The 144,179-nt window shown below is 38.5% G+C and overlaps 1 protein-coding gene, 1 long non-coding RNA gene and 1 pseudogene across 5 annotated transcripts; 1 reads left to right on the top strand and 2 right to left on the bottom strand.

Moving 5' to 3' along the window:
* Positions 1-30,183: 30,183 nt before the first annotated feature.
* Positions 30,184-35,349, bottom strand: LOC105857248 (large ribosomal subunit protein uL6 pseudogene; annotated as a pseudogene).
* Positions 35,350-44,908: 9,559 nt separating this feature from the next.
* On the bottom strand, positions 44,909-68,250 carry LOC105857250 (uncharacterized). Of its 4 annotated transcripts, XR_001147557.3 has the most exons (5): positions 68,132-68,250; positions 65,244-65,289; positions 53,909-54,028; positions 52,571-52,703; positions 44,909-45,466 (listed from the first exon to the last, which is right to left on the bottom strand). It is a non-coding gene; the product is annotated as an uncharacterized LOC105857250 (long non-coding RNA). The 4 variants fall into 4 exon arrangements; XR_002224271.2 differs by lacking the exon at positions 65,244-65,289 and having other exon boundaries at positions 68,132-68,234; XR_012920539.1 differs by lacking the exons at positions 44,909-45,466; positions 65,244-65,289 and adding an exon at positions 46,528-49,604 and having other exon boundaries at positions 68,132-68,234.
* Positions 67,269-138,266, top strand: ACTR3 (actin related protein 3). The gene is made up of 12 exons (XM_012739486.3): positions 67,269-67,533; positions 95,161-95,216; positions 99,551-99,675; positions 109,594-109,704; positions 113,673-113,768; positions 116,460-116,567; positions 119,494-119,637; positions 121,325-121,498; positions 131,465-131,557; positions 132,102-132,227; positions 136,055-136,138; positions 137,480-138,266. The coding sequence occupies exons 1-12, from the start codon at positions 67,490-67,492 to the stop codon at positions 137,573-137,575; spliced, it is 1,257 nt and encodes a 418-aa protein (XP_012594940.1). The 5' UTR covers positions 67,269-67,489; the 3' UTR covers positions 137,576-138,266.
* The last annotated feature ends 5,913 nt before the right edge of the window (positions 138,267-144,179 follow it).

The raw sequence follows: 144,179 nt of genomic DNA, 5'->3' as shown, positions 1-144,179 counted from the left end.
GCCTTTTATGCACTGTCTCATTTGATCATTACAATAATCCTTCAAAGTTTTCCATACTATAGATGAGTAAATTGTGGCACACAGGCGGGATTGTTTACCTCGAGTCACAGAATTGATCCTCTTCCTCTCCCCCTGCCCTTCCTTTCCCTTCTTTTCTTTTCAAGTTACAAAACTTATACATGCTCATTATAACAAATTAAAATAACTAAGAGGTGGGGAAAGAAAAAATGGAGTGCCCCGGCCCCTCTCCAGTGTCCCACACCAGAGGTAACCTCTATTAATAACTTGCTGCATTTATTTCCAGACCATTTTCAATTGAAATGAAGAATCCAACACTTTCTGAATCCAAAGCCCTTCTTGGAGTAGTAAATATTCACTGTTGCCCTCCATAGGCAAATCACAAAGTTGTGGGATTATATATGTTCTATAAAATAAAATTGAAAAGCAGGAAAAGCTAAAACATATCAAGTATCTGAAACGAAGAGCCTTTTTTTCACAGCATTAAGAACTCCAAATGCATTAATTAATTACAACAAACGCAGATGTTGATGATTGATATTCTGCAAGTACGTTTTGTGAACAATTCCATTTGGCTAACTGTTAATTACAAAAATTGAAATAATAAGGCTTGTAACCAAGGAGGAGGAACAAAAGGCAGTCCTGTTGTGTGCCAGCTAATCTAGCTGAGGGTATTCTATAGAAAGAGATTGGAATTGATGGTTATAATAAAACTCTTGTAGGTTCATGTAATCCACTACTAGATTATTGGGATGGTCTTGACTGTGTCGTGTCCTGGTGAGTATACACTGGTGACCAGTATCTCAGGAACATCCCATCCCATTCAAGATCAAGAAGAACATCAATGGTAATGGCACTGGGACATGAGTACTCATTTCTTCAGGTCATAGAATGATCTCATTAAGAAAAATCATCCTTCCATTTTGGGGGATGCATCTTCCTTCATAAACTGGGGAACTGGAAAGTGAGGACGTGGCAGTTTCATTGACTTAAGATTCCCTCTGCTCTCTTTCTACTTTCACATGGCAAATAGAGATTACCAGGACTCAGACTATTGGCCCATTTGCTAATATTTTATTTAGAAGTCTTTCATCTTTAATTATCTTTTCTTGTATTGTCCTTGTCCCATCTTTGGGTTAGAGGTAATTATAACTTCATGAAATAAACTGCATGACTTTCCTCCTCCTTCTCTTTTTCCTTGTTCTCGAAATCTCTAAAAACTTTGGATTATCATGTCTTTAAAGGCTTGCTAAAATACACTGTAAAATTGTCTGTACCTCCTATCTTTGTAAGTGGAGAGAGGAGGGTTGGGAGATACCTGACTACCCTCTTTACTGAGTGTTATCTCATGTAAAATTTTGGTAATTTTTGTTTTCCTAGAAAAAAAATTCCTGTAAGTTTGCAAATTTATTGGCAAAAAGTTCTTTATACTATTTATAATTTTCAAAATCTCTTCCAAATCTCTAATTAAGCCTTCCTCTTTGCTCATTTCTCTGTCATACTTTCATTCTTAGTGAATTTCTCTCTCCACTGATGTGTTAAGAAGTTTATATATTTTATTAGGATTTTCAAAGAACAAGCTTTTGGTGTTGATGATTTGTATTTGTGTGTTTTCTATTGCATTGATTTCTTTTTTTTTTTTTTTTTTTTTTTATTTAGGCTGGATTGAACCTGTGTATATTGCATTGATTTCTATTCTTAATTTTACCTTTCCCTCCTTTTATCTTTTGGGGATTTATTCTTTCTTTTCACTTATTAAATTGAATAATGAATGTTTAATTTGCTTATCTTTAATACTTCTTTTATATGCAAATACATTTTAAAGGTCTACCTCTTGAAATGTTACTTTCTTTAGCTGAAGGGTAACATAGAACCATATTTCCTCAGTTTGAATATCAGCTCTTTGACTCACTAGTTATACGATCTTGGGCAAGTTAGTCCATTGATCTGTGCCTCAGTTTCACCTTCTCATTCAACTCAGCTCTCTTTTTTCCTTCCTGCCTCACCATCTTTACCTACTTTTTGTACTCCATCTTTCTCCTAACATGGTCAAATTAGAATTTTGGGTAGTTCAATTATCTTAGTCCATTCATGCTATTATAACAAAACACTGAAACTCAGTAATTTATAAACAACAAAACTGTTTTGTTCACAGTTCTGGAGGCTGGGAAGTTTAAGAGCAAGGCACCTGCAGATTTGGTGTCTGGTGAGACCCATTCTTATAGATGATGCCTTCCATGTGTCCTCTCATGGTGGAAGGAGCAAACAGACTCCTGAAGCCTTTTTGATAGGGCACTAATCCCATCCCTGAGGGTAGACACCACATGAATTTATCATCTCTCAAAGGCCCCACCACTAAATACCATCACCATGGTTTCAACATTTGAATTTGGAGGTGAAGGGGAAACACAAATTTTCAGACTATATCATCATTATTGAGTGTTAACTGACTTATTTACAACTAAGTAAATACAATTTTCTGCTGAATCTGTTGCAAACTATATTTTTATTTGCTTTATTTATTCATTTGGTTATTTTTACTTGCTTTGCTTTGAATTATTGAGTTAATTATTGCCCACATTCCCTGGGCTGAGTTATCTTTATAGTTGTCATGAATTCAACATCAAACTCTTTGACAGTTGTCTAAATCATCTCGCAACATGCTCAGACACATCAGGTACATTTTTTATCAATTTCCATCTTTCTAAAGAATGTTTTCCCAGAAGCATCTGGTGAACTCTGTGGTAGATGGATAATAAAATGGCCATTAACAATTCCCTTTCCTAGTTCTCTCTTACGCAATTACAATGGGTCCAGTTGTCATCTGTGGAAAGGGGGAAATTTGAACACAGGTATGCACAGAGGAAGAATGCCACATGAGGGTGAAGGCAGTGATTAGAGTGACACATCTACAAGCCAAAGACCACCAACCCTTGCCCCAAACCATCAGAGGGTCAACATTTCTGGCACTGGGAGCAGGGCTCACAGCAACACCCTTCTGACACTCTGACATGCCTCCCATTCTTGGCACTTAGGAAGCCCAGAACTCCTTGTGTTCTTCCGACTCTGAGGAGAACAGTTGAATGGGAGAGGTGTCAGCTCCTGGAGGACAGGAACACTGTTAGACCTGCTGTTTCCTAGACCAGCACCCAGCAAGCCCCTGTCACAAGGAGGGTGCTCAGTGAACATCTGTGACTTGAGTAACTGATGGCAGGAGGACAGGAACAGGCTTTCTGTCTTTTTTTTTTCTTTTCTTTTTTTTTTTTTTGTGACAGAGTTTCACCCTGTCTCACAGTGTAGAGTGCCCTGGTGTCAGCTTAGCTGACAGCAACCTCAAACTCCTAGGCTCAAGTAATCATCCTGCATCAGCTTCTCAAGTGGCTGGGAATGCTGGCATGTGCCACCATGCCTGGCTAATCTTTTCTATATAGTTTTATTTGGCCAGCTAATTTCATTCTGTTACTCTTTTATAGTAGAGACGGGGTCTCACTCTTGTTCAGGCTAGTTTCCAACTCCTGGCCTTGAGTGATCTGCCGTCTAGGCCTCCCAGATTGCAAGGATTACACTCAGGCCCAGGAGCAGGCTTTGAAGCTGGTAGGGAATCTCACATCCGAGCTTCAGGCAGGAGGTTCCCCTCCTTTTGCTATGGGTGAAACAGGGCCTGGAAAGGAGGCGGCAGGGGAGGAAAAATGCTGCAGCGCATTCTGTGTACACAGAAGCCAGTGTGTGTGGAGGACATGAGCAGGCCCATGAGGACACGGAGCACAGAGGACACAGAAACTCGGCACTGACCCTGCTCTCAGCCAGCACCCGAGCTCCCACCTGGGAACAGGAGAGCATGCGCCAAGTTTCCTTAGAGACTCTGGTCACATGACCTCGACCTCACCAATCAGCAGAGAACAACCTCCTCAAACTCAGGTCTGAGCCTCTGACCAATCAGGTGCCAGGGGTTAGAGGTTAGGGTCGGAACCTTGGGAGAAGAGCTGATCTATTTCCGTTGGTGGCCCTGGGCTGTTAGGGCCATTTTGTCACCTTGAAGGAAAACCCAACTGACAATGTCTGTAACGCAGAAGGAAGAGGTTAGGAGAGGTGATTCCTGGTGACAACATCCAGTGCCCAGGTGCAGCCAAGGGGAAGTTGGCTGGGCGTATTGTCATTGGGAGTGAAGTGCCTTGAAGATCACCCAGGAATGTCAGCAGAGCAACTCCAACCGTGTTAGTGCCCCTTGTTAGCATAGTTTGTAGAGTTAGTACTGTTAAATAGCGTTCCTGGTGAAGTCTTGTAGTAGATGTAACTAGGAGGTCGTGGTGAGGTAGGGCCTGGTGTCCACCTGCTGATGAGGATGCCGTGATTAGAACTTGCAGATGACTCAGTCTTTACAGACGGTGGGGCTCGGCAGCTCACCAAGGTGAAGCTGGCCTAGGACATTCTCGCTGGCACCCAGGGGGCCATGAACATAACCTCAAAAGTTCAGCAGAGCTTCTCCAGCCTCCGGGTCTATAAAGAGAGGTCTAAATCGTGAGGACTCTGAATCACCTGAACGTGAGCAAGTTCTTTCTCGACTTTGACACTGGACAGCATATGCTCAGTGGTGCAGTATGCCAGTGAAGGGACGCTTATTACCAAATCCTCCACCACAGCTGCACGAAGGAGGAGGCCCAGGGCCAGTGCCGGCAAATACTTTCTGCCCTGCAGTACTGCCAATAAAAGAACACCATCCACCAGGACCTGAAATCCCAGGACAACCTTCTTCATGCCAACTATAATATAAAAGTAGCCAGGTTTCGCATTGGCACCACGTTTTCCGAAGACCAAAAGTCGGGCACCTTTGTGGAATTCCCCCTTATTCTGCCCCAGAACTCTCCCTGGGCCACCAATGCTGTGTACCTGAGTTGGACATGTGGAGCCTCAGTATTGTCCTCTATGGCATGGGGGCAGGGGCCATTTGTCAGACAGAGCTATGGGACCTTGGGAAACAAGTAGTCGTTGGAAGGTATGAAATTCCATTTTTCTTTTCTCATGAAGTGGAAGAGTCATAAAAAAATTTGTTACTCATGCCCCCAGGGAGAGGCCCACCCTACTGTAGACGATGGTGGTTTCATAGATCAAATAATGCCCAAGGGACACTAGGGCCATACAGAGAGCTGCTCCTACAACACCAGGACTCCTGAATGTCACAGCTCATGGTGGCCATGGACTTTGATGTCAAGCACGTCAAGGTCTCCTTATTAAGAAAAAAATATAATGAGAGATGGGCATGTACCTAATGCTGGTGCACAGAACACCAGAGGGGGAGAACTCCATCCAAATCAACCATGTGAACCCCTGATGTCCAGGGGTTCCACAATTCTTTCCTCCCCATTCCCCAAAGTTTAGTCCACCTCCCTGTCTCCCCAAAAAGGCGGAGCCTCTGCCAGCCTCCTTTTCCACCACTTCCTTTATTACAGGTGACCTTCTGCAGCCTAAGGAGGACCAGGAGTCTGGAAAGAAGACCAGGAAAGCCACAGTACCTGCCAGTGCCCTACTCAGCCTGTAGGTGAGCCTCACTGATACCAACACAGTCACCCAGCATGGCCCCATCGCTTCCCCATTCACCCACAGCACCAGCAGCTATTGGGGAGTCACAGGCGGAGATACCTGTCCTTAGGAAACTTCCTGGGAACACAATATTCTCCAGGCTGGGGGCCACATGGAGAGACCTCATCCCCTCCCTGTAAAAAGAGGCAAAGCCAGCAGGGGACACTGAGACGTCTGTGAACTTTAAGAACTGTTTTGCTTGCTGCCACCCCAAAAGACCTTCCATCATTGGACAAAAAGATGGCTCCCATGAATGTGGTGGACAGCTGAGGCAGAGGCAGGAACCACATATGGGGAGCAGTCAAGCTGCCCTCCCTGCATTTTATTTATTATGGCTTTGTTGATATCATTTTTAATTGGCAAGTCATTGTTGTTTACATGTATGGAAACAATGTGAAGTTTAGATATATGTACACTATGTGGATTGATGCAATAAAGCTAATATATGTGTCCAGTATCTCAAAATAAAAAACATCCCTGTCCTGTATCTGTGTTTCCTTGTTATGTTACTTTCAGTGTTCCTTCCACTTTGTCTCTGGCCTTGAGCACAGGATTGCTTTGGCCAATGGAATGATAGCAAACAGGATGCATTTGAGGCTTGATGAGTCCTTGTGTTTTGGGCTCTGGGATACCTGGTGCCATGTGATGAGCCAGGCTCGCTTGCTTGCTTGCTTTCTTTCTTTCTTTCTTTCTTTCTTTCTTTCTTTCTTTCTTTCTTTCTTTCTTTTTTTTTTTTTTTTTTTGACACAGATTCTCACCCTGTTGCCAGGGCTAGAGTGAGTGCCCTGTTGTCAGACTAGCTCACAGCAACCTCAAACTCCTGTGCTCAAGCAATCCTCCTACATCAGCCCCCGGAGTATCTGGGACTACAAGCATGCGCCACTATGCCTGGCTAATTTTTTCTATATATTTTTAGTTGGCCATTAAATTTCATTCTATTTTCAGTAGAGATGGGGTCTGGCCCTTGCTCAGGATGGCTTTGAACTCCTGGCCTCAAGCAATCCGCCCGCCTCAGCCGCTCAGAGGGCTAGCATTACAGGCGTGAGCCACCGCGCCCAGCAAAGCTGGCTTTCTTGAGGAGGGAAACACAGTCCAGTCATCCCCATTCTACCCCCTATTTCTATTCTTATTTTTACCTTTCCCTTATTTTTTCCTTGGTGATTTATTCTTTCTTTTCACTTATATAATTGAATACTGAATGCTTAATTGGTTTACCTTTAATACTTCTTTTATGTGTAAATATATTTCAAAGGTCTAACTCTTGAAAGGCTACTTTGTTTCGCTGAAGGCTTGACACAGAAGCAGATTTACTCAGTTTGCATTTCAGCTTTTTACTCACTAGGTATATGATCTTGGGAAATTTAGTTCATTGATCTGTGCCTCAGTTTCACCTTCTCATTCAACTCAGCTCTCTTTTTTCCTTCCTGCCTCACCATCTCTACCCACTTTTTGTACTCCATCTTTCTCCTAACATGGTCAAATTAGAATTTGGGGTAGTTCAATTATCTTAGTTCTTTCACACTGTTATAACAAAATACCTGAAACTGGGTAATTTATAAACAACAAAACTGTATTGTTCACAGTTCTGGAGGCTGGGAAGTTTAAGAGCAAGACACCTGCAGATTTGGTGTCTGGTGAGACCCATTCTTACAGATGATTCCTTCCCTGTGTCCTCTCATCATGGAAGGAGCAAATAGACTCCCTGCAGCCTTCCTTATAGGGGCACTAATCCCATCCCTGAGGGTAGACACTACATGAATGAATCATCTCTCAAAGGCCCTACCACTTAATACCATCACTATGGTTTCAACATTTGAATTTGGTGATGGGAGGGGGACACGAATTTTCAGACTATATCACCAATATTGAGTGAAACTGACTTATTTACAACTAAGTAAATACAATTTTCTGCTGAATCTGGTGCAAACTATAGTTATTTTTATTTGCTTTATTTATTCATTTGGTTATTTTTACTTGCTTTGCTTTGAATTGTTGAGTTAATTATTGCCTACTTTCCCTAGGCTGAGTTATCTTTATAGTTGTCAGGAATTCAAATCAAACTCCCTGACAGTTGTCTAAATCATCTCTAAACATGTTCAGACACATCACGTACATTTTTACCAATTTCAATCTTTCTAAAGAATTTTCTACTGCAAGGTTCTCATGAGGTCTTAGGTACACTGATAAAAGCAATGGCCAGTAACAATTCCCTTTCCTGGCTCTCTCTTACGCAATGGCAGTGGGTCTGGTCGACATCTGTGGAGAGGAGGAAATTTGAACACAGGTATGCACACAGGAAGAATGCCACATGAGGATGAAGGCAGGGATGGGAGTCACATATCGACAAGCCAAGGCTCACCAACCCTTGCCCCAAAAGCATCACAAGGACAACATTTTTGGCACTGGGAGCAGGGTTCAGAGCAATACTCTTCTGACGCTCTGACATGCCTCCCATTCTTGGCACTTGCCAAGCTCAGAACTCCTTATGTTCTTCCGACTCTGAGAAGAACAGTAGAATGGGAGAGGTGTCAGCTCCTGGAGGACAGGAACACTGTTAGACCTGCTGTTTCCTGGACTAGCAACCAGCAAGTCCCTGGCACAAGGAGGGTGCTCAGTGAACCTCTCTGACTGAGTAACTGACGACAGCAGGAGAGGAGCAAGCTTTGAAGCAGGGAGGAGATCTCATATCCTACCTTCAGGCAGGAAGTCCCGCTCCTTTGCTATGGGTGAAACAGGGCCTGGAAAGGAGGCGGCAGGGGAGGAATAAGGCTGCAGAGCATTATATGTACACAGAACCCAGTGTGTGTGGAGGACATGAGCAGGCCCATGAGGACATGGAGCACAGAGGACACAGAAACTCGGCACTGACCCTGCTCTCAGCCAGTACCCGAGCTCCCACCTGGGAACAGGAGAGCACCCACCAAGTTTCCTTAGAGACTCTGGTCACATGACCTGGACATGGCCAATCAGCAGAGCACATCCTACTCAAACACAGTGATTGGCTCAGGTCTCGGCATGTGACGAATCAGGTGCCAGGGGTTAGAGGTTAGGGTCAGAACCTTGGAAGAAGAGCTAATCTATTTCCGTTGGGTGGCCCTGGGCTGTTAGTGCCATCTTGTCACCTTGAAGGTAAACCCAACTGACAATATAACGCAGAAGGAAGAGGTTAGGAGAGGTGATTCCTGGTGACAACATCCAGTACCCAGGTGCAGCCAAGGGGAAGTTGGCTGGGCGTATTGTCATTGGGAGTGAAGTGCCTTGAAGATCACCCAGGAATGTCAGCAGAGCAACTCCAACCGTGTTAGTGCCCCTTGTTAGCATAGTTTGTAGAGTTAGTACTGTTAAATAGCGTTCCTGGTGAAGTCTTGTAGTAGATGTAACTAGGAGGTCGTGGTGAGGTAGGGCCTGGTGTCCACCTGCTGATGAGGATGCCGTGATTAGAACTTGCAGATGACTCAGTCTTTACAGACGGTGGGGCTCGGCAGCTCACCAAGGTGAAGCTGGCCTAGGACATTCTCGCTGGCACCCAGGGGGCCATGAACATAACCTCAAAAGTTCAGCAGAGCTTCTCTAGGCTCTAGGTCTATACAGAGAGATCAAAATCGTGAAGACCCTGAATCACCTGAACGTGAGCAAGTTCTTTCTCGACTTTGACACTGGACAGCATATGCTCAGTGGTGCAGTATGCCAGTGAAGGGACGCTTATTACCAAATCCTCCACCACAGCTGCACGAAGGAGGAGGCACTAGGCCAGTGCCGGCAATACTTTCTGCCCTGCAGTACTGCCAATAAAAGAACACCATCCACCAGGACCTGAAACCTCAGGACAACCTTCTTCATGCCAACTATAATATAAAAGTAGCCAGGTTTCGCATTGGCACCACGTTTTCCGAAGACCAAAAGTCGGGCATGTTTGTGGAATTCCCCCTTATTCTGCCCCAGAACTCTCCCTGGGCCACAAGTGCTGTGTACCTGAGTTGGACATGTGGAGCCTCGGTATTGTCCTCTATGGCATGGGGGCAGAGGCCATTTGTCAGACAGAGCTATGGGACCTTGGGAAACAAGTAGTCGTTGGCAGGTATGAAATTCCATTTTTCTTTTCCCATGAAGTAGAAAGAGTCATAAAAAATTTGTTACTCATGCCCCCAGGGAGAGGCCCACCCTACTGTAGACGACGGGTGTTTCATGGATCAAGTAATGCCTAAGCGACACTAGGGCCATACAGGGAGCTGCTCCTACAACACCAGGACTCCTGAATGTCACAGCTCGTGGTGTCCATGGGCTTTGATGTCAAGCACATCAAGGTCACCTTATTAAGAAAAAAATATAATGAGAGATGGGCATGTACCTAATGCTGGTGCACAGAACACCAGAGGAGGACAGCTCATTCAAGTCACCCATGTAAAGCTCCTCACGTCCAGGGGTCCCACAAGTCCTTCCCTATTCTCCAAACTTCAATCCACCTTCCCTGTCCCCCAAAAGGCGGAGCCTCAGCCAGCCTCCTTTTCCACCAGTTCTTTTATTACAGGTGACCTTCTGCAGCCCGAGGAGGACCAGGAGTCTGGACAGAAGACCAGGAAAGCCACAGTACCTGCCAGTGTCCTACCCAGCCTGTAGGTGAGCCTCACTGATACCAACACAGTCACCCAGCATGTCCCCATCGCTTCCCCATTCACCCACAGCACCAGCAGCTATTGGGGAGTCACAGGCGGAGATACCTGTCCTTAGGAAACTTCCTGGGAACACGATTCCCTCCAGGCTGGGGGCCACATGGAGAGACCTCAGCCCCTCCCTGTAAAAAGAGTCAAAGCCAGCAGGGGACACTGAGACGTCTGTGAACTTTAAGAACTGTTTTGCTTCCTGTCACCCCAAAAGACCTTCCATCATTGGACAAAAGATGGCTCCCATGAATGTGGTGGACAGCTGAGGCAGAGGCAGGAACCACATATGGGGAGCAGTCAAGCTGCGCTCCCTGCATTTTATTTATTATGGCTTGTTGATATCATTTTTAATTGGCAAGTCATTGTTGTTTACATGTATGGAAGCAATGTGAAGTTTAGATATATGTACACTATGTGGAATGATGAAATAAAGCTAATTAATGTGTCCAGTATCTAAAAAAAAAAAAAATCCCTGTTCTGTATCTGTGTTTCTTTGTTATGTTACTTTCAGTGTTCCTTCCACTTTGTCTCTGGCCTTTGGCAAAAGACTTATTTTGGCTATGGAATGTTAGCAAACAGGAGGCATTTGAGCTTGATGAGTCCTTGTGCTTTGGGCTCTGGGGCACCTGCTGCCATTTGATGAGCCAGGCTGGCTTTCTTTCTTTCTTTCTTTCTTTCTTTCTTTCTTTCTTTCTTTCTTTCTTTCTTTCTTTCTTTCTTTCTTTCTTTCTTTCTTTCTTTCTTTCCTTCTTTCTTTCTTTCTTTCTTTCTTTTTTTGAGACAGAGTCTCACCCTGTTGCCAGGGCTAGAGTGAGTGCCATGGCGTCAGACTAGCTCACAGCGACCTCAAACTCCCGGGCTCAAGCAATCCTCCAGCTTCAGCCTCCCGGGTAGTTGGGACTACAGGCATACCTGGCTAATTTTTTGTATATATTTTTAGTTGGCCCTTAAATTTCATTCTATTTTCAGTAGTGGCTAGTCTGGCTCTTACTCAGGCTTGTATTGTATTCCTGACTTTGAGGCTTCCACTGGCCTCGGCCTCCCAAGTAGGTGGGACAACAGGCATGTACGACCTGGCGGCTGATTTTTTCTACATATATTAGTTTGCCTATTAATTTTCTTCTATTTAAAGTAGAGACGGGTCACACTCTTGCTCAGGATGGTTTTGAACTCCTGACCTCCAGCAATCTGCCCGACTCAGCCTCCCAGAATGCTAGCATTACAGGTGTGAGCCACCGCGCCCGGCAAGGCTGGCTTTCTTGATAAGGTGGGAAACACAGTCCAGTCATCCCCATTCTACCCCCTATTTCTATTCTTATTTTTACCTTTCCCTTATTTTTTTCTTTTGGGCATTTATTCTTTCTTTTCACTTATATAATTGAATACTGAATGCTTAATTGCTTTACCTTTGTTACTTCCTTCATATGTAAATATACTTGAAAGGTCTATCTCTTGAAGTGCTTCTTTCCTTAGCTGAAGACTTGACACAGCAGCAGATTTACTCATTTTGAATTTCTATTCACTAGTCATATCATCTTGTGCAAGATAGTCCATTGATCTGTGCCTCAGTTTCACCTTCTCATTCCACTCAGCTCTTTTTTCCTTCCTGTCTCACCATCTTTACCCACTTTTTGTACTCCATGTTTCTCCTAACATGGTCAAATTAGAATTTGGGGTAGTTCAATTATCTTAGTCCATTCACGCTATAATAACAAAATACCTGAAACTGGGTAATTTATAAACAACAAAACTGTTTTGTTCACAGTTCAGGAGGCTGGGAAGTTTAAGAGCAAGGCACCTGCAGATTTGGTGTCTGGTGAGACCCATTCTTACGGATGATACCAACCTTGTGTCCTCTCATGGTGGAAGGAGCAAACAGACTCCTGAAGCCTTTTTAATAGGGCACTAATCCCATCCCTGAGGGTAGACACCACATGAATGAATCATCTCTCAAAGGCCCCACCACTTAATACCATCACCATGGTTTCAACATTTGATTTTGGTGGTGTGGGGTGGGAACACAAATTTTCAGACTATATCACCAATATTGAGTGTTAACTGAGTTACTTACAACTTAGTAAATACAATTTTCTGCTGAATCTGGTACTAACTATAGTTATTTTTATTTGCTTTATTTATTCATTTGGTTATTTTTACTTGCTTTGCTTTGAATTATTGAGTTAATTATTGCCTACTTTCCCTAGGCTGAGTTATCTTTATAGTTGTCAGGTATTCAACATCAAACCCTTTGACAGTTGTCTAAATCATCTCTAGACATGTTCAGACACATCAGGTACATTTTTATCAATTTCCATCTTTCTAAACAATATTTTCCTAGAAGCATCTGGTGAGCTCTGTGGTAGATTGATAATAGAAATGGACATTGACGATTCCCTTTCCTGGCTCTCTGTTACACAATGACAGTGGCTCCGGTTGTCATCTGTGGAGAGAGGGAAATTTGAACACAGGTATGCACAGAGGAAGAATGCCACGTGAGGATGAAGGCAGGGATTGGAGTTACACATCTACAAGCCAAGGACCACCAACCCTTGCCCCCAGACCATCACAAGGACAACATTTCTGGCTTTGGGAGCAGGGTTCACAGCAACACCCTTCTGACACTCTGACATGCCTCCCATTCTTGGCACTTAGGAAGCCCAGAACTCCTTGTGTTCTTCCGACTCTGAGGAGAACAGTTGAATGGGAGAGATGTCAGCTCCTGGAGGACAGGAACACTGTTAGACCTGCTGTTTCCTGGACCAGCACCCAGCAAGTCCCTGGCACATGGAGGGTGCTCGGTGAATATCTGTGACTGAGTAACTGATGGCAGGAGGACAGAAAGAGGCTTTCTGTCTTTTTTTTTTTTTGAGACAGAATTTGACCCTGTTTCCCAGTGTAGAGTGCCCTGGAGTCAGCCTAGCCCACAGCAACCTCAAACTCCTGGGCTCAAGTAACCATCCTACATCAGCTTCTCAAGTGGCTGCGAATGCCGGCTTGTGCCACCTTGCCCGGCTAATCTTTACTATATAGTTTTTGTTGGCCAGCTAATTTCTTTCCGTTACTTTTTTTTAGTGGAGATGGGGTCTCACTCATGCTCAGGCTGTTTCCAACCCCTGACCTTGAGACATCTGCCGCCTGGGCCTCCCAGAGTCCTAGATTACAGTCCTGAGCCACTGCCCCAGGCCCAGGATCAGGCTTTGAAGCTAGGAGGGAATCTAACATCCTACCTTCAGGCAGGAAGTCCCGCTCCTTTGCTATGGGTGAAACAGGGCTTGGAAAGGAGGCAGCAGGAGAGGAAATTACTGCAGAGCCTTCTGTGTACACAGAAGCCAGTGTGTGTGGAGGACATGAGCAGGCCCATCAAGAAATGGAGTACAGAGGACACAAAAACTCGGCACTGACCCTGCTCTCAGCCAGCACCCGAGATCCCACCTGGGAACAGGAGAGCACCTGCCAAGTTTCTTTAGAGACTCTGGTCACATGAACTCGATCTGTCCATTCAGCAGAGCACATCATCCTCAAACACAGTGATTGGCTCCGGACTGGGCAGGTGACCAATCAGGTGCCAGGGGTTAGAGGTTAGGGTCAGAACCTTGGAAGAAGAGCTAATCTATTTCCGTTGGTGGCCCTGGGCTGTTAGTGCCATCTTGTAGCCTTGAAGGAAAACCCAACTGACAATGTCTGTAACGCAGAAGGAAGAGGTTAGGAGAGGTGATTCCTGGTGACAACATCCAGTGCCCAGGTGCAGAGAAGGGGAAGTTGGCTGGGCATATTGTGATTGGGAGTGAAGTGCCTTGAAGGTCACCCAGGAATGTCAGCAGAGCAATTCCAACCTTGTTAGTACCCCGTTTTAGCATAATTTGTAGAGTTAGTACTGTTAAACAGCATTCCTGGTGAAGTCCTGTAGTACATGTAACTAGGAGGTCGTGGTGAGGTAGGGCCTGGTGTCCACCTGCTGATGAGGATGCCGTGATTAGAACTTGCAGATCACTCAGTCTTTACAGACGGTGGGGCTCGGCAGCTCACCAAGGTGAAGCTGGCCTAGGACATTCTCGCTGGCACCCAGGGGGCCATGAACATAACCTCAAAAGTTCAGCAGAGCTTCTCCAGCCTCCGGAGTCTATACAGAGAGGTTGAAATCGTGAAGACCCTGAATCACCTGAACGTGAGCAAGTTCTTTCTCGACTTTGACACTGGACAGCATATGCTCAGTGGTGCAGTATGCCAGTGAAGGGACGCTTATTACCAAATCCTCCACCACAGCAGCACGAAGGAGGAGGCCAGGGCCAGTGCCGGCAATACTTTCTGCCCTGCAGTACTGCCAATAAAAGAACACCATCCACCAGGACCTGAAACCTCAGGACAACCTTCTTCATGCCAACTATAATATAAAAGTAGCCAGGTTTCGCATTGGCACCACGTTTTCCGAAGACCAAAAGTCGGGCATGTTTGTGGAATTCCCCCTTATTCTGCCCCAGAACTCTCCCTGGGCCACAAGTGCTGTGTACCTGAGTTGGACATGTGGAGCCTCAGTATTGTCCTCTATGGCATGGGGGATAGGGACCATTTGTTAGACAGAGCTATGGGACCTTGGGAAACAAGTAGTCGTTGGCAGGTATGAAATTCCATTTTTCTTTTCCCATGAAGTAGAAAGAGTCATAAAAAATTTGTTACTCATGCCCCCAGGGAGAGGCCCACCCTACTGCAGACGACGGGTGTTTCATGGATCAAATAATGCCTAAGCGACACTAGGGCCATACAGGGAGCTGCTCCTACAACACCAGGACTCCTGAATGTCACAGCTCGTGGTGGCCATGGGCTTTGATGTCAAGCACATCAAGGTCTCCTTATTAAGAAAAAAATATAATGAGAGATGGGCATGTACCTAATGCTGGTGCACAGAACACCAGAGGAGGACAGCTCATTCAAGTCACCCATGTAAAGCTCCTCACGTCCAGGGGTCCCACAAGTCCTTCCCTATTCTCCAAAGTTCAATCCACCTTCCCTGTCCCCCAAAAGGCGGAGCCTCAGCCAGCCTCCTTTTCCACCAGTTCCTTTATTACAGGTGACCTTCTGCAGCCTGAGGAGGACCAGGAGTCTGGACAGAAGACCAGGAAAGCCACAGTACCTGCCAGTGCCCTACCCAGCCTGTAGGTGAGCCTCACCGATCCTACTACAGTCCCTTAGCATGGCCCCAGGAATCCCCCTCCACCCACAGCACCAGCAGCTATTGGGGACTCCCAGGGGGAGATACCTGTCCCTAGGGAACTTCCTGGGAACACAATTCCCTCCAGGCTGGGGGCCACATGGAGAGACCTCAGCCCCTCCCTGTAAAAAGAGTCAAAGCCAGCAGGAGACACTGAGATGTCTGTGAACTTTGCTTCCTGCCACCCCAAAAGACCTTCCATGAATGGACAAAAGATGACTCCCATGAATATTGTGGACAGCTGAGGCAGAGGCAGGAACCACATATGGGGAGCAGTCAAGCTGCCCTCCCTGCATTTTATTTATTATTGCTTTGTTGATATCATTTTTAATTGACAAGTCATTGTTGTTTACATGTATGGAAACAATGTGAAGTTTAGATATATGTACACTATGTGGAATGATGCAATAAAGCTAATTAATGTGTCGAGTATCTCAAAAAATAAATCCCTGTTCTGTATCTGTGTTTCCTTGTTATGTTACTTTCAGTGCTCCTTCCACTTGTCTTTGGCCTTGAGCAAAAGACTAATTTTGGCCTATGGAATGTTTGCAAACAGGATGCATTTGAGGCTTGATGAGTCCTTGTGCTTTGGGCTCTGGAACACCTGCTGCCATTTAATGAACCAGGCTTTCTTTCTTTCTTCCTCTTTTTTTTTTTTTTTCTTTGAGACAGAGTCTCTGCCTGTTGCCAGGGCTAGAGTGAGTTCCCTGGTGTAAGACTAGTTCACAGCCACCTCAAACTCCTGGGCTCAAGCAATCCTCCAGCATCAGCCTCCCAGGTAGTGGGACTACAGGCATGGGCTACCATGCCTGGCTAATATTTTGTATATATTTTTAGTTGGCCCTTAAATTTCATTCTATTTTCAGTAGAGGCTGGGTCTGGCTCTTACTCAGGCTTGTATTGTATTCCTGACTTTGAGGCTTCCACTGGCCTCGGCCTCCCAAGTAGGTGGGACAACAGGCATGTACGACCCAGCGGCTGATTTTTTCTACATATATTAGTTTGCCTATTAATTTCCTTCTATTTAAAGTAGAGACGGGTCACACTCTTGCTCAGGATGGTTTTGAACTCCTGACCTCCAGCAATCTGCCCGACTCAGCCTCCCAGAGTGCTAGCATTACAGGCGTGAGCCACCGCGCCCGGCAAGGCTGGCTTTCTTGATGAGGAGGGAAACACAGTCCAGTCATCCCCATTCTACCCCCTATTTCTATTCTTATTTTTACCTTTCCCTTATTTTTTTCTTTTGGGCATTTATCCTTTCTTTTCACTTATATAATTGAATACTGAATGCTTAATTGCTTTACCTTTGTTACTTCTTTCATATGTAAATATATTTGAAAGGTCTATCTCTTGAAGTGCTACTTTCCTTAGCTGAAGACTTGACACAGCAGCAGATTTACTCATATTGAATTTCAGCTTTTTTACTCACTAGTCATATCATCTTGTGCAAGATAGTCCATTGATCTGTGCCTCAGTTTCACCTTCTCATTCCACTCAGCTCTCTTTTTTCCTTCCTGCCTCACCATCTTTACCCACTTTTTGTACTCCAGCTTTCTCCTAACATGGTCAAATTAGAATTTGGGGTAGTTCAATTATCTTAGTTCTTTCACACTGTTATAACAAAATACCTGAAACTGGGTAATTTATAAACAACAAAACTGTTTTGTTCACAGTTGAGGAGGCTGGGAAGTTTAAGAGCAAGGCACCTGCAGATTTGGTGTCTAGTGAGACCCATTCTTACAGATGATACCAACCTTGTGTCCTCTCATGGTGGAAGGAGCAAACAGACTCCCTGAAGCCTTTTTGATAGGGCACTAATCCCATCCCTGAGGGTAGACACCACATGAATGAATCATCTCTCAAAGGCCCCACCACTTAATACCATCACCATGATTTCAACATTTGAATTTGGTGGTGAGGGGGAACACAAATTTCAGACTATATCACCAATATTGAGTGTTAACTGAGTTACTTACAACTTAGTAAATACAATTTTCTGCTGAATCTGGTACTAACTATAGTTATTTTTATTTGCTTTATTTATTCATTTGGTTATTTTTACTTGCTTTGCTTTGAATTATTGAGTTAATTATTGCCTACTTTCCCTAGGCTGAGTTATCTTTATAGTTGTCAGGTATTCAACATCAAACCCTTTGACAGCTGTCTAAATCATCTCTAAACATGTTCAGACACATCAGGTACATTTTTATCAATTTCCATCTTTCTAAACAATATTTTCCTAGAAGCATCTGGTGAGCTCTGTGGCAGATTGATAATAGAAATGGACATTGACGATTCCCTTTCCTGGCTCTCTGTTACACAACGACAGTGGCTCCGGTTGTCATCTGTGGAGAGAGGGAAATTTGAACACAGGTATGCACAGAGGAAGAATGCCACGTGAGGATGAAGGCAGGGATTGGAGTTACACATCTACAAGCCAAGGACCACCAACCCTTGCCCCCAGACCATCACAAGGACAACATTTCTGGCTTTGGGAGCAGGGTTCAAAGCAACACCCTTCTGACACTCTGACATGCCTCCCATTCTTGGCACTTAGGAAGCCCAGAACTCCTTGTGTTCTTCCGACTCTGAGGAGAACAGTTGAATGGGAGAGATGTCAGCTCCTGGAGGACAGGAACACTGTTAGACCTGCTGTTTCCTGGACCAGCACCCAGCAAGTCCCTGGCACATGGAGGGTGCTCGGTGAATATCTGTGACTGAGTAACTGATGGCAGGAGGACAGGAACAGGCTTTCTTTTTTTTTTTTTTTTTTTCAGACAGAGTTTCACCCTGTTTCCCAGTGTAGACTGCCCTGGAGTCAGCCTAGCCCACAGCAACCTCAAACTCCTGGGATCAAGCAATCAATCTGCATCAGCCTCTCAAGTAACTGGGACTATAGGCATGGGCCACCATACCTGGTAATCGTTTCTATATAGTTTTTGTTGGCCAGCTAATTTCTTTCTGTTACTTGTTTTTAGTACAGACAGGTTCTCGCTCTTGCTCAGGCTAGTTTCCAACTCCTGACCTTGAGCATACTGCAGCCTGGGCCTCCCAGAGTGCTAGGATTACAGTCCTGAGCCACTGCCCCAGGCCTAGGAGCAGGCTTTGAAGCTGGACGGGAATCTCACATCCGACCTTCAGGCAGGAAGTCCTGCTCCTTTTGCTATGGGTGAAACAGGGCCTGGAAAGGAGGCGGCAGGGGAGGAAAAATGCTGCAGCGCATTCTGTGTACACAGAAGCCAGTGGGTGTGGAGGACATGAGCAGGCCCATGAGGACACGGAGCACAGAGGACACAGAAACTCGGCACTGACCCTGCTCTCAGCCAGCACCCGAGCTCCCACCTGGGAACAGGAGAGCATGCGCCAAGTTTCCTTAGAGACTCTGGTCACATGACCTCGACCTCACCAATCAGCAGAGAACAACCTCCTCAAACTCAGGTCTGAGCCTCTGACCAATCAGGTGCCAGGGGTTAGAGGTTAGGGTCGGAACCTTGGGAGAAGAGCTGATCTATTTCCGTTGGTGGCCCTGGGCTGTTAGGGCCATTTTGTCACCTTGAAGGAAAACCCAACTGACAATGTCTGTAACGCAGAAGGAAGAGGTTAGGAGAGGTGATTCCTGGTGACAACATCCAGTGCCCAGGTGCAGCCAAGGGGAAGTTGGCTGGGCGTATTGTCATTGGGAGTGAAGTGCCTTGAAGATCACACAGGAATGTCAGCAGAGCAACTCCAACCGTGTTAGTGCCCCTTGTTAGCATAGTTTGTAGAGTTAGTACTGTTAAATAGCGTTCCTGGTGAAGTCTTGTAGTAGATGTAACTAGGAGGTCGTGGTGAGGTAGGGCCTGGTGTCCACCTGCTGATGAGGATGCCGTGATTAGAACTTGCAGATCACTCAGTCTTTACAGACGGTGGGGCTCGGCAGCTCACCAAGGTGAAGCTGGCCTAGGACATTCTCGCTGGCACCCAGGGGGCCATGAACATAACCTCAAAAGTTCAGCAGAGCTTCTCCAGCCTCCGGGTCTATAAAGAGAGGTCGAAATCGTGAAGACCCTGAATCACCTGAACGTGAGCAAGTTCTTTCTCGACTTTGACACTGGACAGCATATGCTCAGTGGTGCAGTATGCCAGTGAAGGGACTCTTATTACCAAATCCTCCACCACAGCTGCACGAAGGAGGAGGCCAGGGCCAGTGCCGGCAAATACTTTCTGCCCTGCAGTACTGCCAATAAAAGAACACCATCCACCAGGACCTGAAACCTCAGGACAACCTTCTTCATGCCAACTATAATATAAATGTAGCCAGGTTTGCCATTGGTACCACGTTTTCCAAAGACCAAAAGTTGGGCATGTTTGTGGAATTCCCCCTTATTCTGTCCCAGAACTCTCCTTGGGCCACCAATGCTGTGTACCTGAGTTGGACATGTGGAGCCTCGGTATTGTCGTCTGTGGCATGGGGGCAGAGGCTATTTGTCAGACCGAGCTATGGGACCTTGGGAAACAAGTAGTCGTTGGCAGGTATAAAATTCCATTTTTCTTTTCTCATGATGTGGAAGCTTCAAAAAAAAATGTGTTACTCATGACCCCAGGGAGAGGCCCACCCTACTGCAGACAATGGGGGTTTCATGGATCAAATAATGCCTAAGGGACACTCGGGCCATACAGGGAGCTGTTCCTACAACACCAGGGCTCCTGAATGTCACAGCTTGTGGTGTCCATGGGCTTTGATGTCGAGCACATCAAGGACTCCTTATTAAGAAAAAAATATAATGAGATATGGGCATGTACCTAATGCTGGGGCATAGAATACCAGAGGAGGAGAGCTCCTCCTAGTCACCCATGTGAAGCCCCTGATGTCCATGGGTCCCACAAGTCCTTCCCTATTCCCCAAAGTTCAGTCTACCTTCTCTGTCCCCCAAAAGAGGCAGAGCCTCAGCCAGCCTCCTTTTCCACCAGTTCCTTTATTACAGGTGACCTTCTGCAGCCCGAGGAGGACCAGGAGTCTGGACAGAAGACCAGGAAAGCCACAGTACCTGCCAGTGTCCTACCCAGCCTGTAGGTGAGCCTCACTGATCCCACCACAGTCCCCCAGCCTGGCCCCAAGGCTTCCCCCACCACCCACAGCACCAGCAGCTATTGGGGAGTCCCAGGGGGAGATACCTGTCCCTAGGGAACTTTCTGGGAACACAATTCCCTCCAGGCTGGGGGCCACATGGAGAGACCTCAGCCCCTCCCTGTAAAAAGAGTCAAAGCCAGCAGGGGACACTGAGACATCTGTGAACTTTAAGGACTGTTTTGCTTCCTGCCAACCCAAAAGACCTTCCATGAATGGACAAAAGATGGCTCCCATGAATGTGGTGGACAGCTGAGGCAGAGGCAGGAACCACATATGGGGAGCAGTCAAGCTGCCCTCCCTGAATTTTATTTATTATTGCTTTGTTGATATCATTTTTAATTGACAAGTCATTGTTGTTTACATGTATGGAAGCAATGTGAAGTATAGATATATGTACACTATGTGGAATGATGCAATAAAGCTAATTAATGTGTCGAGTATCTCAAAAAAAAAATCCCTGTTCTGTATCTGTGTTTCCTTGTTATGTTACTTTCAGTGTTCCTTCCACTTTGTCTCTGGTCTTGAGCACAGGACTTGCTTTGGCCAATGGAATTTTAGCAAACCAGACGCATTGGAGGCTTGATGAGTCCTTGTGCTTTGGCCTCTCAGACACCTGCTGCCATTTGATGAGCCAGGCTCACTTTCTCGATGAGGAGGGAAACACAGTGCAGTCATCCTTATCATCCTCTCCAGCACCCAAGACAGGTGTCAGGAATGCCAATGCGGCCATGTTGAACCAGACAGCCCTAGCTGAACTGGCAACTGATCACAAATGCAGGAAACCAGAATATCCGCCCAGGAAAAGTGTAAGCTAAATAGATGGTTGTTGTAGGCCACTGCATTTTGTGTTTATTGTTATACAGTAGCACACGATGATTGGGACAAGCTGCTTTATAGGCTGGTATACAACTACCAGGAGTGATCTCCCTTCACCATTCATCCTGGGTCTGTCCTTTGTGTCTTTCAATATTGGATTTCCTGTTTCCAGTAACCCTCATCTTCCTCTTGCTTGGTTTCCTCCAGTGACTTCCCAAGAAAAAGTATATGAACAGTATGTTTTCAAGAATTTGCTTGTCTGAACATGTCTTTTCATTTTCTATTATCACATGTAAATGGGTAGTGTGGTTGTGTGTAGAAATCTAGGTTGTTAATTATTTTCATTTAACATTTAAAAAACATTTCTCCATTGCTTTCTAGTTCCAAATCTTTGTCCAGAAGTTAAATATCTATGTCGTCAGCTAGGCGCGGTGGCTCACGCCTGTAATCCTAGCACTCCGGGATTCTGAGGCGGGAGGATTGCGTGAGGTCAGACTCATCTCAGGAGTTTGAGACCAGGCTGAGCAAGAGTGAGACCCTGTCTTTACTAAATATAGAAAAAAAAATTAGCTGGGAAACTAAAAAATTAGAAAAAATTAGCTGGGCATGGTGGCATGTGCCTGTAGTCCGAGCTACTCGGGAGGCTGAGGCAGGAGGATTGCCTGAGCCCAGGAGTTTGAGGTTGCTGTGAGCTAGGCTGATGCCACGACACTCTAACAAAGGCAACAGAGCAAGACTCTTCCTCAAATAAAAAAAAAAAAATTATGTCAAAGGTTGATTAGACCACCACTTTATATCTGAAATAAAAGACAGAGCTGAATTTACTATTTACTATAGGGAGCGAGAGGCCTACCAGAGAGGCACAGTATCTCCAAGCAGAGCAGACTACTGAGAATGTTGTTTTTAAGACACATGGAGTTCAGGGACTGGTGGGCTTTCCAAGGCCTCAGGGTGTTGCCATCATCTGTAGAATCACAGTTCCTTGAGATAAGACTTTATCAGTCAGCACTTAGAGTTGTGTTTATAGGAGTCAATCCATGTCTAACTGGATGGGTTGGCTAACAAAAGCATGTTCATTGGGAATGATTGTGTTGATCAATGATATGAGTTTAAACCAGTTTTCATGGCCACTTGTTACCATGACTACAGGACAATCACCTTTTCCTAAATTTGGGGAAACATTTTTATTCTTATTAATTGTTGATCCTGTGTATATGACCTGGGCATTTTTTTCCTTCTCTGCAATCTTGCAGGATCTTCTCTTTGCCCTCAGTGTTTTACAACGTTGTGCATTAACCTGAGACTATATTTACATAATAAATTTTTCAGAGTAGAAATTCAGATCATTAACTTCTTTCCTCCATTTTCTTTATCCTCCCTTTCTGTTTTTATTTTTTGAGAGTATGTTAACAACCCTTGACCAATTTCTTAATTGTCTTAAGTTTGTAACTTCTAGTTTCCATCTCCTTTTCTTTTTGCTGGGAAAATTCTCAACTTTATATTGCAACCTTTCTATTGATCATTTTCATTTCTGCTATGTATTTAATATGAAAGACCTTCTGCATGTTCTTGATATGTTTTATTTATTTGTTTATTTTTGCATAGAATTCTGATCTTGTTTCATGGTTATACTAGCTTCTCTTTGTGAGGCTTTTGACTTTTATTTTATCTTCATTTCCTTAACATAACTTCTTTCTGTTTATTTTATTTTCTATGAATATCTTCCAGGTTAAAGGCTTTCCTCGGTTATCTTGTAGTCTTTGTATCTAACAATATTTAAGAGTGAAATACTAAAATACCAGTGCTGGAAGTTCTGACAATATGAGAGCCAGGCTGGTCTGATGCGAGCTTCACTGTAGGAGCAGCAGAGTGGGCTGTTTGATGAGGAAACTTCTGATGCAAGTACCTTTCCAATGTCAGGTCTTTCAGCATGGACTAATCTATATTTCCCAGAGAAGACTTTATGTTCTACCTGGAGGATGAAGCTCTAACTTTCAGAGCGGGAAAAGATGGATGTGGCATGGGGTGTCCCAGAAGCTAATATACAGAAATTCATTTAGTCCACTACTTTTAGCATAGTTCTCTCACACCAACTGCACTGGTGTTCTTGTGGTGTAGAACCATCTATTTTACCCCATTCTGAATGTAAACCATCACTTTTGCCAGTTAAAAAAGGTGCAGTCTCTGGGATGCTGCACAAATCTAGGGAGGAATCTAGGAAGCCAATCCAATTCCTCCTAAAGAATACTTCCTAGCAGTCCTTATTCATCCATTTTCCTTTCACTCCACTTCTGAAGGATCTTGCTGCCATTAGTTTCCAAATCTTTGGATATGCTGTAAATCATATATTTTTTTTTTTTTTTTAGTTTTCTCTACTGCCTGATTGGACTCAATTTTCTCAAATCTGCTCATTCTATCACTATGTAGTCATCTGTTTTCTAGCTTCCAAAATTGTCACTTCTTCTGCTGTCTACATCTATTCGGTTTAAGCCTTAAAATGTCTCTTCACTGGTAGGTTTATTGGGATTTCCAGAAGGTGAGAAGATAGAAGTGCATATTAAATCTCCTATCTTTACACAGAGGTTGCTTTTTGTTTTCTATTTATGTGAAGTGTGTTAATGAAATGACTTCATAATTGAATGTAGCTTATAATTTATTTGTGATAGTTCTAAAACTGGTTAATGAAAGATGGCTCCAATTATAATAGGCTTAAAGCAATTCCTTCCTTCTTGTAAATACAGAAAAGAAAAAGTATTTCAGCACTAACCCATGAAGAGGGATACATAATTATAAGTCAAGATTAATATGCCTGGGAATATTCTTTCCATGCATTTGTATGCTCTTGCTAAAATGCAGATTGCATAAGAGCCTTAAAAAGAAGATTCCTAAGCTTGTGTAAACTTGTGGGAGAGGTACAGTCATACATAATCTCACGCTGAAATCTGCCAAGGCAGTGACTACTATGGAATTCACAACTTCAGCTTTCATTCCACCCAGTAGCTCAAAGCTAGAAACATATGTGCTTATGAATCTTTGTCAAGTTAATCACTTTTCCCTGTTGCATCAAAAATTTAATACAGGCTTCTTAACAACTGTCACTAGAGTAATCTGTTGACTAATCATATGATAAATCAGACTTGAGGTAACTTACTGCTGTTCTGTAAGTTAATGTTGCTCTGTTAATTGCAGTCATTTTTTCCAGAGTTGTGCTCTCCTGCAGCCTTTTGGGGACGGCTGGCTTCCATACTCAGAATTAACCCAAGCAACAATGCACTGTGACAGTGCAAAACAAAAACAAACAGGAAAGTACATGGAGTGAGCTGTTCTGTCTCCCTCTGAAATGGCTCCTTATTCTCTGCCTGAAACCATGTTCTATTCTCCTCACCTTAAGAAAATCTTTCCTTTATTCTGCCACCTCTTGAAAGTTGCCTTTGACCTTCCGGTGGTCTTTTCTTATGTCCATCCTCTATGATTCCTTGGAAGCATTAACTAAGATGGCTTAGTGTCCTCTTTACTGAAAGATAGCTTATAAAACAACACACACATAGTGAGCCTCCATAGGAAAGCTTCACTTCCCACCTTAAACCCAAACCTTCCCTCCTTTAACCATATCCTAATGAGTAATAACAAAGGCATATATTGAACAATTATTTAAATATGATGCTAAGTACTTTACATACACTAACTCTTTTCATCATCACAATAACCCTATGAGATATAATGTATTATTATATTCATTTTTATAAATAAGAAAACAGAGTCCAGAGAGTTTATGTAATTTGCTGAAGGAAAAGCACTGGTCAGTGGCAGTCCATGTATATAAATGGTACTACCATTCAGCCAATTGCCTACACCAGAAACCTAGGAATCAGTTTTAATTCCTTTTTTTTTCCCCTTTCTTTCCACATACTTATCATCTTAGGCCAGGCTACCACCATTTCTCACCTGAACCATTGCACCAGCCTTCCAACTATTTCCATTAATGTTCATTTATAGACTATTCTCCATATAGCTAACATGTGAATTTGATAAATCTACAATCATAATGAGAGATTTTTAACATACCTCTTTTGAAAACTGACTTCATGCAGATAAAATAGTTATATAAATAAAGAAGATTTATCTTTATTGTATGGCTAACACAATCAACAAACCAAATCTGATGGATGTATATGAAATACTAAACACAGACAAAAATAGGGAATACACAACAACACTTGGAACATTTTACAGAGATCGACTATGTCCTTTGCCACAAGGGAATATCAACAAATACCAAATAATCATTGTCATATAGACACATTCTTTGATCACAATACAATAAAATTACAAATCAGTAACAAAAAGATAGCTAACCCCCTTGTGCTACTTTTCCCTTACTCTTTCCCCTATGAAAAAGGGAACAATAATTTCCCTGGCATCCTGGTAGTCTCTGCTAATGGGAAACACTGACAGCACCGATTGTAAACTGGGAAGGCAGAAAGGGAAAAGGCAGGATGTTTCCTACTTCTGTGGGCTGCCACTCTTGGCTCCCAGCTTCTGTTGGGCAGTCCCCACTTTGGCTCTAACTCATTCCAGATGGCCTCAGTTGGAAGCTCAGGTAAGGCTGTCTCTTTCCAGCTTCCCTCCAGACCTACGAGGGGTGGTGGCAATGGCTTCCTGTTCTTGTTAATCTCTGGGTTGCCACAGTGGCCCCAGTTGGTTTTCCAGCTTCTCTATGATCCATGGAATGAATTCTCTGCATTAAATTCCCCTCCAGTTTGATAGACACACACATGCGTGCACACACTGTAAGTGATATAACTTCATACATTTAGAAATGACATCTAAAATTCCAAGTTTCAATATTTTCAAATGAACAACCACACAAACTAAGATGAACATTTTTGGACACAGAATATTCCTCACAAAGAAATTTATATCCCAAAAGGCAAGTTCAATTTTGAGCCTCCTCTTAGTTTGGCTGGCTTGTTTACACTATGTTCACCAATCTTTTTTTCTTTCTTTCACCGATTTTGTATAATTCCTTGATTCTTGAAGCATCTGTAGCTCTGTTAGGAGCCTCCACCTGCATGACCCTGCTACTCTGGAAGACAATGCTTCCATGCCTCATGCCCGCCTCACTAACCGCACGCAGGCAGATAAACTCTAAAACGTATCTCTCTTGCCTTGACTTTTCCCTTGACCTTCCAACTGTGATTATTTTGTTGAATTTAACTTTGTTCCCATGTCTACAGTTATGTACCCGACATCTCCACTCTACATTTTCCACTCTACATCTCCACTCTACAATTTAACATGGCTAAAACTCAATGCATCCTCTGCTCCCCTCTTTCCTAATGCTGTGGCTGACCTCATCACCTTCCCAAACACTCAGGCCTGAAAACCCAAACACCCTCAGGGTGCTTGCTGACTGCATCTGTCTCCTAGCAATGGCTTTTGTTCCTAACACAGAGCCTGGCGCGTAATATTTTTGGCATGATTGTAAGACTCCTCTCTCTCATTCCATATCCCTTTATAATTTTTATAGCTCTGTAATGATCTCTCAGATCTGTTCTCTTCTTTCTATTATCGCTGTGACGAGTCCTCTTGGCTGCTCACCTGGAGGGGCAGTGGGGAGGGCTGTAACTCTGAGAGTTAAATTATAACTAATCTCATAATGATGTTTAACAAAAGCGGTGTTAAAGGCAAAATCCGTCCTAGCCAGCCAGAGGTGGGAGACCCTACTGCCACGTCCTCAGGCCAGTTAACACAATCAGGAAAGAATGTGTGGCTCGGATGGGGCCTTGGCAGGCGGAAGACTAAGGCTAAGGCCAGGAGGGTCTTGTCAAGTTTGTTCAGGAACCTTCCTGTTTGGATTATTTTGTTGGATTTAACTTCTCTAGAACCAAACCCAACCAATCCCTAGATTTCTGGCAATCCCACACTGTTCCTTCCTTCAGTGATCCAAGCTCAAAATGTAAAAATGATCACTGACTCTTGTTCCCATCTATTCCTTGTATCTGCTTGATTGAGCCTTTTTGAGGCTTACTCTTTCCTGTTTCTCTCTCTTTTTGTGCTCCTCCCTCCTTCTGGCCAACTATAGTTTATCAGGTTCTCGTTAAATCACACCCAGATTAGTCCTTCGGTTAGATCTTTGCTTCTTTGCTTCTTCCGGAACCTCCCAAGAGTCCTGCCCGTGGTGGCCAGAGTCTTCATCCTGGTGTTGCCTTTCGTTCTGTAATGACGTAGATCCAGGGTGTCTGAAGACTCTTAGGGCCTTTCCATCCTGGTATTTAAAACAGGCACCGCTTGCCTCAGGGAACCGGTCCTCTCCCCAGCCACCTGGCATCACGTGGTCCAGTCAGGTTGAGCTCTCTGCTTTCACCTGAGCAGATCGTGCTCAGACGGGCCCCTTAGGCTCAATGCTCAGGGGCCCTACTCAAAGCCGGTTCTTCAAGGTCCCATTTCCTACCTGCATCCTGAATTCCCTCCCAGGTATTCATTAGGCCCAAAGACGTTTAAGCCAGGTGAATTGACCATGAAGCTAAAGAGGCTTACACTTGAGGGCCCCTTACTTGGATAGTCCCCTCCAAGACTGTGTACCTAATTTTTATTTATAATTTTGTATTTTTTGAAGAAGGTTCTCCAAATTATAAAAGCCTCAGGCCCCACATAATCTGGATGTGCCCCTGAATTTAGACATTTAAGGATTTTCTAACTGGTTAATGTATGACAAACTGTGTAGTATATAGTGTGCTGATTAAAATGGTCATGGTGGAGTCCCACAGACCTGTGTCCAAAGATTACCTCTGACATTTCTTAGATATGTGGTCTTTGGCAAAGTTTTATTTTTAACTTCCTTGAGCCTCAGTTTCCTCATCTGTTAAATGGGAATGATTATGGTAAAAGCCACATTATGGCTTTCAGAGGCCCAAGGCACTTTTGCCTTCGTGGGCCCCCTTTCCCCATAAAAGATTACAAATTATATATTTTGTGACTGAGTTGGTATAAGGACTAATATAATTCAGGGAGATTATATTCCTTTATTTTCCCTTCTGATTCTAAAAGGAAAGACATTTTCTTTTCATCTCATCTCATTTCTTTTTTTTCTTTTGAGAGAGAGTCTCTCTGTCACCTGGGTAGAGTACAGTGGCATCATCATAGCTCACTGCAACCTCAAACTCCTGGACTCAAGTGATCCTCTTGCTTTAGCCTCCCAAGTAGCTGAGACTATAGGCACACACTACGACATCCAGCTAATTTTTCTATTTTTAGTAGAGACAGGTTCTCGCTCTTTGTTCAGGCTGCTTTTGAACTCCTGAGCCCAAGCAATTTTCCCACCTCGGCCTCCCAGAGTGCTAGGATTACAGACATAAGCCACCTTGTCCAGCCAACAAAAACATTTTCATGAGCCCCTAACAGTATCATGGACACAATGCATTGTGCCTAGTGAGGCTAATGGATAATTTGACCCTGATTATGGTCCACACAGAGAAGTCTGGTAAATAATAAATGAGAAAATGCATATAAAACATTTGACAAAGTGCCTGGCACATATTAGGTATTCAGTGGATATTAGCTATTATTATTTCTGTCATTAGTATATTTTTCCTTCATATCCTTCATGGTGAATAATAGAATATAAATGCTTATAAAATTGATTTGAATAGGCATTTTATTTTCATTTTAATTTTCCAGAGGATGGGGTCTCGCTATGTTTTCCAGGCTAGACTTGAACTCCTGGGCTCACGTGATCCTCCTGCCTCAGCCTCCTGAGTGACTGGGACTACAGGCACACCATGCCTAGCTTGAGCAGAGAATACTTCACATTAAAACTATTTGTAACAATGGAAGTTGGGAAACAGGGACATCACTTTCTTGTACATCATAATACAAGATCAATTAAAGCTTGCCTGTGTTTCCAGACTTGGAAACATACTCCCTATTTACAAGCAGTTACTGCCTGCCCAGTAGGTGTTCAGATGCCTTCAACTTGAACTTCCTAACAGAGCCTCTTAAACACTAGGTTCTCAGACTCTACCCAAGAGATTCTGACTCAGAGGCTCTGGAGGGGGATCTGAAAATATGTGTTTCTATAAAATCTTACTCCCAATGTGATTTGGAAGAGAAGCTAGATTTGTTAGAAACCACCATCATCGACAAGCCCAGCAGAGGTCAGTGGCAGCTGAAATAGTGTTCTAAGGGGGCTTTAGCTTCCCTCTTTCTGGACTCCGTAACACCCACGCTCAGTCATTGCAAATAAAATAGTGTGTCTGCTACGCAAATTCAGCTTCCAGACAAGTCCCTTAGGCACTCCCTTCCCAACCAGACTGTGTCCCTCGACCTCCTTAGGAAAGTAATCCGGGAGTGTCCAACAGGAGAGACATAATAATCCATGTTGTAGCTTTCAAGTAACTTCCAGGATAGATAGCAACACAAAACCAGGATAGCATACCTTAAGACTTTAAGGACCAAGTGAGCACTTGTAGACATTGAGCATTCATTCAGAAGGGGAAGCAGTCACGATAGGCTGAGTCGTTGGGGGAGGCCTCGTAGCGAAGAATGACTTGAGCTGAATCACGGAAGAAAGAGGACCTGGGGCCTGTCATGACAGAAAATAGGAATAGCAGACTAGCGGGCCGGGGATCTAGGAATAAAACTGGTTTTGCCATCCACTAACTGGGTGAAAATGAAGATATGAGAAAATATAAACTTGTCAACATCTATTCATAACAAAAGAAATCTGGCATGAAAATACTGATACTTGCAAATAGGTCTTAGAAAGCATCTGGCAGCTGGACAACTCTTAGATCTTATTCATCAGCCAGCTGAACTGTTCCTTTTTCAGAGACCTAGATACCATCCCCCAATTTTCTGAGATAACTGTTGTTGTTTTAATAGTCGAGCCTCCAGATGAGACTGCTATGTGTGTTTTTAACTGCTGTGGCTTGCTGAATCAAAGCAGCTGACTTGGAAACAAGCTCAATGTCACTTCCTTCAAGGATTTACTCATCTTTCTGAGCTTGAGATACTGAACGAGCAACGGCTGGCCTCATCTGAATCCTCTGGATGTGTTTTTCACCCAAGAAATATCATATTTCAACAAGAGACCCCTTCTCCTGGATAACAAACACATTGCTGGGGAAAGGAGCATACATAGACCTCATCTTGCAACGGAAGCCCACTGTAACACCCTTGATCATGTTCTGTGCATGACAAATAGTGCGAACACTGGCTACTTCCTTTCTATTTCCCCATCATTTGTCAACGGGGGCCCCTTCTTTCTCTTTCCAAGGAGACTTGAGTTTCTACATTGACATGATTGAAGTCCCTCCGCAGAGTTCCTCTGGGACCCTTCACAATGACCGTGCGTCCCTTCAGAGTGATGTCCACATTTTCTTGTAATGCCAACAGTCTGATTGCTGGGAGTAGTCTTTATTCTCGCAGTAGATACTGCAAAGATCTGTCTGCTATTAAGTGGGGAACAAAGTAGCAAAATGCAAAATAGCTTGTGTAGTGAGCTATTATTTGTGTTTTTAAAATGGAGGAGGAGTGGCAAGTATAGATATATGTTTGTATGTGCCTAGAATGAGTCATCGGCAAGCTCTTTGAGTCTACCTGCCGAACAAATCCTGATTCCAACCGTAACTCGCCCCTTCATCACTCCCACACTTAGGAACGCCGTTACTTCTTGCCGACACTAGGGCAGGATTCCTTCTCACGGCTTTCCTGGCCTCCCTGCTTCTACCCTCAGTCCAGTCTCCACACAGCAGCCCACGTATCCCAGTTAAAAAACAAACAAATCACATCACCCTTTTGTTCAAAACCCTTAGAGTATTTTTTCCCCCAGCATGTCAAATAAAACGAGACTGACTCTTCAGTAGGGCCTCTATAGCCTCACGTGATGTGGTTCTGGCCTCTTACTCATCTTGTTCTAGTTCATTCTTACCCCACACTCTCTGAAACTCATGGCCCCTCTACCCAGACTGCTTCCCCGGATATCTGCCAGGCAGCTTCTTACTCAGCCCTCTGCTCAAAGGCCGTCTCCTCGGAAAGGCTGTGTCTAGGTCCTCTCTCTGCACCCTCCCTCCCCACACACTACCTGCTTATCATTGTACCGGATTTATTTTTCCTTGTGGCACTTATCACCACTTGACCTTTAATTATATAATTAATATTTAGTTGTTTAGGGCCGGGTGAGGTGGCTCACGCCTGTAATCCTAGCACTCTGGGAGGCCAAGGCGGGCAGATTGCTCGAGGTCGGGAGTTCGAAACCAGCCTGAGCAAGAGCGAGACCTCTTTCTCTACTATAAAAAATAGAGAGAAATTAATTGGCCAACTAATATATATATAAAAAATTAGCCGGGCATGGTGGCGTATGCCTGTAGTCCCAGCTACTCGGGAGGCTGAGGCAGGAGGATCGCTTGAGCCCAGGAGTTTGAGGTTGCTGTGAGCTAGGCTGATGCCACGGCACTCACTCTAGCCTGGGCAACAAAGTGAGACTCTGTCTCAAAAAAAAAAAAAAAAAATTTACTTGTTTAGCTGTCTCCCCCAACAGAAGGTAAAGTCCCATAGCGGCAGCCAGATTTGTCCCCAAGCACCTAAAACAGAGTTTGGTGCATAGTAGCTATTAATACATTTCTTTTGAATAAATTAATAAATAATTAAAAATATACACAGAAAAAAAGTCCAGCTAGTTATAGTGGCTGCTTTGGGGAGGGAACTGGGAACTTGTGTGTCAGGAGTGGGGGAGCAGGAAAGACGGACAGACTTTCATTTCTTTAGGTCCCCCTGTCCCCCAACTCCTACAGCACCCGTGGTCCAAGCACTGGTCTCCACAATGCTGCACACCCACGAGGATCCCCTAGGGTGTCGAAGGGAAATGTGAGAACATCTATTTATATTTACTTTTTTTCTAAGAGAAAGAAGGCATTATAAATATTTAATTCATAGATTTTGAGTACATGCATATCATTTAGAAATTATATTCTGAATTGCATGTTCAAAGTTTTTTTTTACTAACAAAAATATGCAGTCAAATTTGGTCTCAAAGAGTTTAGCCACTAACTGACAGCTGTTTATAGGTCTTATAAACAGCAGGTGTGTTTGATTTGCCTCATACGGTTTTAAAATTGTTTGAATCAACTTTAAAATCCAGAGATTTCACATAAAATTCCATACTTCTGGCTTTTTTGAGACACTAGAGGAGCTGGCAATATCAGTCCTGTGATTCCCTGGAGCCCGTGAACACACATGTGTTTAGAAGGTAAGCACACACACGCACACACACATACACACACATACACACACGTGAGCGCAAGCATGCTCTTGTGCACCGAGGTCTTCCCAATGGCTTCCTGTGGGTTCTCACATTCAGTTCACCTCATTCATTTAGCAGTCTGGCCCCACAGGCATTTTAGTTTGTAGCCCTTTTCTGACTCTGTTTTTCAACCTCAAACAAATCATTTGTACCCAATAGCAGTGAAAATGCAGAAGTTTGCTAATGATATGCTTTTTTAAAAAAGATTGACTTGAGAGCTATCCTTACCCTAACACTACACTTTCTTTCAATCCTGAGTGAGAATAATAGGGCACTGTGAGCATTTGTTGACACACCAGAAACTGAGCTTAACAGGGGAGTGTGGCCTTGTGAATCACCATCCCTTAGGTGTGTCCTGTCTGAGAGCAGGCTGAGAACCACTGATCTGTAGTCCACAGTTTGTACCTTGATATGCTGATTATTTACAGCTGCCCTTTGTTACCTATGTCTCTACTGCCTCATATAAACTTCCCATAAGGACTGCTTTTTATACAGTATTTCTGAGTTCCTCAAAGTACCGAGTGCTGGGAATATTTAATAAAGACTTTAGTTGAGTGATTAACATGGAACAGCACAGGTACTGCCAGTAACTTATATCACCATAGTTTGCACAGCTAAATATACAGAGATAGTAAAAGGAATACACACACACACACACACACACACACACGTGTACACAATAAAAGCAGGAAGAATGTCTCATTTTTTATTTCTGGGCTGTCCTTAACATCATTTTCTCATTTAATCCTTATAAATAGTCATATGTGGACAGTTTTTTCTTATTTATCTTCATTTTATAGATGAGAAAATGAGGCTTAGGAAAGTGAAATAAGTAGTCCACAGACACACAACTAGTAAATGGCAAATCCAGGATTCAAAATCAGGTCTAATTCCAAAGCTAATGGCTTTTACTAAGCAATACTTCCCCACCCCTCAAAAACCAAACCAAATAAACATAAAAACTCTTGGTAAGATGTTGAAATTTCTCTCTCCAGTAAATATTCCCAAGGAATCATTTAGTTGTCACTGAGAATAAGCTATAAAATCAGCATGTTCTACACCAGCAAACAGAGAAGTGTTAAAGATGTCTTGAGCCAAATTAATAAAGGGAAAGCAAAGGGCACCCCCAGAATTCAGTATGGGTTTAAGTACGTGGCCAAGAAAAGTTTAAACCTTAACATTTTAAAAACCTCATTAGAGGTTAGAGATGACCTTCAAAAATAGTATGCAATTGGGAAATTACCCCTTTCAAAAATGGGAAGCTACTTCTTGACCACGACTTCTACTTGTTGCAGACAAAATGTAGAGGTCGAACCAATTTTGTTTTTTAATACGAGATCAAACCTCCCGTTTCGTTCATTCAGTGGGAGTATGAGAGCATTTCCATCATGAGGGGCACTGTTGGGCAAAAGAGACATACACGGTTTGAAGACTTAGCTCCACTGGCAAGGAGTTTCTCATTCACTAGAGGAGCCGAGGAGTCTACTGCTGGCAAGACAGCATTCGGTCAAGTGAAGCCCGATCCCAGGGGGTCCTGCCAGCTAGGCAGAGAATTTTGGACTGACGGCTGTCAAAAAGGGAGCTTGGAGGCCTTTTTGTCACGACAAGGGGCCTGTTCGTGGTCTGTGGCAAACATATCTTGTTCTGTAAACCTATCTTTCTGTTCCTCAATAAACTTCATTTTCGGGTTTTTTTTTTTTTTAAAAAAAAGGGAGCTATAAGGCAACAGAGAGGGGGGATGGACATGCTTGAAGCTCTGACTTGGATGGGGCAAGGGCAATATATGTAACCTAAACATTTGTATTCCCATGCTGTGCTGAAATAAAAAAAAAATTAAAAAGAAATTTAAATTAGCCAACTTCAGAATAAAATCAAACAGCACAAATTAAAAAGAAATAAAATTGTAATTGGGACAAATAAACTGTACTTCAAGAAGTCTGTATGTTAAAACAGAAAATAATTATTCAGGATAGAAATCTTTTAAAGACAATAAGTACTGACCTGAATTTATTAATAAAACAAACAAAAATATCTTTTAAAATAAAAGGCAGCAAAGAATTAGGAGGTTGCCATGTCACACCACACTGTGAGTGTGCACTGTTGAGAAAAAGAGATGTGGCAACCAGAGTCTTTCACAGTGAGATAAGATAAGAGTCTTAAATAAATTAATCAGAATGGCTCTGGACAGGATAAGATAAGGGGTGTAGATGAGAGTGAGTAAGGCAGCTGTATAAGAAGAGATACATATATTTCTCCAGCAGAAGCAGGTTATGCAATTCAGGGCAGCTTGTATAATGGAAAGGAAAATATGTTGATTAGATGGAAAGTGGAGAGTGTATTATGGGTGTCTGTATGTGGTGGTGGTGGCAGGGGGCAGAACTATGAGTGAAAAATCAAAGATGAACTCCTAAACTGGCTGGCAGAGTATTCATGGGGTGATGCAAGGGAGGGTTTTTTTTTTTTTTTAGCTTACTTTTGCATTTTTTAAATTATTTCTAATTAAACAAATAATATGTGAATATATTTTCCTTGCAAAAATTATTAAATTTACGAATCAAAATCAAGTCCCCTTTGACCACCTCTCAACTCCACACTGCCAAATCCCAACACCCTTCCCAATTTACCTTTACCTTTTTTGAAATGTGAAGTACACGCACATGTCGTAGTTGAGCATGATGACAAAAAAAAAAAAAAAAAGAAAAGAAAAGCTAATAAAAGTGTGTTCGTGTTTTTGCAGTCACAAAAACACGAACACACTTTTATTACGCAGGGGCTGTGCTACTCGGTTTACATACATGGGATTAGCTCATTCAGCAAATGAGCTGTGAGCAACTACTGAGTGCCAAAGACTGGGAATGCAACAATGACCTCAAGGAGATCGTAATCACCTTCAGGCTTGGCATCAATTCCCACAATAAATTGATAAGGAAAGTGAGACTCAAAAAAATTACACAACTTACCCAAGGTTGCTGTAAGCTAAGTGGTAGTGCCAGGAGTCAAATCTTGGCCTGCTGTCTTCAAAGCCTGGTCTTCCTTCCACAATTATCCGAAGGTTTTCAAACCATTTAATTATTTTTCCTTTTATTTTTCCCCATCCCCATAAACCATGTGTTTTAAAAGCAGAAGTCTTTAAAATTTTTTAAATGAAAGTAAAATTAAATTGTTACAATGTAGCTTAATACAGGAAAAAACATTAATAGGGAATGAGCTCTAGTTCATTCAAAGCAGCCTACTAAAAATGAACTTGTTTTTGTCAAGAGGATTAGATGGAAATGCTTATATAAAATATCTCAAAGGCCCAAGCCTCCCATTGTTCAACAGCTTTAGGGACAACTAGCAAACATTAATGTTGGTTACAGGCCATCAGGGCCAGGGAATTCCAACCTGGAAAGTGCTGGGAAGTACAGATTCCTCTTCCTCCAACTATTTATGACCTTCCGTTGCTAATCCTAGACTCACTGGGATGCAGCAATCTGTGGTTGTTACATCTCCTCTTTGGAGATTCTGACGATGAGCCAGGTTTGAGAAGCAATTCTGATACATCTCTTTTTTCTGCTCAATTCATCTCCTTTGGCGATCCTTCTGTGCCACTTCATCCTTCACCTGCTCTCCCGCTCTGGGAACATCTGACCAGACTTGTGTAGTAGGGACACTAGATGGGATGCCCAGCACTTATGGATCACCGTCCTGAAACGCCTTGCTTTCTAGCCTTCTGCTTATATTTTTCATTTCTACCCACCTTATGTAGCTCAGTTATGAGCTACATAATTCTTTCGAGAATGATGCAGGTCTGATTATTCCCAGCCCCAATCTTATCATTGCTTCCTAGTTGTTGCTTCAACTTCTCATTCATTATTGGCGGCATTTAAAACTCCCAGGTAATACCAAGCCTATTTGACTCGGGATCTAGGGTCCTCTTTCTGATGGTTGTCCATGGGTCACTTGTGGACATTGAAGCACTCAGTAAAAAGGGCAGCTCAGTAATGAGGCAGAGTTTCTCTGTCAGATGCACCTGAGGTGCTGTCCCCTGAGCAAGACCTTCTCCCTACTCCACTAACAAAGGCCTGATTTGTCACTTGGGACTGTCCTGTGCCCCATACTCACCTTGCCAATCATACGGACCCCATCACCTGCCCTCTGACCACTATCTTATTAAAAACCTATTCCTGAACTGGCTCCCCTTACCCCATCCAAACTTTACCAGTAGTCTCTGTTGGTTTTGACCTCTACAGGGTCAACCTTAAACATGTTCCACAAGTGCCCTGATGCTACCTGAATGGGTTCTGGTTAACCTGAATGAACAGGGCTTTTTTCCAAAAAAGTACATTTTTAGAAACTGACTGAAAACAATTAATTGGTGGCAAGCTTTCACAGGGTTTGAAATTAGGAGAATCTGAAGTGGGAAAACCCTGACTAAACTGTCAAACTTAAATATTGAGAATGTACTACATGCAAAGTGCTGTGTCAGATATTATGGAGATTCAGAAAGTGGGAGGTGTGGTTCGTCTTCATCTCATTTGGGAGATAAAAAAGAACATAAGAAATTAACAGCATAAATCATATGTGATAATTTAATATGACAAAACAAGAAAGCACATGGCTGATTGCCAATGAATGATAAGAATAATAACTTCTACACAAGTTCTAGAAGGACCAAATCACTGTGAAATTTTGGCTCAGGAAACTTGCTGGAGGAGAAGAAAAATTTTGATATGGATTTTAAAGTATAGGCAAGGCTATGGGCTGAGTTTTGTCCTCCCAAAATTTAGATGTTGAAGTCTTAACCCCTAATATGTCAGAATGTGACTGTATTTTGTGTATTTTGAAATAGGGTAAGGTATGGTTTGAATGTGTTCCCTCTAAACTTCAGGTGTTGCCAATTTGATAGTATAAGAGGTGAACCTTTTTAAGAGGTCCAAAGGCAATCAATTTTTAGATGGGTTTATGGCCTAGGAGGTGGTTTAGCACAGAACCTCTGTTCAAATAGGGATACTATCAAGTCAAGCAGATACTATCTCCTATAAATGTGACACAAAAAATGACAGATTGTGAATAAGTTGAAGTTTTGAGTTATCACAAAGGATGAATGAGCAATTATGAGTAAGCAGAAGCCATAGGTAAGCTGAGAACGAGATATTTATAGGAGAGTCCAGAAATCAGTAGAAATAGGAATGGATATAGTACAGATGGAGGGATGCTGAGTCATCACATTTATGGTATTCCTGAATTGCCAACCAGCAGATTAGTGAGTCTTCACTGGATGCTTCTAGCTCCTGAGCGAGTTCCAGTGTTCAAGAGGCCCAGGTCAATAGATTTTTCCTGATATTCCAGGAGGTCCTTAAAGTCCTTATTTCCATGAATATCCTCACAATACCCCTGATCCCATCACCCAACTGAGCCACTGTTCTTTGCAGTGAAATGATTCTAACAAATAACTCGGAATAATATTCACTAACATTTGGCACATATGATATGCCAAGCACTGAGCTGTTAATTTTACACATTCTAGCTTGTCTAATTTTCTCAACAATCCTACGAAGCAGGTACCATTATTCTTATCAATTTTCAAACTTAGAGAGAGCACCTCAACTGCCCAGGTCATATGTCTTGTGGGAGTGCTAGATGCAAAGCAGATTTGTACAACTTTGGAGCTCAAGTATGTAATTGTATTTAACTTCTGTCGAGTCACTCCATTTCTTTGGGATCATTTTGGGAGCAGATAGTGGAGGTCTACTACTCTAAGTCATAACACAAAAAATGTAGCAATCAGAACTAATAGGGAAAAATACCCATTATGAATATTATGTGTTATAAAATGTGTTATGTGTTATATGTTACAAAATATGTTATGTGTTATAAAATAAAATAACCATGTACCTTATTAAAACTTCATAAAAGAGAAGTTCTAGAAAGTTCCCCCAAAGCAAGAAATAGTGAATGGAAATAAATTACTAATATTAGATACATAATATGTGCCACATGTATTGTCTTATTTAATAAACAGATAAAGGTAATATGTATTTCTAGTTTAATTATGATCTTTATTTCTCTAATTTTCCTCATAAAGTCTTACATTTCTTAACAATGAATTCTCCTACAAAGGGGTTTCAAAAATCAAACTTGGGTGTAGAGGAGAGAGATTGCTTTGCATAAAAAACAAAAGAAACTGTAGAGTTTGAAATATATATGTATAGGAAAAAGAAAGTGTAGAATATGAAATGCAAGATTACAACTCATAATTATGAAATAATAACTAAAATTTATCTCTCAAAAATTGGGAAATGTAGCAGAAATTGATCTATTTAAAAATGAATAAAAATGTTGAATATATGTTTGCTCCATAAAGGCATAGATTTTTGTGTTTCTTTCACTGCTGGATCCTTAGAAGCTAGAACAGCCTCCGGCATATAGTAGGTACTCAATAAAAATCTATTAATAGAATGAATAAATGACTAAATTCAAGAGATTCAGATTATTCTCTGAATTTCGTCTCTAAGTAATATATGAGCAAGTCATTTAGCATCTTTGGATGCAAGTCTTATTTGTGGGATTTCTATTTATTTATTTAAAAGATATTGCAAGATGGAATTTGTTCTGCTAGATATAAATACTAACAGCATGGTACTGGTTTAGGAACAGGCAATAAATCAATGGAATAGACCAGAAAATTTAGAGATAGATTGTGTGTATTAAATATTAATATATATATTTAGTATTCCACAAAGGTAGAATACAAAATTGGTATGAAGATAAAATGAATTGGTTTATGAAACCTGGCTATTGAGTAGGAGAAAGAATAATGTTAATTCTGTCACAAATCATATAGCAAGCTAAATTCCAGATAGATCAAGGACTTGAGCATTTAAAAAAAAAAAAAAGCAAATTATAAAACTACTGGGAACAAAATTCACAGAAATGTTTTTATAACCTTAGCATGGTGAAACCATTTTTAAGAGTAACACCAAACTTAACACTATAAAGAAAACAGATTAAAATGTGAACAATTACGTACTCTAGAGTGTAGGAGAAAATAAAAAGTGTTATGGAATTGGATGCATGAAGATGGTACCACACATTAGGCTAATGATGTTACTTTAAAATATTTCTTAAATCATGAAAATAATATCACATTACAAAAACTTTAGAAGATAGAAAATAGAAAGATAGAAGATAGAAAAATACCCCCCAGTATAACATAATGACTATCATTTTAGTTTATTCCTTTGCAATTTTTTTTATATTAAGATATTTCACATGCCATAAAATTCACTCCTTTAGAGCAGCAGTTCCCAACCTTTTTGGTACCAGGGACCGGTTTCATGGAAGACAATTTTTCCACCGACTGGAGGGGGGAATGGTTTTGGGATGTGCATTCATTACATTTATTGTGCAGTCAAACTTCTTTGCTAATGATAATCTGAGGCAGCACCACCACTTCAGCTCCAGGCATTAGATTCTCGTAAGGAGCAGGCAACCTCGGTCCCTTGAATGTGCAGTTTACAGCAGGGTTGGCACTCATATGAGAATCTAATGTCACTGTGATCTGACAGGAAGTGGAGCTTATGTGGTGATGTGAGTGATGGGGAGTGGCTATAAATACAGAGGATGCTTGGCTTGCTCACCTATGTCTCACGTCCTGTTGTGTGGCCTGGTTCCTAACAGGCCATGAACTGGTACCAGTCTGCGGCCCAGGGCTTGGAGACCGCAGCTTTAGAGTGCACAATTCGGTGGATTTTAGTACATTCACAGAGACATGTAGCCGTCACCACACTTTAATTCCAAAACATTTCCACTCCCACCCCAGAGAAAACGAGCATTAGCAGTTACTGTTCATTCCCCCTCTCTGAGCCCCCAAGTCTGCTTTCTGTATCTATGTGTCATAGGCATGTTTTTTTATTTATTTCGGCATATTATGGGGGTACAGATTTTAAGGTTTCAATAAAAGCCCTTTCTCCCCCTCCCCCCACAAGTCTGAGTCTCTAGCATGACCATCCCCCAGATGGTGCACATCTCACTCATTATGTATGTATATACCCGCCCTCCCTCCCACCTGCCCAATATCCTATTACTGTAGTACCTATGTGTCCACTTAGGTGCTGCTCCGTTAATACCAGTTTGCTGGTGAGTATATGTGGTGCATGCTTTAAACACAGTTGAATCTTAGGAGTCTTCCTTGTTTCATTTAACATTCTCTCAGCTTTCCATAAATGAATAAATAGTCTTCAAATTTTTGCACAGAGAAATCATTTATAAAATGTTTGCAGAGAGCAAAAATTGAAAAAAAGGAAAAAATACCGGAAAGAAATAAGGATAATTTTAGGAAACTAATTAAAAGATGAAGATATAAATTATTTATTAGCAAGTATACAACACAGGTCAAGAAGTGAATAGTCACATGGTCAGATTATTAAAGAAGGACATTTTCTTGGGTGCGATGGTTTTACTATTGTGTTATTTTTTAAAAAAATTTTTTTATCAAAGCAGACATTTTTTTATAAAAAATGTCAACAATGTGGAAGAGCTTGTTGTAAAAGGTTAAGAATGCTTTGCTGCTGCACCCCCTCCCACCTTTACCTTCCATCCAAACCCCAGACCAAGTCTAACTTTTTAACACCTAAATTTTTTTTTTTTTTTTAAATCTTCTGGGTGGTTACTTCCCTATCTCTAAATAATACAGTCATATCGCCACTTCTTTATTCATCAGACTGACTTTATCTGTGGATTTCCTTCCTATTCTGATAGCTGAGAACATAGTTCACTCTCACCCTGCTCCCTCCCAATATGGCCATCTCATTATTTTTAGTTCCTCTATTGTAATTTTAGAGGACTTACTTCAGTTCCTCTTTGAATCTTTCTTAATATATGAACCTTTGTTTCCTGTTCTGTTAACTATAACCTGTATGTCTCGGCTCCCCACTTTCTATAGTTCCTCTCCTCTTCCACTTCCAAAATGCTCTCACGGATGTTTTCTGTAAGATTTCAATAAAAGATGTGAAAAAGTTCGAATGATCTGCACAATGGAATAAGGAGTTTCAAAAATGACATTTTTAAAAACATCGTGAATTGTTCATGCACACAGGCGAGAATTGAAACTAACACAGGAACACACATCCGTCTACCACTGAGCTTATTTAAATTTTAGCATCGTAACATATTTGTTCCCCTTTTAAAAGACAAAGCGTTGCCGGTCCACTGAAAGCCCACGCACTACTGACTGACTCTACTTGTCTTCCACCTCAATGTTTATATTATATCAAAACCTCTCTCATTAACTCAGTATTTATCATTCGACTGCATGATTTTATATTTCTGACACATACTTTGGCATCCATAAACATACATTAACAATGACATTTTCAAATGTAAAATGAAAGCTACTGGAAATTGGAAAGCACTAGTATTTCTAAATTCCCAGATTTTTCTGTAAGTATTACCGCAAAGCAAGCAAAAGGTTCCCAGAGAATGACTCACAAGGCACAGAGTATACTGTAAAAGGGCAAAAAAGAATAACTTGGTGGCTTAAGAGGAATTATGAAATACACCAAAGGAGGGAATTGGGAATATCATTTTTAATTTTGCACCAAGACAGATTTTTAGATTGGGCCATCCATGCCCAGAAAAGAAGGGCTGAAATTGAGCAGGGCGTTCCTTACCCATAGGGTCTCCTCACCATACATGGGCTGGGTAGAGAGAATCAGGGAGTGTGAGGCTGATCCTTATGGTGAAGTGCCAGTACCCAGCACACTGCAGAGGAATGGAATTTAAGGATGAAGGGACCAGCATTTGAGGACTGACCCCACTTTCAGCTTATGCAGAATTTATAGTTAGAAGCTCTAACAGAAGCAGCATAGTTTCAAATATTTAAACTTGAGCACATGCTAGAGAAGCAGGTTCAAGAGTCACAAAACACAGCACAAAGTTAAAAGAAAAGGAAGCAAAGGCAAGCTCAAGAGCAGGAAGATACAAATATAAAGATATTAATTTTTCTTGATTATGAAATAGACTTTAAATTTTTACAAGAATATTTTTTAAAGTCACTCGTAATTCCCTTATGACTGTATAGCAGTTCTTTCTTCTTATTCTTTCCCAATTTTATCTCCCCCCCCACATTTATAGTATGTATACAAAGATTACCTTGCTCTAACTATAGTATGAGATGCAATTTGATACACCACATTTAAAATTTAACATTTTCATTGACACAATTTCATTCGTTAGACTTACCATTCTCAGTACTGTTTGATGTTGTGCCTATTGTTCCCAGTTGCCTGCTATTATAAATGATGCTGCTATAAGTACAGTGGGTATCCTTAGCATAAATGGGGCAGGGAATGCTAAGAAAAATTAGCGAATTAAAAATTTTTTAAGTAGAAAGGTAAATGTGGGAGATTTAGAAGTTACCTCTGGGAGCCAATTAATTCAAGAGAATTGTATCCTGTTTCTTGTACATTAATTATGTTTTAGCCCCACCTAGTAGGTATGCAGTTCTTCTCATGACGATTTTTAAAAAATATGGAAACAGGCCGGGCGCTGTGGCTCACGCCTGTAATCCTAGCTCTTGGGAGGCCGAGGCGGGCGGATTGCTCAAGGTCAGGAGTTCAAAACCAGCCTGAGCAAGAGCGAGACCCCGTCTCTACTATAAATAGAAAGAAATTAATTGGCCAACTAATATATATATAAAAAATTAGCCGGGCATGGTGGCGCATGCCTGTAGTCCCAGCTACCCGGGAGGCTGAGGCAGAAGGATCACTCCAGCCCAGGAGTTTGAGGTTGCTGTGAGCTAGGCTGACGCCACGGCACTCACTCTAGCCTGGGCAACAAAGTGAGACTCTGTCTCAAAAAAAAAAAAAAAAAAAAAAAAAAAAAATATGGAAACATTTACAAGTGATAAAATAAAAAGCATAGATGACAATAAAAATATACATGTACCCATAATTAATCAATATTCATCACATTTTTTAAATGAAGGAATATTCCTGAAAAGTTGAAGTCTCCTTTGTACCCCTCTGCAATCATATGGGTAGCCTCTTAATGATACCAAGGAACAACAAGACAAATTTGTCCCAAAGTAGTTCACATGAATATTAATAAATGAATAGGGACGGGTGTGATCTACGCAGAAAAATTTAACTCTTTAATAGGTTGCTGTTTCTAACATCATTGTAGTAACGCCCTATGTTGGTATGATGCACTACAGTTTTCAAAGTGCTTTTGGGGATGTGAGGTAAGCTTCAACCAAGACTGTTCCACTACCCAGGAGTGGGTAGGGAATGATGAACAGCAGACATTTCTGCTACTGAATTTCAGCAGCGGGGGTGGGGAGTGGTGCCTACTGGACCAGCACAGAAAATAGTCTTTGGCCACTGGGCCAAAGACTATTTTCAATCAACAATAGGCATCAACATCAATCTTTATTAGGTGACACTACTTCGAGCTTTCCTCCTGTTACATGTGAGAGGAATAAGTCCCTTTTCCTTGGACCAGTGCGACTTTGAGAAAGCTGCAGGAGAGATGGGACAGCTTTAAACAGGTAGAAACAGAGTGCTCCAGCAAATACACTATTAAGAGAAAAACTCTCAAGGGCTAACAAGACAGCAGCGCTGGGCACAGAGCACCTGCTCAAAGTAAAGACAGCAGCACTCCCCAAAGTGAGACCTATTTGGAAGTTGCTGAATGGCATGGAGCTTTGACAGGAGCTACAAATGAGACCATGACATTGGGTCTCTCCAGCTTTCTCTTTTTCCAGGGATCCTGGCACTCATTGCTGGGCCCTGGCTGGTTGATGCTGGCCAATTGTAGGACAAGGACGGTGAAGAAATTACAGAATGGAAAGTAAAGATGGAAGAAAGGAGAGTATTGTTGGAATTAGCGTCAAAGGGGTGTACGCATATAAACACACACACACATACGTATGTATTAATAACTGTACAGTAAACTGACACCAGTTTCAGCTTTTGCAGGAGAAATCACTATTTATATCTACAATGTATAACAGAAGAAGCATAGCTTCAAGCATTTAAGCACTTGAACATTTAAGCTGGAGAAGCAGAAGCAAGAGTCATCAAAGAAAGTCTTGCATTTTCTATGTACACTCGCACACACGCATACATATATGTATGTATACTTACATTCACACATGCATACACACTTGTGAAATAAACATGTTTAAATTGAAAAGATCATTAAGAAAATAGAAGAATTAGTACAAACATGAGCTGTCAATAAACTCCATAGTTTAATTCATTGTCACATAATAACTGCTGGCCAGACCCAACATGAAGACCTACCTGGCACCTGCATTCTGCCTGCTGTGATGGCTTCTCTCCTACCCTTCATTAGAGCTGGCCATTCTCCCTCTAATGTGACCACAGAGTACTTTTCATCTCGGCTCCTTTTTAACATCAACCACAATCACGATGTGTTCCATTGTTGGTTCCATTTGTCCTTCCCCACTAAGCTTTGCGGTGCTTAGGATAAAGGACCATGTTCTCCTCGTCTTCACATCTCTGGCATCCGATGCAGTATTTGGCCAGTGTGTGTACTCAGCCCATCCTTGCTGAAACTGGGCCTCTGCTTGTCACAGAGAGAGCAGTTGTGCTACTGAGGCAACTTCTGCCTACTGTCTCACACAGTTCTCTCAGCTTTGCTCTCTCCTTTAGGCAGAGAATCAACAGCTATCTTGTCGAGTTCACAGGGGCTTTCTTTTATTTTCTCCTGTAGGGGAAGATCTGTCATGCCTTCTGCACTGAGGTTAAGACACAAATTCTTCCCATGTGCTGTTAAAGAAAAAAAATGAGGACTATTAGAGACCTGAGACTGAGTGGAAAAGCTTTACTGCCATGAGGGGAACCTGGCACAGGGGAACAGAGGCAGAGGTCTAGGAGACCCTCGGGGGTGAGATTTAGGAGAAGAGAAAGGAGGTAGGTCTTTTAAAGCTGAAACACTCAGTTTCTGTCCCATATTATAAAATTAAAGTGAGCGATGTTGATTAGCTGATGATGTCTGGGTTTGTTGTTTCATAACTCCGGGGCTGACTGGGGTGGTTTGCTGTGCACTGTTGGGATCATCTAGGGATAATAATGGTAGGCAGGTGCCTTATGACCTGCCCAAATGGGGACTATGCCAGTCCACTTGGATATCAGCAAGTGCTCCTGTTGCAGCAGGCTTGGTGGGCTGTTCAGAGTTTAGGTGTGCACATAATTATGTTGGGGTTTGAGAAGTTCACATCTCTACTTCTATCAAGATCATACACCAGCCCCTGTTCTCTTAAGTTGTGGTGACCCCTCTCTTCTATGAGGCAAGGGAGAGGAATGAACACTCATTCAATGCCTACTATACGGCAGGTACTCCATTGCTTTTAGAATCTTTACAAATGAAATGAAGCAGATATCACCATTTAAAGAGGTCACGACACAACCATCAAATGGTAAATCCAGGGTCAAAGCCAGGTCTAATCTCGTCTACTCTGGCTTTAAAACCTTGCTTGATAGCTCCTGACACCGTTTGACAGTGGCTCTCCCACTGCCAATGAATGACCTGGGCAGCTGGCCATGACATAGGGTGCCAATATTTATCCCAACGGAGACTTTTCTAGGTCTTAGGGGTCTTGTGTTACTCTATTAAGTAAAAGACTAGCAATTTGGCAGAGTCAAGAGAGCTGACCAGAAGCATAAAATGCTCTCTAGTCAGGAGGAAAGAGAAAGGAAAAACTAAAGAAAAAACAGTATAAGGTTGAAAGTATACAGGTTATAAGAAACTAATGAACCATGTCCAATGTTTTATTGGTTTTGATAATAGAACAAGCAGTATGCAAAAACATGATATAGAAAATGCCTTTTATACTAGAATTCACTGAAATTCAAATGAGGTAATACATCTGAAAACGCTTTCAGTGTATAAAGTGCTACACAGCCTTGAGGGATTATTTGTACAAGAAAAACCTTTTACAAGAAGAACTCGAAACATTGGTGTTTTTGCCTCTTTAAGAACTAGAGCAGGTTTGAGAGTTGTTGCTTGTTGAAGAAACAACTCATGTTTATTTTCTTAGTTTGGCAGGATTGGGTAGAGAACAAAATCAGCCTTCAGGAGAGGAAATTCTCTGGGACTATATGAGACTCCATAACCCTCCTCTGAACTGTGGCCAGGAAGGCTGGGTAGCACTTTTTAGGGTGTTTTTAGAAAAAATGTAGTGAGCACAATAAAGCTGTGTAATCTAAATTAAATATTAATAGCATGCCTAGACACTTTGTACTAGTGAAATATTTCTACCTAAAAAAATCAATTTTTATTTTATCTCTTATGAACATTCAATCTGCTTCCATCTCTGTTCTTTCTGCCTTGTTAAACACCTCCCCAAAGTCTCTCACCCTTTCTTTCTCCAGCCTGAAGTCTCTGATGGTACTACTTAGAAGAAAAGTTATTTTACTATTTCTTTCTCCCAGAATTGTTTCTTTGATTCTTTTTTCTGTTTGTTTGTGTTTTGTTTATTTGTTTTTGAGACAGAGTCTCACTCTGTCACCCTGGCTAGGGTGCAGTGGTGTCACCATAGCTCACTGTAGCCTCAAACTCCTGGGCTCAGGTGATCCTCCTGCCTCAGCCTCCCAAGTACCTGGTACTACAGGTGGGCACTGCCATGCCTGTATAGTTTTTGTATTTTTTGTAGAGAGAGGGTCTTGCTCTTGCTCAGGCTGGTCTCAAACTCCTGACCTCAAGCAATCCTCCTGCCTTAGCCTACCAAAGTGCTAGTGTTACAGGCATGAGCCACTGCTCCTGGCCTGTTTCTTTGATTATTTAAGGCATCTGATCAAATGCTTTCCCCGTGTGTCTGAGTACACATTGTGCCTTCTTCCTTTCATTTTTCCCTTTGCCCTACCCTTGCAACCTTAGAACTTTTAAGTTCCCACTACAATTTCAAATATAGAATATTTTGCTCTTCCGCCCACTAGAGAGCTTAAAATGCCTCTAATTACACTGTTCTCCCAGGTCCTTCCTTTCCTTTGCAATTTAGATGTAGCGCAGCAATACAGTTTGCTTGCCTCTCCTCTGATCTGTCATGCTGTTTTTTGTTTTTGTTTTTTTTTTGAGAGTCTCACTTTGTTGCCCAGGCTAGAGTGAGTACCGTGGCATCAGCCTAGCTCACAGCAACCTCAATCTCCTGGGCTCAAGCAATCCTACTGCCTCAGCCTCACAAGTAGCTGGGACTACAGGCATGCGCCATCATGCCTGGCTAATTTTTTCTATATATATATTAGTTGGCCAATTAATTTCTTTCTAGTTATAGTAGAGACGGGGTCTTGCTCTTGCTCAGGATGGTTTTGAACTCCTGACCTTGAACAATCCACCCACCCTGGCCTCCCAGAGTGCTAGGATTATAGGCGTGAGCCACCACGCCTGGCCTGTCATGCTGTTTTGATGGTGTTCTATCTTATGAGAGTCTTGGTTAAATAATGGCCCAGCACCCCACCTATGTTTAAAAGAACTGCTTTGCAGGCAAAGCAAAAAGGCCACGGAGCTGTAGTCACAGTGGGCTTTGTTATTCAACAGTGCCAGGCTGCCATTCAACTCTTGGTTGAAAAGTAAATTTCAGTTTCATTCACCTAAAATATTTCCTTCTATTTTTTAAGATCATAAGCTGTTACTTCAATCTGGACTTGTTTGCAAATGGACATTAACATAACCTTATATATTTGCCTGTTTCCACTGGTCCAGAGTTGTACTCTCTAAATGAAGCAGGGCCTCTGTATTTTAAGCAATTCTCCTGAACAATGTCATGAGCATCCCCAAGTTTGACAGCTACCTGAGAAGCTGTGTTGGGAAAAGAACAACGAATGTATGTGGGCAGACAGTATTTTGAAAACATTTCTGTTTTCATCTCTTCCCATCTGTTCTTTCCTGTTATCCCTCCCCTTTAAGAGTCTTTTCAAGGCCAAAAATAAAGGTTTTGCAATTACAAAGTCAACGCTTTAGGGGACCCAAGCCTTGGGGTGTATATAGTATGGTAGAGCCAGACTTTTCTCCTTCCTGTGCCTAGATGATGGTCTGGATCCAAGAGAGCCCTAGTGGTTTCAGAGAAAGTGATCCGCAAGGTAGAACTTCCTGGCTGAGAACAGCAAGGCCAGGTGCCCCTACAGCCGAGCTAAGGCAGCAAGATCCTGGAGTCCCCGCGGCCTGCCAGCTGGAGCACAAGCAGAAGGAATGTCCGGGGGAGAACTGGGCAGCTGGGCCTGCGGCACCTCCCAGACACGACTCTCAGGAATGGGTGGGAAGTGGTGAGGGGAGAAAATCTTGACTTAATTGATGTCAAGTTTCCACGACCTGCTGGCATTTAAGGTCACACATAGGAAAAGAAAATTATGCCTTTACTCCAGTGGCCTGAAATTCATACCTATCACTACTCAGTAGAAATGGGAGATCTGGGTTCATGTCAAGAGTCTTTTTTGCCAACTGTGTGTGCCACTGTGCAGTCGCTCAGCTTTTGTGAATCCTGGGTTCCTCATCATTAAAATGGGGAAAATAAAATTATATTGAGCATAACAAATGAGTATTTTTATAGGTCAAAAATGGTTGAATATTGGCAATTTCACGTGATTCAACTTAATACTTCACAGGCATAAGGAAAAAAGTAAATATATTAGCAACTCTCCTTGTTATTCAGTAAGTGCTTAATAAGTACATGATTTATAAAAAGACATGTAAAAGATATTTTCAAGTATGTGATTTATAAAAAGATATATAACTATGTAAACACTTGTGGTCTAATGGTCATAGTATTAAGGGAATCTCAGCTTAAAATATCTGCTCTCTACCATATAGCATACAAAATGCCTATTGGGGTTCTCTTTCTTCTTCTTCTTCTCATTTCCCCTCTTCTTCATCCTTCTCCTCCTCTTCCTCATACTTCTCTTTCTTCTTCTTCTGCAAGTTTAATTTTTTAAATAGTTAACACATTCTAATGATTCAAAAACTTTTCAAAAAGTGTAAAAAGAAATACAGTAAAAAATTTCCTATCATATCACTGTTCTCCATCTGTCTAGAGGACTAAGTCCCATATCACAAATTAAAAATATGAACTTTAAATGTAAATGATCTATTTTGCTAGGCAAATAGAGCTTTTTCTTTGGCTTATAGGCCAGCTCAAAGTATAGTCATTATTTATAGCTTCCATAGTTTCAAATTCTCCTACTCATAGAAATTTATTTATAACACCCAAAACAATACCCACAGCACTTTTGTGATCATTGGCAGACATCTGCACGACAGCAAAAAATTTGAGTTGTTGATTGCACATGTTCCTAGCTGAATTTGAACAAGGCAACACTGCTTTGCTTCAGCTTTTATACTATGCATATGTCCTTTTTCACATTTTTGTTCTTTTTGGTGGTGATTTTACTGTTTAAAATGGCCTCCAAGTATCGTGCTAAGTGCTGTCTCGTGTTCCTAAGCACAGAAGGCTGTGATGTGCCTCATGGAGAAAATACGTGTGTTGGATCAGCTTCATTTGGGCATGAGCTATACTGCTGTTAGCTGTGACTTCAATGTTAGTGAATCAACAATATAGATTAAATAAATTATCTTTAAACAGAAACACACAGGAAACAAGGTTATATGTTTATTGGATGACAAAAATGTTGTGGCCAGAGGCTCACAGGAACCTAACCCTGTATTTCCCCTAGGAGCAAAGGTTCCGTAGTTGCTAATTCAGTGTTTGTAGCAACTTTATAGATACCACCACCACAGATAATGAGAATCGACTGTATTTTATATCCTAATACCTGAAGTCAAGTTTTCCTATCACGCTCTTTTGTTTTTAAAGTCCATTTGATTTAAGTTTTTTAAAAAATATGATAGCTGCTGGGTGCAGTGGTACATGCCTGTGGTCCCAGCTACTGAGGAGGCTGAGGGAGGAGGATCATTTGAGCACAGGAGTTGGAGGCTGAAGTGCACTATAATTGTACCTGTGAATAGCCACCACATTGTAGCATGGGCATCATAGTGAGAACTTGTCTCTACAAATAAATAAATAGATAGATTCATTAATCTTTTTTTTTTTTTTTTTTAAGACAGAGTCTCACTTTGTTGCCCAGGCTAGAGTGAGTGCCGTGGCGTCAGTCTGGCTCACAGCAACCTCAATCTCTGGGGCTCAGTGATCCTACTGCCTCAGCCTCCCAAGTAGCTGGGACTACAGGCATGCACCACCATGCCCGGCTAATTTTTTGTATATGTATTTTTAGTTGGTCAATTAATTTATTTCTATTTTTGGTAGAGACGGGGTCTCGCTCAGGCTGGTTTCGAACTCCTGACCTTGAGCAATCCGCCCGCCTCGGCCTCCCAATGTGCTAGGATTACAGGCTTGAGCCACCACGCCCGGCCTCATTAATCTTTTATTGGGTGTAAAAATGTTCCTAAGTGTATTTTTGGAAGGGATGGACTCAAAAGGCAGCCATTGTTAGTGTAAGTAGTTTAAATATACCACTCATTTCATAGCCTCTGAACCACTCATCAAATAGTGCTGATATGTCAGTAGCTTTGTCTACAGTTCCTTCAAGAATGCTTGTATCTTTTATTAGTGTTGAAGAAGAAACTTATTGTAATCTTCAGTAGAGAATTATAAGTGCATATCATCGTATTACCAAACCTGGAACTCAACTTTATTTTGCCATTAATAAAAAATGCAGTTTTTATGTTAATTACAATTAAAATCAAGGGTTGCTAAGCAACCTTACAGTTTACTTGTAAGAAGTTTTGTTACCATTTATATTATAATGAGCAACAGGTATAATTCCTTGGGGTTTGTTAAAATGTAGATATTTTCAAGAGGAACACCATATTAAAATTTATCAATTTCTTGTCATTGTTTTATATCCTTTGGACCACTGTACATTACAAGTAGACAAAGACAGCTTTGGCTACTTCCATCTCAGTGAATAAGTTGACTAGATGTTTTCCTGATTGCAGGTTCTGCCAAAAGATAAGCAGAGAGAAATGGGGAGAGTTCAGAAAGAGAGAGTAAGCAACCCGACTGAATGGATTCTTATGGGTTGAATTGTGTTCCCCAAACAAACAACAAAAAAAAGATGTGTTAGAGTCCTAACCCCCAGTACCTCAGAATAAATACAGAAAAAAAAATCAAGTTAAAATGAGATCACTTGAGTGGTTCCTAATCCAATATGACTGATGGCCTTATGACAAAAGGGGAAATTTGGAGACACACACAGGGAGACACACACAGAGAGACACACACAGGGAGAATGCCAGGTGAATGTGAGGAGATTTGGCTGATGTAGCCGAGGCCTAGGAATGCCAAAGATTGCTACCAACCCACAGAAGCTGGGAGAGGAGTGTGGAACAGATTCTCTTTCACAGTCTTCCATAAGAGCCAACCATCCCGACACCTGGATTTTAGACTTCTAGCCTCCAGAGCCGTGGGAAAGTACATTTCTATCATTTTAGCCATCCAGTGTGTTGTATTTTGGTACAGAAGTCCTAGCAAATATATGGACCATCACTGGTTAAAGAATAAAATTAGACCCCTTTGTGCCTTCTTGTTCTGCTCCAATTTAACAGAACCAGAGAAGGATTTGCTTAGAAGCTAGACATGATGGACTGAATCCTGCCCAAGCTCCTAAAACCACAGCCTAGCCCCTTCACACAACACAGAAGTCTGATTTTTCAAAGCTATCTCAATGGATGGGTCACTCCTAGGCTCGTTTAGGCCACTGACAACTGTGCTGGCCTCCTCTACATAATAAGCTCGACTTATCGCATGACTTACTACATGCTTCTATGTCATGGGAAGGTCAAATGAGTACACAGAGAGTGTTTCTGGTGGGAAAGCAGCAGGAGTCTTTAGAGCAGTGGCAGTGTCGAATGCCTTTTCTTACCTACTCTGGGTGCTGATGACATCTTTTTTTTTGTTCAGGCAAATCCACTTGGAACTATTTTGGGCTCAGCGTGGGCATCAGCCTTTGTGCACTCTGCTCCATTCCCCATGGTTTCCCTTTTGATGGGAGATTGCTAAAGAATGAAGAAAAGAATTAAATGAAAATGGCTTTAAACATTTTTAATGACCCTGTCTTTAGGTACTATGTATTTTCAGTAACACGTCCCCTTAGCTATTTTATACCTCCACTGGATATTTTGGGATGTGAGCCTTGCAATATCTACATGAATTCTTCTCTGATTGTGATCCTTGTTTTGCATTTTCCTTGATACCCTGCCAGGTATTGTCACCTCAGTGTGTGAGATGGGGTCCAGGCAGAAATCAGAGCCCGTTCTGTTGAGGGAAGTTAATACCAGGAACCAGTCATATAAGTGTTGAAAGGGCTGGAAAACCAAACTGGGGAAGAATGGGCACCCTGGAGAGTGGCAATAGCAGGAATCCTCTACCCTTCACCTCCAGGGCTGGAGAGACTGAGGAGCTGAGTTAACTGACCCTGGAGCCATTGCCCAGGAAGAACAGTGACTACAGAGGAAGAGCGGCCTTGAGGGAGAAGCTGCCTGAATCAAAGAGCAGGGGAAATATGTTGGTTTATCCTCTTATTCTACCAGTGCTCTTACTTTATCTCTTTATCTTTCATTGTCCTAATTTCTTTTGGGTCTTGGCAAATGAGCCTAAGAAATGGGGTTGGCAGGAATATAGACAGAACAAGAGAAGGACAAAGAATGAATGGATCTGGGAGCAAGGAGGCAAATGACCAGCATGTTAAGGTTAGTGCAGTATGTTGTGCTAGGTAGGGAGCAGCAAGAGATGAAAGCAGGTCAGAAAAGCCAGAACCAGGGGCTGGGCAAGGCCAGTGAGGTATGATAGGTACTGCATACAGAATAGAGGGCCATAAACAGGCGTGAAGTCAATATAGGGGACTAGCACATATACATCATAAATTATAAATAGAGAAGCATGAAACAGTCTCCAGGAGAGCAGGGAAAACAGGAAGTTGTAGATTTTCAGGATAATTAGGCCATATCAAGGAAACAGAACATCAACACACATGAGGAAATAACAAAGAGGCAATAGGCTTAGAGAGGTACAATTCATTGCCCACATGTGGGAATTCATTCCAAATAACTAGTCTGAGATGTAGACATAAGAACCCAAAAAAGATTTTTTTCTTAGTTTTTTTCCATGGTCTTAGCTGTTGTACACTTTTTGGTTGTCTGAAATTAACTCTCACATCTGTTTAGGAATTGTATTTTGAAATAGCTGACATTAGTTTTCCTACCTGTCATTGTTCTTTCTCGTGGCAGGAAAGTATACAGAAAAGTTATAGCTGTTCAAAGTTTCCATTGATTTGAAATCTCTGCAAATAAGATGCTCCTGTTTGGCACTCACAGGGTACTATCTGCAAGGAAGGCAAAGATAAAGGGGAAAGAAACAAAAAATGAATCATCCAATCCATGAACAGAGAAAGCATATCCTACAGAGTGAAGTAACTTACTTGTCTTACATTTTCTCCCTTACATTATTTGTTTATCATTCACAGTAGCACACTTTGGGGCTTGAATAAAGCAGCACCATATGTGAAAAAGATAAATAGATACTTTAGAAGTGATCATAACACTCTATTTAAAAATAATCTCTCTGGATTCATACAGACTTGTTTGGATAACAGAATTAAAAATCGTTTCTTGTCTTTAATTCATTCAATTGAAAGTTTTAAAAATAATTATTTTAATTAATCAAGAGCTTTTTGGTGGAATCTAAATTAGTTTGTATAGGAGATGCCTGTTTCACTAATTATGCAGGCATCTTGCAATAATTGATGTTTGGAAGAAAGGGATGTATTTTGCTCACTCTTTTATTCATCACAAAAATGTGCATCTTGGAAAGTAATAATGGAAGCATGTAGAATTACAGGAATACAAATTTATATAATTATCACAAAAAATGAGGCCAAAGGACTATTCAGATATAATGAGGCCGTGGTAGCTGTAATCATCTAGGTAATTAATAAAATTCATTCACCCAGAAATTGTTAGTGAGCATCAAATATGTGCAGATACTAGGCTAGGCTCTGAGAACATACAGATAAACAATAGTTTCTGGCTTCGGGGAGTTACATAGACTAGAGAGAAAACCTAACTACAGGCTATGAGAGATGACTATGGGTGGGGAGCCACAGGTAGAACAGAGGGGAGATGTCCCCAGGAGTGGGGTGTTCAGCAAGCCTTCAACCTCAGCCTCCCATATCTAGGCCTCGGAGCTTGGCCAGCCCAGCCTTGGCCACCTGCCAGGCAAGCTCCAGCTTGGTCTCCCACCTTGAGCGAACACCAAGCTCCCTCTGCTTTCCTCTCACTGCCAGTTCCGCTTTATGAACTAAAATCCACCCCATTTCACTTCCCACATCAAACAAGTCATCTAGTCCTGGGGACTACATTCCTCTGAACATTCTCCTGCTTTCCATACCTGCTCCGTTGCTACAGCGTACGTGCTTGCCATTTCTTACTTGCTGTGTCACAACTGCTCTCCTATCAGGTCTCTCCATCTCCTGTTTTGACCTGCTGTAATGCAACTTTCCACTGGCAAAAGACCATCTTTCCAAAATATGTTTTTCTTTCCCAGTGCCCTGAGATGGGCCCTCATTGCCTATGAATGGTGGTTCTCAAACTTGGATGTGCTCTTGAATCACACAAGGACATTATTTTTAAAACACAGATTCCTCCTGAACCAACATTTTCAGCAACGGAGCCAGAGCACTCTGTATTTTTAACAAGTTCCTCCAGATGGGTCCTTACTGCTCAGCCTGGCTTTAGCTGGGGGCCCAGGGTTTCGGAAATACAAGGTCAAGTGCAAACTTAGCACACAAAGTTGTTCACATCGACTCTTCCCATGTACACACCCTGGCCTATACTGCAGCCAGAGTTGTAACCCCTTTCTGAAACACCCAGGGTTCTTTTAAGCCTTTGTGTCACTGCACGTGTTATTATCTCCAGAATTGCCCTTCACCTCCTTTTCCACCCTGGCAAGTGTTCCCTAAGCCGCCTTCTTTGAAGCTTTCTCTGAGCTCTCAGCTGAAATTCCTCCTCTGCTGCTAAAGCCCTGTGCAAATCCCTTTTCATGGTGCACTTTAATTCTTACTTGTCTATTTTCCTTTCTACACTTTGACTTTTTCAAGGGGTGGGGCTGCAAATTACTCATCTCCTTAATCTTAGTGTCCAGCCTTGTTCCTGGTTCATAACTGGCACATAACATGAATGAATGGGCAAATGAATGAGCAGAGTGCTAGTTACACTACGGTAAACAATCGGCTGCGTATGAGGCCATTTCTCTTTATGAACTGAATAATCACACACCTTCCAATAAAAAACTAAATATAGCTAGCACAAGCTCATCAACATTTGAGATAAAATGGAAACAAAATAAACAAATGCTACTGCAAAAATATAATGATTGCTTTTCCCAGTGCAGCATTGATGGAATCATTAAACATTTAGATTAATGTAATGTTTGGCAGATGTCCAATGTTTTTATTTTTCATTTGCCTTTGTGTTCATTTATGGACCGACAATATAAACACACACACGGTATGGCATTTTTTCCCCCCAAAGTCAATGACTTTATTTTTTTTTTTAGTGTATTTCTTTGTTTTCTGGTTCTACATTTTCTTCTTCCATGGTGTTCGTAGTTTTTGTTTTTTTTTTTTTTTTTTTTTGAGACAGAGTCTCGCTTGTTGCCCAGGCTAGAGTGAGTGCCGTGGCATCAGCCTAGCTCACAGCAACCTCAAACTCTTGGGCTCAAGCAATCCTGCTGCCTCAGCCTCCCGAGTAGCTGGGACTACAGGCATGCGCCACCATGCCCGGCTAATTTTTTTTTTATATATATATTAGTTGGCCAATTAATTTCTTTCTATTTATAGTAGAGACGGGGTCTCGCTCTTGCTCAGGCTGGTTTTGAACTCCTGACCTCGAGCAATCCGCCCGCCTCAGCCTCCCAGAGTGCTAGGATTACAGGCGTGAGCCACCGCGCCCGGCTGTAGTTTTTGTTTTTTAATGAAAAGACAATTAACACACCCCCCCAAGCAAGAAATTAACACTTAGTTTTATTAGTTTACAATACACAGATGTAAATGTGAATGTAGACGTAAGTAGAATTTTTAATAGACTTCTTTTGTTTTTGCTTGCCTTACATTCACTACTTTTCTTTGGGAAATACACACTTCTTTTTCCCTTTGTAACTACTCTTCCCTTTCTGCCCATGTGGTTATTTTTGGTGGGGCTGGTGGTAGGGATGGGTGCGTGACCCATGCTTGCCCAACTGGAGTCACAGTGCTGGGTTCAGGAAGAACATCTGATCCAAGTTAGTCAAAGAGAGTTAGTTCCAGCATCTTTGTTGAGACCACTGAGAAAGGTGCACTTACTCTTTGCCCTAGTGTTGATAAACTGCTAGAACATAAGCCATTGTTGCCACCGTAGGAGTAAAGCTGCCAAAGAATGAAGCCAACACAGTGGCAAGCAAAGCGAAGAGAGAAGAAGAAGCAGATTCTGATGACGTTTTTGAGCCTTTGCATCCAGTTATGCCTGAATCCAATTTATCCTCTGAATCCAATTTATAACTTACACTTATTTAAGCTCCACTCACTTGAAAGAAAACATTTCTTTTTATTTTATTTTTTTTTTTTTCAGACAGAGTCTTGCTCTGTCGCCTGGGTAGAGTGTAGTGGCATCATTATAGCTCACTGCAACCTCACATTCCTGGGCTCAAGTGATCCTTTTGCCTCAGCCTCCCAACTAGCTGGGACTATAGCACCTGCTAATTTTTCTATTTTTAGTAGGGACAGGGTCTCTCTCTTACTCAGGCTGATCTTGAACTCCTGAGCTCAAGCAATCCTCCCGCTTTGGCCTCCCAGAGTGCTAGGATTACAGGTATAAACCACGGCACCCAGCCCATTTCTTTTTATTCTTAACCTAATTTGAGTTTGGTTTCCCTCATTTACTACCAAAAGTGTCTTGACCACTAGGACATCATGCTAGATTTTATAGCATCATTGACTTTGCTGTTTTCCAGAAGAATTGTGTGAATCTTCAATGTAGCTTTTGCATCCTATAAATTTCTAGAACTATTTTTAAGTAGAAGTACTCCACTAGTTTGTTGTAAGAGCTTAAATAAGTCACTTAATTTCTCTGTACCCCAGTTTTCTCATTTGCCAAACTACAGAACTATAATGTTCCTTCTGCAAAATTATTATCCTGTAAAATATCCTAGAGTATCTAACTGATGCACTGTTAGAGCAATCAACTGCTATTGAAGGATCATAATTCCCTAGGCATAAATGCTGTAATGGCACAGCATGTACTCCAGGGACCTGGGGGCAGAGAGAAGGAGGGGAAAGTTTGATAACTTCATTGTGGATGAATCCAAAACAGTCAAATAATTTATAATTTATCATATACCACTGCTAGCTTCTATAATTGGGAGACTTGTTCCGAAAATGTGAGAACTGTCACAAGTTGTCAGATTTACTAAAGGATGAAAACAGACGTGTCAGAAAAAAAATATTCTCAATCCAGTTTCCTCTCATCAGACTAGAACCAACTGTACGGTTTTAGATTAAGATGAGAAGCCTTAACATTTTTCAAATGTGTGTTTTGAAGAGAATGGCAAAGTCTGTGACAGAAGCAGAAAAAAATGCAATGACTATTTAAAAATCTGAGCTGCTCTAAAACTAGAACTAGTTTTAATAAAAACAACATGATGTACTAGACTAAAAGAAATGCACCCATTGGGAGGTCACATGTTTATACTTGACTTCTAGTTCATCTACAACTAATGAAAGTCACTGCAACTTATTATTTTCCCTCTCAAATCTATATTCTCTAGAGATATTTATATTCATATTAACGTCCTACTCCAAAGACAGATTGACTTGCTCAGACTGAATTATACCAAAAATGTCCTCTGCTTATGTTGTGCCATTTGCATTGGATTTTCAGTCTTCTTAACTTCTCAGCAATTTTCCCTACCTAATTTTTTTTTAAGTTAGAAATTAAGGTATACTCATTTTAACAAAATAGATAATACAGAGTTTTAACAAAAAAGGTAATAATCTTCCATTGTTTGGTGTGTAATCTTCCAAATCATCTCTATGCTTACACCACATATAAATATATACATGTAAAGGGCTCACCCTTCCTTGCTTTTCCCCTCCCCCAACTCTTTCCCCTTTAAGGCATTTTTCCAAACATTAGATCATACTACAAACCAGAGGTCACCAACTGATGGCCTGCAGTCTAGATATAGCTGGGAAGAATGTTTTGTTTGAAGAACACTGGGGAAATTTAACTTAAAAAATCGGAAGATCTCAATTCACAGGTCTACATGGTAATATTATTGATGCTGCATGGGCTTTCCAGTTCAACAGGCCCTATTCCCTACTATTTATACCTTGCTCATGCACCATTCTGTATTACTGGCCTATCACTTACAAACATTTGAGTTTGTACACCCTTCTGATAATGCTTAGAAACTTATTTTTTTGCATTTAACATTATAACATGGTATTATCAATTAGAATTACATTCAGTTGCATGTAACCAAAAAACACCAAATTACAGTGGCTTAAACACTAAGGGTTTATTTTTCTCTCTTGTAAAATAAGTCTGGAGGTGAAGTATTCCAGGGTCACGAGGAACCTGGACTCCTTCTATTTACCTTCCTTGGGACATGGCTTCTAGTCTCAAGGTCAATTAATCATCCGTAATGGCTGAGGAGCTCTAGTCACCTTACTGGTGTTTCAGGCAGGAAGAAAGGTGGAGGGTGAAAAACGAAATAGTGCTACTCCTAACTGAGTAATCCTTCTTTAAAGATATTTTCCACAAGTTCCACTCAACTACTTCTACTTACGTCATTGGCCATAACTTAATCACACAGCTACACCCAGCTGCAAAGGAGATTGAGAAATGTAGTCTTTTGGCTGGGCACACAGGTACCTGAATAAAATCCAGGTACTGTTTACTAAGGAGGAAGCATGAGTATCAGTCTCCACTCCACATCTCTCCAGGTTAACAAGGACAGAGGGAAGAGATTACTAGTTGCCCTTCAAGAACCAGCTTTGCTTTCTTCTGGGCTCAGAGAACCCCTGAGATTAAGCTGGCCATATTGGCACTTGGAACAAAGGACATATTTCTAAATCTTTTGATTTTTAAATAATTCTTTGTTATCATAATATTCTCTCCAACATCAGTATTTTTATTTTTTAGGATTCACCAAAATGGGATTCTTAAGTCTAATACACTTCAGTTTTGAACTGTAATTGATACTGCTGGATAACTTTCCAGGAGGGTACAGCAAGTCCCATTCTCTGCAGTGTTCCACATGTCCATTTTCCCATACAGTTGTCAGGCCTGGATGTTTTCCTCTTTTAAAATATTTTCTTCTAATTTATAATTTTTAAAATGTCTTTAGACAGTGGATATTTATTTATGTAACCAATTATTTTCATTAATGGCTATGGGTTTCTTCCTTTACTTACGAAAGTCTTCCCCACCTTGAGATTATACAAATATTTTTCTAAATTTTCTCCCAATTTCTTTTAATAATTAAGTGTTTTTAGATTTTAGAGACAGGGTCTTGCTACATTGCCCAGGCTGGTCTTGAACTCCTGGCCTTAAGTGATCCTCCCCACTCAGCCTCCCAAACTGCTGGCATTACAGGAGTGAGCCACCATGTCTGGCCATCTTATACTCATTTATGATTTTGTTTTTTTTTTATTTGATTCATTCATTTAACAAATATTTATTGAGCACTTATTGTAGGCCAGGCTCTCTTTAAACTCTGGTGGCAGCATTTTCTATCTGGGAGAGAAAGATAATAAACAAATTAATAAATAAATAAGACATTTCCCCTAGAGATGTGAAACATGGTTACACTGGAGAGAGTGAGGCAGGCCACCTTAGATTGGGTGGTCAGGAAAGGCTCTCCTGAGGAGATAACTGATTTCAGAGAAACTGATGACTAGGGGGGGAAGTCCAGGGAGAGGATGCAGGTGAGAATGGCGTGGTATGTGTGAACTGCAGCAACGAGGCTGATGTGGCTAATGCCCCAGCAGAGAAGAGACAAGTTGGAGAGGGAGGTGGGTATAGATAGATCGTGGAGGGCTCTGAAGGCTACAACAAGGAGTGTGGATTTTATTGTCCACTGGGGATTTGTAGTCTATTTAGAATCTGTTTTTACATATAACATGAGATGTGTGCGTCTGTGCATACTTGTGTGTGGACAGTGTAGCTTCTCTTTTCTTTCAAATTGAGAGTCAAAATTTAATTAAAGAATTTGTTCTTTGCAGGCAGTGAGGGGACTAGGGTGCTGTCTCACAGAATTTTACCTTATTTCAAATGTTGCACAGATATTACCACTCCATAAAACATATTTTCAATTGAAATTAAACAAATAATGAGTATTTTATCCTAGTTAGTCTGTTAGGGGCATTATAACAAAGTACAGGTGAAGCCTCCCTAATTTGAAAACCCAAAATCTGAAATGCTCCAAAATCTGAAACTTTTTGAGCACTGACATGATGCCACAAGTGGAAATTCCACATGTAAGTATTTAATACAAGCTTTGTTTCATACACAAAATTATTAAAAATATTGTATAAAATTACCTGCAGGCTATGTGTATAAGGCGTACATGAAACACAAATGAATTTTGTGTTAGACTTGGGTCCCATCCCCACGACATCTCATTACGTATACACAAGTATCCCAAATGCTGAAAAAATCCAAAATCCGAAATACTTCTTTTCCCAGCATTTTGGGTATCGGATACTCAACCTGTACTACAGGCTTCGAGCAATAGAAATTTATTTCTCATAGTTCTGGAGGCTGGGAAGTCCAAGACCAAGCTGTGGGCAGATTCTACATCTGTGAGGGCTTGAATCCTGGTTCATAGATGGCTGTGTTCTCATAGTGTCTTCACAGGGTGGAAAGGGTAAGGGAGTTCTCTGGGGCACTAATCCCATTCATGAGGGATCTGCCACCACAGGCTCCACATCCTAATACCATCACCTCGAGGGTATTTCAACACATGAATTTGGGGGGGACACAGATTCAGTCCATAGCACTCAGGGATGTGGTCATTGAATAAAATCTTTGTAGAATTTCATTCTAAAACCATGGTTGAGGCAGTCTATAGGTCACATACAAAAAGCAGTCCTATTTTTAGTCACAAGAAGGTTTTGGTCAAAAAACATAATTCTAGTTGATCAGCCATTTTATTCATTGAGTTTGGCCCTAAAGAAATCACTTTTGGCCAATTCTGAGTGTCAATTCTACATACAAAGGGCCAAGGTTTGCCACCAAAGAAGACATTTAAAGGCGTGCACTATAGGTTTCAAAGACAAGTCTGAAGGAGAGCTTCTAAAAATATATTTATACAATAGCGTCATTAAAAGATCGAGCACACAGGCCCCCAGATAACATCTGGGTCTGTGAAGAAGAGGACAAATTTTTGGATGCTTAAGTCTGTATGTGTAGATAATAAGTCATTTCCTTATAATTAAACCTCTTGACCTTTAAGCCTCTTTATAATGAATTCCTCTTGAGTTTGTCCATAATAAGATCACTCTCTGATTGATAATATGCTTTCTTGGCCAGATGTGGTGGCTCACGCCTATAATCCTAGCACTCTGGGAGGCTGAGGTGGGCGGATCATTTGAGCTCAGGAGTTAGAGACCAGCTTGAGCAAGAGTGAGACCCCATCTCTACCAAAAAAACAGAAAGAAATTAGCTGGACAACTAAAAATATATAGAAATAATTAGCTGGGCATGGTGGCGCATGGCTGTAGTCCCAGCTACTCGGGAGGCTGAGGCAGGAGGATCGCTTGAGCCCAGGACCTTTGAGGTTGCTGTGAGCTAAGTTTGATGCCACGGCACTCTAGCCGGGGCAACAGAGTGACTGTCTCAAAAAAAAAAAAAAAAAAAATATATATATATATATATGCTTTCTTAAACAAATTTAATCTTTACAATAGCCCTATAGGTTAAATATCAATTTTATAGATGAAGAAACAGAATAAGTGAAAGAGTTCATACTCAATTTGAAACTCTTGATTCCAAAATCTACACTTTCTGTACACACTAAATTAGTTGTCTAAGGCCACATAATTCGAAAAGGGAGAAGGCAGGATTCATAGCCCTTCCTTCTGACCACTAGGCTGCATGGACACATCGATCAATTATATATCTGCTCTTAATTAATGCTCTCTGTGGGTTTGACCAATCTGCCAATTTGCAAATAGTCATCCCCGTAGTAAGGACCTCAGTTGATTTTTTTTTTTTTTTGACTTAAGCAATAGACATTTCTTACAGTTGTGAAACCCAGGAAGTCTAAGATCAAGGTGCTGGCCACTTTGGTTTCTGGTGAGAGCTCTCTCCCTGGCTTGCAGAAGGCAGTCTCCTGGCTGTGTTCTCACATGTTGGGGTTGGAGTGGGGGAAAACAGAGAGAAAGTAAGCTTTCTGGTCTCTTCTTACCAGGCAGTAATCTGATTTTTAAAATAATAATATTTCTCATTTTAGAATAATAGAGATTGAGTAATGTGAATTTCTTGGACACTTTTTTTTTTTTTTGGAGACAGGGTCTCACTCTGTCACCCAAGGTAGAGTACAGTGGCATCATCATAGCTCACTGCAAACTCAAACTCCTGGGCTCAAGCAATTCTGCAGCCTCAGCCTCCTGAGTAGCTGAGACTACAGGCTCATACCACCGCACCTGGCTTATTTTTCTATATTTATTAGAGACGAGGTCCCACTCTTGCTCAGGCTGGTCTTGAACTGAACCCCTGAGTTCAAACAATCCTCCTGTCTCAGCCTCCCAGAGTGCTAGAATTACAGGTGTGAGCCACCACTCCTGGCCATTTTGGAGACTTTTTAAGATCCAAAGACATTCACTAAATTGGCATTACAACTAAAGAAGCCTGAAAAGGGGTCAGAATTGGGTTTTGATCTGGACTCTGTTCCTTAGGTTCTTTAAGATATTGGGAAAATCACTCAAACTCTCTGGGCTTCTGCACCACTTAGGGTTCTTAAATTTGATGCCAGTAATAGAAACTCACTATGGCTAACTTGAGCCAAAGGGGATTTATTGGAAGGATAATTGCTAGACTCATAAATGTCTGAAAAGTTGAAAACGAGGTTTAGAAACTGGCAAGAACCAAGCAACTGGTTGACCTGAACTAAAAGGAAACTGGGATGCTATTAGGAAGGAATAAATGCAGGGCAGTCCAACAAACCCAATCCATCCACCAATGCCACCATCCACCCTAACAAGATAATCTATAAGAAGCCTTCTAACTCTGACATCCTTTGCTTCTGTGTTTGGAAAAGAGTGAGCAAGAGGGTTGCATATGCAAACAGGGTGGTCAGACATACAATACTTTGGCCGGATGTGTAGCTGAAGGCTATGTGCAACTGAGGAAGGCTGGGCCACCACAGCACGGAGGCTGACCAATTTGGCTTGCAGCAAACAGGAAGTAGAAGAGAACTTAAGCAAGCCAAGTGTTTGGGTAGACAGATTATGAGGAACAGGCACAAATGACATTTCCAACAAGCATTAGAAGCTTCCAAATGCTCCCAACAGTTACTGCCTTTACAAACACAGGGCAGACTTAACCACGTGAAAGAGACTGATAGATAGCACTTAGTGCTGACATGAGCTTCATATTATATTTGAAGGGAACACACCATTAAACCATGTATAGCCTCTGAAATCAAAAGTTACAAACCGGCAGCCTACAGGGCATGTAGAGAATTACCAGCTAGGGCATGTAGAGAATTACTTACTGTCTTCATCTGGTTTGTGCTGCTATTAACAGAATACCAGACACTGGGTAATTTATAGAGAATGCAAGTTTATTTTTCAAAAATCTAGAGGCTGGGAAGTCCAAGACTGAGGGGCCAATATCTGGTGAGGGCCTTTTTACTGCCTCATAAAATGCTGAAAGGAGCCACACAGGTGAGAGAGAGGGAAGGGGGCTGAACTCCTTTTTATCAAGAACCCATTCCTGCAATACTAGCATTAACCCATTCCTGAGGGCCGAGCCCTCTGTCCTACTCACCTTTCAAAGGTCTCAGCTTTCAATACTGTTCCATTGGGGATTATATTTCGAACACATGAACTTTGGGGGATACATTAAGACCATAGCAGTTACCAAAGAGAAAAATGCAGATTTCAGATTTCTTTTGGGGCAGGGGGAGGGAGGAAAGGCTCTGGCCAATACCAGCCCTGCATTCCCACATAGCAACTGTTGTCTACTACCTTCGGTTGCCCTGTGGGCTCTCCACATTGCCACACCCTTTCAATGGCCCCCTTTACTTACATTACCTGCCCAGACCTGGAAGCACTCACGTTTCTGACTCTTGATTTAACTACCTCCATGACAAGCACTCAAGGCCGGAGTGTGGGCTACTGCAGTCACCTCTGCTCTTGGGACTCTTTGGTAGGATCTCTTCACTCACTACTTGTAACCGCTGGAAACCACCATTTATTGTACTCCTACCACACCCTGTCTGTCTTTTCTGTCAGAACCAATTTTCAAACATATGTTTCCCCAAACGACTCTAATTACCTGACAGTGGAAGAAGCAGCAAAGAATCCTCCTCTAGCATCTTCATCTGAAATGTAGGGGAAAAACCAACAATGACGTATCTGAAAGAACTACTTCTGTTTGACTTCTTTGAAGACAACCACAGAAAAAAAGTCTTCCCTTAGGATTATTAGCCTGAATAGCTGTGGACACGCTGGACATTAATTGAAGCTGCTGCTGCCCCTCAATGAGTCTCCTCTGCACACATCTGATCCCGTCTGGATGCCAGCCCTCACACGCTTCCATCCCTGAACTCCAGCACACAATGTATGATACCATGTATGATTCATTGCGGACTCTGTTGGATCCATTCTCTACAAAGGGGCCACATTTTCTTGCCCAAAGCTCTTTGATAGCTTCAAGTTGCTTTTAGGATAAACTTTAGAATGCTTAGAGAAGTCTACAAATTCTTGCATTGTTTGATTCTTTGTTATCTCTAAGGCCTCACCTCCCAATGCATCTTCCCTGAGTCACTTCATTTTGACCACTTGAGTCTTCTCTTTGTGGAAGAAGCCAAGCACGTTCCCACCCCAGGTCCTTGACACTTGCTATCCCTCTCCTAGGGGGCTCCCCTTCCCCCTCGCCTTTCCCCCATATCCTACCATCATTTAGGCCCCAGCTTTTAAATGCCACCTGGTCAGAGAAGTCTTCCCTACCTTCCACCTTCCTCTCATTCTGCCATCTTCATCCTTATTTCTCAGAGTCCCCTGCTTTCTTCTTTCTATTGCTTTCAATACAATTTGTCTATTTCTTCTCTAATCTGTAAACTCTGTGAGATCAGAGACCTTATCTATTTTGCACCCCACTGAATATTTAGAGTCCCTTCCATAATAGAGTATGTGAACAGCACCTGTCTGTCAAATGAATGAATGAAAAATCTGCATTCCATCCCCTAGGCCACCTTACTAGCACACTACATGATCTTCTGGACTGAATTGGACAACCTTTTTTAAGAAAAATATTTTTTATTTTAGCCTGACATAGTTTCCACCATAAGCCTGGTGGAAAGTTATCAACCTTCTAGGTTCCTACAGTGGCAACTTGGAACTTATTATAAATGCAAATTTTCAGGCATTATTTCAGGCCAACTAATCAGAAAACTTTGGGGGTGTGGCTCAGCAATCTGAGTTTTAACCGCCTTCCAGGTGGTTCTGATACACCCGTTACTTTAGGCTTTGCAGTTTTTAACTTTAAAAAGAATTTTATTTGGCCCTTAATCCTTGCTATCACCCTGCTAGTAGAATCATAGTACTCCAGAGGGAAATCTTTGTCATCATCCAAAGCCTTGAATGGAGGCCTATTTGCGTGTATTACGTAGAATACATTCGTGGGAGGTTTGCCTTCCTTGAGGGCACCGGTGTCCCCGGGGTGGGGTAGGACTACAACCTGAAGTCCCGTAGCGACGCACCAGCGTAACTGAATCAAACCTCAGAACAAAGGCCGGTGTTCCAGGGCGCAAGCCTTTGTTCTCGCGTCCCCCAACAGCTCACCCTTCCCGATACTGCTCTTTTACATGCAGAAAAGCAGCCGCTCAAGCTGTAAGAAAGGCTGCAAGCCGCGGACCACGTTTTCAATTAGGTGGTTTTCCCCCGGGCACTAGAAAAGATATTTCTGGCTGCAGGAGGCGCTTCCACTCCTCAACCTAGCACAGAAGTATCTGAAACTAACCCAAACGCTTAAAGCGAAATGCCTCTTGCAGCTTCAGGGTAGCACTGGAAGCTCGGGCTGACTTCCCCGCCTCTACCCTTCTAGAAAACCCGAAGTGGATTCCCTGACGCCCGGGCCGGGGCCACGGCCGGCGGCCGCACCGCACCGCGCATGCTCTGTCGCCCCGCCCGCTCGGAGCCGGAAGGGGGAGCGCTCCGGGCCTGGGCTTGGCCTGGCCCGGGCGTCGGCTCCGGCGGCCATCTTGGCTTCCCGGGGAAAGGCGGCGTGAGGGGTAGAAGTTGTAGGGTGGGGGCAGGAGTGAGGAGGAGGGAAGAGAGAGGGGGAGGAGGCCGCGGCGGGGCAGGGCGGGGACTGCCTGCCTGCCTGGGTTGCGGAAGTGATAGCCGCTGACCGAGCCTGCTGCTTTCTGGCTACTGCTTCGGCTTCCCGGCTCCCCCGCGGACGTGAGGGCGGCCCGGCTGTGGATGATCAGATAGCCCCCATCTCCCGCCGCCAACCTCTGGCCCCTACCAGCACGGAGCAGACAGCGGCGGCAGCAGCAGCAGCAGGCGAGGAGGAAGATGGCGGGACGGCTGCCGGCCTGTGTGGTGGACTGTGGCACGGGGTAAGGGGGCTGACGGGCCGGGGTGGGGAAACTGAGGCGGAGAAAGGAAAATGGCGGGGGAGGGAGGAGGCCGGGAGATGAATGGTGCGGCGGGCTGCCGCCGCCGGCTGTCAGTCTTAGACCCGCCGGCTAGCGAGGGGTGGGGCCCGGCGGAACCGGGGCCTCCCTCGTGCACTCGCTTCACTCTCCCGGGGCCGGGGCCGGGGCGGGGGCGCGGGTCCGAGAGCTTCCTCTCCTTCCCCCCAGAGCAGCTCCCTCCGTGCGACCCCTCCCGGCCCTTCCCCCACTGCGGTGGGCAGCGCCGCCCAAAGAGAGGTGGGGACGGTCGCCTCCCCCAGGACCCGGTCGCCGTGGAGGTGGTCGCCGTGCCGGACCCGCCCGGCTTGCTCTTTCCTCCGCGCCCCATCCTGCCCGTGGGCTTGGGGACCGAGGGGATGAGCGCGGGGACTGGCCTGGCACAGAAGCGAGAAAAGAGAAGTGCTCCTTGTAGGTTTTGCAAGATTGCTGTGACCACACTGCCCAGGGTGTGGGTGGGGAGAGGCAAGGATAGGACTCTGAAAATGGGAACCCAGACTGGGGCTTTCATTTGACCACCCACCTTCTCTTTTCGACTCCCGGTCATTTCCATCTCCCTCTTCGTTTTTTTACCAGTGAACCCAGTCACATTTTAATTCGAGAGAGAAAGATGTCATGTGTTACTTCTCAAGCCTCAAAAAAGTCCCTCAGTGAGCAAGCGCGCTGCAACTTCCTTAGTTTTGTCAAACCCGCTTCCTGCTTTCAATCTTTTATACCCTTATAAGGTAGTTTTTAGTTTTCAACCTGAACACATCTTATTAGAACTTTGAAAATTAAACTGGTTTTAAAGAGACTGAATTACCGGTGCTAAGTATCAATTTATGTGAACTTAAACTGTAGTCGTGTTGCACGGGGAGAGGAGAAGTGAAGCACCCTGGAAAATCAACTAATTTAAGTTGTATATGTTCATTCTGTGACGGTATCTTGAAGCAGGAAGGAAGGTACAGAGGTATAAAGGAATGTGCTTAATTTGCAAGTAATTTCTGACAAATCTGTAGTGTAGTTTACTAAACTATAGGATGGCTTTAAAGTAGTTGTTCCTTTTGTATTAATAGACACATTTTAGAGAGTTACACCACATTCTGTACTTACATAGATAATAGATTGCCCATATTTTAATGTTGAATGAGTGCTTATTTTGAAATGTTGGAAGTTTATCTTTTTTTTTTTGGCCTGTGCTGATTACATCTCTTTAATCCTTAAAACACTCCCAATTTTTTTGAGGGGGATAGTGGTGAGGGGTGGATTGCCAGTCTTTTATTTTCTTTTATTATTCACCATACGATTGTTAAAGATTGTTATGTCCTTCAGTATTTAATTGCTGTATGTAAAATTTCTTCAGTTTTCATTAGCGTTACTATAGCCAGTGTCACAGTTTCTAAAATCCCAGTCAGGCAGAAGGAAACAACCAACTTCTCAATATTTTCTCTAGGAAAACACTAGCCTAGCCTTTAACATCTGTGTATTTTTTTGATGGATGCCTTTTTAGTTTCTTCTCAATCCAGTCTCATTTCCCTGAGCCAGTACATTTTTTTCTTCTTTTTCTCTTCTTAGTCTAATTAGTGTGTAGTTTTATGTTTAGGGCCAGTTTAAAATTAGATGTAGCCTGAATGAGTAGGACTCTTCAAGTTTGTTGTTAACGTGACAAATTAATACATAATTAATACTTAATGCTTTAGAAATTATTGAGCTGTCAATAAAAATAGTGTTAATAATTGTGGCCCTAATAAATAACATCTTAAGTGGGATGTTACTTTTTTTTGTGTGTGTACATTTTTCCCCTTTTGAAACAGCTTTGGTTATTTTTGAGTTAGTATACTAAATAGCTCATTGAAGTTAACTGTCCTTAAGTGACCTCTTTTCTGAAAGGGCAATCTCAAATTTAAAACATGGCTGAGTGACAAGTAGAAGTGGGGAGAGGGGTTCAATCTGTATGTAGGATATTTTTGTTTTAATATTTCAATTATTATAATATTACATTTTCATGTTATTACATTGGTCTAGCCACACAAGGAGAAATTGTTAACTGAACATTAATTATGATGTGAATGGAACTAGGAGTCCCCTTGCCACCTCACTATGTTTTAGCATCTGTCAGAATCTGAAATTCCCCTTTTAGAGTTTCATTTATTTTGGTCTTTTTGGTCTTTCCAGTTGCCTGTTAAACGCTAAAGTTACACCTTTAGTTTTATTAGTGCATGGAGGATAAATCCTTGTGATTGGGCCCTGGAGATAAGCATCTCTAAGCATGGCCTTAACAGGGAGTTTTATATACTGTGATTCCCAAATGCAAATTGGGCACCTATAATTTGTGTATTTCTTAATGCTTTAGAGAGTGCATGCACCTCTTAGGTCCCTAAGTTACAGTTACCCACTTAGTTTATTTTTATTTTTATTTTTTTTATTTTTTTGAGACAGAGTCTCGCTTTGTTGCCCAGGCTAGAGTGAGTGCCATGGCATCAGCCTAGCTCACAGCAACCTCAAACTCCTGGGCTCAAGCAATCCTGCTGTCTCAGCCTCCCGAGTAGCTGGGACTACAGGCATGCACCACCATGCCCAGCTTATTTTTTCTATATATATTAGTTGGCCAATTAATTTCTTTCTATTTATAGTAGAGAGGGGGGGTCTCCTTTTGCTCAGGCTGGTTTTGAACTCCTGACCCACCTTGGCCTCCTGGAGTGCTGGGATTACAGGTGTGAGCCACTGTGCCTGGCACCCACTTAGTTTAAGTGGAAAAAAAAATTTTTTTTAACAGGATTAGAGAATTGAAATTACTTTTTTGGTGACATCTCGTTAGCAGATGATTCAGCCTGCTGTTTGAACCTAAGTTCTTCTGTATGTAAACCCTGTGTTCTTTCTGTTACACTATGGGGACTCTTGACCTCCTTTTCAGAACTACACATGTTGCTTTATTTTTGTTAGTAAAGTTAACTCTATTTATTTCTGGTTTAAAGTAATCTTAAAAAAAATCCTAGCCTTATGAATTTGATTCAATTAATTAGAGAAACCTTTCTGTGTAATCTTTGACTTGATTCAGATTTTTTTTCTGGCTATATGAATTCCTAGAGTACTTCCTTGTTACTTTGCTTAAGTTTAATCTCTAAAAAAAATTTACTCTAGTTTATGTTTCTTAGGAGATAATAATAGCTAGCATTTATCAAGAATTTCGTCTCAGGCCCTGTGCTAAATGCTTTATATTATCTCATTAACTTTTCTCATCAACCTAATAAGTATTCATTTTATAGACAAGAAAATTTAAGCTTGGAGAGGTTAGGCTGCTTGCCCTAGGTGTTATAGCACATAAGTGTGGCAGAGCCACTATACTATATCCTCCTTATGTAGAGGTTAAACTTTTGACATTTGAATCATTGAGATATTTTTGATTTTGGATGGGAAATTAATTTATGATACAGTGAAGGCACAAAGTAATGTTAGTAACTTATGGATGTCCTGCACTGGTAGAGAAAGTGGTATTGTCAAATTGAGGCTTCTAATATAATTAGCATTATAATGAAAATGTGTAGTACAATCTATTCTCAAGAATCTTAATCAGAAAAGAGCTAAAATCATTAAAAAATTAGAGGTAGGTAGAAAACTGCATTTAATCAAATGTTAGGATATTTACTTTTCAGACAGTTGATGAGAAGGAAAGAAAGATTACTGTGGTCAGGAAGTTTTAAGAATTTGAGGTATCCTTTTAAGGATTTGAATAGATACACAGGAGAGCATTTTACTAAGGGCAAGGAAAAGCATGTACAGCTGAAAGAGAAGAGTAGTTGCTTTTGTTTTTAGTCCTCTTAGCATGATATTTTGCACTGTTCCTCTCCTTTATGAATTGACTATATAATATCATATGGGTCTAGATTTTGTAATGTGAAAGGAAACTCATATTTATTGAGCACCTCCTGTGTATCAGGTGTTCATTATATGACAATAAAGCTTTGATTGGAAACAAATTTTACTTGATAGAGAATAAACATTCCTCTAGTAGAGGAGTGAAATGTTGAAAATAGGGCCTTTAGAATATTTGCAGAATGGAATGCAGGAAGATCAGATATATCTGGAATGAAATTATGGGGCTTGGGTGAATAGTAGGGACTCAAATCTTTGTTGAATCAATGGACAGGAATTAGGAGGATGGTTTTAAGAAACTACATGAGAAACACCCCATACCTAGTCAATTAGAATCTCAAGGGTTGGGCCTAGGACTATTCATTTAAGTGGACTTTCTAGATGATTCTTAAGCAGCTCCCTCAGCACCAGCTTTGCAGAAGTTCTGAAACCAGGTATTGGCAGTGGGGATGGAGCAGAAGAGATAAGTTTGGAAAAGATTGCTCCTTTGTTTTGTTTGCACCTTTCTTCTGGCAGTTATATTGTTTTGTATTGTTTATTTATGGATAACGAGGGCTTTTTAGTCAGCTGTTTTTGAGCTCATGGTCTATCACTTACTAGTTGTGTGCCTTTATACATTTCAAACTCTTCAGGTCTTATTTTTCTCATCTGTAATTTGGAGATCATAGTGTTTACCTTATGGGTTTTTTTCCCCTCCTCTTGAGATAATGCATGAAAAGCACAGTGCCTGGCACATAGTAAGAGCACAATACATTGTAATTATTATAATAATGAGTTAGCTCCCTCTTTTTTGAATTGAAGTCCTTAAGGAAAGGAACACAGTGTCTTACGCGTATTTTCTTATCTCCTGCAGGCCTTGGCCTGCCTACCACAGTTCTTTGCACAGTCAAAATATTTTTGCTGATTTGAGAGATTGTGAAGGAGGTGTAGCTAGGACTTGGCAGCTGATTTTAGTGGATTGTAAATAGGCATCAGTGAATATTTCAAGATTGTATGCTTGAGTGATTGGGACAATAAGGGGGTTGGTTTTAAGAAACTGAGTAAAATTCGAATTTGTTGTTATATTTGGAATGATGATCTGTAATTGGAAATGTCCTAGAGGAAATTAAAAATACAGGAACTTTAGGAATGAAAGTGGAGACTTGGAAATCATCATTATAATTTATAAATTGATCCTATAATAAATGAGAACTTTGAAAGAGAAAAGAACAAGAAGGTTGAATGTTAATATTCCATCTTTTGAAAATTAAGGATGTGTGATCCAACTTTTTGATCATCACAATAAGAAAAATGAGCACACGTGGCTTACTATACTGATCAGCTATGATTTGGCCTTCTGGATGCTTGAGGATCCTTTTGACTGAATCCAAACTTTACAGTTAGTAAAGGGATTTATTCTGTGAAGTTTGGATTCTGTCTAGGGGCACACTTGGGGATCTGGAGGGCCACCTGTGGCCTTGAGGCCAGGGTTCCCCAACCTTAGGCAAAGATAGGCTACATTTCCTTTGTCCAGCATGCTCCCCCTCCTCCAACTTGTAGAAATACTAAATGCTTGGGCTAGAGTCAGAAGTGTGGAATGGTTAAAATGTAGCTTTGAGCAACATGTTTCCCGAAGCAAAATTCCAACATAATGAAAACGTTTGAATGCTCTCCTATAATTCTACTGGAACTTGTAGCCTTTTTTATGATACTACCTATCTGTGATGGGTACTAACATAAAGAAGCAAGAGCAAAGCAATTAAGTAATAATAGCACTACAAAAATATGTGCTATAGCTTACTGAGCACTTAAAACATTCATGAATTTTTAGATGACAGTGTGAGTTAAGGTGAAGTTATTGGATTAATGTTTTAAATTTGGTTCTTTAAAATAGGATAGTGATTAATATTACTTTGGGTGCTGGTTGTTTTATAACTTTATATGGCCCCTTATATCATAAAACACATAACTTGACTAATACTAGAGCAAAAAGACAAATAGTATCCTAGTTTTTCTAAAGGACCATTTTGTAGGATTTTAATAATTTCGTTTCAAAATCTTGAAAATCCTTTCCAAACTCATTTATACTCATGTCATTCTTACATACTTTTTGAAACCAGGAAAGGAATAGCTTGAATTGTGTAGCCAGATATATTCTTTTACCCTTCTACTCTTCCCCGCCCCTAATACATAGCTCAGAAGAATATTCATCTCTTCTGACGCTCAGCATTCCATCTTTAAACATTCTCTCCTTGCTTTAAGTTGTCTTGCACGTTGTGAAAATGCAGTACTCTTGAGAACAGTGTCTTTATGCCTTTTTCAGTATTTGTGTGAGTAGGGGTTTGCTATCAGGAGGATAAAAGTCCTAGAAGGAGAATTGGGTGCGAAAGACCTTACAGTTTAGGGTTGGTTTGAAACTATAAAAATGTAAAATATGTTTTTAGTATTGGTCTATGATAGTCTTTGCTTACTTAAAGATTTAGAGATTATTATAATTAAATTTAGTATGTTTTTCTTCTGCTGTAAGCATTTTTAAAATTCAGTTACTTTGAGGGTGCAAACATAGCATTTAATGTGTATTTGTGAAACTTGCTTTAGTGAATTAAGGGAAGTGCCTAATGACTCACACAGAATTATAGAGCTGAAAAAAGACTTTGAGAGATAATTAAATCCACTTTTCATTTACAAATGAAATAGAGATTCAGAGTTGAGAAATGTCTTTTGGGGGTGTTCCTAATGATTAATTGGCAGTATTGTTGAATTCTCTTAAGTTTTTTTATGAGTTCACATTTATGAGTTACAGTAATTGAAATTTCTTCTTAGTTAAAATAACCTAATGTGTGTTACTTATAGTGAAAGTAGTCTTGGTTGAGGCCTGGTATAAAACATGCATCAGAATTCTTTTGTAATGCAGAGGCATACTTTATGGCACAAATGAAAAACTAATTTTATGTTCCCTAACATGACATTTTAAACCAAGTTTAGAAACGGTTTTAAAAAGGAGTTGCACTCAGTAGATGTCAGGACCAATTACCTTCCTAAAATGAGTGCTAAAGAAATATTCTTTTTCTATTGTTTCAGAGATTTAAATCTTTGGATTTCATTTATTAAAGACTTATTAAATGGGATGTGTACAAATCAGCCATTTCAAGACCTTTTATAAGTTTTGTTCTTGGGATAATTAGTTATTATCTTTTTAGAAACTCTATGAAATAGATAATATTATATAGCCTCCATTTTAATGATGAGGAAAATGAGGTATAGTTAAGTTGTAGATCTAGAATTTGAGCCCTGACATAGTCATATTCCAGAGCCCATTGCTATATTGCCTCCTAGTTCTGGTATATTCAGTGACAATAGTTGAATTGTGAACTCAGTTTTTAAGAATGTTCATCTTATACCTACTTAAAAAAATAAATGTCAATCTGTACAACTACTTGAATTTTAGTACAAATATGAAATATATAGGGAGATCTTAGTTACCAGTTCATTGATTTTATTAACCTGTAACACATTAAAGTTAAATGATAGGGGATTATTAGTTATCTAAATATTGCAAGGACATATATTGTATCTAACATAAAACTGACAATTGCTGATTAACTCAGGAAAACTCAATTAAGAAAATGATGTCAAATTACATAGAACTTCAATACGAATGCATACATATTTCTGAAGCTTCAATTTGAAAATGAATAATCTCCACTGTTGCCTTTACTTATTCCAGTTACTTACTCACTGTGCATTGTGTGCTTATTAATGACCACACAAAATAGAAATGAAAGTCAAAAAATAGAAGAACTTAAGGAAATAATTAAGTACTTATGTCACTCTCAGTTTTATGCTAAACACTATGGTATATACAGAAAATTAAGTCATGATTTTTTTTTTTTTAATAGAAATGGGAGTCTCCCTATATTTCCTAGGCCATTCTTGAACTCCTGGGCTCAAATGATTCTCTTGCTCAGCCTCCAAAATAGCTAGGAGTACAGACATGTTCCATTACACCCAGCTTTTTTAGGGCATGATTTTATATTTGAGGTTTACAGTTTAGTTCTGGAATTGAAACTAATACAGTAAAATAATTAAGGATAGCTTATTAGTATTTAATTCTTTTGGGAAGATTAATAGTGCTGTAGTGTTTGGAGGATAGTTTATGAAGGAGCTGAACTTGATCAGATCCTTGGAAAAGCATCAATAGAATGTTATAAATAAAAGGAAAGGAAGACTTCAGCAATGTAAGATAGTGAGCTAAAGTGAAAACTGTGATTGTGTCTTTTTTGTTCATATTCTCTCCAAGTGATAGTTTTGTGCATAGTATTTAATAATGCCCAGTAAGTATTTTATTGATGAAGGGAAGCCAGGGAGGAGTTATGTCATATTTTGGGGAGGGGTCAGTTACGAAATTACACTACTTGGAACTTCTGTTGGGAGATACTTCTGTTGGGAGCTATGGGATGGCAAGTAGTATATATATTTATATCTTGCCTTATTTCAGAAGGACTTTAAATGGGTAGAATGGTTGGAATTGATTTGATGGGCAGTAGTACATTGTGTTGATGATTAAGCAGAAGAGTGATAAAAGTTAAATTTATGTGGTTATTAGTCTGGGTCTAGTATTCTATTTTAAATAGCTTTATTGAGATGTAACTCACATACCATAAAATTTACCCTTTTAATGTGTATTATTGAGTGGTTTTTAGTATATTCACAAGATTGTACAACCATCTCCCTTCAGTTTTATTTTATTTATTTATTTTTTATAGTTGACACCATTGATTAGAATCCATTCAATTTTAGAACATTTTTATCATCCCAGAAAGGGACCCCTCTACCCTCAACCCTTGGCAAACACTAATTTACTTTATGTCTTTATGGATTTATCTATTTTGGCCATCTCATATAAAGGGAATCGTACAATTTCTGGCCTTTTGTGACTGGCTTCTTCTATGGGGCAAGTATTGACTGCTATAATCTGTCTTTAGTGGTGATAGTTGGACTGATGTAGTAGCAAAGGTTTTGGGAAAACATTGTTAAGAACCTTTGAAAGGATAATTAAGGGAATGGATATAGGCATAAAAGAAGGCCTATGGATAGAGGAAAATCATCTGAGGAAGGAAATATTTACAGGATACTTAGTGAATGCCATCCACTGTTATCTCCTTTAATTCTTATGACAACCATGTAAATTCAGTTTTATTTCTTATGCATTAGGAATAAAGTCTGTGATCACAGAATCACAGGCTAGTAGATGGTGGAACAAACATTTCACTCATGTCATTGTGATTCCAAGGTCTATGTTCTCTTCTCCCCACTAGTGAAAAGGAGTTAAGATTTTAAGGTTTAGGCTTGAAAGGACTGGGATTAGAATGTTTCTGTGGACACACAGAGGAGTCCAGGTTCTTCCACTTAACAGTCTATCAGTCTTTTTGTGTCAGTTTGAACATTGACTTGCATGTAATGAGAAAACACTGGAGGGAATTGGAAAAGTTTTTTAAACAATTGTTTCCAACAGTTTTATAGCAATACTGTCTTATTCTACTTGGCAAATTTCCCCGTGAATTAGCCACTACATTCTTATTCTAAAATTTCCTGATACCAGATTACCTTTTTGAGCTTGGTATAGTATGAAGAAAGCTGTGGCTAAACTGAAAATTGAGATATTAATGTGAGTAACCATTGCTATTAATTTGTAAACCTCTGTTTTCTTTTAAGATTGGCAATGATATCTTCTGTAAAAATTACACATGACATAGTTTATTTTTATGATATGGTAAGGGTAGAAGCAGGTCATTCTTATTAGGGTAGAATTCTTTCAACTTTAGTGATTGTCAGTACTAAGCAATTTTGGAAAATGAGTTATGCTAGATCAGTAAGATTTATTCTATCTATAGTTCTAGGGTCTTGTATTCATTTGTTACATGGTTTCAAATTGTCGAAATATTGAAAGTTAAAATTTGAGTGCCATTTGTCCCTTATATAGGCTGCAGGGTCATATATCGTATTCAGAGTAATATGTTTTTTTTCTGGCATGATTTTTATTGTAGCTTTTTATTCCAGTTTATTTTTGAAAATTTTTTTGTTTTTTTTTTTTAGATTCTATTCCCATTTAGTGGGTCAGTATTAGTAACCTATTGGTATCTTTTAATATTAAATAGCTTCTTTGATGTGAGATATTTTTCAAAGTAAAAAGAAATATAAACCATTGTATTAAGTGTATACACAAGGTATACTCTGTCAACTACGAAGATATTACAGATTTGGTTCTGTTCCACACCACTGCAACAAAGCAAGTATCCCAATAAAGTAAGCCACATGAATTTTTTGGTTTCCCAGTGCCTGTTAAAGTTATGTTTACACTGTATCATAGTTAATTTTTTAGTGTGCAGTGGCATTATGTCTACAAAAACAAAGTACATACCTTAATTAAAGAATACTTTATTGCTAAAATGTACTAATGATGATCTATCTGAGTCTTCAGCAAGTCTTAATCTTTTTGTTGGTGGAGGGTCATGCGTCAGTGCTGATGACTGCTGACTGATCAGGTTGGTGGTTGCTGAAGGTTGGGGTGGCTGTTGTGATAGTTTCTTAAAATAAGACAATAATGAAGTTTGTTACGTTGATGGACTTTTCCTTCCATGAAAGATTTCTCTGGAGCATGTGCTGCTATTTGACAGCATTTTACCTCACAGTTGCACTTTGAAAATTATAGTTAGTCTTCTCAAACCCTGGTGCTGCTTTATCAACTAAGTTTATATGATATTCTGAATTCTAAATTGTTATTTCAACAGTGTTCATAGCATCTTCTTTAGTAGATTCCATCTTGAGAAACGACTTTCTTTTGTTTATAGATGAGAAACAACTCCTCATCCATTGAAGTTTTATCATAAGATTGCAGCAGTTTGGTTCTACCTTCAGGCTCCACTTCTAATTCTAGTTCTGTTGCTTTTTCTCTCCACATCTGCAGTTAGTTCCTCCACTGAAGTCTTTAACCTCTCAAAGTCATCTGTGCCAATAGAAATCAACTTCTTCTAAAATCCTGTTAATGTTGATATTTTGACCTCTTGTCATGAATCACAAATGTTCTTAAGGTTATGTAGAATGGAGAATCCTTTTCAGAAGGTTTTCAATATGCTCAGATCTGTCAGAGGAATCACTGTCTATGGCAGCTACAGCCTTATACAATTTCTTAAATAATATGACTTAGGCAGTATTTCTAAGTATTTCTTAGATGATATGACATAGAAAATCAAAATGACTCCTTGATCTATAGAATGGGTATTCTGTTAGCAGGCATGAAAGAAAACATTAATCTTGTACATCTCCATCAGAGCTCTTGGGTGACCAGGTGCATTGTCAGTGAGCAATAATATTTTGACAGAAATCTTTTTTTCTGTCACAACAGTGGGCTTAAAATATTCAGTGAACAGTGCTGAAAACAGATGTGCTATCATCCAGGCTTTGTCATTCCATTTATAGACCAGAGGCAGAGTAGATTTAACATCATTTTTAAGGACCCTAGGATTTTTGGAATTGTGCATGAACATTGGCTTCCATCCAAAGTACAGGTTACAATAGCCCCTAATAAGAGAGGTAGGCCTTTGAAGCCAGGCATTGACTTCTCCTCTTTAGCTATTAAAGTCTAAGATGGCATCTTTTTCCAGTATAAGGCTGTTTCATCTACATTGAAAATCTCTTGTTGATTGTAGCCAACATCATCAGTTATCTTAGCTAGATCTTCTGGATAACTTGCTTTACTTTCTACATCAGTACTTGCTGTTTGACCTTGTACTTTGATGTTATAGAAATGGCTTCGTTCCTTAAACCTTATAAACCAACGTTTGCTAGCTTCCAACTTTTTTTCTGCAGCTTCCTCACCTCTTTTAGTCTTTGTAGAATTGAAGAGAGTTAGGCTCTTGGTAATTAGGCTTAAGGGAGTATTGTGGCTGGTTTGATGTTCTGTCCAGACCATTCAAACTTTTTCCATATCAGCAATAGGGCTGTTTTGCTTTCTTGTTGGTGTGTTCAAGAGTGTAGCACTTTTAATTCCTGCAAGAACTTTTCCTTTCCGTTCACAACTTGGCTAACTGTTTGGCACAAGAAGCCTAACTTTTGACCTGTCCTGGCTTTTAACATGCCTTCCTCACTAAGCTTAATCATTTCTGGCTTTTGATTTAAAGCGAGAGATGTGCCAGGTGCTGTGGGATGTGCCTATAATCCCAGCTATTGGGGGGGAGGGAGCTGAGGCAGTAGGATCACTTGAGGCCAGGACTTTGAGGCTGCAGTGTGTTATGATTGGGCCTGTGAATAGCCACTGCACTCCAGCTGGGTAACAAGACCCCATCTCTTAAAAAAAAAAGGTGAGAGACATGCAACTCTTATTTTCACTTGAACACTTAGAGGGTGTTATTGATCACTGTCCCCAAATCCACTCCCCCCCAGGCGATTTCTGTTATGGCAGACTTAACCATTTTTTGTTTAAAACTCATTTGTCTTTTGCTCTTTCTACTAGTCTGGCTTCCCCCTCACCTAACCCTATTACATTTCTACTACTATTATTCTAGTCTTTGATAACTTAAGTATCTTTGCTGGCTTCAAAAGTGCTTTTGAATTGTTTCTTCTACTTCCCTTCTCTAAGCAAGTCCTTTTCTAAGTGCCTTACTACTCCCTCAGCCAAAATCAGCATTGCAGATTTTTTTAAATTGCTGTCATAGTCAGAAATTTTCAGTATATTTAACTTGCTTTCTAGGCCACAGAAAAAAATTTTTTTGTTTAGTTTTTCGAAGTATTTTATTGCCCTTTTGTGTTTCATAAAATTAGAATAGTTTTCTCTTTTTCATTTTATGGTGTGTTATTTGAAACCATTTAGAAAATGACATTTTCTTTTCTCAGTATAAGAAAGTGTAAAGAAATAAGTGGATTCATAATTTGATTGCCTAGATAAGCCCAATGACATATTTTAAATTATAAAGTAATATATATGCATGTCTGCATGGAATATCTCTAGGTTACCTGAGAAACCTGATAGTGATTAACTCTCAAGATGGCAACTGGAGGGTTTAAGGGATAGGCATGGTAGGAAAACTTATCCTTTAGTATTTTTTCTGTGTATTATATATTAAAGTTTTTATAATGGGCATGCTACATATTCAAAAATTATTTTAAATAAAAACAGGTAATACAGGTGCATGGTTAGAAAATTTAAAACAGAATGATATAAATTTAAAAAGCAGAACTTTTCCTTCTCTTCCTCCTGTTATCTGGAGATAACTACAATTTACTTTTTCTTGTATTTCTCTTCCAGAAAAACTGTGCATGTTCTAGCATTGTATAATAGAATTGTCCCTGATATGTAGTTTTATTTTTGCTATACACATATATGTAAATTTCCCTGTTTATAAATTGACACGAAAAATTCAGAAGTATCTTTGAGATAGTTCAAGGTATTCACGAAATATAATTTTTCTGTTTAGAGTTGACATTTAAAAAACACTAGGTTTGAAAAGTATTTTTGAGATATTTCAAGATAATACAAAAATTAATTTAGGGAGTGTTAAAAATAACCACACACACACAAACCATTAATTAAGAAATAGCAAGTTGGAAAGCATTAGGATTCTACTAATTTTGCCAGGGAATTATGTTATGAAAACAAATATTTTCTAAAGGAATGATTTTTTTCTTTTCTTTTTTGTTGTATATATTTAAGATATACAACATGGTGGTTTTTTTTTTGTTGTTTTTTTTTTTTCTGAGATAGAGTCTAGCTCTGTTGCCTGAGCTAGAGGGCCGTGGCGTCAGCCTAGCTCATAGCAACCTCAAACTCCTGGACTCAAGCGATCCTCCTGCCTCAGCCTCCCAAGTAGCTGAGACTACAGGCATGTATCACCATGCCTGGCTAAGTTTTTCTATATTTTTAGTTGGCCAGTTAATTTGTTTCTATTTTTAGTAGAGACGGGATCTCCCTCTTGCTCAGGCTGGTTTCGAACTCCTGACCTTGAGCTATCCGCCCGCCTCGGCCTCCCAGAGTGCCAGGCCACAACATGGTGTTTTGATACAAGTATACCCTGTATCATGATTCTCACAATCAAGCTAATTAATATATTGATTAATATATAATCATAGTTAACATTCTTTTTATGATAATACTTAAAATCTACCCCTTTAGGCAAATTTCAGATAGAATGATACAAATGCAAGTATACAATACTGTATGTTATTAATTATAGTTATATGCTGTAACTTAGATCTCTAGTACTTATTCATCTTATAGGTGAAAGTTTGTACCCTTTGATCAACATCTCCCCATTTTCTCTACCTCTCAGTCTCTGGCAACCACCATTCTACTTTCTGTTTCTATGAATTTGACTTTTTCCATACCATGTATAAGTGGAATCATTAGTTGTCCTTTTGTAATTAGATTGTTTTACATACATAATGTCTTCAAGGTTCATCCTTGTTGTAGCATGTCATAATTTCTTTCCTTTGTAGGGTCGAATAATATTCCATTGGATTAATCCTTTCACCTATTCATGGACCCTTGGATTGCTTCTGCCTTTTGGCTATTGTGAATAATGTTGCTATGAGCATGTAGTGTACAAATACCTGATCAAGTTCCTCCTTTCAATTCTTTTGGGTACATATCCAGAGGTGGAATTGCTGGATTATGTAGTAATTTTATGCTTAATTTTTTTTAGGAACCACCATACTGTTTTCCACAGTGGCTGCATCATTTTACATTCCCACCAGCTATACACAAGGGTTCCAATTTCTTTACATCCTTACCGACATTTGTTATTTCCTGGTTTTTTGATAGTAGCCATCCTAATGGGTGTGAAGTGGTATCTCATTCTGATTTTGATTTCCATTTCTTAATTATTAGTGATGTTGAACATCTTTTCATGTGCTTATTGGCCATTTGTATATTTTCTCTGGAGAAATGTGTAGTTAAATCCTTTGCCCATGTTTAACTAGGCTTTTGTTGTTGTTGAGTGTAGTTCTTTATTTTGGGTAATAATCCCTTATCAGATAAATGATGTTGGGTTGCCTTTGCACTGTGTTGATAATGGCCTTCGATGCACAAAAGCTTTTAATTTTGAGGAAGTCTAGTGTAACTCTTTCCTCTGTTACCTACGCTTTTGGTGTTACATCTGAGAAACCATAGCCAAATTTAGTATCGTGAAGCTTTTCATCCTGTGTTTTCTTCTAAGAGTTTTATAGTTTTATTTCTTATATTTAGGTCTTCGATCCATTTTGAGTTAATTTTTGTATATGGTATAAGATAAAGGTACAATTTCATTCTTTTGCATGTGGATATAAAGTGTTCTTGGCACCATTTGTTGAAAAGACTGTCCTTTAGCTGTTTCAGTAGTTATGTCACCCTTGTCAAAAATCATTTGATTATGTATGTGAGGGTTTATTTATGGGCTCTCTGTTCTATTCCATTTGTCTGTATGTCTGTCTTTATACGAGTACCACACCATTTTGGGTACTGTAGCTTTGTAGTAAGTTTTGAAATCAGGAAGTATGAGATCCCCAACTTTGTTCTTCTTTTTCAAGATTATTTTGGCTTCTGTTTGAAGATTCCATATGAATTTTAGGGTGGATTTTCTATTTCTGCAAAAAACACTGGGATTTTAGTGGAACTTGCATGAATCTGTAGATGGATTTGGGTAAATAGCTTTCAAATATGAAAGTTTGTCCCAAATCTTAATTTTTCACTAAATGTAGATGACAAATTTAAGGGACCTCCAAGCTGTTTAGTTCATGTCCTTTGCCCATTTTTTGATGGGGTGGTTTGATTTTTTCTTGCTGATTTTCCTGAGTTCTAAATAGATTCTAGTTATCAGCCCTTTATCGGATGTGTAGCTTGTGAAAAGTCTCTCCCATTCTGTGGGTTGTCTGTTTGCTCTCTTGACAGTTTCTTTGGCTGTGCAGAAGCTTTTTAATTTGATCAGGTCCTATTTATTTTTGTTGCTGTTGTGATTGCCTTTGGGCAATCCGGGCAATCTTTATCTTCTTCATAAATTCTTTGCCTAGGCCAATGTCTAGAAGAGTATTTCCAACATTTTCTTCTAGAATTCTAATAGTTTCACACCTAAGGTTCAAGTCTGTTACCCAGTGTGAATTGATTTTTGTGAGAGGTGAAAGGTGTGGGTCTTGTTTCAGTCTTCTACATGTGACTATCCAGTTTTCCCAGCACCATTTATTGAATAAGGATTCTTTCCCCCAGTGTATGTTTTTGTCTGCTTTGTCGGAGATTAATTGGCTATATGAGGATAGTTTTATATCTGGGCTCTCTGGTCTGTTCCATTGGTCAATGTCCCTGTTCTTGTGCCAATACCAAGCTGTTTTAATGACTATAGCCTTGTAGTATAGTTTGAAGTCTGGTAGATTGATACCTTCTATTTTGTTTTTATTGTGTAGGATTGATTTTGCTATATGGGGTCTTCTCTGGTTCCATAAGAAGCATACAATTATTTTTTCCATGTTTGTGAAAAATGATGATCGTATTTTAATAGGGATTGCATGGACTCTGTAGGTCACTTTGGGTAGTATAGACATTTTAACAATGTTGATTCTGCCGACCCATGAGCATGGTATATTCTTCCATCTGTTTATGTCCTCTGCTATTTCCTTCTTCAGTGTTTCATAGTTCTCCCTGTAGACGTCTTTTACCTCCTTGGTTAAATATATTCCAAGGTACTTTATTTTCTTTGTTGCTATTTTGAAGGGAATTGAGTCTTTGATTTGGTTCTCACTTGTACTGTTGTTGGCGTATATGAATGCCCGTGATTTCTGTGTATTGATTTTGTATCCTGAGACTTTACCAAATTCAGTTATCAGTTCAAGGAGTCTCTTGGTTGGATCCTTGGGGTTTTCTAGGTATAATATCATGTTATCAGCAAAGAGTGAGAGTTTGATCTCTTCTGCTCCCATTTGGATGCCCTTAATTCCGCTCTCTTGTCTGATTGCTGTAGTGAGGACTTCCAACACTATGAACAGAAGTGTGAGATAGTGGGCAACCTTATCTTGTTCCAGTTCTAAGTGGGAATGCTTTCAATTTTTCCCTATTCAGTATAATATTGCCTGTGGGTTTGTCATATATGGCTTGTATCATTTTTAGGTAAGCCCCGTCTAGGCCTATTTTGTTGAGCGTTCTTATCATATAATGATGTTGAATTTTGTCAAAAGCTTTTTCTGCATCTAGTGAGAGGATCATATGGTCTTTGTTTTTGCTTCTGTTTATATGGTGAATTACATTTATAAATTTGCATATGTTGAACCATTCCTGCATCCCTAGGATGAAGCCCACTTGGTTGTGATGGATTATTTTCTTGACAAGCACCTGATTCGATTGGCTAGGATTTTGTTCAGAATTTTTGCATCTGTATTCATGAGGGATATTGGTCTATAGTTTTCTTATTTTGTTGCATCCTTTCCTGGTTTTGGTATCAGGGTTATGCTCACTTCATAAAATGTGTTGGGGAGAATTCCATCCTTCTCGATGTTGTGGAATAATTTCTGCAGGATAGGCACCAGTTCTTCCTTGTAGGTGTGGTAAAATTCGGGTGTGAAACCATCTGGTCCAGGACTTTTCTTTTTAGGAAGGTATTTTTATTGCTGTTTCAATTTCAGTACTTGATATTTGTCTGTTCAGTAATTCTGTTTCTTCCTGGTTGAGTGTAGGGAGGCTGTGTGTTTCTAAGAAATTGTTCCATTTCCTCCACATTTTCCAGTTTGTGTGCATAGAGGTTTTTGTAGTATTCATAATTATATCTTGTATTTCTCCTTTATTTTTCCTGACGGAGCTAATTAGAGATTTTTCTTTTCTGCTTTTCGTTAGTCTAGCCAATGGTGTGTCAATTTTATGTTTTCAAAGAACCAACTTTTTGTTCTGTTAATCTTCTGTATGGTTTCCCTGCTGTCAGTTTCGTTTAGTTCTGATTTGATCTTAATGATTTCACTTCTTCTGCTGGGTTTGGGGTTGGTCTGTTCTTTTTCTAGCTCTTTGAGACGATTCACTAGGTTGTCTACTTGTGATCTTTTAGACTTTTGGGTATAGGCATTTATTGAAATAAACTTTCCTTTCAGGATTACTTTAGCTGTGTCCCACAGGTTTTGATAACTTGTGTCTCCTTTGTTACTTAGTTCGAGAAATCTTTTGATTTCCATCTTGATTTCCTCATTTATGAAGTGATCATTGAGCAGAAGGTTGTTTAGTTTCCATGTCTTTGTCTAGAAATGAGAGTTCCTGTTAGGGTTGATTTCTACTTTTATTCCATTATGATCTGAAAAGATACGTGGTATAATTTCTATTTTTAAAAATTGTTTGAGACATGCTTTGTGTCCTAGGATATGTTCAATTCTAGAGAATGACCCATGAGCTGATGAGAAGAATGTATATTCAGTGGTTCTGGGGTAGAATGTCCTGTTAATGTAAGTCAGGCCATTTGTTCTAGAGTTCCACTTAAGTCCATTATTTCTTTGTTGATTTTTTTGTTTGGAGGATCTGTCCTGTGCTGTCAGTGCGGTGTTAATGTCTCTGACTATTATGGTGTTGTTGTTTATCCATTTGTTTAGATCAAGTAGAGTTTGCTTTATGAATCTGGGTTGCACCTAGGTTGAGTGCATATATATTTAGAATTGTTATGTCTTCTTGTTGAACTTCACCATTATATAGTGACTTTCTTTGTCTATTACTTTTGTTGATTTAAAAACTAAGTTATCTGTAATCAGCACCACCATGCCAGCTTTCTTTTGGCTTCCATTTGCTTGAAATATTGTTCTCCACTCCTTTATCTTTAGTCTAATTGCATCCTTGTGGGCTAGATGTGTTTCCTGAAGGCAGCAGACACTTGGCTTGTATTTTTTTTATCCATTCGGCCAGCCTATGTCTCTTGAGTGGGGAGTTCAAGCCATTCACATTTATTGAGATAACTGATAGGTGGGGCAGATTTCTGTTCATTATGTTGGATTGAACTTTGTTGCTTTGTTTTCTCTCTTGAGCCATTGTGGTTTCTGGGCTTTGATTTTTAGCTTTTGAGTAGATTTACATTCGTGAGTGTTTATTGTGCTGATCCGTGGCTAACACTCTTTTGAGTACTTCTTGAAGGGCTGGTCTTGTCTGGTGAAATCCCTCAGTCTTTGCTTATCTGAGAATGTCTTGATTTCTCCTTCATATACAAAACTTAGTTTTGCAGGGAATAAGATTGTAGGCTGGGCATTGTTCTGTTTCAGAAGAGTGAGAATGGGGCCCCAGTCTCTCTTTGCTTGTAAAGTTTCAGTAGAGAAGTCTGGCGTTATTCGGATTGGCTTTCCTTTGTATGTAACTTGCTTCTTTAGCCTTACAGCTCTTCAAAGTGCCTCTTTAGTTGATATTTTGGTCAGTCTGATGACTGCATGTCGTGACGTCTTCCTGTTTGCATTGAATCTCCCAGGGGTCCTCTGAGCTTCTTGAACTTCTATATCGAAATTTTTACTAAGACCTGGGAAATTTTCCTCTATTATATCTTTGAATAGCTTATCCAGCCCTTGAGTGTTTTCTTCTTCCCCTTTGGGTAACCCTATAACCCTCACATTAGGTTTCCTCACATAATCCCACATCTAGCTTTGCTCTTTTCTCTTGTTTCTCTGCTCTGTCTCTGTGACTGATTTATTTAATTGGAAGGTGTTATCTTCAATCTCTGAGATTCTTTCTTCTGTTTGGTCTACCTTGTTCTTGAGGCTTTCCACTTTGTTTTGTAGTTCCCTGAATTGATTCTTCATTTCCAGGAGTTCAATTAGACTTTTCTTCATTGTTTCAATTTCTTTAGTGAATTTTTGTTCCAGGTCCTGGAGTCTTTTTGTGTTCTTTGTGTTGCTTATCCAGTTTTTCTTGCAACTTGTTGAATTTTCTTACAATCCACGTTCGAAATTCTTCTTCTGTTATTTTAGTTGTCTGGTTTTGGTTGGTATCCTTTTCCAAGGGGCTGGTGTTTCTCTTTGGGGGTGTGCTTTCCATTTGAGTTTTCATATTTCCAGAGTTCCTTCACTGATTTCTTCCCATCTGGATCAGTTATTGCTTCTTTCCTTTAGGTTTTTGTTTGGGTAATGACACACCCTGTTCAGTCTCTGAGCCAATAGGTGGCGTTTGTGGGTGAAATTCGACCACACTCTGTATGATGATTCAGTAGGTGCTGTGAAAAGGGTTTGCAGAATGTCTTCTCTGTCAGTAGGTGGCGCTTGCTTTGAGGAGCAGGCTACACTGTTGTTTTTGTGTACTTTAACCAGCTCTTGATCTCCTGGAGAGGCACTCTAGTTCCTCAGGTGGTGGGTGGTGCTCTGGGACTTCCAGGTGTGTCCTTATTCTCCACTTCAGTGAGGGCTGGTCTTGGAGTGAGTCCAGGCGGAGCTGGGTTGGTTATGCCTGCCCTCAGGCACCACAAATGCTGTTAGCAGGAGTCAAAGTTTTGTTCTCTGCTTCTGGGCAAAGCTGTCAGTGAGGGGCTGTAATGGCCCTGCTCAGTCAGAAAGTCTACATGTGAGGGTGGGGCTGTCTGAGACCCACAGTCTGCAGGGACCTCCCTCCTTTCCACCTTCCCTAACTCCGCTGCTCCTCCTGGGCCTCTGCCTGCAAGGCCAGACCTCACGCCACCAGGCCTCTCCCGGCTGTGATGCTGGCCGGGAGGTTACCTGTGCAGGAACGCCTCCTCGGCTGGTGCACGACACCCCTTTGGGAGGAGGGTTGCCCTCAAGGAGGCTGATCTGCCCCTGAAGGCACACACACCTCAGTAGGCTGTTCACGAATAAACCTTCTGTGCCCCGGGCAAAGCAAGACCTGGGTGCATGGGATCTGGTCCGCAGGTCTGACCTCTGGACCCCAGAATTCAATCCCTGACTCCACTAGGGAGAGGAGTGCCAGTCCCAATTCACCCACAGGAGCCCAAGATGGGTCGATATCTTTGCAGCCTTAGGGTCTGCCCCATCTCCTGGAGTTACCAGGCTAGCAGCACCTGGGAGGGCTGGTGGGTAGGGAGCTCACAATCTGAGTACCCGTCAGTCAGCTTAAGGGCCCCAAAAGGGAAGGTCCCTTTCCCTGGTGATGTCTCCAGCAGGTGGCCATATTGTCGCTCCCGGTAGCCGAATATAGGGACGGTGGAGGGGAGAATGGAGCCATATGGCACCTGCCGTGTGGCTTGGCTCTGTGCACACGGAGGTGCCCCAAGGGATTTGGGAGCCTGGTGCCGTGTCTGCTACAGGCTTATGGCTCACTGGTGGTGGCTGTCTCTGGCCTGCTGTCCACAGGTCTTGCTGGGGAGCCCATCAGCAGTCCGAGATGCAAGGGAGGGGGAAATTAACCGCTCCACCTACCCTTGCCGCTGGTCTCTGCGCTTCTTGGGAGGTTTCTGCTTCCAGTTCTCCTTCTCAACCTCCTCCCGTGGAGTCTCCCGTAGTCTCCGGTACTCCTCCTTCCGACTCTCGGGTGATATATGCTCGTCTGTTTGCTTCTTTCTTCTAATTTCTTCTAGAAACTGTCTTTTTTGCAGAGACACTCTGTCTGGCGGTATTTCTCATCCGCCATCTTGCTCTTCCCCCCTGAACGTGCTTTTCTAATATTAGCATATGAGGACTGTTCAGAAGGTGTCCAGCCATTGTTAATATAACAGGAACACTTACATGGCTGGATACTTTCTGGACAGTCCCTGTATTTTGTGTGCATTGAAGTGAGAAGAATTGTGAGAGTACTATCCCAGCTTATCATTTTGGATTTACCCTAGCATTTCCTTCAGATCTTCCTAAATGCTTTTCCTCTGATCTCTCCTCTTTTCCCCACTTAAATATTTCTCATCTCTTCTGTATTAAGATATTTTTATGTGAGTATTGAAATGTGCTTTTTTAGTGTTGAGATTTCTACAGTCCTGATTTTTTTTAAATTCTTGCAATATATTTCCTATATACTCATTCTCTGAACTTTGAATCTTCGTGATTTTATTTTTGAGTGTTTTCAAAATATCAGGTTTTAGTTTGAAATGTCTGTTCTTGATGCGTTCATGGCCGAAGAATGACCAGATATGCCAAAGTAAGGCAAGCATGAAAATGAGGTTTATCAAGGAGAGAAAGACAGGATCATAAGGCAAAGAGCAAGATAGAGGTTTACAGATCATGATAAATACACCACAGATGATGACCAAACACATTGTTGCAGCAAAGGGAGAGCAAAAGGAAGGGCACAAAAAAAGGGGCTGGTTATGTTCTGTGTCTTGTTTTATAGTGCCCATATTGGGACCTCCTTGTGGCTCAGACATCACCCTGGAACCACTTTGACTGGACAGTTGGGAATTGCATGACCTGACTCTTACTGCACATGTAGATATCCCATGAGCCTCTCTGAAAGCCCATTTGGGGTGGGGCGGTGGTGAATCGCAGCAACACCCACTTTCATCCCCAGGAGACCTGGAGTCCCTCCTATCTACCTAACAAAAACTCTTCCATATTTTGAAGTTTGCTCAAGATGGTATAAAGCCAGTGGTTTTAAAGAGTGATATTTTTTGTCATTTAGCACTTTGCTCTTTGTTGGAGATGATGTTGACTTTTAGTAGTTTAGCCATCAAATACTTTTTAGATTTTAGGATATGACTTTATTTTTTAGATTATATCCTATACCACAGACATTTTCTTTGAGCCAGGAGCCAAATTAGTTTTTAGTCTAACCAACTTGTAAAGTTAAGTAAATTAGGAGATATCCCCTCATGTTTCTTAAGAGTTGTTCTCTATGTCATTATCAAATATTATAATTCAATGGGCTGTATTGCCAATATATACAGACTTTACAAGATTTTATTCTTTTGAGATATTTATTTAAATTATAAATCTAAGGCAGTAGAACAGTAATTAATATATCTGGTTTTTGTTCTCCCAAATTTAGAAAATTATTTTGCTATAGCAAAATCTGTCATGCCCAGGCCATGAAGCCTCCTTAAAAACTTAAAAGACAGCGTTCAGAGGGAGCTTCTAGAGAGCTGAACACATGGAGGGTAATACCTCACCCTAAGCATCTGTTCATCTGTATCCTTTATAATGTCCTTTGTAATAAACCAGTAAACCTAAGCATTTCCCTGAGTTCTGTGGGTTGCTCTAGCAGATTAATTGGACCCAAAGAGGAGGTTGTGGGAACCCCAACTTGTAGCCAGTTATTCAGATGTTATGGAGGCCTGGACTTGTGACTGATGTCTGAAGGGGAGGGGCAGTCTTGCGGACTGAGCCCTCAACCTGTGAGATCTGATACTGTCTTTAGGTAGATAGTGTTGGAATTGAATTAGAAGATACCCATTGCAGAATTGATCACTTGCTTATTGGTGGGAAAAACTCCTTATACATTTGATCATGGAAGTCTTTTATGTTGATTGTTGTATGAGAGCAGAGGAATAAGATTCTGCTTTTTTACCCCCTTACTACATTGATTTTTAATGATATTATTCTGTTTTCCTTTGTAGGAGTTTGGTGACATATGAGAATAAAAGTGGAAGGATTAAGGGTCAGACCAAGGAATAATTAGGTATTCTTTCACTAAATATTGGTCAGACAGTAGTAGACTTTTAGGTAGAGTGTTTTGGTTTAGACAGTTTTAGACTGTCTTGTATTGAGCAAGTCTTTATTTGCTCCAAAAGCAAGTCTTTATTCAGTTCCATTAGTCTATTGGGGGATGAAAGTATACTATTCAGTTCCATTAGACCACTGGGGGATGTTGGCCCTGGTTCCTGTCAGTGCCACTATAGCATAGCCTGTACTTTTTCAGGTACTATTTTAATTCTACACTCATAGTTTAGCTGAGGTACTGTTAGTTTCAGTGAATTCAATGAGAACAGATTGTTCACATCGGTTGATGGTGGTTTTGTGCATTTGAGTAATTAATTCTAATTTTTGTCTCCAAACCAGTGGAGTGTGAGCTATTCAATCATGCTGACCTCCATCTATTATAGGAGTTTTTTTTTTTTCCACATTTGAAGGTTTTGCATTAATAAGAGACTGGATTAGAAGAATAGAAAATACTTAGTGGTGGAAGGGTGATAACAGTAGATACAAGCTACTATCTGAGAATCTTCTACAGACTGATTTTGGTTTATGGATAAAGGGATAATTTGCATTATAACTGTAATTATTTAGAAGTTCATATATTAGCACAGCTTTTGTGTGATTATGGAAGGAATGGAAAATTTGGAGAGAATGTGAGTTGACATTTATGAAGTGTGTATTTTCGGCCAGGTGCTGTGTTAAGTGCTTTACCTTGTTATCTTATTTAATACTCAACAATCTTGAGTTAACATTTTCTTATTTTATAGATGATGGAATCAAAACTCAGGAATTACTATTAAATAATATTTGTACTTATAAGGACAGAGGTAGTTATCTAGGGAGGTTATGAAACTCTTCATATAGAGGCAGTTGATACTTAACCTGAATTTTGCAGGGTAAGTAAGAGTAGTATGGTTGCATTCAGGGTCCGAAGGAGAGCATCTAATGTGGGAGAGACAATGTTAATAGTGTCTCAGTGGCATGAAATGAGTTGGACTGTTCAGTAACTGCCAACAGTTTTTATGGTTTGGGAGTCTAATGTGTCAGGGCAGTTAGGAGAGGTTGTCAGGGAACAAATATTAAAGGGACTTTTTTGTATGCCTTGCAAAGCAGTTTTATTTTTTTAATGTGGACAGTGGCGAACCTTTGAAGGGGTTTAGTCAATATAGCAGTATTGCATTTTGAACAGCTTATGGTTTCCTCTTATTTTTAGTGATTTAATCTATTTGTTACACTCAGTTCTTGAACTTAATTTTGGGGCTAAAACATCCCCCAGAAGCATATTAGAAAAAAATTCTGCAGATGTTATTAGAGTCCAAGAATGTCAATAGCAATTTGCCTTCCTACTGTTTAACGGTAGGTTTGAATATGGAATCATATAGAATATTGTTACTTTATCTTTAAAGTCTGCTCATAGTTAATAGCTTTTTCTACATAGCCAAAAACTGTCCAGCGATTTCCTAAGTAGGTACCATATGGTGCTTTAACAATAAAGCTCAGCTTTTAATATTAGGTCATTAAATATGAAATGTCCTGTTTTGAATCAGAAGTTTAGTATGTCTCAAACAAGCAGCAGTACAATTAATCAAAATATGTGCCTAAACTATCCACATAGTTTTGCTACCTTAGCGGTGGCTTGTTTGAGCCAGCAGTGAAGAACCCTAAAAAGCAGCTGGCAGTGGAATTGTGAAAGGTGTTTTCCACAGCTTGATGAGAATTGATTATTTTTCCTTGCAAGAAGTGGTCCAAAGCCTGGAAGGAAGTGGTAGTCAGTTGGTGCAAGGTCTGGTGACGGGGGATGACAGAGAGTTTCCACGTCCAGCTTCTGCAGTTTGAGCAGTGTTGTTTTTTGCAACATGTGGTCTTGCAAGAGGATTGGCTTGTCTTTATTGACAAATCTTGGCTGCTTAATCTCAAGCATCCTTATCATTTCATTTAACTGGTTGCAGTAGACATCCTTGTAATTGATTAACCAGGTTTCATGAAGCTGTAGTGGGTCATACAAGTGCTGAACCAGCAAACAGACACCATTAGCTTTTTTTGATGAGTATTCGGTTTTGGACTTTGTTTAGGCACTTCATCTTTATTCAGCCATTGTGCCAAATGCTTGTGATTGTCAAAAAGAATCTGTTTTTCTTTTTTCTTTTCCTTTTATTTTTTTTGAGACAGAGTCTGGCTCTGTTGCCTGGGCTAGAGTGCCGTAGTGTTTGCTTACCTCATAGCAATCTCAAACTCCTGGGCTCAAGTGATCCTTCTGCCTCAGCCTCCCAACTAGCTGGGACTATAGGCATGTGCCACCATGCCCGGCTAATTTTTTTTTATATATATATTTTAGTTGTCTAGCTAATTTCTTTCTATTTTTTAGTAGAGATGGGGGTCTCACTCTTGCTCAGGCTGGTCTCCAAATCCTGAGTTCAAACGATCATCCTGCCTTGGCCTCCCAGAGTGCTAGGATTCTAGGCGTGAGCCACCATGCCCTGCTGATAGAATCTTTTTTTTCATCACACATCACAAAATGCTATAGAAATGATTTGCTTTTATATGGTGACAGAGAAGAAAGGCAAGCTTTGAGACGATTTTCTTCTGACACTTGTTCGATTCATGTAATACCTATCTGTCCAGCTTTTTTACCTTGTCTGTTTATTTCAGATGGTCTAATATTGTTGGAATAGTAATGTCAAACCTTGCTGTTAATTCACATGTAGGTTGAGATGGATTTGTTTTCACTAAAGCTTTCAGCTCATTATTATCCACCTTTTTTTCAGGTCACCCACATGACTCATTTTCAAAATTAAAATCACCAGAATGGAACTTGTCAGACCATTGATGTACTGTGCGTTCATTAGCCACAGCCTTGCCAAACACTTCATTGATATTTCGAGGTGTCTGTGCTACATTGGTCCCACAATGGAACTCACACCTGAGAATAACACACATTTTTGACGTATCCATGGTTTTACAAAACTTGCTCTAAAAATGAATTTGAAAGATAATTACAAGCCAAAACGTGCATTTGAAAGATTGAGGATATACATAATAAAAAAAACCAAAAAAGTATCAAAGTGAAATGTCAGTGATATCAAGTGTCTAACTTAAAACTTAAGGAAATTGGACATTTCATACTTAACAACCTAATAGTTTCTAATCATTATTTATATTGTTATTTTATTATAAGAATAATAAAAATTTACTGTGATAAAACAGTAAAAAATTATATTTATTTTTGAATAGTAATTCATTTGAATGGTATGAAATGATATGCAGTTAAAATTTCCTCTCATCCCTGTCCATCACCTACTAAGTTCCCTTTTCTGGAGACAAAATCACTGATTTCTTATATATTTGTTCAGAGATGTTTTGTGCCTATACAATCAAATATATTTTATGTGTTCTTTTTTTTTTTTTTTTTTAACTTTTTTTTTTTTTTTATTAAAGGCTGGTCAAGTGGAGCAGTGGGAGTGGAGAAGGAACAAAGGAATCTGTAACTGGTTGTGATCAATTAGTTGTAAACACCACTGCACTTGGACCAACCATATTTTATGTGTTCTTAACCCTCATTATTACTTTCATACAAATATATTAATACCATACTTGATTCACCATTCTCTACCTTGCTTTGTTCAGTTCATGTTACATTTTGAAAATTGTTTTATATCAGTACATAAGGAGCTTCTTCAGTCTCTTTATACATGCGTAATATTCCATCGCATAAATAAAACTTAGCTAGGCATGATAGTGCGTGCCTGTAGTCTAAGCTACTTGGGAAGCTGAGGCAGGCAGATCACTTGAGCCCAGCCCAGGACTTTGAAGCTGCAGTGAGCTTCTTAGTTTCCAGTTTGATGGAAATTTAGGTTATTTCCAATCTCTTTGTTTTATGAGCAAGGTTATAACAAATGACCTTGTTTGTATGTTATTTCACACATGTATAAATATCCCTGTAAGATCAATTTCTTCAAGCAAAATTTCTGTTTAAAAGCTATGAGCATTTATAATTTTGATATAATTTTGAAAGCATAGATGTTAAATGCACTGATACTATGGAATTTGGTATATTATTTACCAACAATTGACTCTTGCTTGCTTTTTAACAAATGGAAATCTAAGAATGAAATTTATAATTACTAAAATATTAGTCAAATCTTCTATAAAATTCTTTTTGTTTTTCAGGTATACAAAACTAGGATATGCTGGAAATACAGAACCACAGTTTATCATCCCTTCCTGTAAGTATTTCTTCTAAGCCACAAATGAGTGGATTTAAAGATCTCTTTCCTAATAATTAAAGTGAAAAAAATAATAATGTTTTGACATTCTATAATATTTAAAGCATGAATTTAAAAACATGATTTGCCAAGGTCTAAGTATGGCTTCATTTTTGCACCTGTGACCATTCATTTCAGCTCTCTGTTTAGCTCTGTGTTTACTAAATCTACTAAATATCTTTTTTTTTTTTGAGACAGAGTCTCACTTTGCTGCCCAGGCTAGAGTGTCGTGGCATCAGCCTGGCTCACAACAACCTCAAACTCCTGAGCTCAAGCAATCCTCCTGCCTCAGCCTCCCGAGTAGCTGGGACTACAGACATGCGCTACCATGCCCAGCTAATTTTTTCTATATATATTAGTTGGCCAATTAATTTCTTTCTATTTATAGTAGAGACGGGGTCTTGCTCTTGCTCAGGCTGGTTTCGAACTCCTGACCTCGAGCAATCTGCCCGCCTTGGCCTCCGAGTGCTAAGATTACAGGCGTGAGCCACCTCGCCCGGCCTAAAATCTACTAAATATCTTTTTTAAAGGGAAAAAAACTCTCCAAATTATCTGATAATTAAACATTTTTCTGCTTTGAGGATATTGCTTTTAACTGTGTGGGTGTTACTAATTATTAAGTAACACATTCACCATCATACCCCTACAAAGACAGTATGACTGTTGTTTGCAGAGCCTGTGCCTGTTGACATCTCTGATGAATGCCCATTTTCAAAATAAGAACAGCATATCATCTTTAGAGATTTTGACCTCACCTGTTTTCTAATATCCTGTAACCATGCTGTCCTCATACATTATGTCTTTAGAAGAGTGTTTTTGTTCTGTTTTTGTTAACTTCGCTTTAGCTGACCATCAACTGTCTTTCAGTAGTTTTAAAAAAATACTTTGATATTTCGTTTGTTAGAACTCTACTTTGTTAGCATAGGTTATGTGTTTGCTCCTTGGTGGACAGATTTTTGTATTTTTGACTTAAAACAATTCACTTTTTTTGTACATAATATAGTAACATCTTTGATCTACTTGTCTTACTGCCGAATTAAGACGTATACATCAGATGACTAACCTTTTGAGCCTCTGCTTGGTGGTACTAACTCTTAGTTTAATTTTGGGAGTGTCGCTAGTTTTTCACAGTAGTATTTATGTGAATATTTTTTGTGTATTAAATTGTTACTTATGAAAATGAGATGGTACAATGAACATGCAGAGAATATTGAGAGCAGTTTAGGCTTCACAATTAGTGAAGTTGAAAATAAGGTAGGAATTGTTAGGGTTGCTGAAAACTGCAGGTCGTTAAACACTCATTGGACACAAGCAGCTCAACTGTTTTGCATTTGCATAGCAGGAACAATATTAAGTGTATGAAATATGATAAGTACATTGTCAAAATTATACCTAAATGGGGAAATATATTTAGGGCTTTCATCCACTTTTTCACTTTCTAGAAACAAACCTATTTGCCTTTTGCACATCTAATGTTTTGGGATGCTTTTCTGGGAATTGATTAGGTAAGAATTTAGGCTACTACCTAAATTTAATACTTTTTGAATACCTAGAATGGATTTTAGGTGACACTGATGAAATAGTTCATACATGTGAGTATAGTGATCTTGCTTTGGTTGTACTATATTGCCTTTTAAAAACTATTTTATACATATTTGTTTTCCATACTGAAGGACAGGTGTGCTTTTCTTTATGTTTTTTCCCACATTTATATATCAAAACATTGGTCCTTTTTCTATTTTAAGAATCTAGTGACAAATATTGACTCTTTTTGCTAATTAATGTAGAAGTACTTCTATCGGCTAGTACTTAACTTTAGGTATGTTTGAGTTTAGTGTTAGACCATTGTGTGTGAGTTTCCTCAGGCTGTTGTAACAAAGTACCACAAACTGGGTGTCTTAAAACAACAAACTTGGCTGGGTGTGGTGGTTCACTTCTGCAATCCTAGCACTTTGGGAGGCCAAGACCCGGAGGGTTGCTTGAAGCCAGGAGTTTGAGACTAGCCTGAGCAAGAACAAGACCCCATCTCTACAAAAAATAGAGAAATTAGCCAGGTGTAATGGCTCATGCCTGTAGTCCCAGCTACTTGGGAAGCTGAGGCAAGAGGATTGCTTGAGTCCAGGACCTTGAGGTTGTAGTGAGCTCTGATGATGCCACTGCATTCTAGCCTGGGACAGAGAGAAAGACTCTATCTCAAAAAGCAAAACAAAACAAAAAACAACAAATTTAGAATTCTGGAGTCTAGAAGTACAAAATGAATGTGTCAGTAGGGCCACACATGGCTGACAGCCCAAACCTTCCTGGCCTCTTCTAGCTTCTGATGTTTCCTCAGGATCCTTGGTGTTTCTAGGCCGGTAAATAATGTCACTCCAGTCACACAGCTGTCTTTTTGCTTTGTGTCTTCACATCATCGTCATTCTGTGTGTGGTTTTTTGTGTCCAAATTTCCCCTTTTTTTTTTTTTTTTTTTTTTTTTGAGACAGTGTCTCGCTTTGTTGCCTAGGCTAGAGTGAGTGCCATGGCGTCAGCCTAGCTCACAGCAACCTCAAACTCCTGGGCTCAAGCGATCCTTCTGTCTCAGCCTCCCAAGTAGCTGGGACTACAGGCATGAGCCACCATACCCGGCTAATTTTTTCTATGTATATTAGTTGGCCAATTAGTTTCTTTCTATTTATAGTAGAGACGAGGTCTCGCTCTTGCTCAGGCTGGTTTCGAACTCCCGACCTCGAGCAATCCACCCGCCTCGGCCTCCCAGAGAGCTAGGATTACAGGCGTGAGCCACCGCGCCCGGCCAAAATTTCCCCTTTTTATAAGAATACTAGTCATATTGGATTCGGGGCCACACTGATAACCTTATTTTAGCTCAGAAGACCATGTTTCAAAACAATGGCATATTCTAAGGTAGTTGGGATTAGCACTTCAACATATTTTTTGGGGGGGTGGACACAATTTAGCCTACTGTAGTGCTTATTATGTAATCCCTTAATTTATAGTCTTTGGTAAGGCATTAGATTGTGATAAAGTGTTTATTTCAGGAGATTACTGAAGTATTTCTACCAACTTTGCAAACTTTGTTTTTGGTTATATTCTTAAATGGCTGTGTTAAGTCTTTGTTGTAGGCCTGTATAATCTTGACCTTTTGAACTTTAGGCTCTGATCATTGTTGAATCCATTGTCTATTTCATCCCTTTGCCAAAATATGCAATCTTTGGGTTTTTTTTTTTTGTTGTTGTTGTTCTTATGAATTTACAGTATGTTAAAATTCATTTGCCTACTGTAAGAAAGCTTTTGATTTTTGAGTTTATTTTTCCACCCACCCAGTTTTAATGGTGCAGATGCAGTTAAGTTTATAATCAGTAGATACAGACATTGCCACTGTATCTTACTGATGAGTATGAATATCTGATCTGGAAAAACTATATAGATACAGTTCAAAGTTATTTTCATATATCTTTATTTTTCAGGAAATTTTTAATGAGCCATATAGATGTCTATGCACATTATAAATAAATTGCTAGAGAGAGTTTCTAACATTTAGAAGACTGTGTATTTAAATTTTTATTTTTTCAGTTATTTTCTACCCACCTTCTTGCAGTATAACTGTTATTAAATGAAACTAACGGTTGAATGCCAGATCAATTTAAGTACATTCAGTTAATTATTTTGAATGAAGAACTTGAAAGATTCAGAAATTTGTGACTTAATAAAAAATACATAAGTTTAGCTCTGGACCTGTATACTTTAAGGGTATTATTGTAGATTTTTACCTAAATGAATTGAAATTTCCTTTTGTATATGTGATTAAAGTTTAACAGATCCCTCTTATATTTAAATTAGTAGGCCACAATACTGAATAGCATAGAGATATGAAAGAAAGTTTGTTTTTAAAAATTCTCCTTGAAGTTTTCCTTTTTCTTTTGTTAGTGTTTTTTAGTTTTTTCTTTCTTATTGTCCATCATGCATATGTGTACTTGTTTGGATTATAATTTTACTCAGAATCCAATGAGAACTTCCATAGTTTTGAAAAAAAATATAACTGAAACATTCCCACAGCAGTACTTCTTTTTTTGGCTTTTTGCTTTTGAAGCTTTGTCTCTGAGTGGAAGTTGAGGTTTCACTGTGTTAAATGAATTTTATCACTGGTTTCTTATGACCTTTGTGCATTGGTTTGACAATTTAACTATACTATGCCATATTTTCATTTATAACATTTTATAATGGAGGAAGTATAAATTGAAAGTTTGTCTCATTTGAAGAAATGAATTCCTTTACATGTCTAAATAACTTATTTTAAAGGTATTGCTATTAAGGAGTCAGCAAAAGTGGGTGATCAAGCGCAAAGGAGGGTGATGAAAGGTGTTGATGACCTAGACTTCTTCATTGGTGATGAAGCAATAGAAAAACCTACATATGCAACAAAGGTATGTTTTTATGATTTGTGTAACTAAATAAGATTTTCTTTCAAAAATTAATTTATTCAACGGGCATTTATTGTGCCCTCTGTAATTTCACTTTATTATAGACCTAATACCCTGAACCTCTTCACAGTAGAAATATCTTCTTCTCTGTGGCCCCCTTCCCTCCTGCTTTAACTCCACTTTTTTCCCCCAAGAGGAAAGTTTTTGTCCTTTTAAGTGAGCAGTATTTACTTTTCCACACCCATTGAGGACCTTCAATGGTATAGGCTTTCTCTTACCTCCACTTTCTGTATCTAGAGGTATTTTCCTCCCATCTTTATTCAAACACGTACCATTTCTTTTCTTTTTGAAGCTTATGCCATCTGGAAGTCCTGCTCTCTTTTTTCCTTTTTCTTTTTCCCTTTCTCCTTCCTACTCTTTCCCCTCCTTGACTCTTTTCATTGAGGTATACAACTATATACAGTGAAGTATGTAAGTCTTAATTGTACAGTTGGAATAATTTTTGTGACTGTAATCATAACAGTTCAAGATATAGAGCAAATCTAGTGCCCAGAAGCTTTCCCTGAGCTTGTTCCAACAGTCACTTCTTCAACCTCACCAAAAAGTAAATACTGTTCTGACCTTTATCATCTTATTTTTGACATTGACTTTGCCTAATTTGCAAATATTCTCTTTTGTACTTCTTTTCTTTCCTTCACTCATAATTTATTCATTAATGAACAACTATCATGTGTCAACAACTTTGCCAAGCATTGAGAGTACAGTGGTAAATAAGAAAAATATCTTCCCTGACTTCAAGGCTAGTATAATGTGGTTGGAAAAGAAGACACTGAAGAAATAATTACAAGTGGGTTAGAAAAAGGAAACCAGAAGATGCTCTCAAGCATGTATCAAGAAGTAGCTAACCTACTGTGAAGATTCAGGAAAGTCCTTGAGGTTGTAAATCTTTAAGCTGAAGCTTGAAGAATAAAATAGGAATTAGCTGGGTGAGGTGTGCAGGCCAAGTTGTTTTAGGCAGAGGTACCAATATACAGGGATGTTTAAAGTATGAGGGAGACTGGAACTACACAACCAGTGTGCCTGAAGCATAAAGAATGAGGTGGACAGAAGTTAGGAAGGTGGATGATAGGCCAGGAAAGAGCATTGAAAGTATTGTTAGGCCATGGTAAAGAACTCGAACTGTGCCCTGTGAGTAATATTAATGGGCTTAACTAGAGTAATAATTTTAGTGCTTGAAAGCACAAATATCAAAGCCTTCCTGTTTAGATTTCAATTCCGACTGTGCTTATTTTTAACTTTGTTATATCATTTAATGACTTAACCTTTCTGATTTTCAGTTTCTTCATCTATAAGATGGAGATTTTATTAGTGCTTCAGTATTGTCGTGAGGCTTAATGAGCTAATGTGTATAAGGAAATTGTTGGCTGGGTGAGCTGACTCAAGACTGTAATCCTAGCACTCTGGGAGGCTGAGGCAGTAGTATTGCTTGAGGTCAGGGGTTTAAGACCAGCCTGACCAGCAAGAGTGAGACTTTGTCTCTACAAAACTTAGAAAAATAGCCTGGTGTGGCGGCGTGCACCTGTACTCCCAGGTACTTGGAGGTCTGAGGCAGGAGAATTGCTTGAGCCCAGAAGTTTGAGGTTACAGTGAGCTGTGATGACGCCACTGCACTCTAGCTGGGGCAACAGAGCAAGACTCTGTCTCAAAAAAAAAAAAAAAATTGTTATGCTGTAGTTCTTTGTACATAATGTGTTAACAAATTAACAAAGTTGTGTTGTATATTTGTATAGTTCTATTTGTGTTCTATGTTTGTGTTCTAAAAAGCAAATTAATAAGACTTATACTTTGGAAAAAGGAGAGCTTTATTTGTTCAGTAGCCATTCCAACAGATTGGGAAGTAGAGCCCCGGCCAGAAGCCAGGCACACGTATTTCAAAGAAGAGACAAAAGGGAAGAGGATTTTATACTGAACGGGGTGGTCAAATATACGTAGTCAGCAGGCTATAGGAGGAATTACGGGAATATTTACAAAACGAAATCATATGTATGTAACTGTGCTTAACTTCTCCTATCCTGTCACAATTGGGAGCTCAGTTTCCATGTGTTTCTGTGGTCCCCTTGGCCTAGAGTGGTCCATTCAGTTAGGGAGGGTTTAGGATTTCATTTTTAGTTCACAAATGGATACTCAATATGTCTTGGCTATTTTTATTATTTAGAAAAGATTACTCAGGCTGCAATGACAATGAAGAGAAATTATTTGGGGCAGGCAAGCATGATTCTGGGAAGACCGGATAATTGATTATTGCAATAGCTAAGGCAAGGGATATTGGTGACTTGGACTATAGTGATGCATGGAGATATAGAGAAATAAAAAATTGTTTATGTTATTCACACACACAGACATTTGACTTTACTATGGGAAACTTAATATGTAAAAGTAGAGAAAAGAATGTAATGAACCCCCATGTGACCATCACATAGCTTTGGCAGTTATTAACCTATTGACGATCTTGTTTTGTTGTTTTGTTTATACTCCCCTCCGCCCCCAGTTATTTTTAAGTAAATTGTACATACTGTTTTACTTACAGATACTTGTCTCTTAAATGTAAGGACTTTTTCAAAGATAATATCATACCTTAATGTAGTATGCAGTTTCCTAAGATTATCTAATACCTAGTCAGTGCTTACATTTTTCCAGTCATTTCCTATATTGGTTATTCTGTTTGAATCAACATTAAAATAAACTGTTCATTTAGTTAATAAGTCTCTGATCTCTTTTTATGTATAGATTCTTCTCCGATGTGTGTTTTTCTTTTTTTTCTTCTTTCCATTTATTTATGGAAAAAACCTAGTCTTGTAAAATTTCTTGTAATTTCTTTTACAAATTGTCTTGTAAAATTTCCCGTATTTTGAATTCTGATTATTGCATCTTTGTTGCATCACTTAACATGATACGGTATTTTCTATATTTACCCCCCCTCTTTTATTTTGGTTATAAAGTGCCAGTTAAATCTAGAAGTCTGATTAGATATTTGTGAGATTTTTTTTTACAAGAATAAAAAAGTGGATATTTAAAGAGTAATCGCAAATGATTAATGAGGTTGGTGGAAGCTAGACATACCAATTGAGAATAATTCTCAGCTCCTAGATAGTCTCCTTATCCTTTATCTTCTGAGATTGAGAACATTAAAGGAAAAACCCTTATTTTTTTTTGGTTTGTTTTTAATTGGCACATAATAGTTGTACATATTTACAGGGTACACAGTGATGTTTTGATACATACAATGTATAGTGATCAAATCAGTAATTAGCATATTTTTCACCTCAAACACCATTTATTTCTTTGTGTTGGGAACATTCAAAATCTTCTCTTTCTACTATCTGAAAATATATAATAAATCATTGTTAACTGTAGTCATCCTACAGTGCTATAGAACACTAAAACTTATTCCTCTTGTCTAGGTGTAATTTTGTGTCCTTTAACCAGTCTGTCTCTATCCCCTTTTCCCGTCTACCCTTTCCAGCCTCTGGTAACCACTTTTCTACTCTCTGTTTCTATGAAATCAACTTTCTTAGCTTCTGCATATGAGTGAAAACATGTGGTATTTATTTTGTTGTTCCTGGCTTATTTCACTTAACATAATGTCTTCCAGGCTAATACATGTTGCGTGTAGGACAGGATTTTATTCCGTTGTGTATTTATACCATATTTGCTTTGTTCAATCATTGATGGACACTTAGGTTGAGTCCATATCTTGGCTTTTGTGACTACTGGTGCTAAACATGAGGGTGCAGGTTATCTCTTTGATATACTGATTTCCTTTCCTTTAAATATTAATATATACCTAGTAACAGGATTGCCGGATCATATGATAGTTCTGTTTGTGGTTTTTGAGGAACTTCCATACTATTCTCTATAATGGCTGTATTAGTTTACATTCCCACCAACAATGTATAAAAGTTCCCTAGTCTCCACTTCTTGCCAGCATTTGTTATTTTATTTTATGTCTTTTTGATAATAGCCATTCTAACTGGGCTGAGAGGATATCTCATTATGGGTTTTTTTTTTTTTTTCCTTGAGACAGAGTCTTAACTCTGTTGCCCCGGCTAGAATGCCATGGTGTCATCCTAGCTCACAGCAACCTCAAACTCCTGGCCTCAAGTGATCCTTCTTCCTCAGCTTCCTGAGTAGCTGGGACTATAGGCATGTGCCACCATGCCCAGCTAATTTTTTTTCTGTATATTTTTAGTTGTCCAATTAATTTTTCTGTTTTTAGTAGAGACGGTGTCTCACTCTTGCTCAGGCTGGTCTCGAACTCTGAGCTCAAATGATCCACCCGCCTCGGCCTCCCAGAGTGCTAGGATTATAGGCATGGTTAGTGATGTTGAACATTTTTCATACATTTTGGCTATCTGTATGTCTTTTGTGAAATGTCTATTGAGATCATTTGCCCATTTTAAAATGAGTTTATTATTATTATTTTACTATTAAGTTGTTTGAGTTCCTTGTGTATTCTGGATATTAATCCTCTGTCAGATGTATACTTTACAAGTATTTTCACCCATTTTGTAGATTATCTTTTCACTCTGTTGATTGTTTCCTTGGCTGTGCAGAAGCTTTTTAGTTTGCTATAATCCCATTTGTCTATTTTTGCTTTTGTTGCCTATACTGTTGAGGCCTTTTCATAAACTCTTTTCCAGATCAATGCCCTGAAGTGTTTCCCTTAGATTTTCTTTTAGTAGTTTTACAGTTTTGAGTCTTACATTTAAGTCTTTAATTCATTTTGAGTTCATTTTTGTATATGTGAGAGATAAAGGTCACTTTTAACTATGGTGGTGTAGAGAGGAGAGGATAAGTTTAATTTAGAACAAGTTATATTGGAGTACCTGTGAGACATCTGAGATATTGTTAGACCATCAAGTATGTAGATTTTGGAGCTAAGATACAAGGCAGAACTGAAGACAGATTCAGAAAGTATCATTTACTTCTGGAGGGGATGAAATTACCAAGGGGAGCGTGTAGCAAGGACATAGAGGCCTAGGACAGAGCCCTGAACAATGTGCCAATTAGCTTTGAGTAGAGGAGGAAAAGTCTGCAAAAGAGACTGAGAAAGCATGGCTAGATTGACAACACTAAACGAAGGGGTGATAAACTGGAATGCTCCTGAGATATCAGGTAAGCTAGAGCCTATAGATAATTTGCTGTCTTTAGCTACATGGAGGTCTTTTATAACGTTAATGAGAATATTTATAGAAAAGTAATTGGGCTGGATGAAAGTAGGATTGTGAATGGTAGGCTAGGGGGAAAATGTGACAATAAGAGAGCTATTTCAGTTTTGGCTGTTGTTGGGCTGGAGAGACAGATGAAAAGATAAGTTGCAGGGTTCAGATGGAAGAAATGTTTAAATGTGAATGTGAAAGAACCATTAGATTAATAGGAAAGATGGGGTACAATCAACATCTCTGAGAAAGCTGGAGAGATGGGAACACAGATGATCAAATTGATACAAGGAGTCTCTCTTACATTAATGGAAGTTAAGGAGAAAAAAGAGTAAGTGTGGAATCAGTTTACATATTTGGTAAAGGGATGTTGGATTCCTGACTGTTGACTTCTGTTTTCTCTGTGAAATATATGTGACATCATCTTCTGCTCATGGAATGGGAGGAGAAGGTGAAATCTGAGTGGTAGGAGAAAAACATTGAACAACACCATTGTGAAGAGGAGAGATAAACAGAGTAGAGAAACAGGCTTGCCAAGCAAGGTTAGATCCATTTGAGGATAACGATTATGAATTCTTAGCTTTATGAACCCAGTTATGTGTATTTCTGAAGTACAATCAGTATTCTGAGTATTGGCAAATTTATGGTAGGGTCATGCTGAGTTAGATTTTGGTAAATGGGATAACAGAAGGAAATGTGAATAGTCAAAGTGATAAGTCAAAATCTAAACAGTGTGTTCATTGAGACTAGGGAATAATTAGAACAATCAATGGACTGAAATTCTTGTTTTTGTTTTGTTTAGGTTTTTTTTGGGTTTTTTTTGTTTTTTTTTTTTTGAGACAGAGTCTCACTTTGCTGCCTAGGCTAGAGTGAGTGCCGTGGCATCAGCCTAGCTCACAGCAACCTCAAACTCCTGGGCTTAGGCGATCCTTCTGCCTCAGCCTCCCGAGTAGCTAGGACTACAGGCATGCGCCACCATGCCCGGCTAATTATTTCTATGTATATTAGTTGGCCAATTAATTTCTTTCTATTTATAGTAGAGATGAGTCTTGCTCTTGCTCAGGCTGGTTTTGAACTCCTGACCTGGAGCAATCTGCCCGCCTTGGCCTCCCAGAGTGCTAGGATTACAGGCGTCAGCCACTGCACCTGGCCTGAAATTCTTAATTGTTATCAAAGGAGGAGGTATAGTGAGGTGGTGGTAGAGTGTGCTAGAGTAATAACAGGTGATCAGAGAAGGGTATACCTGTGCTTCAGTGATATAGAGATGATAGTGATAAGATGAAACTGATCAAAATGGAAAAGAGAAACCATTGAAGGTGATAAAGTTAGTGAGCCGAGAGGCCCAGCTCCTCTGCACTGATTCTGTCCTCTCTTAAAAACATTTTTAACTCTTCCAAGTGCCACAAATAAACTAAAACAACAAAACGTCTGTCGAGCTTTATTCCTACCATTTGTCCTTAGCAATTTAGCTATTGTTTTATTTTCTTCTATTTAAAACCAAACTTCTTATTGAGTCTCAAGTTATTTGATATGGTCTTTGTAAATTGTGTATAAGTCTTCATCCTTCTTGATTTATCTTTCTTTCACAGGATTACTCTGATGGTTCTCTTCCTAACATAGACTAGTCTTTTTGTTACTTTTTTTTTTCTTTGTTGTCACTCCTCCTTCCTTGCCCACTACTCAAATGTTTTTATTCCCTGAGTATTGTCCTTGGTTCTCTTTTATTCTTTCATTAAAGACTTTCTCTTCCTGGTTCTGCAGTTAAATATAGCCAAAACATAACTTGTTATATATACTTCACTCTTGTTTATTCTAAGACTAGACAAAACACCACTTTTGTGTTTCCATCAGTGGATCCTGTTCATCTTGGCTTCAGAGCAAGAAACCTGTTGATACTTTTGAGTTTTTTTCCTCATTCTTATTGACGGAGAAATTTTGAATGTGGCTTGGCATCATGCATACCATGATTGGTCTTCTTGTTCTCTCCTGCTTGGTTCTCTTAAGATTCATTTCAGCTGCTGTAATAATCTTCCTAAAAATTTAAGCTGTTCTTGTCATATACTTGTTTAGAAATTTCTACTGATATCCTCTTTCTTACAGAAAAAAAACAAAACGTAAGGGAAAATTTTGAGATTCTGGTCCCCTTGATGTAGAACGGGTAATGTTTCTATACTCCTTACCCTAACCCTTTTGGCACATGTATTTTTTATTGATAAATTCATTGTTTTTATATATTGTGCAGTATTTGTATATATTTTTTTTCTATTTTCTACAAGTTCCTTGCCCTACCCACAAACCAAAACTGAGAAAATTGCTCCTTTAAGACACAGCTTAGATATGACTTCTTCAGTGAAGCCTTCCTATTTTTCCTCAAAAGTCAAGTTGGTCATCTTGTTCGAGGAACTTTATTTTTTCAAAAAAAACCTATTATGTAATTTTTGTATATATTTCTTTCACTACACCGAGTTTCTTGTGAGCAGGATATCCATGTCCTTAGCATTTGTGCCAGTGGTTCACAGTAGGTATACAATAACAATTAATGCATAAATAACACTTAGAACATTTAAATTTGTAAACTTCTAATAATGTTATAAAATGAATGGTAACAGTAAAGTACATTTTTTTCTTTCCTAAAGCAAACTGGGGAGTAGAAGTCATTTTATAAGTATAATTCCTTAAAAAGTATTGAGGAAGCTACAGTAAGAGGTGGATGTTAGGGATTAATACAGTAAGATATTTATCGTTCATGTATTAATTCATTTAACCCTAGGTATCAAATGTGTACTGTGTTCATGAAACTATTATGTTGCAGAGGTTCACAAATTTTCTCAGTACTTTTAATGTCTCAGTAACATTTTTCACAGTGCTGCCTAGATCAAAAGAAATGTCTAACAGTTCTGTTTATTAAGTAGCTAGGTCCAAGCAACTTAACCATTTGGAAAAATAAGACACTTAAATAGAAAATACAAGAATTCCTTGTTTAATAATCACAATTACTATTAGGATACTTATGCCTGTTAGGTACTGCACAACTTCTCAAACCTTGAATCAGATTAGACATTGCCACCACCATTTCTTATTTTATAGAGATTCTTTTTTTTTTTTTTCCGAGACAGAGTCTTACTCTGTCATCCAGGCTGGAGTAGTGGTGCAATTATATTTCATTTCAGCCTCAAACTCCTGGGCTCAAGTGATGATCCTTCCTTAGCCTCCCGAAGGACTACAGGCATGTGCCACTATGCCTGGCCTGGATTTTGTTTTGTGTGATACTTGATTCTTATCACAACAACTGCTAACAACCCAGTTTCTCAAAGAAATGATGTCATTAAAAGGAATATAATATGATCTAATGTTGAAACGGAACTAATAGATCATGCAGTGTCCAACTGATGCTTGAGAATAATTGTATTTCCTTGGAAAATTTAAAATACTTTGACATCCTTGTGAATTTGCTGTAGTACACTAGGGTGCAGTCTTAGTTCATTTTATGTTGCTATAACAGAATATCTGAGACTAGGTAATTTATAAAGAAAAGAGGTTTATTTTGGCTATGTTTCTGGAGGCTGAGAAGTCCAAGATGTGGCAGCCACATCTGGTCGGCTTCTGTTGAGGGCCTCTTGCTGCTTCATAACATGGTGGGGAGGAAGGAGGAGAAAGGGACAGAACACAAGGGGCAGCTTCATTTTATAACAATCTACTCTCATCTCCTTGGGGAATTAACTGAGTTCTGCTGAGAGCTGCATTAATCCCACTTAATGGCCTGATCACCTCTTAAAGGTCCTACCATCTCTCAGTACTGTTACATTGGCAGTTCAATTTCAGCTTGAGTTTTGGTGGACGCAAACCACATCCAAACTATGGCAGGTGTCTTGGCGCATAGTTTTGAAGCATGATTCCATACAAATGTATACAACTTTTCTTATAAAATTACTTTTCTTATAAAATTTTACATGCTTGATTTTTATGTTTATTCTTGCTATATACTTAGTAGGTGTATTTTTTATATTCGGCACACAACAAATATTTGCTAATGAGCTAATAAATTAAATTTTAGACTTAATTTTATTGGGCTAAGTTTTCCCATTATTATAGAGGTTTCGGAAATCTAGAATGACTAGTACCAATGTCCTGTCTAGATTTAATAATTTTTAACATTTTGACATTCACTTTATGTTTCTTATTGAACCATCTGACAGTATGTTGTGGAAGTAATTTCATTTATCTCTAAGTATTTAAGTATGCTTTTTTTTTTTTGAGACAGGGTCTTGCTGTGTCGCCCAGGCTAGAGTACAGTGACCTCATCACAGCTCATTGCAACCTCGAACTCCTGGCCGCAAGCGATCCTCCTGCCTCAGCCTCCCAAGTAGCTGGGACTATAGGCACGAGCTGCCACACTCAGCTAATTTTTGTATTTTTTGTAGAGATGGGGTCTTGCTCTTGCGCAGGTCTCAAACTCGTGGCCTCATGCGATTCTCCTGCCTCAGCCTCCCAGAGTGCTAGGATTACAGGCATGAGCCACTGTGCCTAGCCTTAAGTATACATTTTTAAAGGATGATCTACGGTATCATTATAACACCTAAGAAAATGTATCGTCATCTAATATCCACTCATGATCTGATATTCCTTGGGTGGTTTTTTTCCTTGTTTAATTTATTTTTGGTATTAATAAGATATGATTTGTGTTTTCTTTTTTGTTTAATAGTGGCCAATCCGCCATGGTATAGTTGAAGATTGGGACTTGATGGAAAGGTTTATGGAACAAGTGATTTTTAAATATTTAAGGGCAGAACCTGAAGACCATTATTTCCTTTTGGTAAGTACAAGTTATAATTTCACTGAGGAAATTTTAGAAGAAACTTAATGAGAATCTTTTTATCATATCTACATCCACTAGGGTATACTTTATTTATTAAATTGTCATATATCTAAAATATGTTGTTAAAAAGCTGTATCTATAAGACCATCTAGTTATGGGCTGCAGTAGAGTAGTAGTATGTCAGAGTACTGAAGTATAAGCACCTAAGTGCTTTTGATAATTAATATATAATCTGTATGATAGGAATAGTAAGTAATGTTCAGAAAAGTTAGAAATCTGTGGCATTTTCCTTTTTTATTTTAATAACTAGTCTGATTATCATTTCATTTCTAATCCTTGGTAACAAAAATACAATATAATTTTATTTTTAAGCTTTTTCCTTTTTTTCCTTTTTATTAAAGCAGTATGTATTCATAGCTTAAAATTTCAAATGCCCTTATAAGACTTAAAACAAAAAATATAGCACTATTGTTTTTCATTTCTCCTGACTCTTGATTCATATTCCCCAGAGGCAAACATTTTCAATTTTTAAAACTTTTCCCTGGTAGCAATCTCATAAATTTAAATAATGTTTCTTCTATTTCTTATTTGTTTTTTTAAAATATTAGGCACTCTTTACGAACATCCTAGGAGAAAAAATGAAGATTTCCTTTTTTTTCCTGTTTCAATCTTTCTCCCTTGACACAAAATATCTATTTTTTTCTCTCCCTTGTATTATAATTAAATCACAATTTTTGGTTAAATCAATATTCTATATTTTATTATGGTGATTTATAAATATTATTTATGATTGGATCATAAAGTTGAAAGAACTTTGCAATGGACATCTATATATCCACAACAATTAACATTTATATTTTATTATACTTGCTTAATGGCATCCATCCATCTGTCACTTCATTTTATTTTTTTGAATCACTTCAAAAGGAGTTGCAGGTGCGAGTCATTTGACTCCTAAATTCTTCAGCATATGTATTATCAATTAGAGTTCATCATTTGTTTATGGTTATTCTTTTTATATAAAATGTATACACTATGAAATCACAGATCTGAACCATTCTATGGATTTTGACCAGGTATTGGCAAACTCCCTAAAGGATCATATAGCAAATATTTTTGGCTTTGTAGGTGATACGGTCTCTTAAGAAACTTAATGAGAACTTATTAGGTCTCTGTCACAGCTACTCAACTGTGCTTTTGTATCATGAAAGTAGCCATAGACAAAAATTAATAGGCATGGCTGTGTTCCAATAAAATTTTATTTTCAAAAACAGGTGATGGGCCAGATTTGGCCTACAGGATGCACGATTGGTTTGTTCAGCCTTTGGTTTTGACAGATAACATCCATCTGTGTAACCTAAACCCTTATTAAGATGTAGAACATTACTATGAGTCTGGAAAGTTTTCTTATGCTTTTTTTTTAAAATTAATCTCTGCCCCTGTTCCCTATAGGCAACCTCTGTTTTGCCTGTATTTGTGTTTCATATAAATGGAATCATGCAAAAAGTGCTTTTTGGTAAAACTTCTTTCACCCAGCATAATCTTGAGATTCATCCATGTTGTTGCATATACCAGTGATTTGTTGAGTATTCCATTGCATGAATATGCCTCACTTTATCCATTTTCCTATTGATGATCACCTGGGTTCTTTCTAGTTTTTTTTTGTTTATTTGTTTCTATCTCATGCTACTGCATCTTTCTAGTTTTTGACTATTATAAATACTTGGGCTGTTGTGAACATTCTTTTTTTTTTTTTTTTTTTTTTTTTTTTGAGACAGAGTCTCGCTTTGTTGCCCAGGCTAGAGTGAGTGCCGTGGCGTCAGCCTAGCTCACAGCAACCTCAAACTCCTGGGCTCGAGTGATCCTTCTGCCTCAGCCTCCCGGGTAGCTGGGACTACAGGCATGCGCCACCATGCCCGGCTAATTTTTTTTTTTTTTATATATATATCAGTTGGCCAATTAATTTCTTTCTATTTATAGTAGAGACGGGGTCTTGCTCTTGCTCAGGCTGGTTTTGAACTCCTGACCTTGAGCAATCCGCCCGCCTCGGCCTCCCAAGAGCTAGGATTACAGGCGTGAGCCACAGCGCCCGGCCTGAACATTCTTATACAAGTCTTTTTGTGGATATATTTTTTTTTTGTCTAAATACATAGATATGGAATTGCTGTGTAATAGGGTAGGCACATGATTGGTTTTGCAGGAAACTGAGAACTTTTTCTAAGGACTTGTACCTTTTTATGTACCCACCAATAATGCCTTAATGATGTGGTTGCTGTGCATTCTGTCCAGCATTTGGTGTGCCAGTCTATTTAATTTTATCCATTCTAATGAATATGTAAGATTTCTCTTTTGCTTTTAGTTTACATTTTCCTAATGACTAATGATGTTGAACATTTTTCATGTACTGTTAATAAATTATTATTAGCTATTTGTACATTTTCCATTGTGAGATCCTCTGATTGTATTTTATTTTATGTGGAACTTCTGATTTTCTTGGAGCTTATAATTTGATGGCCTTGGCTTTTTAATTTGCTTAATTATGTATATACCTATCACTAAATTATTTCCAAACTTTTGAACTTAGTTCTTGAACTATTCTAAATAAGTTTAAACACTGTAGGGAGTTTAACTATTAAAGGTTTTATTATATATGGAAAAAAAGTCTACTCCTGCTCGTTTACTTTCTTTATGGTCTCTTTTGAAATAATAATAATAAAAAGGACTTAATTTGTAATGAATTCAAGTATTATCACTCTTTTCCTTCTTTAAATTTAAGGAATCATTCCTTACCTTAATGTCAAAAAGATAATTCTTCTCTGTTTCTTAGATTTAAAAAAGTTTGCCTTCGCATTTAAGTATTAGAGAATACCACAAAGGTTTGGGTTGTAAAATCAGGCTCTTAAGAATCAGAGGTCTTAGCCAGTGTCAAGCTATAATAATTTAAATGATTTAAGTGATCATGAGGCATAGGGGAAACATGAAGTCCAGGATTAGAGTGCTGTTCCCCAGGTCCTTTCTTGCCTCATTAGGGTATATTCTGGCCCAGACCTAACCTATGAGGTTTCTAAGTGATATATGTAGCTATATAACTGAAACAGAAGAGAACTGTGTGAACATCTCTGTTTTATACTCTTAACAGTTAAATAACTCAGTATAACATTTTCTTGGAAGTGATGCTATTACCTTTGTAGAATTTTGGCTTATTTATTGTATCCATAGACACACCAGGGACATCCTGGCCGGGCGCGGTGGCTCATGCCTATAATCCTAGCACTCTGGGAGGCCGAGGTGGGAGGATTGCTCATGATCAGGAGTTCGAGACCAGCCTGAGCAAGAGTGAGACCCCGTCTCTACTAAAATTAGAAAGAAATTAATTGGACAACTAAAAATATTTACAAAAAAATACCCTGGGCATGGTGGCACATGCCTGTAGTCCCAGCTACTCGGGAGGCTGAGACAGGAGGATCGCTTGAGCCCAGGAGTTTGAGGTTGCTGTGAGCTTGGCTGACACCACGACACTCTAGCCAGGGCAACAGAGTGAGACTCTGTCTCACAAAGAAAAGACCAGGGACATTCTGCTAAAAGCATACCATTGGTGTTTGTCTGGAGGTCTGTCATTACCATCTTTATAGGATTATTCACTGGATCACCCTTTCCTTCCCTCTCTTACTCCTTTTCTCTCTCCCTCTTCATTTCTTCTCAATGTTTAATCCATATGAGTGCTGTGAAATAGGGATTCAGTTTCTTTACCTTTTTATGTGAATGGCCCTATTGTATTCTTATATGTATAGATCCTTTTGAATTTGTGATAGTTTTCCTTTGGTCTTAGTGTCTATCTTTCTACCTGTAAGTTCAATGCATTTTAAAAACAGAGTTTGAAATAAATTCTTTCTCATTTAAGATTATCTCTGAAGTTATCAAAATAATCTGCTATTATCTGTTTAAAATGTTTTTCAATTCAATAGACTGAACCTCCACTGAATACTCCAGAAAACAGGGAATATACTGCTGAAATAATGTTTGAGTCCTTCAATGTTCCAGGCTTGTACATTGCTGTACAGGTAAGCAAGTTGATGTTTATTTAAGCTTGACTCTTAAATTTAATCTGGTTTAATTTGCATCTAAAATATATAATTTTTTTCTCGCAAAGGCTTAAACATAATGTCAAAGCATATCAGACTTCTCTCATGAATTGTTAATTGAGAAATAATATTATAGAAAATGGAGATACTTAGAAAAAGAGAATTGTTAAAGGAAGTAAATTAATGATCTTTAGAAATTTCAAGGGCTTTCATAGGACAGAAAAAGGGAACTAGAATTTATTGAATGCTTACTCTATGCCAGGAATATTACAAATATACATGTTCATTTATCCTTATAATATTCTTTATGCCATTTATTATAGTCTTTTTGATTGACTTACTTTTAGGCATATTTGACCACCTCTCCTTTGTGTCCCTCTGAATCCTGTATATCATAAATATCTGTAATATTTTATTGCACTTAATTTGTGCATGTATCCATATGGAACAGCTTCTGTCTCATCTCTCCCACTCATCAAGATCAGAGCTTACCTCCATGTTTTATTATTATTTTTATTTTATTTTATTTATTTTATTTTATTTTATTTTATTTTATTTTATTTTTTTATTTTATTTTATTTTATTTTATTTTATTTTATTTTATTTTATTTTATTTTATTTTATTTTATTATTTTATTTTATTTTATTTTTTTATTTTTTGAGACAGAGTCTCACTTTGTTGCCTGGGCTAGAGTACCATGGCGTCAACCTAGCTCACAGCAACCTCAAACTCCTGAACTCGAGTAATCCTTCTGCCTCAGCCTCCCAAGCAGCTGGGACTACAGGCATGCCCCACCATGCCCAGTGAATTTTTTCTATATATTTTTAGTTGTCCAATTAATTTCTTTCTATTTTTAGTAGAGATGGGGTCTTGCTCAGGCTGGTTTTGAACTCCTGACTTTGAGCTATCCTCCAGCCTCTCTCCCAGAGTGTTAGGATTACAGGCGTGAACCACTGCACCCAGCCACCTCCTTTGTTTTTAACCCTATAACAAATGCAATACCTGACATATCACAAATGCTTTATGGGTGTATGAGTTCATTATTTTTATTAATTATAGATATTTTAATTTGTTTTTTATAGAGAAAAAAACTGAAGTTTAATGGTAGTTTATTCAAAGTTAAATGGTTACCTGTGATGTGAGCTAATGTGTATCTGACTTTGTTCTTTCTTGGGATGAGACTATGTTTTCGTAACCCCAGGGTACACAGGACCAATAAATGCTAATTATTGGGATAAATATTTTAGCTTGGATAGCAAAGAACTTTTTAATGTTTAATATAATCTGTAAATTTAACGAACAGTCTTTTAAGTTCTCTATTGCTAAAAATATTTAAGCATACACCTGTCAGGAACTTTATAAAAAGGAATTCAGTCTTGAGTGGGAGGTCCTTTTAAATTCTTAGAATCTGAATAAAGTGAGTGCTTGGGGGAGTTCGTGTTTTACTTGTGAGTCCTTGCTTCATCTTGATGTTAAATGTAATAAACTTATGTTTAACACCACCAGGTGTTTACTTTAGAACAATGGCATTAAGAGTTTCATATTTCTGTATACTCATAATTTGGTATTGCAGTGATTTCCTTAGTGGCCTCTGAGTGCTCTGGACTTCATTTAGTTTCTGTTCTGTTGTTTTGATGTCCACTAGTCAATAAAATTTCTGTAACATGATGTGCTGATATATTAGCTACGTAGAAAAGACATGTAAATACGTAGAAAAGACATGTAAAAAGTGATTGAAGATAATTCCTGGTTGTAAATAATGGTTTCAGACTTAATCCCAAAAGGAATGATATCTCACAATTAAGTCTAAACATTTTTTTTTTAATTAGTGTCAGTATGGAATTTTTCATTGTAAGACTTTCAAAAAATATTGTATAGTTCTAAAACTTACAATAATTATGTGGTCATTGTATTAAAATGATCTTGTGTTAAAATAGAAATGTGGCCTAGATACATTTCTAGGTCCCTGTCAGCTATTATGTTAAAAGTAGGTAAAATAAAGCCAGTTTAAGTCTGTTTTTAATTATTAGTCATACACTTTGAGTTGGGGATTGTAAGAAATTTAGTTTTTAAAAAACAAATTGTGTTAATTTCTTAGTTTTTAAACTTAAAAAATTGTGTTATGATGGCTATACCAAGATTTTTCATAGAAAAATATTCCTATCAACTTTGCTTCCTAATTAAATCATAGTAGTATTTGGAAGTATACAATGCCTTTTCTGTGTGTTACGTAGTCTTAAACACATGTTGCATTTAAAAAATTTGAAGCTAATCTTTATAAGAGTGGTAGTTGTGTATAGTCATCTAGGTATTGAAAAACTCTGGAGGTTGGGTGGTTGTATACTTTTTACCTTACATTATGGTTTGTAACAGGCCAGCCCATGTACTACTTCATGCTGTCTTCCATGTTTTTGGTTTTAGGAGAAAAATAGCCCTCATAAAATATGTAAAACTTATAAATATGCTCCTGAAAGCAAATACAAGCCCGTTCACTTATCTTAATAAAATGTAGGGGGTGAATAATTTTATTGCATAATACAAAATTAATTTTATATATTTTCTTTTCATAGATAATACATTTGAAATTGAATAAAGTACTCTAGTAAATTAGTTTTTTTCTATTAACTCTTTGTTTTTATTTTTTGCTTGTCTTATTTTTTTGGTTCAAGGCTGTTCTTGCCTTAGCTGCATCTTGGACCTCAAGACAAGTAGGAGAACGGACGTTGACTGGTACGGTAATAGACAGTGGAGATGGTGTCACCCATGTGATTCCTGTGGTAAGGATACTTTACAATTACTGAACAGAACATGAAATAACACATCTGGCAAAGTTTTATTATATGAATTAATACTGCTTTTTAAAAACTTTAAATGCATGCCTTAAAAATTTGCTGTAGTTTGGCCATTTGTTCAGTTACAGCTATATTTTGTTTAACTTATTAAAATTTTATAAACAAGTTCCAAAATGTTTCTTTGCTATAAGTTTACCCTGCAGTTAGGAAAATTATGAATTGCAATATCTGCAGGTTCTTAAACATGGAGTTCTATTTCTAGTTGGATATGTCTTAGCCATTTGATGGCCCCTCTTATACATAATTATTCATAATTAATAGATTTCAGACTTGTATAGTTGTAAACACAGGAACTTTAATAGCTTTTGGGTATTTTATTGAATAAAAAGCTCAAGTTAATGATTATACTTTATGATTTGTATTTAGTAAAGCATATTAAGAAAAATGCATCCGATTGGATTGTCAGAGATAGCATTTTTCAAAATGGCTACTAGAATTCATACTGATCCTTATGAAATAGATCTATATAGAAAGGCTTATCTTTTAAAATCATTTTTATATTATATTGAATATCATTTAAGGGATGAAATTATTTTGAAACTTTTATTTACTCATTATTCTCACTGGTTTTTAATGCATTAGGCAGCCTCTATTGAGGATGACATCCTCAGGGTGACTACCTTTGGATTAGAGTTCCCCTCCACCGCTACCTTCCTAGTGTGTCAATAGCTTTAATAATAACTGCCATTTTTTAATGACAGCTTTATTGAGATATAATTCACATGTCGTACAATTCACCCATTTAGAGTGTACAATTCATTGGTTTTTAGTATATTCACAGAGTGCATCCATCTCGACAATCAATTTTAGAACATTTTCATCACCTAAAAAGAAACTCTATATCCATTAGCAGTCACTCCCCAATAAGGCAGCTGTTATTTCTACATTTGTTCTGTTGAATGTTTCTTATCTCTTTGGCTACCTTCAAGATTTTCTCTTTATTCCTGATTCATTGGTTTTTAGCAGTTTGATTGTGACGTACCTAAAGTTTTCTTCACGTTGCTTCTCCTTGGGGTTCATTGAGCTTCTTGGATTTGTAGTTTTCATCATCTCTGGAAAGTTTTTGTCCATTATTTCATTACATATTTTTTCTGTCCTTCTTTTTCCTTCTTGTATTTTGGGACTCCAGTAACATGTATTTTAGGCTGCTTGACAGTGTCACATAGTTCACTGATGCTCTGTTCATATTTTTTTATTTTTTTCCCATTTTCACTTCGGATAGTTTTTATTGCTATGTCTTCAAATTTACTATTATTTTTTCTTCATTGTCTAATCTGCTGTAAACTTGATCTAGCTTTTTTATCCCCAGATATTGTATTTTTCTTCTTAGAAGTTTTATTTGGGTCTTTTTATATCTTTCATTTCTCCCTTCCTCATGCTCATTGACCCTCTTGATCATGTAGAGTATATAGTTACTGTTTTAATATCCTTATCTACTAATTCTATCATCTTTGTCATTTTTCCTTCTTTATTGATTGTTTTTTTCTCCTGTTTTCCTGCTTCGTTGCATGCTTATAATTTTTGATGTGGTACTGTGTATTTACATTGTTATGTCCTGGATTTTTTGAGTCCTTCAAATATTTTAGGTTTTTTTTTCCTACGGCACAGTTAAGTTACTAGGAATCAGTTTGATCCTCTCAGAAGCTCATTTTAAATGTTAGTAAGGAGGTACAGAATAGGCTTTTGTCTATGGCTGGCTTGTCCCTACTATTGAGGCAATATTCTTCTGACAACTCTTTCATGTACTGTGTTTGAGAACAGCTTTCAACTCTGGCTAATGGGAACATGAACTGTTTCTGGTCATGTATGAGCTCTCGAGATTATTCTGTCTACTTTTTTCTAGAGGTTTTCTTCTGTGGCCTTGATGATTTCCTAACATGAATGTGCTGATGAGTAGCCAGCTAAGGAGGTAACTCTCTTCACATCTCTAGAGCTCTTGGTCTGTGAAGCTCCTTCCCCTCCAGCACTGTGGCCTATAAACTTGAGTCATTTTGGTCTTTCTGAACTCTAAATTCTACTTAATGAGACCACAGGGCTCTGTTTGGGTACTCCTTCCCATTATTGCTGCCTGGTAACTCTCCCCAGGCCGTGAGATAGGGTATTTGCAGCAGTCGCCTTATTTATTTCCTTTTTCTTAGAAAGGATCACTGCGCTACTTTGCTGGAAATTTTATTTCATACGATTTTTCCTTTTAAATTGAGAAGGTAAGTCCAATCCCTAGTATTCTTTCATGGCCAGATGAAGCTGTCTTTAATATTCTTTCTTAATGAAATTTAATTTTGTTATATTATTTGTTATACATCTGACTTTTATCAATAAATTTATGAATCTATTCTGTGGAATTTAGTTATTTGGCATTGTGATGGTACATGGAAGGCCTCAGGCTTTTGAAATGAGTACCTACTTCATTAGGAAAATGATGGCCACTTTGTGAGTTAATGATCAAATTTCCTACAATGCAATCTAAATTTTTTATTGAAATTATAAGTGAATTAAAAGTAATACCCTGTCTGATGTAAAGTCTGCTGTCTAAATCATTTGTTACTTTTGAAATTCATCATTTGTGTTGTTGGGTCATTTTAGTCAGTTATAAATTGTCAGTGGGGGAATAAATTTTACATTGGTGGTCATTCTTGTTCATAATTTCTGTATAGTATTTTAAATTCTATGATTCGTACAGTATTAGGAATATAATTGAGGAATAAAGATGAATTCTCCTGGGATGAAGCAGTACTTGAGAATATAAATATACTAACTTGAGAAATTGGTCTTTAGTGGTTCATTTTACAGGTTTCCTTAATTTTCAAAACACTGAATGTAAATTTGACACCCTTTTTCCCCTCCCATCTAGGCTGAAGGGTATGTGATTGGCAGCTGTATTAAACACATTCCAATTGCAGGACGAGATATAACATATTTTATTCAACAACTGCTGAGAGACCGAGAAGTAGGAATTCCTCCAGAACAATCCCTGGAAACGGCTAAGGCAGTAAAGGTAAAAAGTAGCGATAGAAGAGAAATGTAATTTAGTTAAAAATTAAAATCATATTTATAACATGAACATGTAAAATTCTTAAGTGAAGAGTAATGTTTAAAATAATGTTCACTATTTATAAATGATTACTCTTACTTATATGTATGTTTTCTCTGTATTTCTTGCAAGGAAGTTATTGAGGATCATGAACCCTTTGCCTATTTTCTCCACTTGAGAGGACTAACATATAAGAACATTTTACTGTATTACTTTAGCATAATTTTTGTGATTATTCCCTTATTAGGAATAAATTTTTCACTGTAGAGTTTTTGCATCTCAGTTTCTTCACTGAATTCTTTATTTTAATCTTAACAGTTTGTTGTAAAAATTATTTTGATATAATTAATTCACTGTGCTATAGTATAGAATCAGTATCTGGCTCAAGTGATACAACACATATTAATTTTTCTGCTGCATAAGTCTTTATTGCACTACTTTGTGCAAACTATCAAAATACTTAGTATTGCTTTTTAAATTTATTTGCCAGCATAACATAAAATTTATTTGCCAACATAAAAAATTTCAGTTGGTCTCTCACATGCTTTGAAAAGTAAAACTACCTTGGCAAAAATAACTTAATTTGCCTCTTTTTGCATATTTTGTAGGACTTCCATTGCTCTTCAAAAGTTGGAAAAAGAATCAACTATTTCTTAGGTAGTAAAGAAAGTGTGAAATGGAGGCCAAAACTTATTGCAGTTTGTGGCATAAAAGTTAAATATGTAAAAAGTTAATGTGAATACTACTATTTCAATATTTTTAGAAAATTTGTGAAATTAAAACAAAATAGCACCAGGGATTTAAATCTGTTCCAAGGAAGATCGATGATTAGTCTTAATGTCTTTTAAGGAACACTGTTTCTATGTAATTCCTGTGTCTAAGGTTTGGAGAAGACATCAAATAACATAATGAAATGTTCCTCATTTCTAGTAGTTTTCCCCTTTATATATTTTTATTATCAATAATAATATTTGTAGCTATCTTAGATAGAGTGCTTGATATGTAAAAATATGGGCAAAGTATGCTTTTCGTAAAAAAATAAATATGAGGCTGGTAGTCAGGAGTCCATAAATTACAAATAGGATGTTGTAACCTATAACATTTTTCAGTTATGTTTTTGATGAAAACTTTTACTTAGGTCTTATAACCAAATATGCAACAAAATAAAGTAGTTTATATTTCAGGCTTCGTTCTTTGCACATTTACTCAGACTGTATTCAGTTTTGTTTCAGATAGGTATTAAGGATCTAGCTTAATTTGTATGGTCATAGCAATTATTATTTATTCTGCTGTTCTGTGTGTACTTTTTCTCCTTTCTAGAATACAAGATTTATAATTATTGAAACAGAAAATGTTGGATGAAATTAATGAATATTTTAGGAAATAACATTAAAATAGTAGAAGTTGACTTTTTAGTCTTTCAAATCTTAATTTTGTTTATGAAGTAAGAAAATATCTGTAGGAGATAAGCTGTTTATTTGTACTATATATATAATATTTTAATGTAAATTTTTCTTCCAACTTAATTTCCTGATTTTATTTTCTGAAGACACTTTTTTCATTTGATTCTGATTTACTGAAAATATGACATCCTTTTTTACTTTTCCTAAAATAAGAAGAAAAGTTACTTTTGTTCTTTTTTTTTTTTTAGGAGCGCTACAGTTATGTCTGCCCAGATTTAGTAAAAGAATTTAATAAGTATGACACAGATGGGTCAAAGTGGATTAAACAGTATACTGGAATCAATGCTATCTCAAAGAAAGAATTTTCCATTGATGTTGGTTATGAGAGATTTTTGGGACCTGAAATCTTTTTTCATCCAGAGGTAAGTCCCCCCCTCCATAGAATTGTTTTGAAATATCTGGCAGAAAACATAAACTAAAAGGTAGATAGATATTTAGACAGACTTAATCTCAGAAACTTTCTTTAGTATACTAAAATACTATAATGAGTCATTTTTAAAGAAAAAGTTGCTTTTGCTAAAATAGGCTAAATTGTTACGTTTTTTCATACATTTAGAAAAATAATGTGTCTCTTTAATATTTGTGGCTTTTATGAGGGGGTCATGGGAATAGGTGAAGCCCTTAAAATTTATGATCATTCAAATAAAATATTTCAGGCAAGGTGCTTAAACCCACCTCTCCCACTTGTATAACATGACCATTATACAAAGAACCTTCAATTGGCTATCAAAATATTTCACTGGTAGCAAATAGCTTTTTGTCTCTGTAAAATTTTAGCAGTATAAATTGTGTTAAATTATTGAAATGTGTGCTTTTAATAATAAAAAATTATTCTAGTAACTTAGTGTCAGAAATTTAACTTTATTAATAGAATTACTAACATTAAATACCTACTGTGCCTATTCATCATTAGAAACGGTTATTTTTAAATCTTATTCACTCAGCAAATGTTAAGTGGATAATTTTCATGCTCTCAAAGCATTGGATATTCAAAAATGAAAAATTATTTTATCTTGTTCTTGTTGAGCTCAAAGAATAAGAGAGATGATATTTAAACAGGTATACATCTTTTAATGAATGCATATATTTGGTGAGGGCATAGGATCAAAAAATATCTAAGTCTGCTTGGAAGAATCGGGGAAACATTTCAGTTGGACTGAGCCTTTAAGGATGAAAGGGTATATGTCAGTCAGGTGTGTTAGGAGACTATATTTTTGGCAGAGGAGATAAGTTGGGCAAAAGTCTTAGACACAAGAAAGCTAGATAATAAAAGTATAAATAACAGAGTGGTAGGAGACAGATCCATGTAGATATTCATGGACTAGGTCTTAAGGGACAAATATGCTATACAAGGGAGTTTGCTGGATTCTGTAGTCATGCAGACATTTTCAACATGGAAGTGACACAGATTTATGTATGATATTAGAAAGGTTACTCTGGCAGCACTGGGTTCAATGGATTGGAACAGAGTTCTGTTGTGTTGGAAACAGGTGAGTTTATGGCAGTTTCTCAGGTGAAAGATGAATGTCTATAGGTCAGTGAGAATGAGAAAGGAAGAGAAAAAGGGCCAACATGACTTAGTAATTGCTTAGATGTGAGAGGAATATGAAGCATCTATGGTAATTCCCAGGTTTGTAACTTGAGCAACTAAGTGTGCCATTCATCGAAAGTAGGAATAAGGAAAGGTAGGAGTAGGTAAGATAGAAACAGATGAGTTTATTATGTGCATCTTATAAAAAGGTTCAAAAACAATTGGGTTCAAACTGGGGTGGTTGTTCTGGAGTGAAGATAGGTGTGAAGTCATCACCATATGTCATCACCATATGTCTGAGGAGAGTCTGTGGAGTAGAAAGTAGGTAGAGAATAGGGCCCTAAATGAATACAAACATTTAATGGACAGTGTTCAGAGTAAGAGGGACCTGCAAAGAATACTGAAGATTACAGAGAGGTAGAAGTCACCCCCAAGGATTATAGTCATAAAATTGAGAGAAGTGAATGTTTCAGGGAGGGAGGTTAAATAATGCTGTTTGCTGCAGTAAAGTAACATTAGAGACCTGAAAAGTACTTGTGGGTTTTTCAACATTCATCCAGGTTATTGGTGGTCCTAAGGAAGCAATTGCAGTGGAATGGTGTGTTAGAGGCATCCTCTTCGATCAATGAGAAGTGAAGGCTTAGAAACTGGTAGTGTGAGTGGCTGTGAAAGAAAAGGATAGTTGCTACTGGAGACTTGTAAGAAGTCAATTGCAAGAACAAGGCTGAGGATAGTTTTAATTAAGAGGGTTACTCAAGTGACAGGATGGAAGGAGTTAAGTATGGGTATAAGAAATTGTGGAACTGGGAAGGGTAGAAAAGCAGGTAGGTAGTTGAAGAAGTTCATCATATTACATAGTTTTAATTTTTTTTCATAAAGGAATGAAGCTGATGTGTTAGGGGAAGGGAATTAAACATAAAGTTGAGGTCTTGTAGAGAACAATTACTTTCATGATTAGTACTGGGGAATTGAGAGGTTAACTAGGTAGTACATATTAATAGTAGTGGGGCACCCATTCTTTACCCACAGTAGTGAGGTTAGATACCCAAAATTTTTAGTAGAATAATAGTGTTTTTTTTCTCCCAGGCAGTTGTGGGAAAGGAGCAAAAGATTTTGACAAGACAGAGGTTAAAGTGTTACAACATAGAGGAGAGAATAAGTACAGAGGCCAAATTACTTAGTGATAGTGAGGGATGGAGGCAGGAATTGGAGATCATGATAAATTGACATATGATTGTAAATTGGTAGCAAAGGAGTGAGCACCAGCAGGATAAGAAGTAGTATACCAGAATTTGAAGGTTTTAGATGACACATTGTCTTTGCAATTTTTTAAAAAACAAAAATTAAAAGTATATACACATAGTTTTAAAGGTCATATAACACTGACAGGCTTAAAACAAAATTGGCGGCTCCTCACCCTCTGTTTTTGTGTTCTGCAGAGCAAACTACTATCTCTTACTTAGCCATTGTTCTTGGTAATCATCTTCACATTTCTAAGGACTGTGATGGTATTGCTGTTTCTTGATATGTCAGTGTTAATAGCTTATCTGCTAGTCTCCTTTTAATATTTTCGAGCCTCTCTTTTCCCCCAGCCTGCCCGTATATTAGGTTATTGTTTTAGGTAAATCAGTAGTATTATAATATTTATAGTATTTTGCCTATGACTATTGTTCACTTTTGAGGCAAGTAGTGTAATGAGATTATTTCTTTTTCTTTTAAAATTTAGCTTTTCTTAAACTTTTGCCTCATTTCTTTAATTGTTTCTGAAATGCCATTTGGAGGGTAGGAATTAGAAAATTACGGAAGATCTTGAACCAAAGTCTTAGATGAATAGGATCGTGACCACAACATAGATAATAGCATGGAAGGTATAGATATCTGGGCTTCAAAGGAGGAAGCATTTGAGTGGAATATTTCTTCACAAATGAGCTAAGCTAATGCCTTAGCTGTCTAAAAACCTTGAACCATTAGATGTGTAAATAAAATACATTTTGGTTGTGTCATATTGCTCAGGCAAAGGATAGTTGGCTGGATGAAAATTTATCTTGGTAATGTTTTATATATCATTTTTTTCCATTAATTTATAAAACCCATATTGTTTACCAATTTTTTAAATTAATTTTTTAAACTTTAAAATATCTTTTACTCTCCATAGCTTTATGTTCCTCCCAAGTAATTTCGTTTATGAGAAATCTGTTTTGTTTTCTCTTCTTAAAAGTTGTTTTTAAAAATGACTTACATATATGTACATTGGTTAACAGAATTCTATAAATACTAACAAAAACTAGTAGTGTCCTGCATGTTTCTCCTCTTTTTAGTTGATTCTTTTGCTGATTACCTCCATAGCTATGAATTACTTGGTTATATTACAACTTCAAATTTAAGAGGGAGGATTGCCTTTTTAATCTTTCTCCTGTTCCCCTTTCCATTCCCTTTTCTTCCCCATAGTCACATTAGAATTTCAGGTGGGTTGAAATTCAGTGCTTTATTTTTGTGACAACAAATTTTGTTCAGATTTGAGCCATGTAGGAAGTTGTTTGCTTTGTTTTGAAATAATTATTAATTTACCTCCAAACTCTTTCCATTAGTTTCATTCAGATGCAGAGGGTTTTTCATCAGTTTAAATTTCTGGAGCATCCAGCATGTTCTAGTCTGAGCCTGCTTTCTTCTGAGGTGGCACCTTCTAGAGGTGCCATTTTCCTTTATTATCATTCTAGGGATTCCCCTTGCCTCTGTCTTGTGTTGGATCCCTTTTTCCTATATCCTGTGTCTCTTTCATTCTTATTGTCCACATACTCATTTTGGTGGAGATCATCTACTAATAGGTAATAGGTTCCTGATAAAGGGTACATGAGAGAGGAAAAATTTAAGACTTTATGTGTCTGAAGTGTATTCATTTTATCCTCACACTTGTTTGATAGTTTGGGTACAGAAGGAAATTATTTTCTTTCAGCATTATGAAACTTTGCTTAATTGCTTTCCATTGTAACCTGAGGTAAAAAACCCCCTGATTTCTATGTATAGGACCAGTTTTGTTTTGTTTTTTTTCCTTCTGCAGAGGCTAATAGAATCTTTCCTTTGTCCCCTAGCATTCTGATGTATTCTCTACTTTCTTTGCCTTTTTGTTCTAATCTCTAGGTGATTTCTTCAACTTTACCTACTGAGCCTTTTGAATTTTTTATTTCTGATAACATTTTTACTTCGTAGCTTCCACCACCCTCACTTTTAAATATTCCTTTTTTTTTTTTTTTTTTTTTTTGAGACAGAGTCTAGCTTTCTTGCCTAGGCTAGAGTGAGTGCCGTGGCGTCAGCCTAGCTCACAGCAACCTCAAACTCCTGGGCTCAAGCCATCCTCCTGCCTCAGCCTCCCAAGTAGCTGGGACTACAGGCACAAGCCACCATGCCCGGCTGATTTTTATATATATATATATTAGTTGGCCAATTAATTTCTTTCTATTTTTATGGTAGAGACAGGGTCTCGCTCAGGCTGGTTTTGAACTCCTGACCTTGAGCAATCCACCTGCCTCGGCCTCCCAGAGTGCTAGGATTACAGGCGTGAGCCACCGCGCCTGGCCTAAATATTCCTTTTTTATTCTGCATTGTTCCTGTTTCATTGCCTGCCTTCTGGCTTTTGAGGATATTAATCATACAGTTTTTTTATTTTTTTTAAGTTTTCTTTTTTTCTGCATAGTCTCTTCCAAGTCGCCTTCTCTCTGTTTCGATTCATACATTTTTCAGGCTAGAGACTTTTGCAGACCAGTCATTTAAGAAGGGGAGACTAAAAACCTGATTGGAAATCAGAGCTTTGTGGGTGGGGCTTATTGACTGTGCCCTATTCTTTTTGGGAATGCCCTATGTGTATTTCTTTGTGATCATGTTATCTCCCCTGCCAGGTAAGTATCTGTGCATTTCTTTATGTCTTTGGATAGTCCAGTTCCCAGAGAAGACTCCTGCCAGCTGGATAAATGCTGACAGCCAAATGGGGGGAAGAGGATAGCATGAGTGTGTATAAGCAGCAGGCTGTATACCTTCACTTAAAATCCCCGTTTTAGTACTTTCAGATATGTGTAAGAGTCCTGGAAACTCTTCTTAAGACAATAGATGATCTACTTTTCTCCTTGGACAAGGAGGAGGCATTTGATGGTCTTCTTTGGAGAGGATTTGGGGCTTTACCAGCCTGTTAGAGGGACTTTCAACCAGTTTGCCATCTTCTGCCTCAATTTCAAAGCTGCTAGGGGCGGTTAGTTCTTTTGAGGGATTTGTGATATAAAATACCTTGATTCTTGACTTGTTTTATATCACTCATGACTTAAGGGTTTTGGAGTATCTGCAAAGCCTTGTCCATCTGCTTTCTAGCTTACTAAATTTGATTACTGATTTTCCTTTTCTTTTCTCTCTACTTTTTGGATTATGCATTTTTAAAAATAGTAGAGTTTTGAGAGAAAATAAAATTGGGTATGGTGTTTAGTTCAACATGTTTTCTCAGACCTGTTTTTTGTATTGTTTGAACTGTGTCACTTCCCAAGTGAATTTTCAGATTCTTTTTTTCCTCGTAATTTTAGATACTTTGGTGTCCTAGTTCCTTTGTCATTTGAAAGATTCAGTTAGTTTTTTGTTTTGGCAAGATGAAATTGTGGACATTTGAATTGTCCAGTACTTGAATAGTGAAGATAAAATGTATGAAAGAGGAAGGAAATTTATTTTTGTACAGATAAACTCATCACAAATACTGGAAAGAATTATTTTTAGAAGGTGTGGGTTTGGCTCTTAGATTTTTTTTTAAAGGAAATTAAATTTTTTGACAAGACATCCTAAGTTTTTAAAGCTTGTATAGTAAATTTCCAGGTATAGCAAAGATTTGGACTATGTTTACGTGTGTATATTTGCTACTCCTTACATTTTTTAGAGTACAGGAAAGATAGGCTTCCTTGTCAGTCTCTTCTAATGTTCTCAGCATCAGTAATCTTAAGACCAGATCAGGGAGTAATTTTAGGCAAGACTGACCCTTTTTCTAAAAGTAAAGAAAGAAAAGGCCTAAAAATATTATTAGGGACCCTAGATTGAACCTATTATTCAAGTATTATTATTATAGTATTAAATACTCTCTAACAATTTATTAATTCTTTTTTTTTTAATTTATTTACTAAATATTCATTGCTTGCTGCTTTACTACATGTTATTCATCTGGTTCTCACTTGGGGTTTTGTAGCATAGTAGTCCTTATACTTTTAACAAATATATGCTTAAGTAAGACTTCCTTTCTTTCTGAATCAGAATTTCTGTGGTGGATCCACAGTGTGCAAATATTTAAATGTTCTTTAAATTTCTTTTTGTGCATTCCTAACTAATAACTACTATGAAAAGGACACAGAGATACAGGAATGAATGACCCTATTCCTTCCTTTTACCTACTCATGGTGTAGCAGATAAATTATCATATAGGTAAGGAAAGGATTATTTGTATATGGGTAAGGGAAGGCTTATTTGTATGTGTTATTATTTTAGGTAAATCCTGAAGAGTATGGCCAACAAAGAACAATACAGAGATTTTACATGTTCTACATTAATAGTTGATAAGATAACACTTTTAGAAATGAATATTATAGAATATATTATTAAATTATTAAGATTCTCTATCCAGATTTGGGGGAATTAAATCTTTTTTTTTTTTTATAGTTAGAGCAAATGACAGATTCTCAGGTTTAAGTGTCACTGTGGGATCATAAAAGCATAATATTTTGAGAATTAAAGGCTCTTTAGAAATTTCACAATCTAAAGCCATGAAAGATTGTACAAGATCATGAATGTAATCATGGAAAATAAATTTTTTGAGATTCCAATTCTGCTCTTCCACTTAGCCAGTAACTAAACCATTCTCTGCCTACACGTAATCTTGTTTTTAAATGATCTGTAGAGCCAGCTGAGTTAAGCTATTTTGTTCCCTCATATCCCTGACAGATAAGACATACCCAAGTCTGTAGGTTGGGCTGTTAAGGCTCAGTATGAGCCACACTTCCATACCCACTGTATATCCCTCTTAGAGTTCCTTAGGTACACTCCTCAGCATGCTTCAAAAAGATAGAAAGATAGATTTTGGCTGCCAGTTTATTTTCTTTTAAATGGTAATAGAGTTCAGTGGAATAGTGATATTTTGCTTCATCTAAAATAAATTAAAAGATTTTTTATCATTAGGCTTCACTTTGGTAACATTGTATGCAAAGCCTCTAACTAATTTAAAACTAATTTAACTTGAAAAAATTGACACATGCCTAATAATTATCAGTACATTTGTAGAATCAGTTTAATAAACAAAAAAATATCCTCTCTCCCATTAGGTTGAGAAAATAAAAACGAGAGACTGAGAGATGTAGACAGTATTTTAAATTGTATGCATTTTAATAAAGCACACTTGTTTATTTTTGACTAATTAGAGCTAGATTTTGAACTTTCATTTTTAAGCTAGGAAAAATCCCACTAGAATTTCTTTTTCAATTATAAAGAGCAATGCATGGCAACTTACATATATGTTTGGAAGCTTTTAGTAAAGAGATCTTTGTTTCATAATTTAATTCTCGGATCTAGCATTTGAAAACTTTTCAGTGTTTTTCTCTTTTGTAGTTACTCTCAGGAAATATGTTCAGTATGGTTTAGAAGAGGCATACGTGTGCATATAAAAATTAAATGATCGAGAAGAAAGGAGGCCTTTCCTAATGTTATTTCTCTGTGTATAAGACCTCTTAATTGTAAATATTAGTGTCCATTAATATTATTTTTAATAATTTATTTTTAAGTTCTTTTTCCATTCCATAGTGCTTTTAATTGTCAAATAACTTTCCATCTCAAATCTACTTACCAAAATAGTCTGTTTAAAAAAAAAAAATTTGGCTGGATGCAGTGGCTTAGTCTATAATGCTAGCACTTTGGTAGGCCAACGCAGAAGGATTGCTTGAGCTCAGGAGTTTGAGAGCAGCCTGAGTAAGAGCAAGACTGTGTCTCTACTAAAAATAGAAAAATTAGCTGAGCATGGTGGTACACACTTGTAGTCCAAGCTATGTGGGAGGCTGAGGCAGGAGGATTGCTTGACCCCAGGAGTTTGAGGTTTCAGTGAGCTGTGATGACATCACTGCACTCTACCTGGTGCAACAGAGCGAGAGACTGTCTCAAAAAAAAAAAAACCTGAAAAGTATGCTATAGAACACATATGTACCTACACGACAAGTTAGCACATTTGTTATATTGAGTTTTTCTTTTTTTAAGAAATACTCTCATCCCCAGACCCTTTTCTTTCTCTACTTCCTTTTCATTCTTTCTATTGAGGAAGAAGAAAATTTGCTAATGTGAATTTGATGTATATACAGTCCATGTTCTTATATGTACCCAAAAAGTATATATTTTCAAAGATAAAAATAGGTGGAATCATTCAAAGTTTTTTGTTTTTATTTATTTATTTTCTTATTTCAGCATATTATGGGGGTACAAATGTTAAGGTTATGTATATTGCCCATGCTTCCCTTCCCCCCTTGAGTCAGAGCTTCAAGCAAGGTTTTTTAAAGTTAGCTTTTTAAAAATGAGTTTCTTTTGAGTATCAGCTATTTGGAAATAATTGTATGTTTATTTGGGCTGTGATATATCATCATGAATATACAGTTGATTCTCTCATCATTCAAAGTAGATATTCCATAAAGTCCTTGAGAACACTGAATTAGTGAATACTATGCTACTGCTCCTGGTAAAATACAGGGTTAGGTTTCTGCGAGCCTCTGGGCACGTTTTAGTCATCCTATCAATGCATAACATGTGTTTTATGTGTGTTTCTGTTTTAAAAGCAATATATTTAGTATATGTCATTCATTTATTAGCATTGCACTAACAGCCAAAGCACTGGAACATATGCCTGAACAAAGCTATTTATAAGATAACTTTGCATTTTCTCTATAAGACACATCATGGCCTTATTGTGTTTAGGAACACTAGACACCGCTTCATCACTATGCTTCGGAATCATTTTAAACATTGAAATAACACACACACAAAAATATGAAACTGTGGCACTATATAGACTGTGAAAAGGGCACTTATTTACAGTATGAAAGCTGAAACAAGAAGACAGGGTGTCACTATATTCAACCGCAACTGGGAATGTGCACATCAGTAGACTCAAATTTTCATCACTCTACACAGGTACATGTATATCAATGACTGCATATTGATTTGGGGATTATAAATAAGTTTCAACAAGTAGGCAAATTTCAAATATGGCATTGATGAATAATGAGGATAAACTGCATAACATTTATTTCATCTCCTATTGATGGACTTATAGGTTATTTTTGCTCTTATCTACAAGGCTGTAGCGGGTATGCTTTTATGTAATAGTACATGCGTGTGGGAGTTCTTCAGGGTTTGTTCTAAGAAGTGGAGTTACTAGTATGTGCATTAAATATTTTATTGGGTATTGCCAAATTGTTCTTTGAAGTGATTACTTCTATGTATACCCTTATTAGCAATGTACAAGAATTCCCATTTACCCAGATTTTTACCAGTTCATAGTATATACGTGGCTTTACATGTTTGCTATTCTGATGGTTATGAAATTGTATATATCATTGTAAGTTTTTTGAATTTCTTCTGAAATCTCTGATTTTAGTGTCTTTAATTTGAATCTGTTAGAGACCAGAATTTATAGTTTCTAAAAGTTCTCCTTTTTAAACTGAAAACATTTTTTTTAACTTTTCATTGTATTTATGTCAGTAGTGATCTGATCTCTAACATGTATCCAACTTGACTTATTTTTCAGTTTGCCAATCCAGACTTCACACAACCTATCTCAGAAGTCGTAGATGAAGTAATTCAGAATTGTCCTATTGATGTCAGACGTCCCCTTTACAAGGTCAGTGTTTATAGCAAAATTGTTATTCAAGGTTATACTTTTAAAAAACGATTTTCTTTCCATTGTTAAATATCAAACGTTTATCTTAAAAAGGATTTAAAAGAGGCCGGGCGCTGTGGCTCACGCCTGTAATCCTAGCTCTTGGGAGGCCGAGGCGGGCGGATTGCTCAAGGTCAGGAGTTCAAAACCAGCCTGAGCAAGAGCGAGACCCCGTCTCTACTATAAACAGAAAGAAATTAATTGGCCAACTGATATATATATAAAAAAAAAATTAGCCGGGCATAGTGGCACATGCCTGTAGTCCCAGCTACTCGGGAGGCTGAGGCAGAAGGATCACTGGAGCCCAGGAGTGTGAGGTTGCTGTGAGCTAGGCTGACGCTACGGCACTCACTCTAGCCTGGACAACAAAGTGAGACTCTGTCTCAAAAAAAAAAAAAAAAAAAAAAGGATTTAAAAGAATTTTAGTACTGTTTTAGTATGTCGTTAAATTTTTCTTTCATTTTACATAAAGGTCATATTTATTTATTTTTTTCCACCAATACAGAATATCGTCCTCTCTGGAGGTTCAACCATGTTCAGGGACTTTGGACGTCGCTTGCAAAGAGATTTGAAAAGAACTGTAGATGCCAGGCTGAAATTAAGCGAGGAATTGAGTGGCGGTAGATTGAAGGTTGGTTTTCTCACTTATTGGTGGGAAGGTTAAGGGTGCCTTGATTATTATAATGGAGATGGGAAATGTTTGCCAACATTTGCTCTTACTTAGGAAAAGAAAAGGAACCACCTATCAGGTATTCTGGTAGAAAGTGGTTAATGTTATAGGTTCATGTCTATAATATTCTGCGCTGTTTGATTCTTTTAGGATATTATCTGCATTTTTGGAAAATAATTCTTAGTTATAGTGGTGAGAAAGATTTTTTTATATCTCTCATAAATAATCTATCTAGTAGATTTCTTTGCGTATTCCAGCAATAAGATTCATTATGGATCCACAAAATTTTAAATACCCCTATAGAAGGACAACAAGGCAGAGTTGAGAGAGACACTGATGTTGAGTGGTCAAGCCTGCTTTCAAGAACTGACTCTAGCTCCCACATAGCAGCTTTGTAGCATGCAAATGGGTGGTTTAATAAAGCAACCTTTCTTACATGTCCTGGACCTTTGGGCTTGATGTCAAAAATTTAAAAATAATTTTAAATTCTCTGATGTCTGCTTTCTATATCTATGAGACATTTTCAGTAAATTTTTTTTTTGTCTTTGTTAAATATTGAAGTAAAACATTGATTCAGAGGATAACTTGCTAAATAAAACACATTTCATTCTTCTTGGAAAATTACCAAGAATCAGAACTCCATCTGAGACTACCACAGTTATTTAAAATTACCTGAAAGTAAAGTATAACACTCTTGAGTTTGATGCTTGTTGAGAAATTGCATGACAGGTGACTCTTGTCAGCATCTATACTTTGATTATCTTAAATAAATCTATCCCTAGAAGTGTAGTATAAAAGTGTATGTTTTGGGTGGAAGGCAAAATACTGTCAAGCTATATGCATAATGGCATGACTTCACACTTCAGGCAGTCTGCCCAAGTAACAGAATTTTAAAATGTTGACTTTGTTTTCGTACCCCTCTCTGAATCAGATGACCCACCCATCCATCCATCTACCCATCCACCCACCCACCCACCTGTTCATGTATCTATCCACCTACCTACCTACCTAAAGAAAGTCAGTGGGTTTTACAAGTGTGGTTTTAAATTCTCTGTACTGGGGATAACACTAGTCATGTTGATTATGTGAACATAGTGGATGTTGTGAGTTTTTTCAGTTTTTTTGTTAGAACACTTAAAAGATTAAAGTGAATTAATTGTCTTTTAATAGTCTGGTTGTAGATATAAGTAATTGTTTTTAATGACTTATTACAGATCAAATGACAAAAATGATGCTGTATGTTTTTGAGTATAGTATTTTAATAAAGTAAGAATGTTTTGAAATATTTTAAAGTTTCTTATACATTTGTAAATAAGAACTGAATTTCCCTAGTGATGTCAGCACTGAACTGACATATCTTAAAGATATAAGTTGAGTATCCCTTACCGAAAATTCTTGGAACCAGAAGGGTTTCAGATGGATTTTTTTTTTTTGATTTTGGAATATTCACTTTATATACCAGTTCAGCATCCCTGAACCAAAAATCTAAACTCTGAAATGTTCCAATGAGCATCTTTTTTGAGCATATCAGTGCTCAAAAAGTTTCAGATTTTGGATTTTTGGACTTAGGGTGCTCATCATGTATAGGAAAAACTGTATTCTGGAAGACTCTGCCTTCTTCACTCAAATTTTACTTGATAGAAACTTTTGTAGATCTTCATAACATGTCTTTATATATTTGATCTATATCTTGCTTTTTTCTCCTTTAATCTATAGTTTTTGATGGCAGCCAAACAGCTTTTCTTTTAAATAAAAGTACATTACAACTTTTATGAGATGTGAGTTGTAAAATTTTTATTTTGAAATAATTTTATACTTACAGAAAAGTTGCAAAACCCAAAGGAATTCTCATATACCATTCACCTAGATTCCCCAAACGTTAGCATATTACCACATTGCTTTGTCATTATCTCTGTATGTGTCTACACGCAGAATAATTTGAAAATGTGATGGTTCATTACCTCTAAATATTTAACTTATTTCTTAAAAACAAGAACATTACAGTTAGCAGAATCATGAAATCAGCCTTGATACAGTGCTGTTATCTAGCTACAGACCTGATTCAAATCTTACCACGTGTTTCAGTGATACTGTTTATAGCAAAAGGAAAACAAAATATTTTTTTTTCTGGTCCAGGATCCAGTTAAAGATCACATGTTTCATTTAGTTATTGTGCCCCTTCAATTTGGAACAGTTATTCATTGTCTTTTTTTTCTTTCTTGACCTTAACATTTTTAAAGAGTGCAGAACGTTTATTTTATAGAATGTCCTTCAATTTGGGTTTGTTTGATGTTTCCACATGATTAGGTTCTGATTATGTACTTTTGACAGTGATACCACAGAAGTAATATTGTATCATTTTTAGTGCATTGTATCAATAGATGCATGATATGATTTGTCCCATATGTTAAATTTGAGCACTTGGTTAAAATTGTGTTTGCCAGGTTTCTTTAATATATATGTTATTATTTTTCCTTTATATTTAATAAGAATCTTATGGGGAGAAACTTTCAGACTATGTAACTATCTGTCTCTCATTAAATTTTTTTTTTCCTTTTTTTTCTCATTAAACTTTTAACCACTGGTTTTAGCATCCATTGTGATTCTTTCCTAAAATAGTGAATTATTATGGTAGTTGCCAAATGGTATTTACAAATTCCATCATTCCTTCAGTGTGTCTTAGTTTCATTTTACTGTAAGGAAGAGTTTCCCCCTCTGCCACATTCATTCTTTCAGTAATATCTGTATGAACTTCTGATTTCTCTTACTGTTTTATGAGCTATATAATAAATATCATTGTGCTATCATAATATGACTAATACCATTAATATCATTAATTTTGATGCTCAGATTTTTTCAGACTTGGCCGGTGGGAGTCAAGTGGCTCTTATGTTTTTTTTGATGCAGCCTCACTTTTCTTTGTGTACTTCCTTTTCTGGTCCTGAAATCAGCCCCCCCCTCCTTTTCCACAAAAACACCGTTGTTCCTTTTAGTTGAGAATGTTATTAAGAAACCAAGTTTGGAGTACTAAGTATGCTCATTGCTATTGGGATGTCACCACATCAAGGCCTTCTTGATGGTCAGAGGTGAGATGTGTGTGTGTGCACATCTAATTTTTTGTATAAATGAAAAACCATGAATTTATACTGATGCTTCCAGTTCCAGAATACCAGAGGGTTCATTCTAGCTTTCTACTTTTCCATATTATAATACCCATCTCTGACTGTGAGAAACCTGGCTCCTATTCCACAATAGATTTATGTTTTTGTTTAATCCTGAAATATGTATATAATAGTTGCAGAATTGTTAATCCATACTACTGTGGAAAATAGACCTATTAACTAGAGTTCAATATTGTCTTAGTTATCTTCAGCCTGAGGGCATAGAGTCACAATACTGTATTCACAGGTGACTGGGGAAAGTCTTTTCCCTCACTTCAGTGTGGTCATGTTTTTTACAAAATATAATTAGTTTATTTATTTCTATTCTGTTTTGCTTCATGCACATCCCTTTCTTTTAAAGTTTTATTTGTTTTTGAATATGTAAAACATTAGCATGGTTCTAAAAATTAGAACTGTATAAAATATGTGCTCATTATTATTTTCCTTCTTTCCATTCTATCCTATTATCTCTGTCTTTTCTGTAGTGTTCCCGGTTATTTCTGTTTTATGTCACCTGTATTTAGTACAAATACTATTTTTGTGTATGCACATTTAAGGTTAAATGACAGAGAAATTACTATTTGAATTTACTATTGATATGATCTCACTATGTCTTTTTTTTTTTAGCCAAAACCCATTGATGTTCAAGTCATTACACACCACATGCAGCGATATGCAGTTTGGTTTGGAGGATCAATGCTGGCTTCCACGGTGAGTTTGATGAATCTTACTGCTAAATTGTGATTTTTTTAAAGGTAGATGAGTCCATCAATACTTAGAGAAAAACATAGCATATTTTTTTAAATTTATTAAAATAGAGCAGAGGAAACTTTAAAAATTATATACATATGTACATAGTATTTTAAAAACTAGAAGTCATTTGAATTTAATTTTCATATATATTTTTTAGCTTACTAGACATTATTTTAGAGGGAGCATTTTATGCCTTGTTTTAAAATTTATCTATAGCAGGCGTCCTTAAACTACAGCCTGTGGACCACATATGGGTGTTTTTTTGCCTGTTTGTTTTTTTACTTCAAAATAAGATATGTGCAGTGTGCATAGGAATTTGTTCATAGTTTTTTTTAAACTATAGTCCAGCCCTCCAGTGGTCTGAGGGACAGTGAACTGGCCCCCTGTTTAAAAAGTTGAGGACCCTTGATCTATAGGGAAAATTTCTTTAAAGCTGTGGTAATTTAGTTATCAGAAGGTCATTGTTTTTTCTGTGCAAATATTTAAAAAAATTAAGTTAAAAGTTATGTTTCATCGCATAGGAATTAGGATGTTCTAAACTAAGTAAAGGGAATTGTTCTAAGAACACTGTCCTCAAATCAAAATGTCTTTAAAGCCCAACGTTGTTACAATGTCATTACCCTCGTAAATATTGGTGCATTGTCCTCGTTAATGCATGGAGTATTAAATTGAAAGAACTTTTGTCTGAATTATTGAATAATTATACAACTTTAAATGAGTTTAAAACCATTTAAAAATGGGAGATAAAATTTATTTTGTTTCTTAATTTTAATCATCTTCAATTGTGCCATATAATGTTGAGTTTGTAACTTTGCCCTGAGAAATGAGGAAAGTCTGTCTGTCTACCAGATCTTGAGTGGGAAAAGGCAGATGATCTAGAAATTTTTAGAACTAGATAAAAATTAGTCACAGCATGACTAGGAATAGTTTGTCTGTACCTTAGGCTAATGCTGCTTCTTTAGATTGTTGGTTCAATGCAAAGTGTAGGAAAGTCTCAGCAATACAGTCTGGACATTTGAGAACCTTTTATTCCTCAAAATTTCAAAATCCTAGGGGGAACAAGTGTTGGAGAGGAGAATGGGGGGACATGAGGTAAATGTTCTTTTCCAGTTCTGATAAAGATTTATAGCTGATTTTAAATCATAACTTCTAGAATTTCTAAGCTTTAAGTAACATCAGTAGACTAATAATAAACATTTTAGATTTAATATCTATTTTTAAGGCATCTCTTAAAGTATATTAAAAGGATGATAGATTTTTAACCTTTATAAAAATATATATTTTTATTTTAATTTTCAGCCTGAGTTCTACCAAGTATGCCATACCAAAAAGGATTATGAAGAAATTGGACCTAGCATTTGTCGTCACAATCCAGTGTTTGGAGTCATGTCGTAAAATTGACTTCATAGTTATTGGGGTTAGGGAGGTGGGGGAGAGATAATCTTTCTGATCACCTGTTTTGTCTGGATGGCTGGTTTTGAGGTTTTAAACCTGACTTGAAATAGTAAGACCAAACATTATTATACAGGAATATTTTAATAAGTGTATCAACATGAGATGTAGAAGAGAGTGAAAATGATTAAGTGTTTTTCTTTAGATTGAATATTTGAATCTTATGTGTAACAAAAATGTGGGTTTTAGTTCTTTCTGTGCCCTGATATTTTGTATATTAATGAATTATCCAAGATTTGATGGGATTTATCAGTGTGTAGATAGCTCTATAATGCTTGAATTGTATACTTCTAAGTGTGCAATGCAAGAGCTTGTTTATATTTCATACTTTTTATACTTTGAGGAAAAATGTCAAAGAAAAACTGTAGTATTTGAGGGGAAAAAAAGTGACCAAGCAAAAGATAAATTAAAAATGTAGCCTCATGAGACTTGGCATAGACCCTCATAGGATTCCAGTTATTATGAAGTGCTTCCATCCCCCACCACCCCTTTCCCCCAAAAGGTTTTCTTGCAAGTGCTTTTGGAATTAAGAGCTAGTATCTTGGATTAACTGATGCCTGCTAGTGCTTTCTGATTACTCGCATTCTGTTTCTTGCTTTAAAAGGAAAGTAAAGACAAGACTGTTGGACCAGTATTGCAGTTCTGTAGTGTCATTCTTATTAAAAAAACAAAACAATAATTTGATTACCAAATTGGCATATTTAAAGCCTACCTACATTCTAATAAAGGCACAGATTTCTTTTTAATACTTGTTTCAAGTTCTTTAATCTCTTTATAAGTTAACTAATAAATCTATTTTCTTCAAACCTCTGCAATAGTTCTTTAAAAATCATAAGAGTTAGTTAGCAAGCTGACTTTTTTATGTGCTCTCTACAAATATGTGTGAACTTTTAATATGTTGAGTGCTTTCATTTTGATAACTGGATCTCCATTTGATATTTTCATTTGTATAACTCATTTGCAGTCTGACAAGATTTTTTAGTGCCAGTCCCTGACATATCATTGAAAGTTAATTTCTTTGCATTTTAAAATATCTGGATCATGAAGAAAAAGTAATGAAAATAAATTAAAACTGAATTACCTTTTCTAATGTTTTTTTTTAACCAGTGTAATTCTACTTTGTGTTTATGTATTTGATTTCTGTTTCTGTTGAAATATGGGAGTCATTGAAATCTCTATAATGTATATGGTAGAAAATTTCATGTGAACTTAAAATTTTACCAGTTATTTATAGAAGAGTAAAATGGGAAATGTTTTATAGGCTTTTTAGCAGCAATATCAACACTTGAATGCCGTTATTCATGAAAATGAAATGTTAGCATTAGAATATCTCTATTCAAAAGTTAAAGAACACTGAAGTGTTTTTGTTGTTTGTTTTTACTGTAAAGGTAGAATTGGGGAGTAAACTTTAGCTTTTGTTTAGAGTGAATCTGAATATGTAAAATCTTATTAATCATTTATGTGAATCTTAATTCTTTGAGTGTAGTAGTAAAGGACAAACTGTCCTATGGTACCAGTAGTAGCAGCATTCATCAATATCAGTGATCTCCTTTTTTACTTGAAAAATTATTTCGTGAACGTTGTAAAAAACTATTCCAACAGTACCAAAGAGTAGATAGTAAAAGCAGGTTTCTTTCTACTCTAGCCTGTCTCATTATCTCATCATTACACATGACTAGGAATGTCTTATACATATCCTTGAATTTTTCTGTGCAGATAGAAATAAACATAGCTCCCTTATTTTACACAAATAGGAACTTACCGTGTATGTACAGTTCTATACTTTGCTTTTTCAAAGATCTTTTGATACAGAACTACATTGATAAGCAGTAAAGATGTCATCTCCCTGACTCATTAAAGTATTGTTAATGTTGTCATAAATACGTCTTTTCCACCTAAGATGTTTGGGTAGTAAATGAATAAGCTAGAAAGACATGTTTATAAAGCTGTTTGATTATAATCTCAGGCATAACTTATACAGAGTATAAGTATTTCATGTTTAATATGAAAACATGAAGATCAAAACCTTTAAGCCTACACTTATTTGGGAAACAAGAAAACTCCAACTTTTCTTGTGTCTTTCCTAATATCCCTTTTGCTCTGCTTTTAGAAGAGTGAACTATAATATGGTAGAAGCAGCACTTTGTTTATATCTCTCCTTTGATTGTGTATCATTTTTTCAACTTACAGCAACTTCAGTTATTTATGTATAAAGGTCAGCCAAGATGAACTAAAATCTGTAACAACTGATTACAATCTGTAACTGTTATGAAATCTGTAACAATGCCAAGCAACATAAGCATGGTACCTTGGAAAAGCACCCACTGAGGCCAGTGATCGAAATATTCGGGTTCCACTAATTGATGATACAGCTCCTTCAACTTTGTTTTTTGTTAAAACGTGGAAAATATATTTGTATAATCTTGGACAAATTCTTTGAACTCTCTGGACCTTAATTTAATTTATGTATAAAGCAGAGGTGTTATATTGGATTATACTGCAATTTCTATGAGTTGTAAGAATACAACCTAGCTTTTGATTTTTTATTAGCAGATTTTTTTCTGCAAAACCTAGCCTTTTCCATTGATTCATAAAGATGTTGTCTAACTTATCTTTTTTAATAGGCAGGGTTCTGATCAGTTGGGAAATAGTAATGGACAGAAATAAAATTGCTGATCATTACCTAACGTGATGCCTTCTTTTTAAAATGTAAGCAACTTTTGACATCTTAACCCTTTAAATAGTAATACATGGCGTATACTGTAAGTAGTCACCCTCTTCTGACCTATCTTCTTTTCTACTAAGAGATAAGGCAGTTATCTATTCAGGTCCCCAACCCAATTTTTGGTTTGTTTTCAAAGCTACTTAAAAAACAGATCAAAATAACTGTTCTTTCAGGTATTTCTAGAAATATCTTCAGAAATAATATGAAATATAAGGATAGTAGGTCCTTATGCTCTTTATTCTTAATTTCTGCAGAGAAGTCCTAAAAGTTATATAAATAGAAACTTTCTTCGTTTTTCAAATAATCCTAAAGATGGGGCCAGAATATTTGTAAAATTATCAAGGAAAGTTGTGTATTATAAAAGCTTGTTTGTGCCATTGTAAAGAATGTTTTTGTTCCTCTTCTTACTGGACTAATCTGTTGGTAATAAAGTCCAGTGTTTTCCTGCTTTTCTTACCAGCCCGACTTTGCCTCCTGTGACCCATTCTTTCTCATCTTTTGTAGTTCATAATCACCAACCATGAGTACCTTGGGTAGCCCTCTGAAGTCTCTTCGTTAACTGTCAGCACCCAGATTCCCAACTCGGGTCAGTAGGCGGTAAATGTATCAGCTAGAATACATACAATCTGAAATATATGCAAACTCTGGGTGTGAAACATTTTCCTATTCAGATTAAAATCCTGCATCTTGGAACATATTTCACGGTAATAGCACTTGGTATATACAGTTGGCCAAGGATTGAGTTGTTACCGACAAGTTATGTGGAACTTTCACAGCAAGTCCTGAAAGTAAGTGCTTTGTTTTTGTATTAGATTCATATCCTGAGTTGACCTTCAGCAAGAATTTTTAGATTTGGGATGGTTTTTGGACTTAAGTGAAGAAAGATTTGTTATTTATTGTTCATAACTCCTCAATACTGTATAGTCATCCCTCTTCCACATAATTTGTTGTCTAATATAGAAGAACTTTTATTATAACTTGCCTTGGTCTTGATAGAATCTTAACAAAAATAAATTAAAATCTGTGGTGGTCTGAGATATTCTCACTTTAGATGATACAGGTGGAATTTGGGAGCTGAAATTAAATAAAACCTTTTTGAGTTAAAGATTGTATTGTTGCTCCAGTGGGCATGGGAGTAATAAAAAGGAACAAGGATAGAAATAAATAATTTGGGAAATAAGGCAACCTAAAAAAAGAAAATGAAAAATTAGGAAGAAGTCTATGGTGTTACTTTGTTTATTGTGATTAAGCAAATTATTATTTAATGTTTTCCAGTGTTCTATCATTTTTGGTGACTTTTATAATTACATTAAGATGAAGATGCTGAATCGAAATAAAGTTTCATTTTTGTTCAAGCACTGATACTCACTTATACTACTTATATTTGGCATCAAATTTTGGACCCTCAATCCCGGAGGCATTTATTGACTGCCTACTGTGGTTCAAGCACTATGCATAAAGATAAATGTCCTGTTTAGAGGCTAGTCTAATAGTAAAGGCACTCTGAAGAGTGAGGATTATTTTGCCCAGATATGATTTGAGAAATACCTTATTGAGCTTAGAATTTCTCTTCATAAAGATGGTGGTGGTAGTTGTTCAGAGGGAGAAATCCAGCTAGGTAAGATGAAAGCTATAAAGTTGGGGGTATGGGATGAGTGTGGTTGCTGGCTTATGCCTATAGTCCCAGCACTTTGGGAAGCCAAGGCAGGAGGATCACTTGAGGCCAGGAGTTTGAGACCAGCCTGGGCAACACAGTGAGACCTTATGTCTACAAAAAATATAAGAGACCTTATGTCTACAAAAAATATAAGAAAAAAAGTAGCCTGGTGTGGTGGTGCATACCTGTAGTCCTAGCTGCTCAGGAGGCTGAGTCAGGAGGATCTCTTAAGCTGAGAAGTTTGAAGTTGCAGTTAGCTATGATCATGCCACTACACTCCAGCCTGGATGATAGAATGAAACCATGTCTCTTAAAAATAAACAGGCTGGGCATGGTGACTTATGCCTGCAATCCTAGCACTCTGTGAGGCTGAGGCGGGAAGATTGCTTGAGCTCAGGAGTTTGAGACCAGCCTGAGCAAGAGCAAGACCCTGTCTCTACTAAAAGTAAAAATAGAAAAATTAGCTGGGCATTGTGGCACGCTCCTGTAGTCCCAGCTACTCAGGAGGCTGAGGGAGGAGGGTTGCTTGAGCCCAAGAGTTTGAGGTTACAGTGAGCTATGATCATGCCACTGCACTCTACTTGGGGAGACAGAGTGAGATTCTGTCTCAATAAATAAATAATAAAGTGGGGCTATGGTTTAAAATTAGTATTTTGTGTGCTCTTGAAGTTTTTACTTAGTGATAAATGTTATACCAGACAGCACATGACGTATTATAATTCTATAGTAGCGTCTGCCTTATTCATTGGGTCTTTCCAGTGCCTTATGTAATGCCTGGCATATAGCAACAGTTTAGTAGATGTGCTTGATAGGTGAATGAATGAATAAAATTTTTCACATTGAAATTAAAACTTGAATTGTGTGAGTATATAGCTTTTGTTCTTTTAAAATATCCATATTTGTAAGAAAAGTAAGACTGAATATTGAATTCCTTTTCCACTAGTTTCTGTCTTAAAAATAATGGAGGGAGAATTATTAGGTCATTAAATATGAAATGTCCAATTTCAAATCAAAAGTTATATCTCAAACAAGACATGATACAATTAAAGTATGCATCTAAAACTGTTGATGTAGATTTGCCATCTTAATAGTAGCTTGTTTATATGCCAGTAGCGAAGAAGCCTGGAGAGCAAGTGCTGATGGAAATGCAAAAGGCATTTTCCACAGCTTGTTGAGAACTGAATATGTTTCCTTGCAAGAAGTGGTCCAAAGCCTGGAAGAAGTGGTCAGTTGATGCAAGGTCTGGTGAATACGGTGGATGACAGAGACTTTCCAAGCCCAGCTTTCATAGTCTGAGCAATGTTTGTGCGACACATGGTTGAGTGTTGTCTTGCAAGAGGATTGGCCAGTCTCTTGACCGCAAGCATCATTTCTTCTAGTTGGTTGCAGCAGGCATCCATTGTAATCGATTGATCAGGTTTCATGAAGCTGTAGTGGGTAATTCCAGCACTGGACCGCCAAACAGACACTATTAGCATTTTTGGTGAATATTGGGTTTTGGACTGTGTTTTGGCACTTTAACCATTGTGCCGAATGGTCGCAATTATCAAAAATAACCCATTTTTTATCACACATAACATTATAGTGTAGAAATGGTTCATCTTTATGTCAAGACAGCAAAGAAAGGCAGACTTTGAAATATTTATCTTCTGACACTTTAAATTCATTCAGTACCCATCTATCTAGCTTTTTTACCTTACTCATTTGTCCAATATTGTTGGAATAGTAACGTGAAACCTTGCTACTAATTCATACGTAGATTGAGATGGATTTGCTTCCACTACAACTTGGTTTCAGGTCGCCCACATGGTTCATTTTCAAGATTAAAATCACCAAAATGGAACTTCTCAAACCATCAATGTACTGTGCTTTCATTAGACGCATCCTTCCCAAACACTGTATTGATATTTAAGCTGTCTGTACTGCATTGGTCCCACGACGGAACTCATACTTGAAAATGACACGAATTTTTGGCTTATCTGTAGTTCACAAAAGTGCTCTAAAATTTTTTTTGACAGATAATCACAAGCCAAACTGCATTTGGAAGAATGAGAATGTACCTTGGAATAAAAATGAAACAAGAAATGTCTAAGTCAAATATCAGCGATATTAACTGTCAGACTTAGTACTAATGGAAATCGGACATTTTATACTTAACCTAATAT

The sequence above is a fragment of the Microcebus murinus genome, chromosome 8, assembly GCF_040939455.1.
Source record: "Microcebus murinus isolate Inina chromosome 8, M.murinus_Inina_mat1.0, whole genome shotgun sequence".
NCBI lineage: Eukaryota > Metazoa > Chordata > Mammalia > Primates > Cheirogaleidae > Microcebus > Microcebus murinus.
This window is presented reverse-complemented; position numbering and strand designations above follow the sequence as displayed.

Bases quoted from the DNA above. Each gene is read 5' to 3' on its own strand.
- ACTR3 (XM_012739486.3), top strand. From the start codon at position 67,490: ATGGCGGGACGGCTGCCGGCCTGTGTGGTGGACTGTGGCACGGG. The intron at 67,534-95,160 runs GTAAGGGGGCTG...TTTGTTTTTCAG, and splicing joins GTGGTGGACTGTGGCACGGG to GTATACAAAACTAGGATATG. The intron at 136,139-137,479 runs GTGAGTTTGATG...TTTAATTTTCAG, and splicing joins GATCAATGCTGGCTTCCACG to CCTGAGTTCTACCAAGTATG.